Below are 107,741 nucleotides of genomic sequence, written 5' to 3'. Positions count from 1 at the left end.
TTGTGGCGTCCCGTATTTTGATTGGAATGCAATGAAAAAAATTTTTATACCGTAAAATACAGAAAATATGGTCATCTAGTTTTCTTGAGCAAGTTTTTGTTTTAAGAGTTGGCAACAAATCATCTCTCTCTTTCTTGGTGACAAGAGCCCATGCGATAAGCTATTTATTATGGTAACCTTGACTGGAACTAACGCAAAGGATTCTGGGACTGTTTTTTCCTGAGAACAATAGGCTCATTTTACTCTGCAACGGGTCCTCATAGATCGAAGCAGTATAATTTGAACACTAGTTGTTAATTAGTAGTACTAGTTGTTAATTTAATCATCAACCACAAACGCGAACTTGTTCTGCATATCTTTTCAAACTTGGGGATTGAAAACAGCTAGAGAAAAATCTTGGTTAGTTTGGTGCCATAATTCACATTTTCGCCGTAATTTGGCGACTTAATTTTTTCTCTTTTAAATTCATTTCTAATACAACTTCATGTCCAAAGAGAAATCGGAACGCCATCTAAAAAATTCATAAATCCTTACGACGTAAATAATATCCACGGAAGTTAAATATCGGTAGTGCTGCCATCTAGTATCGTCATTAATGTCATCAACGTGGGTCACGTGATCAACCATCTCGAGAAAAAATTTTTGAATTTATTTCTATAAAAAAAAAGGTTTGTGGAAAATTATATATATAGTGTGAAATTAATTGAAAAACAGTAGAGAGACAATTCACGATAATACATAACACCCTTTTCACCAATAACTCCGTGAACGAGTGGTAGCCTCGACCCAGGGCCGGGCTTAGGAATTTCGCGGCCCCCAAAAACCATAATTAGCCACTCCTCGACTTACAAACTTTAAAGTCACAAACAGAAGTATTTTAGCCATAGAGGTGAATATTTGATTGTTTGTGTCGATATTTGTCAAACCTTATTCAAACTTACCTAATAAGTCAGTGGTTCTCAAACTTTGGTCATCCGCGGCTCCCTTAACATGACAACGTTTATCCACGGCTCCCCAGAATAATTTGGTAAGAAATGATAATCGTTTAAAAAAGAACTCTTGGAAAGAATTGAATTTTCAGTTGAGCCACTCATCAATGTCGCAGTTCATCGCGATGCACCCTTTGAGAACCACTATGATAGTATTAGTGAGGTTTGAATTTTCCAGAATTTACAAATTGATTAGCGTAACGATCTGCGAAATAGGAAATAAAACACAGCTGGAATCTTCTTTAATCGCACTTCATTGAATTCATACAATGCTGTTACGTGGGAAGTAATAATTCTGCTAGTCCAGGCAGGAGCGGCTCGAGCTTACCTACCGCTCGTGTGCAAAGCCTTATGTGCCGCCCCTAAAGATGACCCTGGGGGAGGCTGACTGAGCTGTATCCTAGGAGACCTTGAGATAAACTTGTTTTGTCTTTTGGAGAAAGCCTCACACACACAATTCTCCGCCAAGAAAATGTGCTTGATCATACTTTCTGCTGTTGAAGAAAATTCCTTTTCAAAATTTTACCATTCTTGATTATACCAGGTAATTCACAAAACAGCACTTACTGACGGGCCACCATTACTTATACTTATATTGTAAAGTTGATGTATAACGATGCGAGTTTTATAAATTTATTTCAAAGGCGTTTCCCATGTTTCAGAGACCGGGCAAGTGGGAAGACGAAAATAAAAATTTTTGTGCCCAATGAAAGTCCAAGATGCCGCCCCTAACAACCTGCCGCCCGGGTGCACCGAACCTCTTGCACCCTCGCTTAAGCCACCCCTGAGTCCAGGACTTGACAAATCTCATGCTCACGGTCACCATAACGGCTAAAAGGTTGACACTGGCGCTTAATTTTTTTTACTTACGATAACTGAAACGAAGTCTGAGAACAGCATAAAACTATCGGAAATTGTTAGCATTTCTGCCAGCATGGGTAGGGGTCCCTAAATCCCAGAGAAGTAAAAAAATACATTATTTCGGGCGGATTTTGTCGGGAGATAAAATCTTTGCGTCTTAATTTTTTTCTGATTGCTCTAGCCCTGCCCAATGATTGCAGAAAAATACATATTCAAGTGGGAAGATAAATATTTTTGCTTATGACATCTGATCTAATGCACAACACCTGTATCTATTTCATTTAAAAAGAATCTATGTATTTTGTAAACTGAGTTTAAATTTTAAAAATCAAAAAGTTCATTATCCAATAAATGAGTAATTTAATTCAGGTTTAATTGTAAAACAAATGGCATAAATTTAGTTTTATCTACATTTAATTTAAGTTTATTATTTCTAAACCACAGATATTTATTGAGCTAAGATCGTTCTGCCTGTTATTCCTCAAGTTAACTGAAGAGCTTTCAGAGTAACAAAGAGTTAAATCATAAACTTCATTAACACTTCAAAAAAGAATGATTTTGAGTGAAATATAAAAAGATATTGTTGGAGAGGAGCGGTTTTGAAATATCCTAAAAAATATATCATTATAGAAGGATTTATTATAGTAAAGTATACAAGGCGGCAACGAGATGTTTGGTCAGCCGGGGCCAAAGCCGCTTGAAAGGTACTCTTAATGCAGCTTTGGCCGGGGCAGACACGCATTTTGGCACCCTCCCCCTTGTAATGTTGAGTTGGAGGAGGTGTAAAGGCGCCGTATCTGCGCCCCCCAGGTACAGCACCCGGGGCACCAGACTCACCTGCTCTCTCGTAGTTGTTGCCCTGTATATCGTTGTATGGAGGAGAGTTTAACATTACACTACAGACAATTCCAAACAAGATTCGAGAACATATCGTTTTAGGGGATTTATCATTATATCGTTGTAGCGAGGTTTCGCCGTATTTGTATTGAATGGAGGAATGTTTCTTTTTTATTATTTTGTTGCTTCGTGCTTAAACTTGGTAAGTAAGTATTGGTAGTAGAGAATTTCAGACGGCAGCAGAACCTTTATTATCCGGGGTAATGATGAGGAAGAAAAACATGGAGAAACCAAAACCACGGTTAAACCACCAGGAATAACCAAACAGACTTGACAAACCCCACGCTCGGATCTCAAGAAATTTTGCTGGTGCTAACATTTATTTTTCAAACATTGGCCAAACATAACAGTAATCACAAAATAGTTTGAATAAAACGTATATCAATGTATTTTGCTTGTTAAAAATAAATATTCATTGTATTCTAATATTCTTCATGTCAAACAATCACATTTAAATTAAAGCAAAAATACACAAAAACTACTTTGTATGCAATACGTAGTTTTGTACCAGGCCTGATTTCTGCATCGAATATGGCATTTGTTGGAGACTTTATAATTTTCCACCTTAAATTTAGATAGCATTTACTTTATTCCTTTAGAAGCCAAATACTTTTGACCTATTTGGGCGGGGGGGGGGGGGGCTCTAAATGCTCACTTTACCCAAGGCCCCTACAAGTCGAAGGTCCTGGCTGCCAGTAAAGCCATAAAATTTGGGTTTCATAGATGTCCTTAGAATATTTTTCTGATATCTTCGGTTTCTCTCTATTAGAGTCCGCTGTTTACGTAAAAATAGTTAGAATAGTGTGCATATAATCAACTTCAATAATAACGCTGCTTCTAATTACCAAATAAAATATTATTCTCAACATTACGTTATCTGAGCAATAATTTCATGCTCGGCTATGATCCGTAGTTTTGGAAATTTTGTAACTCGGTTGTACCGCATTCCCGGAAAGTCCACCTCCTGGATAATCGAGTTTCTACTGTATCTAAATTCTGATATCCGTCCTTGTTTCCATCGATGATAGTCGTAAGAGCTTTAGGCCTCAAGAATATCCGAGTAAACGTTTTATGCATTCGTGAAATGCCCCCAAAATTAGAGGACTTGAGTTTCCTCTAATTTTGGGGGCATTTCGCGAATGCATAAAATGTTTACTCGGATTAGAGCAGCGGTTCTCAACCTTTGAAAGCCCGCGGCCCGGTCAATTTAATTTTCCAAGTGGAAGGCTCAGTCATACACACGACTAATGGGGAGTAAATGGGAAAACTTGAACGGCAAAATCCCTCGCGGCCAGGTATGAATGATGTCGGTGCCCGATACTGGGCAGCGGCCCTTTGGTTGAGAAACACTGCTATAGAGTAGCAACTGAGATAGCACTTACCGAAATTAAGTCATGGACAGCAAAGTTGCTTCCAGTTGAGTTTGTTGAAGTACAAGGAGAAAGGATGAGATACCATTATCGTTGACTACGTAAATTGGTATGAGAACACTCAACGATGTCTGAGATAATATAAAATGCCTGTATGTGGAAGTTTCTTTCTCCCCTAATCCATATAATACACCATCCTTTTCGATATCTAAAATTTTTCACATCTTTGTGTACAACCATTTATCGGCTCCTACCTTTTGTTTACTACTAGGTAGAGGAGGTTTTCAGCACACACGGGTCCAGTGAACTATCCTTCTGTGACCCTTTTGGCCATCTAGACGCTTTATTCTGTTTTTGATATTTGTGTTCTGATGCTAGTCTGTCTGGACACCATAAAAATGTAACATTGTGCTGGTGTTGTGACATACTCATATATATACTGTATATGTGTGTGTGAAAGGATGATTCAGAAATCAGATGGTGATGATGACACAGTTTAGAGAATGTTCTCGTGCCTCCCTAAAAGGCTTCCGGGGGGCGTGCCACGCATATTACTACTGTCCAGAAAAACATCTGGTTAACCATTCCCCCCCCCCTTTTTTTTGCGTGTTTATGTTCTCCAATACAAATTAGCAAGCTTTGACTAACTTTTTCCGCAAATTTGCCTACTGATGTATATTTCGCTCGGGGCCAGTCGTAATCTCGCGATGTCCAAGAGTGATGGGGTTTGGCTACAGACGTAGTTTTCTTTTATTCCCTTTCAATCTATATTGTCTGACCTGCAGACAGTGTTTGAGTGAGAGAGAGTTTGGGGGAGAGAATAGGCAATACATATATCCACTAGTATTTTCTTCCCTTGTCGCCAATGGAACTACATTAATTAACATTAACAACACTCAGTAAAAAAAACTTCGATGACTTTTTGTGGTGCCGCTTTTCTCCTGCGACTAGCACCCGCTTATTTTGTTGAATGGAATGGGGATACCGGATACCACCCTACCTACACGTTTCCATCTCCTCTAACATGGTCATAAAAATCGTCCTCCTAAGAAAAGACCCTACTTTTTGCCTTAAGCTATTCCCTGTTTCCTGAACAATATGGGATCGGAAATCAGTTTTTTTTTCAACCAAAATTAGTATTTTACGGAACAAAAAATTTAATTTTTAAACAAATTACTATTTATTTACCGTGGCAAAAAACTACTTCATTTTTTTTTGCGGCCCCCCTTTTTTTAGCAGCCCGGTGCGACCGCACCTTTCGCACCTGCCTAAGTCCGGCCCTGCCTCGACCATAGGCACATTTTGCGATCATCAAAATTAGAGAGAGAGAGAGAGAGAAGCCGTAATTTTTTTTTATACACGTTCTATACGTACTATATATTACTTTTATTTTTTTATATACTTATTTCATAAGGCAGTTGCCTAGCAAGTCTATTTGGTTCTGTGGTTGGTGCAGTGGCGTCGGAGCCGGGGGTGCTGTGGGTGCTCAAGCACCCACGATAATTTGTGAAATGCATCCGAGCACCCCCAGAATTGATTCAGAAATTAAAATTTCCGATACAAAACTAAAGACGAGCACCCAAAGTTTCGAAACACTTCCGACGCCCCTGGATTGGTGTACTAGGTTGGAGAGTGAAAGACTTTAAGAGCTGTCGCGGGTTCGAATCCCGATAGGTCACTAAAAAGTTCTTTCCAAATAAATAGAATTGGTCGGTACCAACCGCCATTTTGAATCAGACAAAAAATAAGAAAAAAATATCATACCATTTTCCCAGGCGACACAGGAAGCCTGGCTCGAAAGGTGCGAAATCCGGCTAAAAAAGGAAGTCTGTCAAAAAAAAAAAAGCGTGAAAATCGATAAACGACACTGGCGCTATCTAGTGGCGGAAATCAGCACTTCCGGTGGTCAAGCGCTGCGTACACTACTCATAACAGAGGGTTATCAATGGATAGCCTAGGTTGAAATATGATAAGCCAGTGCTTGACCTCTGAAGGAATTACTGTGCCAATAATTGACACCAGAACTGTGGGAAGAGGAAGGTCAGATTTAGTGGACCTTCGCATGTAGATGAGAAAAATATTATTAGAGTCAAGTTCAACAGCATATCCTCTAATGAATTATCTGTAGGGATATTGAAGAGAAGAAATTTAGATAAGAGAGAGATAAGTGTGTGTATATATATAAGTGTAAGAAGACTTGTTTTTCATATCAATGTTTGATGAAAAATGTTCACAAAAATGTTTTCAAAACCCAGAGTTTCTTGAGCAGTAGAGAAATCTCTTATATCAAAAGATCTCCAGCACTAAACTTCAACTCCTCAATGTTTTTGATTGAGGTAACTTTAGAAACAATAAAGTTCTTTAATTGAAAAGGACGTGATTTAAGAATTCTTTGTGCACTCGAAATCTTATTTGCCAAGGGCAGTCGCAAGCAAGATGTTTCCTTGAACGTGACTAGTTCTTTGTCCTCTAATGGAGACATCCAAGAGAGTCTTGGTATTTTACGGACTGTATATTACTGACTGAGGGCAAGTGGCCACTGAATTACCAATTCCTTCCATAGAGTTTGACAGTTGGGAAACACTGGATGATATCTTATTCACGAAACACGCTTCGGAAGCATGTTTTTTCTAGTAATGCCTAGACCCCTAGACAGGAAACAGCTCTTGACTCTTTTGAGTTTAATATTTGAAGGAAGATCTTAAAAAACGCATGCAAAAGATGATAAATTATATGGATAAATAATTAAATGGTTACCCTATGATAAGTATAAAAATAACGAACCAATTTGTCAGGATAACAATAGCGAAGACGAAGCCAAACGGCTGGACCTAATATAAACGTATTTTGAAGACAACAAACCAACCGAGGTATCGGCTGCAAACGATACCCCGGTTGTCTTATATCTCTATATATAGTCTTATATCTCTTTCGTTTTCTGGATTTCTGTGTGTGGGAGTTAATATATTTCTATCATTTCCAAAAACGCCATGTCATACGTTCGGTGAATTTGGCAGGATTATGAAGTGACGTCATCAATTTTAAAGCGTTATAACTCATTAATAATGGGTCAGATCAAAAACTGAAAACACTTTTCCATATTAGTTTTTCACAAGGAATCACGCGTGTAATTATTGGGCGGTCGATAGTTACCACCCTGTATAAATTTGAGCTCTCTCTCCCTCTTCCATGCTTTATGGCAGGGGTGGCCAACAACAGGTCCCCGATAAGATAAAAATAAATTATAGAATTAAAATTAATAATTTACAAGGTGTTAAATCAAATTTGTGATCATTATTCGAGCTATTCTCGTTTCAATAGCGTAAAACTACTTACATTCATTTTTTTAGTGACGAAAATAATTTACTATCTTATCACCATACTGCGTTTTCAAACACACAAATTGCTCATAAAGCTTGGCACACACATGAGCAATTTTTTTTCCCGCCACCCTCGTTTAGCAAATTGCCTATTTTGCGAAAATAATAGTTGAATAAAAATTGGAACAAAAATGTTTCATTTGTGAAATTGAAACTACGAATAGATTTGATGGAATAATTTGTAGAAGAAACTAATTTTTGATGCATAATATATATATATGGCTGAGAACGCAACCAGATAAACAGTGAATATATTTATGAATATGAAAGGGAATACAATCCTCGTTATTTTACTGGTGTGGCGTATACACCGGAGTGACACCTGCGATGTTGCAGCTGACCGTTATGTTGGTCCTTGAACAGAAAGAAATTGATCACCGCCACTTCATGGAAACATTTTTCCAGACCCTGTATTGGCAACCATGTGAATCGAAACTGCTTTTTTTTCTTTACCTCAGCATTTTTTCCTCTCCCTCCGCTTTGACGAGTAAAAAAATACAGTATAAAGTGCTCTTGATGTGTCTGCTGCCGATAATCTTCTTGCACTGTGTATACCTTCTCTGCGAAATAAATGTATTTCGAACCAAGGTTACATTGCAAAAGTTATTTGTCTTGACGTGTAGATGTCTGACCCTCTGAAGTTTGTCGGTGGAGTTCCGAACCACCTTGTATATCTACAAGTAATGAAGTACCGTAATTTCCTGCGTATAGTCCCACAAGTGCCAATTTTAATGCTCTGAGGGAAAAAATTGTCGTATATGCGAATTGGCTAATATATATTGGATCCCGCTTATACCGTTCCCACTTATAACGTTTCTTGCCTACTATGACTAATTTTCGTAGTTCCAACTCTTACTTATACTCTTATACTCTTCAAGATTTCCCGTTTAAAGTGTTTTACGCTTAGAACAATTTTCCATGACGGTTTTTTTTACCGTCATTTATAGTTACTCCTGCTTTATAAAAAGCAGGAGTAACTGTAAATTTTAGTGCACTGAGATTTTCTGTTTTCCTCTGTTTCTCCCCCATTTTAATTTTTTAGCATTTAAAACAATAATTTACAATTATTTACACGTTTGGCGAGTCTTTTGGTGCAATTTGATGATATCTCATATATCTTTCTGTATTTAAAATCTTTATTTTCCGTATTTTTCTCGATGGCCCGACTATTTCTGTAGAAATAAATACAATAGTACCAGAACTTCGTGTAAAAAACGTTTTTGGTTATCAGACAAACGATGATTTATTTCGAAGCCGAAGATTGTTCATAAAACTGTGAAAATGTTTCAATTTTTTTGATTTCTTCCATATTTAACAAGGTTTCCATGATTCTAAACTGTAATTTTTCATACAAGGGAAAAAGAAAGATGTTATAAAGAAAAAACAAAAGTTTCTGATTGAATTGCCTGTATGAAAGCGCTAAACTTGTTATATATCCACCTGTAGCAGCTGAAACTTTCATGGAAACGTGATCGTCTTTAGCTTACTTCTAGCGTAGGTCATGAAATAATTTTTTTTTGTTTTTTCGATTCAGCGTTCCTTCGAAGGTCAAAAAAAAACTAAAAAAAACTCAAATTTTGTTGTTACTGCCCCCGGTGAAGTTGACCGTTGCATTTTCTCTCCTATTTTCACATCTGTAATTCCACATACATTGCGTTGTTCAACTGGAGAAGTGTTCTCATGAAAATAATATATGGCTTTTCGTAAGCTCTCTCTAAGGATTTGATTGAATGAGTGAAGGGATCAGTTTGGAGGACAGCAACACCGCTGTTGCGACATCTTCTAACCTTCAGAGATTATCTTTGTTGAACCTTCACGGAAGCAGCTCTACGTGCAAAAACAAGGTAAGAAAATCTGCAAATTTCAAGCATAATTAACTACTTATACAGTATGCTTCATAGGCAGGGCCGGAATAAGACGTTTGAAGCATTTGAATGGTTTTGGTGCCATTTCCCCCGGTCCGTAAAACCATATTTTACTCAATATCGAATCTATAAATTTTAAAAAAAAATGAAATTTTATATTCAGAAGTAACTAATCTAAAGCAGAATTATGATGTGAATATTTCTAAGCGCAGACATTGACAGTACCCCCCCCCCTTTTTTTTTCCTACTTGTAGTCTTTGATAATATATCTCCAGGTTTTTCTTCTTTTTTTTTATAACATCTTTGGAAGTTTCGGAATTTTTCTTTCATATTTACCAAAAAGACAGACCTTAGATTTTTAGATTTTTTTTTTCAAAATCTTTTTAAAGCATTTTAAGATATTTTCTCCCATCGACTGCTTGTTAGGATTTTATAAACCGGCTTCAAAAGCAACCACTGAATCTTAGCATGGCCAAAATTATTCACAGGTATCTTATTTTTTGGTGAATCACAGTCATTGGGTACCTTTTCTTTCTGATACATTTTCGAGTATTAATTTACATCTGTAAGCATTTCTTTTACTTCTACGGTAGATCAAACTAAGGCGTCTTTATACCAATATTCTAGGGGTTCTAGATCAAACCACAAAAGGGTAGCTATCAGCTGTGTAACCTATGTGGACGCATGGAGCAACAAATCAGGGTAAAGAAAAATATGTAAATACAAAAATTTCCACAAAAAAAAAAAAAAATTATAGAAAAAAAAAGATTTTTATGAAAATTTCAAACTATGAGCAATTCGCAGAGAAAACCGTGATTTTTAACGCATTTCATCAGGCTGGGAACACAGCAGCGAGTTTTCAGGATTATTTTACTGGTGCGGTTTATACATTTTCAATTGATGATAAAATAAAAATAATCAAACGTATTGAAGATGGAGCCAATCAATCGGCAATATGCACGAAATTTTTCTTATTGAAATCTAGTTTCCAACATTTGGAAAAATCTCAGCGGGATCATCGCTGCTCACGAAAAAAATTTGGATGGTGCAAAGAAGCTACATACGCCGACCTAAAAAATAAAATGTAGAAGCTCTTTCAAAATTGTTCACCATTCAGCGGAATCGAAATCCTCTGTGACAGGAGTCCTGCTGCAAAACAAAGCAAAGGGGCCATTCAAGTATTACGTAAGCAGATTTTCTGCCAATTTTTGACCCCCTCCCCCCCATCAGCAAAAGTCAGCAAAACATTGACCCCCCCCTCCCCCCTGTCAGCAAAATTTCGTCAGCAGCTTAGAATATTTCATACCTTCCATAAAGGGGTGGTTGATGACGTAAGCAACCTTCAAACCTCCCTCCCCCCTTGTCATCAAAAGTTAGCAAATCCGAAACCCCCCCCCCCTCGATGCTGACGTAATACTTGAATGACCCCAAATGAGTTTGCTGAACGTTTTGAAGAAAAAGCTTTTGTATGCTCTAACCGCTGGCTGGACAGATTTAAAAAATGAAGCAATATTTCATGCGCTAAGGTTGTGGGTGAAATAGCAAGTGTTAATGCATCGGATGTGGAAAACTCGAAGTCTCAAGAGTGGCCGGATGTAATCCGGGATTATGAAGAGAAAGATATTTTTAACGCTGATGAAGCTGGGTTATTTTAAAAAATTACCTCGAAACAAACTTTAAAATTTAAAGGAGAAAAATACAGTAACGGGAAGCTGTCCAAAGATGTAACTGCTACCGTGTGTGCAAACATGGATGGTTTGATGATGATGGTGATCAAACGAAAACTAACCGTAATAGGCAACACTCAAAAGCCTAGATGTTTCAAAAACATTAAAAAGCTACCTGTAAACTGCAAAGCTAATCGAAAAGCTTGGTTGACTGCTGATGTGTTTGAAGAAGAGCTTCGTCAATGCGACAGCGACTTTCTGAAAACAAAGCGCAAGATTGTACTCCTGATAGACCTTTCTTTCAAACCGATCACAACTCAGGTCTATCACCATGTATGGGCGATTTACTACCTAGTGAGTTGTGCCGGAAGTGTAACTGTGTGTGTACCTAACAGTCTGAATGCGTATGTAGTGTTGTGTTTGATTTTTCAGTGCTGCCATCTATATTTTAGAAGTGAAGTGAGTGATGTGTTATGATTGAATTACATTTGTAGGTCTGTTGCTCTCTGTGGCGAGACTTTTTTTAAAGGGGATATCGGCTCGCATTCGTGCCTTGAAGTTGGGAACCACAGAGAACCAACTTCAGCCGACCCAGGCCATTTTATAAGAAATTGAAACTGGTGGGGCACTAGCAAAAAAAAGGGCACTCACGAAGCGGAATAAGCTGCATTGTGTTCGTACAAATGACATATCAGGCGAAAACTTCAAATTTTAATAAAATTCATAATTAATAAAAATATTAATTAATAAATGATAAATTAATAAAAATATTAACTAATGAAATTAATTAATAAATTTCAATAAATTTCATTAATTAATAAAACTATTAACTAATGAAATTATTAAACTCATTAATTAATTATCTCTCTCTCTCTCTCTCTGTGTTAATGCATAAGATATGCAAAACAGCGAGGGAAGCGATGTACAAACTTGAAAAAAAAGCATAGCAAGAAATCTATCAGAAGTTTACAGATCGAGCCGCAATCAAAAATTATGCACAATGAGGATAATGACACATTGTATTGTGTTGGCATGATTCAAAACAATATAAAAATATATGTGAGGTAGGAAATTATTGCATGTACAAAAGGATGCAATGTGAAATTTTATAGCACATGCAGAATAGGCGTGTACAACATTTGCAAAAATAGATACGTGAAGGTACGCAAAAAATGCACTAAATAGGCAAAAACAAGAGTGTGCGGCGTGATCGGAGAGGGTTGCGTGGTGCTGGCATTGATTCAAAAAAATATAAAAAACATGCGAGGTAGAATATTATTGCAAGTACAAAAGGGAGCAAGATGACATTGTATAGCACTCGCAGAAAAATTATGATTGTTTTTCAAGAAAGAGATTCGTCTCTTTATCGGAAACAACTAGAAACTGGACTTAAACAAGATTTAATTTTAATCATTATTTGGATGACCATACGTCTCGTATTTCCCGGAACATTGCTGTATTTACACGTGGTTTAATAATACACTACTAGTACACAGGAAAATTTTTCGAAAAAGACAAACAACTAGCAACTAGTGGGTAATTTTTTCCATCGAAATGGCCAAGAAAAAGGCCTGATCTAGTTGGAAAATAACTAAGTTGTCAACACTGTTCTAGCTTGAGCAGGCACTAAAGAAACACATGAAAACACTGAAACTTTAGAATGAAAAATATATATAAAAACAAGAAAAAATTCTACTTTTTTCCGATGTTAAAATTTAGAGATGTTGATTTCTATATTTTTTCAACGATAACAAGAAAACAATCCAAAAAGAAAAAAAGAGATGGAAAACAAATATTCAATTAAAAAAAAAATCTGAACAAAAAGTAATTTTACACAAGTCCGCATTTGCAAATAATACATTCTCAACATGAAATTCTCCCGGTTATAATCACCTCAAATTTCATCTTACTTTATACAGCTTCTAGAAAAGCGTTGAGATATGATACCCAGGTCTTGATTAGTATTCTTTTTATGGTTTGTTATTACCGTATGGTCCCATTGAGAGTGGCTTGGCTAGCTTCATCACAAAGAGATACTGTCACCATCGCACCCCCCAAAGACAGACGCCATTCTTACCTTCTCCCCCTCCAATTTTTTTATGATTCTACACACATTTGAGATTCAATAGTGACGGAATCATTCTCTTCAAGTATTGTATACTCACATAGTGGGATTCAGTATACACAGAAACACTCATAAAACCACAATACAGTGGAACACTCCTTAATACGACTCTCATTTATACGACTTTTACTCATTTACTTATTCATTATACACGTTTGGGCTTCGGTTGCAGTTTATTCCTACACATATTAATGTTTAAGTATTTAATTTATTCGACGCACAACATCAATTACATGGCATTTTTATTTCAACTGGAACCCCAAAAACTTGGTAAAAGTTTCATTTCTGTCGGTAGGATTTCATTTTTTTTTAATAGGTAGCAAAAGACGTCACTGAAATGAATATTTTTACAAATATTATTACCAGATAAGCCATAATTTTTAGTATGATTGTAAATGGATACATAAACATTCAGGAAGCTATAACCCCTTTAAAGTGGGCTCTGAAATAGTTTGTTTATTGTAAGTTTTTGAGAACTATGGAAACGCGGCGAGAGCCATAAACATTTACATTTGTCGAGAGGCAACTATACTAGATGTGCAGACCATACTTCTTCGCATACATGTTCCTTCCTAGTTTTTTTCCATTGTGTTAGTGCTTCGTTTCCCAGTGTTATTCCTGAAGCATTTGCAACTGGTCTGCTGGTGAGAAATAAGTACAATATATGAGTTCGTTCTCTTTCATTTCCAGTAGAATTTCCTTTGGTTGTGGTATCTTGCTTGCTAGCTGGCTGCGTGGAATCAGCTTTTCTTGATTTTTGAACCCCCCACTCCCCTTCTCGCTTGAACGTAAAATGAAAATTTCGACAAAAAAAATCTAGATCTATGAAAGAGTGAAACTTGTGAAGAAATTAAATATGCCGAGTTACTTTTGGAAAAGGTTTCAACAAAAATATAATAAAAATCTTACAAATTTGCTTTTAATTTTATTTTTGTGTCATTTGTAAAATAATCGTAAGAATCCTGAAGAGAGAGAGAATAAAGTAAAGGCAAAATCATCATTGGATTAAATTTATCAAAAATATATAATCTCATGACCTTTCTTTGCTTCATATTCTGATAACCAGGGCCGCAACTAAGGTGGGGGAGCAGGCGAGCTTCGGGCGCTAGATCCGAGGGGGCGCCAATTTCATTCTAAACCCTCTCCTTCAACATTACAAGGGCATGTCAAAATTCGCGCTTACCCCGTGTGACCAAGCATCTAGTTGCGGTCCTGCTTGACCATTCTCCGTCTGTTCTTTGTCGGACTTTTTATGAGAGCAAAAGACCTATTCCATTGAAGTCCGCCCGTGGAAAACTATCTTTTCTCAGTTGAACTTTCCTTTCTTGGAAAAAAAAATGTCATAAAAAAATCGCTCTCGCGAATGGGGAAATCCTTTTGTGTGAGTTTTTTCTTTGACTCCCTGCACATTGGCAGGGTTTGAAGTTGAAGCTAAACAAGAAAAGGGCTTTGCCCCACCAGTAGTTGTTTTTTATCTTCACTGGTGGGGCAAATAGAAAGGCTAGTGGGGCAAAATCCCCACCAGTTAACATGTTAAAAAAAGGCTTGAGCCGACCACCACTGTGGTGACCTTGGGGTTCGAACCCGTGACCTCGCGGCGCGAGTCTGTCACTATAACTACTCGACCACCACAGCGGCACTCCTGATAGACCATGGGACCACTGCCCATACCCACTTAAAAAATCTTAAGTGTATCAAGCTCGTTTTTTTGCCTCCCAATACAACTTCTGCGCTGCAACCGATGGATCAAGGAGTTTTTTGCAGCTTCAAAACTCACTCCAGGAAGCAGTTGGTTATGCGTATTTTGGAAAGGTATGAGATGAACAGCGAGTATAACATCTCTCTTTTGGAAGCAATCGTTTTGCTGGAGAAGTCTTGGAGACAAGTAACATATGCAAAAATTCGTAACCGCTTTTGACACGCGGGTCTTTCCAAGAATGTATTGGAGGAAGGAAGAGACAGTATTGCGGACGACGAAGACGAAAACGATGAAAACTTACCGATTGCTATATGGCTGGAAAAGAATGGTGTAAATCTTTTTCCTAGAGATGAAATTGAACACTTCGAATCTTGTGATAATGAGGTATGTGCTTCAGATATTGGCGTACGAAAAGGTAGCCAAGATTATAATGCTTTATTTAAAAAAAAAAAAAACGTAACCCCCCCCACTTTAGAAAAAAAAAATATGAACCCCCCCACCTCCCTCGAGTAAATTCTGCGTACGCCTATGACTTCAGATATTCCTACCGATGATGACATCGTATCATCGTCGTTGCTTCAAAGTGAAGCAAAAGAACGATGCTGACGAAGAAGATTCCTTACCCTCAAGAGAATAAAGTGAAATGTCAACACCAGCTCTGAAATAAAAGCGGCTGCAAACATTCTGAATATTTTTTCTACGGAAAATGTGTGGAGAAAAAAACTTTGGACTCTTTCTCCTAATCATCGATAAGAAAATTGATGAACTTTATTTGAAATCGAAATGTATCCAATCAAAAATAACAAATTTTTTCCATAGGAAGTAAAACTAAAAGTAAGTAATACTACTTCAAAATTCTTTCTTTCTAATATTTGATTAATAGTTGTCTATTTAAGTGATTAATAATTTATTAGTACATTGTGTGTTATTTCAGTGAATGTTCCCAACAAACCACCATCAAATGCTAAGAAATATCAATGTTTCAACAAATTTGGATATAGTGAACCTTGGGTTATAGTGAGCTTTCTATTGGGTCCACAGATGGTTCATTCTAACGGGGTTTGACTGTATATGTATTTTTTTTTGGAATGCCTGATAATGAGGATACGTTTAGGTTCTTCATGCTGAGATACCGACATTTTTACTGAACATAAATATACACTCGTGTGCAAAATTAAATTAAAAAGAGAATTAGCATATTATGTCGAATTTCTGAAAAACTAGTGGACAGATTTTAATGGAATTTGGTACGAATACACAGTTATAACAGAGAAAGAGATGTACCATACAAAAGTCATAGTACAAACACATGATTGTCAGTAAAGCTCATGATTGCAGGAATTCCCAAAATCCACGTTGCAAGATCGAACCGAAGATGAGTCTAATATGGGGTATGGTCCCCTCTCATAGTCAGACAGGTCCATGGGCGGAGATATGCCCACCCCCCCCCCAGCGTCAAAAGTGTAGTGGGCAGATCTAATGTATATGTGTATATATGAATTGACATCATCATAATCGTGCCCCCCCCCCCCAGACTTCCAATTCTATCTCCGCCTATGGACAGGTCGCCATACTGGACACAAAGCAGTTGAGGAGTCCCTGTGGCAATCGGTCCCACTCCTACAGCAACGCAGTTTTCAGTTTCGGGATGGTTCTCGGAGGGGGATGGCGAGATGCAATTGCCTTCCCAAGAGCGTCCCAGACATGTTCTATAGGGTTTAGGTCAGGAGATCTGGCTGGACAATCCATACGTCGAATATCCTCACTTTCCAGATAATCGTTGACCAGGTGAGCCCGATGTGGACGAGCGTTGTCGTCCATGAACAGGAACCGAGGGCCAACTGCGTCCCTGAAAAGTCGAACATAGGGCTCTAATAAGATCTCCTCTCTATACCTCCTAGCAGGCACGGACCCTCTGCCAAACACATGGAGGGGTGTGCGGCCGTCCAACATGATGCCTGCCCAAACCATGACACCACCATAGTGATCCATTTCCCTGATGTGGAAGGGAGTGTATTGGATCCCTGGCTCTCTCCAGCTGAGGGTACGTCGAGAATCAGTGTCGAGGCTTAATCCCGATTCATCTGTGAAGAGCACGGTGCTCCACTTAAGTCTGGTCCAAGACTGATGTTGTCTGCACCATACTAAACGCGCTCTCTTGTGTGCCGCAGTGAGCGGGACGCAAACCGTGGGTGTTCTGGCATACAGCACTCTCTCACGAAGCCTTTGGGCAACAGTAAAACGTGAAACTCGAGTTCCAATGGCAGCATGCAGTTCACGCGAGAGCTGTGATGCTGTAGCAGTCCTGTGGTGCTGCGCTGAAAGTGCCAAATAACGATCCTCATTGATCGTCGGGGCTCTTCGACGACCTTGTCTAGGTCTTCTCAATATAGGTCCAGTGCATGGCCCCCACATCCTGAAGCAGGGCCCCTAGGCTGGGATCTTTTACGGGCCCCCTGGCCAGACTTTCACGGGGCCCCCTTTATGATGAATTTATAGCGTGAAAAAACAAAAAAATTATTAAAATCCTCCCGGGCCCCAGGGCTGGAGCCTTGTCAGCCCACCGTTTGTGGGGGCCATGGTCCAGTGTCCTGAAACTGTTTCCACAAATTGCTGATGACACTGGGCGTAACATCGAGCTCTGTAGCCACCTGCACTTGTGATTGCCCTGCCTCCAATCTACCGACGATTCTCCATCTCATTCCGTCATCCATACGTTTGTGGCTACTCATTTTACCTGATAGCTTACAAAATTTACCAAACTCTTGCGAGAAACACAGCGAGTGTCGCCGAGGAGTACGAGCACCCGAATCGTGAAAAACGCCTCGTGCCCTTATCATCCCTCCGTGCTCACAGCTCCGTCCACACGCACTTGTACGCTTACGTATTTGACACTGAATATTTTCATACTTCTTCGGTGGCATTATTAGTATCTTTGGTTCAGTACTTTTTGTGAAAATAGACACACACACCCAAAATTTGCAAATTCTCTTAATTTTGCACACGAGTGCAGTAGTTATTGAAGAGATAAATATAGTAGCCATTAAAATAGTAAATACAATAGTTATTGCATTCTAAAACTTCATTTCTTTGCAAAATAACCATTTTCTAACCTTTATATTGATACAAAGAAATTCCCATTTTTGATGCATTTTTTTGAAATATATGGCACTGTCAAGGGGTTAAGTCTCTTGTGGTGAGACCTTTCAGTCCATGAGTCAACTACTTTTTTTTTGGTACCACCTGGGGTGGCAAAGGTTGAATGTTTTTCTTGTACGGTTTTATGCGTAGATCAAGAATATATGTGATATCAATGTCACAACAGGCCCGTCATTTAGGGGGCACTCCCCCCCTGGCTTTTAAAATACACTAAAAATGGTATATATACATACAAATATATAAATACATACATTGAGTACATGTGTTTTGCCCCCCCCCCCCGGAAAAAGTTCAAATGACGGCCCTGTGTCACAAAGTGGTAGCTGCATGTAGAAAAATTTTTTATACAGAAAATTATTATTTTTTAAATTGAAAAAGCAATTTTTACTATAAAAGCACCATTTTTTTTTCACATAAAGCTACCACGTTGACATTGACATCACATATATTCTTAATCTATGCCTAAATCGTACAAGAAAAACGTAGTCAACCTTTGCCAGCCCAGGTGGTACCAATTGAGCTCATTTTCGGATTTGGCTCATGGGCTATTTGATAACTTTACATTTTTTCTTGGCAAAAAAAAAAGTAATGAAAATCTGTTTTCAAGAGAAAAAATGTCTGGTTTTAGTTGCAGGAGCAAATTTATTGTAATGGAACACAGTCCTGTTCGAGTCTGAACATAGCTATTCACAGGGCCGCAACTAGGTACTTTGCCAACCGGGGCAAGCACGCATTTTGGCACCCCTTTCAAAAGAATAGTTAAAAATTAAATTCGCCCCTCCGGGAGACCAGCTCCCGGGACACCAGACCCACTTGATCCCCCCCCCCCCCGGTTGGGCCCTGACTATATAATATTCATATCATAACATTTATTTATGGGACGTAACTTGGTAGTGTTGCTTTCGAAAAATATCCAATATGTTGAATCAGTTACATCCGCAAGTAATGTTTTCATTCGTTCCCATAGTTGAACTTTACCAAACCCAGCTTAATGGCTCGTATACAGTATTAGTATACACTTGTATATTTAAGAATGAATCTGATTTCAGATCGGAATTGATATGCTAATCATAATTGAAAACATATTTTCTCTCTCCAGTTCTCAGCATGGGCGAAAAAAAACTTGTTGATGGTGCTGACAGTTCTGGCTGTGCTATTAGGAGTTGGTCTTGGATTTTTTGCTCGAATGTTCTTTTACTCGGATGATATAGTCGTTATAGTTTCATTTCCTGGTGAATTGTTAATGCGGATGCTGAAGATGCTTATTTTGCCTCTCGTCATCTCATCCATGATATGCGGTAAATATTATTTGAGACAACTTTGTGTGTGTGTGTGTATTTTAAAAATCTATGATCTTTTCTTTTGCCATAGCTGTTTATTGTATAAGCTTTCACAAAACATCGTAAGGACGCGTGTACACTGCTCGTGTGGCTTGTTGAGTTAGTCGGTAGTTTGTTAACTCTCGTCTACATAGGCGTGCTATATTATCCTTGCTTGAATTGATAAAATTTTCATCAATTTCTACGGCTGTCACGAAATATTTTATGCGAGAAAAGCAATGTGCTCTAGTCCAGTGGTTTCCAAAGTGGGCAATATCGCCTCCTGGGGACGATGGAATGGTCCGGGGGTCGGTAGAAACTGTGGTTTTAGTATAAGATCCTATGGAAAGATTTAGTTGGGGGACAACGAGAACAAAAAATTTTTAAAGAAGGAGGTGATGGAACAAAAAGTTTGGGAAACTATTCTCTAGACCAGTGTTTTCCAAAGTGGACAATATCGTCCCCTGAGGGAGGGCGATGGAAGTTTACCAGGTTCCAAGGGGGTGGTTGAAACTTTGAGTTTAGTATAGGATCCTATGGGTTTGATTTATTTGGGGAGTGATGGAACAAAAAAAGTTTGAGAAACTATTCTCTAGACCAGGGGTCGCCAACTTTTTCCAAGCAGGGCCACAATCAAGATTATTTGCAACGTGTACGTGCCACTTTACAAATTTTAACAAGCAGATCATACGTCCCGTTTCACGAGACACGAGCATTCTTTCCGTTTCTGCAAAATATTGTTCGGCTGTCCTCTTATTTTCGTAAAAATGTTCCGTTTGTCACTCTTTTGAGTTTCAAATTGCTTTTATTTTTCAGTCATAACTTCCATTATCGCAATGCATATTGTATATGTACGTATATCGGTAGAAACAGGGCGGCTCGAGCTTACCTGCCACCCGGGTGCGAAGCCTCATATGCCGCCCCTAATGGTGACCAGAGCGGGAGGCTGACAGCTTCAGTGAAGCGGACCTCGAGAAAAACCTGATTTTTTTTTTCTCAGAGAAGAAAACCACGCATCATTGTTTTCCGTGTAAATGTATGTGACCATACGTCCCGCTTTTAAAGTAGGGTTTATCTTTTTTTTTTTGTTCCACAATTATTTTACCATTCTTAATATAATGCCAGATAACTTAATCCTTGAAACGGCACTTATTTTTGTGAGCCATCATCACTTATCCTGTAAAGATGATATGTAACAAGATTATTTTTACTAAGAAATTTTTTCAAAGGTGTTTCTGGTACTCCAGGGACCGGACAAGTGAGAAGCCAAATTTTCCCTTTGCTTTCATTTGACTATATTGTGGAACAAATTCTGGGTGAGGGCATGCCCCACCCCTAATCCTAGAGTAGGGCCCTAGGCTGGAATCTTTTGCGCCCCCCCCCCCTCAGTCAAACTGTTCACGGGCCCTTCTATAGTTAATTTATAGAGTGAAAAAGCCAAAATAATACTAGAATTGTCCCCGGCCCTTCTGGGGGCCATGGGTGAGAGAACCAAAATGCATACTTACCCCTTGTGATAGAGTACAGGGGCGGCACTTGGACATGCGACCCATTGTGGCCGCATGGGGCCCCACTCAAAAGGGGTGCTAAATCCAAGGGGAATGGGTTAAAAAAATTTTTTTGTTAGGAATTGTTTGGATAAATTGTGAGGGAGGGGCATGACCCCCAAGGGTAGAGCTGACAGGGTTCCAGCTTGGGGCCCGGGACTAAATCCTTGTAATTTTTTTTTTTCACTCTATAAATTAACTGTAGAAGGGGCTCCATGTGAAATCTGGAGCCCCACGAAAGATTCCAGTCTAGGGGATCTTGACTATGGGGACAACAGGCAGGAGGGTACCTCATGGGTACAGCTTTTGTCTCTAGCCGAACCGATAGCGAACATTCCAGTTTCTGGTATTACGGTCAGAGGCTCTGTCTATTTTCTCAACGTATCGTTGTCGAGGTATGACTCAAAACCGTGATGTCATGTGAATTTTTACTGTATCAAATTCTGGTGTCTTAACTAAAATCTACGCTGCCGCCCGGGTACACCGCACTCCTTGCACACTCGCTTAAGCCTCTCCTGAGTAGAAAAAAGTTCACCTTTTTTACCTACACCATATTGATCATACACACCGGAACCTGGGGACTAAGGGTGCCAAGCCTCTCCCCCCCCCAATAAACTTTGTAAGAGGGCTTAGCAGTGTGTCCCCCCCCCGCCATATACAATGTAGTTATATACAATATGTATATACAATATTATATATACTGCTCAAAACAATTAGGGAGCACATGGTTTTAACAAAATTACGCAAAGATGTATACCGATAAGTAACATAAAATGAATCATCCATAATTTAAAGCCTAGCAGGAAACGGAAGAAGAAAACTTCATATGCAAATCAAAGTTCATGACGTCAAAAACCAGAAAAAGGAGATAAGGGCAGAAATCGGGATGTTGCAGAAACGTCTGTTTTACTGCCGTAACTGTGAAATTCGATTGCGCAGTATTTTTTTTTTGAGACAAGGTGACTTGAGGATGTCTCAACAACGTGATTTACCGGAATCCATGGCATGGCGTGTTATAGGCAGACTGGAATCCGGGCAAACACAACGTAGTGTCGCGGACGCTGTAGGAGTCGCCAGAAGTGTTGTTGCAAGGCTGTGGAATCGATTCCAAGAAACAGGAAATGTTAGACGTCGACCAGGGCAAGGTCGGCCACGCGCCACTACGGCAACTGATGACCGGTATGTACGGTTAACAGCCCGTCGAAACAGAACAGAGAATGCTACGCAGCTGCGAAGACGGTTGCTCTTGGCAACAGGACGAAGGGTGTCCAGCCAAACAGTACGTAATCGGCTTCATGAGGGAGGGCTCTATGCACGTAGGCCAATGGTCTGCATTCCGTTGACCCCACGCCACCGTGCGGCCCGAAGAAAATGGGCTGCTGAACATCGAGATTGGGAGCAACATGATTGGAGCCAAGTGCTGTTTACAGACGAGTCCCGATTCAGTCTGGAGTGTGACACCCGACGTGTTCTGGTATGGAGGGACAGGGGCACTCGAAATAACCCCGCATTCGTTCGTGAAAGGTCATTCCTTAGATGGACGATGTCCACTTTCACTTGGAAATGGGTCGGGTGGTTTGAGTTCCTGGAAACTTTCCGTGACGTAGATCTCATCCAGCACGCTGATTGGCTCAAAGTCCCACTCCAGGAGCACTATCATGTAAGTTTCGCTTCTCTCGGGGCGATTCTTGATGAGTATGTCGAGGTGTTAAGATGTAGTAAATTAATACTTGAGCAGACTTCGATTTCCGTGCTTGTGGTCTGTGTGAATAGCAATGAAGTATTGAAAGGCACGCCGAAAAAAATGGGTATCGTTGTAATCTTATGTTATTTATATTATATATACAAATGTATTTTGTGATTATGTAACCAAGGAGTCATGTAATTCTTTTTCTTTTTCACAACACAATGTCCTATTCATGAAGTAAATGTAAAACTTTAAAAATTCTAATCGACTCGAATCCTTTCTTGAAGTTTTGTTTAAGTGTTTTGATATTTTTAGTAACGAGTGAATATAACATAATAAAATTTAAAAAAAAAAAGAAGAAGAATTACATGACTCCTTGGTTACATAATCACAAAATACATTTGTATATATAATATAAATAACATAAGATTACAACGATACCCATTTTTTTCGTCGTGCCTTTCAATACTTCATTGCTATTCACACAGACCACAAGCACGGAAATCGAAGTCTGCTCAAGTATTAATTTACTACATCTTAAGAAAGTGGACCTCGTCCATCTAAGGAATGTCCGAGGGGGCCATGTGGGCAAACTTCCGTTCTCACGATCCGTGAGAAAATTTTCCTTCACCAGACGAGAAAAAGAAAAGCACCTACACTTTATATACAATATATAGCCATCTAAAACAATAATATAACTTACATAAAGTATGTGTTATGACTTCGATCATAACAAAAATGAGGCGTTTTTCCTAAGGTACTCGGGGTAGATAGACGCTAAAGACGAGTCTCCTCTCAGAACATGGGGGGGGGGGAGAGACATGCAATGTTTTCCATACTAAGGAACGTCAACCTCTACCCTGCTCATAGAAGACGATGCTCCTGGGTCACCACCCCTCATGACGGCTCTCCCGAGGCCTCCTCTCTCCGTCCAACATCGGTCAACACTGCTAGAAGCGATCCACCAGGGGCCACACATATGAAGACGGCGCTCCTGCACCACCACCTTACCACCTCTCATGACGGCTCTCCCGTGACCACCTCTCTCCATCCGCATCCCCAGCACAGTCAACACTGCTAGGAGCCATCCACTAGGGGCCACACAGTGATGGTAACTCGTGGGAAATTTCCCTAATTCGTGGGAAAAATTGGCGAAATTTGTTCCACATGGGAAATTTCTTGGCGTTTGTGGGAAATTTTGAGAGGTCATCAAACAAAAGAATTTTTGTTGAAAAAAAATATGTATAAATGCAAAACTAATGCTTTTCCAGCGTGAAATAATTGACTACATATTTCCACCGATAGATGGCAGCACAAATTTCGGAATGTGTGGGGGGGGGGAAATTAGTCAAAAGGGAAATTTTCGAGGGAAATTTTGCTTGACGAAGTTACCATCACTGGGGCCACACCTCTGAAGACGACGCTCCTGGGTCACCACCTCTCATGATGACTCTCCCGTGGCCACCTCTCTCCATCTGCATCTAACATCGGTCCTCGCTGCTAAAGCAATCCACCAGGGGGCGACCATCCGAAGACGATGCTCCTGGGGCCTCTGCCCCACAAGACCGCCTTGGGCTTTCATCGACGACGTCCTCCGGCTAACATCTCGTCGGACGAGCTTACAGTGAACCCGTCTTCCACACATTTCCCAGAGAAGGGAGCCAGGGGCTGTACTACCTGCTCATGCTTATTCTCATCCGATCCGAATTATAAGCATCGGTTAATAAGCATGACGTTGAGAATAATCCGAAAAACGATACCAAGGAATTATTCGTAGGCTCACTCTTTAACGTCACGTGACGTGAAAGAGGGAAAATCAAAGAAATCGCTTTCTATACAGGGAAAAGCAGAAAAAAGAAAACAGAAAAAAGACGTAAAAAAATTTGGAATTAAGCTTTAATTCTTTGAAAATATGGAAAAAACATGAAAAGATGATTTAGGGCAACAATTTGGTTACATGTAAACGATAAAAAAAAGTACTGTTTAGACATGATGTATGAGTTTTAATAGGGCGCGTGGTCTCCTCGAACAGTTAAGACTGCTGCACACCTGTTCGCCATGGATGCGATGAGGTTATCGATCAGACTTTGGGGAATACTGTTCCACTCCTCAAGAAGTGCAATCTGCAAGTCTCGGACAGTAACAGGCGGCCTTGGTCGCGCAGCAATGCGTCGTAGGAGAGCACGCTGGCCATTCCATACGCTGTATTGTTTCAGCTTCAAGCATGTTCTCCACCAGACGAGCTCTATGCGGTCGGGCATTATCATCCTGGAAAACAAAGGAATCTCCAATGGCTCCAGCGTAAGGGATGACATGAGGTCACAGTATCTCGTCTGCATACCTTCGGGCTGTCAAAGTGCCATTCCGAATGATATGCAGGTCCGTACGTCCGCCTATACTGATTCCACCCCATACCATCCAACCAGCTCGTCTGTATTGTGACCTTTCACGAACGAATGCGGGGTTATTTCGGTTGCCCCTGTCCCTCCATACCAGAACACGTCGGGTGTCACACTCCAGACTGAATCGGGACTCGTCTGTAAACAGCACTTGGCTCCAATCATGTTGCTCCCAATCTCGATGTTCAGCAGCCCATCTTCTTCGGGCCGCACGGTGGCGTGGGGTCAACGGAATGCAGACCATTTGCCTACGTGCATAGAGCCCTCCCTCATGAAGCCGATTACGTACTGTTTGGCTGGACACCCTTCGTCCTGTTGCCAAGAGTAACCGTCTTTGCAGCTGCGTAGCATTCTCTGTTCTGTTTCGACGGGCTGTTAACCGTACATACCGGTCATCAGTTGCCGTAGTGGCGCGTGGCCGACCTTGCCCTGGTCGACGTCTAACATTTCCTGTTTCTTGGAATCGATTCCACAGCCTTGCAACAACACTTCTGGCGACTCCTACAGCGTCCGCGACACTACGTTGTGTTTGCCCGGATTCCAGTCTGCCTATAACACGCCATGCCATGGATTCCGGTAAATCACGTTGTTGAGACATCCTCAAGTCACCTTGTCTCAAAAAAAAATACTGCGCAATCGAATTTCACAGTTACGGCAGTAAAACAGACGTTGCTGCAACATCCCGATTTCTGCCCTTATCTCCTTTTTCTGGTTTTTGACGTCATGAACTTTGATTTGCATATGAAGTTTTCTTCTTCCGTTTCCTGCTAGGCTTTAAATTATGGATGATTCATTTTATGTTACTTATCGGTATACATCTTTGCGTAATTTTGTTAAAACCATGTGCTCCCCTAATTGTTTTGAGCAGTGTAGTTTAAGTTTGGAAATTTTTTGGCTCTCGAAACAAATTTCAATCGTTTTACTGTTGATATTTAACTCTGTTGACAAATGAGTTTGCCCACCACGGTTCTAGACGAACGTCAAACTTGGGCCGACCTGCTGATGGTGAGTTCATCAGAGTGACTTGTGACGCTACGACCGCAATCAGTTTGTGTGTTCCGGCAGGATGTTTACGTCACTTTTAAAGCACTTTTTGACGTGAATACGTATTTTAATCCCTTTACGATCAGGGACGTAATATTGCGTTGAAACGCCATTTGAATGAATTTAGTCTACCTGACTGTGTTTTCAACCTTTTTTTTTCCTCATGGCGAAGGTTTATTGCAACCATATAAAACAAAGATGTATGTGTTTCTCCAACACCTTCTATGGCAGAAAGCCTCCGCGCAAAGCTCGTGACGTCACTGAAGTCGTCCATTTCACCTATAGTCGTCATTGGATATACTGCCAAAAAGTTAAAAATTTCGCATACGAAGGCCTACTATATGCAATGGCTACAGGTTAAATGGACGGCTTTAGTGACGTCAAAGCTTCGCGCGGAGGCTTTCTGCTATAGAAAGTGTTAGTTTCTTGCCCCCTCCGTTCTCTAACCACCATCATATCTCAACCAGATAACGATATGGTGGCAGTTCTCTGGTCAGCTTCCCCCTCCCCTTCTCCACGGCATCTCCACCCCCCACACATATATAATGTATCTTTCTCAGAATATATAATCCTTCTATTATAAACTGCACGTAGAAGTGGGAAAGAGAACAAGTAAAAACTACAAAACAAGTTTGTAGATGATTTTCCATCCGAAATGCGATACAAATAAACCCCGGCTACTTTGTCTACGGAACACCGAATTGTTGCAGAATTGTTCGATTTAGCGATTTTTTATATGAATGTAGACGTGTTCAGCGACTTGCGACTTTTATCTATGGAAAGTCACAGAACATCCGTGACTTTGTATATGAGTGTGGCCGTACGGCAGTGTCGTCTTAACGCATGGGCTCACCCGGGCATGGCCCGGGGGCCTCAAGGAAAGAAAGCCTCAGAAAAACGAGTATTTGCATTTTTTGAGAATTTTCCAGGTAGGGTCTCAGAAAAGCACTTGGCCCGGGGGCCCATGATGCTCTTAAGACGGCCCTGCCTTAAGGTGGCTACACACGTAACTGCAAGCTAAAAAAGCATGCATGTGCAATCTTCTTACATAAGTATGCTTGAGCGTGTTTATAAGAATTTTGCGCAAGCATCGTGATTGTACAAACGGCTTGAGGAGTGAGCGAATTTCTTAATGCATACTTGTTCAAGCCCCGCGTTTGCGTAAGCATAACCATGCGGGTACCCGCATCAGTTTTCGCGCTTCAGTGAACTTTTGTGAGTGAGTGAATGAGCAAATGAGCGATCAAGTGAGCAAATGAGAGACTTAATGAGTAATTGAGCAAATCAGTGAGCAAAAGGTGTGAGCGAATGAGCAAGTCGGTGACGAAATGAGCGAATGAGCAAGCAAATGACCGAGTGAATGTGCAATTGTGCAAATCAGTGAATGAGTGATTAGGTGAGCACAAGTTTGTATAAATCACTCTCTCTCACCAGGTCGCCCACACTGTCACTTGGTTTCTCACGCACTCACCCACTCACTCATTTACTCAATTGCTCACTGACTTGCTCATTCACTCACTCATGTGTTCACTTGGCCGCTCACTCACTCTTTCTAGCTCATTTGCTCATTCACTGGCTCACTCACTCATGTGTTCACTTGGCCGCTCACTCACTCTTTCTAGCTCATTTGCTCATTCACTGGCTCACTTTCTCATTCACTGGCTCACTTTCTCATTCACTGGCTCACTTTCTCATTCACTCACTTAGTCACTCACTTGTTCATTTAAACTTGCTCACTTGCTTGATCATTCCCTTTCTCATTTGCTCATTCACTCACTTGCACGCTTACTCACGCATGTACTCATTCACTCATTTGCTTAACTGGTCACCGACTTGAGCTAGTGAGTGCGCTCACTCATTCATTTGCTCAATTGCTCACTGACTTGCTCATTCATTCACTCATTTTCTCACTTGTTCACTGCCTAGGTCAAGTGCCTGCTCACTTGTGCCGAATGGTTTGCCGGTGAATTCTCCTTAAATTGCGTCAGTGTACAAACTGGTGCTTGTGCACGCATGCTTATACCATGTGGTGGAGTCGGAAGGGAAGTTGTGCGTGCTTGTGCAAAAAGACTGAACGTGATTGCTTGTCAAGCTTGCAGTAGGCACCATAGTTTGTGTCAGGGCCTACTATCACCCCCAAGTCGTAAAACCGCCGAGATTACATGAACCATTTTTTTTATTTCCTTCTTCCTCATGTTAATGTTACTTGAATGGGGAAAAATTACGAAAAAGATATTCTATGCATTTTGTTTGAAATTAAATTTTTTTAGTCACTCTGACTAAAAAAATTTAATGTCACAAATTTCTTCGTGGCCCCCGTATCAGTAGCCGTGGCTCCCCTTTTGCAAGATTTTCATCCGTGGCCCCCCTGGAATATCCTAGGGGCCCCCGGTTGAGAACCACTGGTTTAAACTACAATCGCAAGTTAAATTATTAGCGATCGACACGGATTGGCTGAAATCCTCAATTTAACCAATCCGTTTCGATCTTCAATTTTTTCACCTGCGATTGTAGTTTTAAACTGTGTTGGTGAATACGGCCGTTAGAACTGTATTTGAAAATGTAGATTAATTTAAAATTACTGCAGTATATATATGCCGCTCAACGTTCCCACTTTGAAAGTTTTCTCGTTTAGCTTTAGTACGACTTATTTTCGTTATTCTAACTTTTACTGACACATAGAAATTTCCCGTTTAAAGCGTTTTCCGCCTACAACGTTTTTTATGACGAGTTTTTGGAAAACGCTATAAGTAGGACTCGTTGTATGTGAGCTCTTCAATGTTATTACTTGTTTTAAAATAAGAGTTTCTTTCCACAAATAAAATCCAAGATTGCAATCTCAGTATTTGAATATTCAAATTCGAAATTCAAAAGACACCCTGGTATAGGTTGTCAAATATTAACAACACTAGCAGCAATCAGCCTAAACCTTAGCTATAATTTATTTGATAGTAGGCAAACACATTCTTTTATCAACTACCAAGCAACGTAGCCTACATCCTAAATTTTCGGACCTTTGTGCTCTTAAACCTTTTTTATGCATGAACTCTCTGTTCATGAAACAAAATATCTCTATTGTCGTTACTGTACTAAATGAGTAATTAGATTGAGGAGAAGACGTCTTATTTCTTTTTTCGGAAGTTCAAGAGTAAAATTTGTCAAAATTTAGAATTTATACATTGTACATCCATCTTCCGGAATATATGACCGAATGATTCTGATGGTGGTGTTTGAAAATTTCGAAGAAGTTCTCAAGCCTCCCTAGTGGAATATCATGACAGTTCAGAGGTTCGCAGGAAGACATGCAATTAACACTCCGAAAGGACAGTGAAAGTTGCCTCGCTCCGGGGCAGTCATCATCTAGAGATGTCCATGCTACAATACTATCAATATCAGAAGCACCGCCGGATCACCTTGTGCGCACTATTGGTATCTCCCTCCAGACCAGACGTTAACTTAAACGAGAGGGATGGTTTTCAAGGAGAAAAAATTACTAGATTTCTTTTGTGATGTCCCTTTTCGTTTGATGCCCTAAACATGTTTTTTTTCTTAGTTTGTAATACAGCCCTGTTATTCTCTAATGGGAGAAAGAAAGGCCCGACTTTTTTCAGTGGTAAAGAATGCGACCCCACTTGCATACACTCTTTTCCTCTTTGAAATAAGCTAATTCCATACCTAATAACTCTAAAAATGATATTATAGGGGCTTTAAACTGAAAACCTCCTTTCACAATCAATAATAGTTTAATAGGAAAAAAATTAAATTTCCAAAACATCTGCTGAGAGAAAGAAGAGTGTTTCTTTTGGAGAATTGCAGCCCCTGAAATTTTGCGGCCCGGTGTGACCGCACCTTTCGTACCCCCCTAAGTCCGGCCCTGATCGAGAGTCTACTGTAGCAGTATGGGCAAAGCCTTCTTAAGAGCATCGTGGGACCCCGGGCAAAATGTTTTTCTGAGGACCTCCACCTGGTTAAAAATGCCTAACTGTCAATTTACATGCTTACTCTCGATAATTTGAATCAGATCAAATTTTCATGAGATCCCCCCCCCCTGCACTTGAGGCATCCGGGCCGTGCCCGGGTGGGCCCATGCGTTAAAACGGCACTGAGTATGGCATACTTTATTTGAAGACAAAGAATATGGGTTTCACAAAATTTTCATAATTTTTCATAAATCAGGTGCACAAAGCTGGAAAGTTTTAATGCATTTTCCAGACCTCTTATCATCTCAATAGAGCCATCACTAGATATTAGTTAATTCAACACATGCATAAACCATATTAATATCATTTTGACCTGGATTACCTGAAGAGAGTTCAAAAGTGATTGCCCACACACCTAGGGCCGTTCCAGATATTTTTTTCGGAGGGGGACAACTATTGTTTGGCGGGTAGATCAAAGTGATAGAACAGTAGCCTTAACCATGCTATTCCATATACTGTATATGAGTCATTATCTCACATTTCGGGAAGGGTACCGGAAACCCCCCTGGTCCCCCCTCTTGCTACGGCCTTACCAACGCACATTTCTGAAAAAGAAATACAGTAGCTCGTTGCACAGTCATAATAGAATGACAGGGTGAAAATTTTAAATTTTAATAGAAACTTAAGTATTTTTTAAAGCCATCTTCTGTGAGTAATTTCAATAATTTGTTTTCTTCTTTGATTTAAAACCAAAAAATAAAATTGCAGGTTTAGCGCAACTGGATGCGAAAGCTTTTGGAAAAATGGGTTTCTTCACCTTGCTATACTACATTGCAACTACTGTATTAGCGGCTATTTTAGGTATTATACTAGTGCTTGCCATACAACCAGGAGATCCATCTATTAAAGAATGGAATGATGTTGTTCCCGAAACAAAGGAAGTATCCACAGTTGATGCCATTTTTGATTTAGTTAGGTAACATTGTTTCTTTGTGTTAAAATATAGCTGTATCGTACATTTGTGGCATTCGTAATATCTCATAGTTTTATTGTGAAACCGTTACCAGATTTTATATAAAAAATACCGTATTATGAGTATATGTATATATATTATCATTAATGAATTTTGAAATTTAGTTCTTTTTGCAACACAGCATATCATTCCGTGTTCTCTCTCATTTGATTTCAAATAATATAAAGAAGGCAAAAACAAGTATACAGTACAGTATAACTTGTCAATTTGGACACCTCTGTATCCAGGACACCTTCCTACATTGAACTGTTCTGGAACTACATTGGATAATTTTCTTAAAACTGCATCCCTTAAGCTTTTTTTCTTCAACCCCCTGCATTTCGAAATTTTACTCAGTCTTCAACGGGACTATGGGATGCATCATTTCAGACTTCTGAAATTAAATTTTACCTTTATGATAAACGAAAGTTTTTGTGTAGTTGACCATCGAGAAGAAAGAAAAACTACTGTTGATTGTTTGTAAAGTAGTGAGAATTGCAGAAAAATCGCAAAAGATTTTGACTTTCCAAAACGACCGTGTCAAGCATAAACAAAATTAAAATGTCAATCCTGAAAGCATGGGAAGAAAGCTGCAGTTTGCAATGAAAAAGATTTTGTCAATCATTTGTTTATAAAGTTTACCGCTTTCATTTCTCTTACCTTAATTTCTGAGTTAATAAACTGTGTTTCGTGAAAAATTTTTGGAACTCCATCTCTTCAAGTTTCATTTTTATAATAGAAAATCCACTAGGTGCGTACGCGTATCCACCTTTCTCCCTCTATGCAGCGAAACCTCCCATAACGTTCACCTCCGAACAACGGTAAACTTGAATATCAGCCACAATTTCTTCGAACAGAGCGCATTCTATTGAGTTAACATGAAAGTCAATCTCCGAACAATGATTTCCTGATCGCGGTCATTTTTTGCCCTAAAAAACCAGATAAATGATGCGAATTATATGAAAAATGATTCTCTATATTTTCTCCGAAGGATTTTTTCTTCCTTGAACTCCACGAACATAAAAAATAAGTATGGGTTCTTCCCTACGACGTAAGGCAGCTTGAGACAAAGTTTTCAACTGTGTGAGACATCGTTTCAGCGCCCCACTGACATATAAAAATGACCACGAAAAATCCCAGCTAGATGAAATGCATCAATAAAAAAATAATAATTACACACAGTTTTTTCTACGAATCATTCCACCTAACACATTCATACACGCGTGTGCAAAACTAAGAGAATTTGCACATTGGGTGTGTGTGTCTATTTTCACAAATAGTACTGAACCAAAGGTACTAATAATGCCACCGAAGAAGTATGAAAATATTCAGTGTCAAATACGTAAGCGTACAAGTGCGTGTGGACGGAGCTGTGAGCACGGAGGGATGATAAGGGCACGAGGCGTTTTTCACGATTCGGGTGCTCGTACTCCTCGGCGACACTCGCTGTGTTTCTCGCAAGAGTTTGGTAAATTTTGTAAGCTATCAGGTAAAATGAGTAGCCACAAACGTATGGATGACGGAATGAGCTGGAGAATCGTCGGTAGATTGGAGGCAGGGCAATCACAAGTGCAGGTGGCTACAGAGCTCGATGTTACGCCCAGTGTCATCAGCAATTTGTGGAAACAGTTTCAGGACACTGGACCATGGCCCCCACAGACGGTGGGCTGACAAGGCTCCAGCCCTGGGGCCCGGGAGGATTTTAATAATTTTTTGTTTTTTCACGCTATAAATTCATCATAAAGGGGGCCCCGTGAAAGTCTGGCCAGGGGGCCCGTAAAAGATCCCAGCCTAGGGGCCCTGCTTCAGGATGTGGGGGCCATGCACTGGACCCATATTGAGAAGACCTAGACAAGGTCGTCGAAGAGCCCCGACGATCAATGAGGATCGTTATTTGGCACTTTCAGCGCAGCACCACAGGACTGCTACAGCATCACAGCTCTCGCGTGAACTGCATGCTGCCATTGGAACTCGAGTTTCACGTTTTACTGTTGCCCAAAGGCTTCGTGAGAGAGTGCTGTATGCCAGAACACCCACGGTTTGCGTCCCGCTCACTGCGGCACACAAGAGAGCGCGTTTAGTATGGTGCAGACAACATCAGTCTTGGACCAGACTTAAGTGGAGCACCGTGCTCTTCACAGATGAATCGAGATTAAGCCTCGACACTGCTTCTCGACGTACCCTCATCTGGCGAGAGTCAGGGATCCAATACACTCCCTTCCACATCAGGGAAATGGATCACTATGGTGGTGTCATGTTCTGGGAAGGCATCATGTTGGACGGCCGCATACCCGTCCATGTGTTTGGCGGAGGGCAGTGCCGTCTTAAGGCATGGGCCCACCTGGGCCCATGACCCCCGGTTAGGGGTACCAAATGAGATGCCTGAAAAATCGGGAAAAATACCGGAAATCGTTGTTGAAAACTGAGACATATATTAATAATAACTGGGACGAAACCGGGCATTTGCAAAACTCATTTGGTTGGCATTGCAGTGTAAAATTGCAAACTAATAATGTATTACGAAAATATTAACACACTACTTCTACACAGAGGAACAAAAACGAGTAAAACATCAGAATATAGGAGCCATGGATGCCAGCTGTCCCGTCTCGTATTACATGATTGAAGGGGTGAATGTCATGAAGGGTGAGATGCGTTACATTATACAGTGTGTTTCAAAAAGAATCATCCGATTTAAAGAAATCATAACTATTCAGTTTTTAATCCATTTTGATTGAATAACGTATAGGTAGAAAGAGGGAAATCTCGAGTTTCACGCAATTTCTGTCAGGTAGCGCTAACGCTAAATCGGGTGATTCTTTTAGAAATACCCTTTATACTCATAAATTACTGGGGATAGGAAAACTTAACCCTTACACAGCGGCAATCCCGATATATCTCGTCAAACTTGATCCGTTTTATTTCGATCACCCCAAAATATCTTGGGTTCATAACACGCCTTTATTTCCAGTGCAACAGTTTTAATGCGGATCAATAAATTTTAAAAACCACTTAAAGGATTAAGTAGTCTTAGTCTCATATTGTAACGCTTATGTTTCTACGGACAGCTGACCCTCAATTTATGCAAACTTACTAATTCGTTCCGGAAGTCCGTTCGTAAACCGAATTGTTCAGAAACCGAAATATAGTTCCACGCTATGAAATAGTTTTCAGAGTTTCACGCTCAAGTGCATAACGTAAAAGCGATTGAAATTATTAGACTTAATACTGAAAACGCTTTCCCAAGAAGATACAATCCCAACCTTACGAAACAACAGGCTTATATCCCATATCGGAGCAAAGGCAGGGGTATGTCTGGTTCCTTTAATATCATCTACAATCTCTCAGTGTCAAACCCCTTGAACTTTCTGCCTGCAATCGGGCTACAATTCCTTCAAAACTCAACTCATTTTTCATTTCCAAATGGGGATACTATGGAAAAAAAATACGAGCAGGTTTACACACATTCACCAAATAATTCCCATTCAAACCACTATATTGCACATGTAAACGGGGCGACAATGGTTCAAAATGGATTCGGCGTCCTTTGATTACGTACAATATTAACATGGGAAAAATATGGCAGTGAAATAAATTTCTATATAGCAAAGCTAAAAGTTAAAAAAATGGAAAAAATATTTAAAACAATTCTATTTCATTGCGTAAGCAATGAGGGCAAACAGGCGTCCCGAAAGCCTTTTTCGGGAGAGGTCGAAAAATAGAGAGAAAAACCGGAACATCTGGCCACTCTCTCTACCCGCGGTATCTCTCTGCCCATTAGACAATAATGTCGCGTTTTCACCAGGCAGCTTTTTTTATGGAAATACTTCAACAAAAAAAAAACTTTAGCATTCTTTTTTTTCGCTCTCTAGCTTACCACATACGTACCGAGTCGCTTTCGTTTCGTCACTGAAAGTGAAAGAAGGACATATAAAATACACTTATACACTTATTAAGTAAACTGGTCACTTTTGACGAACTCCACTGTAGTTTAGTCATGGCCCCCACAAGGACGGGGCTGACAGCGCTCTAGCCCTGGGGCCCCGGACAAGTCATACCATTTTCTGCTTTTTCACGCTATAAATTAACTATAGACGGGCCCGTGGAAAGTCTGACTGAGGGGCCCACAAAAGATCTCAGCTCAGGGACCCTGCTACAGGATGTGGGGCCTGAGTCTAGTTTGCATCAATGCCGTATTGGAAAAATTATTCACAAGTGAAAGGACGTGCTTTCATCTCCTTTTGTCGGAGTTCATTATTGTCTGCACTCAGTGTGAACAATTTTATTTCCATTTATTCAGAAAATAGTTATAGGTAATTAATCTTATATATCAGGATTAAAATCTTATCAATTACAGAAACATGTTTCCGGAAAACTTACTGAAGGCTTGCTTCCAACAAACTGAAACAGTTCTGAAGAAAAAAAATGATATAATTGCGGCTGGAAATGGAACTCAAATTTTACAATACACCGAAAGGTCTCTGATTTATAAAGATGGAAGTAATATTCTTGGTAAGAGACAAGATTATTATTAAACAAAATCAGTACTAGAATACTACGAAGGTACTTTTTTTAAACCTTTTTTGGTGAAGTGTTTACCTACAAAACTTTGTTCTATACAAACGTTGGTACTTAGCTCTTTTCTACACAACTGCCATTTTGATTAAGACATTTATCAAACCTTTACATGAGTTTTATGATGTCCTCCTCAAAAAAGAAAAAGAAAAAAAACTGTCGCAGGGTCAAAAGAAAACAAAAAAAGAGCAATGATGCCCTTCTCCATAGAAAACTTCGTCTCTACACTGCAGCACGGACACAGAAGCTCCTCCACACAGACCGGACTTCTAGAAGTGCGAAAAATGCAACTGCATCGTGTCTAAAAGTATTAAGGACCTTAAAACGGATTAAAAGTTATTGAATATACGTATTTCTCATTTTGACGTTAACGGCTTGAAAACGTTCTAGCTTAAAATTCTATCAGTATAGGTCGAAGCGTTGGAGTCGGGGATGTTGTGTATTTTATAGTGCGATGATGATTATATTTTATAGTGCGGGGGTCGACCACCCACAAAACTAGGAAAAGTCAGGAAACAAAGACTGCTACATAAAACTCAAGCCTGCCTATCACACACAGGTCTGAAACTTACTACCCTGTTTATAGGTATGATATATGAAGAATATGAGTCACGCAAACACGCATACACACTTACCATAGGCGGAGATTGACTTGGAAGTCTGGGGAGGGGGCACGATGATGATGTCAGCTTATATATACATTAGATCAGTCGACTCCACCTTTGACGCTAGAGGGGCAATGCCCCTCCCACGCCCCCCCCCGTATCTCCGCCCATGACACTTACGCGACAGCCCCCTCCCCTTCAAAAACATTTTTTCTGACGCACCGCGATCCAATTCCTTGTTTACGTGCTCCCTATGTACCGTATGTACTCATGTATAAACCGGGTTTTTTTGTGTTGAAAATTTTGTTCCTTAATTTGGGGGATCGGCTTATACACGGGTCGGTTTTTGAGGAGAAAATATCGACACCACACTTCAACAAATAATTTTGCAAGCAATATGGCCTCCGCATGGCTAGCTTGAAGATCCGCGGCGTCATTTAGATGACATTACTGATCAGTAGAGTGAGTAATCAGTGAGTATAGTTTAATGAGATACCAATAATTTTTTATGGGCAGTATATTATTTTATCAAAATCATTGGTTTTTTATTGCTGTTATTGGGTTGCTGTATTTTTGATATAATTTAGTTTATATTTCTTATGGGCATCTTTTTTCAGCCACCTCGTTAGACATTTTGTTTGTTGTGGCCTTTGAATTTGTGTTAGAGTGATTTTTTTTGTAGCTCTGTTCAAACCCTCAGAAACGATGATGTTAAGGCCTCGAGTCAAATCTGAAATTATTTCTTTCATTCTGAAATTCCTTTACATTTTAAAAATTATTTCTTTCCGGAAATTATTTTCTTCCTGAAATTATTTCTTTTATTCTATAGTTATTTTTATTTTTATTTTAATTCTCGATTTTCAATAAAATTGAAATCAGCTCTGCATTTTCTGTCATTTCAAACTATTTCTCTTATTGATTCTGCATTTTCGTAAAGCCATGTACACTGGTGTAAGAAATTGAGAGAATTTGCAGACTTGGTCGATTATCTCTAGAACTACTGTACCGATTTTAATGAAATTTGATATGTACATACATTGATACAATACAAAACAAATAACCATTCAAGAGATATAGATGGCTTCTTTCTCAGCCAGAGATATCAAGGAAACAGTTATTTTCCGGATATTATGCTGAGGTGAGCTCGGAAAGAAAAGTCATCACGTCTCCGCCGGGACTCGAACCCAGGCCTCTTGCCCGGTATGCAAGAGGCCTGGGTTCGAGTCCCGGCGGAGACGTGATGACTTTTCTTTCCGAGCTCACCTCAGCATAATATCCGGAAAATAACTGTTTCCTAAATAACCATTCAATAATTGTAATACACACGCATGATCGTGCGTAACACTCGTTGGAGTCGGAAGGTATGAAACAGCGGTTTGCAGAATAAACAAAAAAATGGGTTAATAGGGGGTATGGTCCCCTCTTACAGATATACAGGTCTCGCAGCCTGATTTCATACTTGAAATAAGGCAGTTTATCATTTCCTGTGGCAATTGGTCCCACTCGTTCAGCAACGCTGTTTTCATTCCCTGGATGGTTCCCGGAGGGGGTTGCGAGTTGCAATTGCCCTCCACAGAGCGTCCCAGACATGCTCTATAGGGTTAAGGTCTGGAGATCTGGCTGGCCAATCCATCCGGCGAATATCCTCACTCTCTAGAAAATCGTCGAGCAGAAGAGCTCTATGTGGCCTCGCGTTGTCGTCCATTAAAATGAACTCAGTGCCAACTGCACCCCTGAAAAGGCGAACATAGAGCTCCAAGACCTCATCCCTATACCTCACACCAGTCACAGTGCCTCTTTCAAAGACATGGAGAGGTGTGCGGCCATCCAACATGAAGCCTGCTCAGACCATTAAACCTCCTCCGCCATAATGGTCGATTTCGCGGACATTGGAGGGTAGATAGCGGGTCCCTGGTTCTCTCCATATGAACGTACTGCGAGAATCGGTGCTTAGGCTGAACCGGGACTCATCAGTGAAGAGAACGGTCGCCCATTGATCCATACTCCAATCTCTATGCTCTCTGCACCATGATAAACGGATTTTCCTGTCCGTAGAAGTGAGCGGGACGCAAACAGCAGGTCTTCTTGCAAACAACCCTCTCTCATGAAGTCTTTTGGAAACAGTCACCCTTGATACACGGGTTCCTGTGGCTGCATACAAGTCACGAGAGAGCTGAGAAGCTGTAGCACTCCTGTTACGCCTCGCTATAATCGACAAATGGCGATCTTCTCTGGCCGTCGTGGCTCTTGGACGACCTTGCCCCGGCTTTCTCTCGATGGATCCGGTATCCTGGAACTGTTTCCATAAGTTACACACGACGCTGGGCGTTAAATTGAACTCTCTACAAATCTGGACTTGAGATTGGCCTGCTTCTAGCCTCCCCACAATTCGCCACCTCATTCCATCATCTAAACGTTGGTGGTTACTCATTTTTACTGTTACAATTTGAAATTAACCGATTGCTGCAAAATAACACCAAGAAATTCGCCGAGGTGTGCTAGCGAACGAAATGCGTCTTAACTTATGCGCGCTTATAAAGCCTGTTTCTCTACTGGCTCCGCCTACACACACGTGTACGCTTACGTATTTGACGTACAAGATTTGCATTTTTGTCTAGAAGCAGTGGTTTTACATTCAGTTCAGTTCTTTTCATGAAATTCGATAAAATATGCAAATTCTCTTAATTTAATTCACCAGTGTAGTATGCCTGTTTGAATGCTCATCCCCTCCCCATTTTTTTTTTTAAATTAGGGGTCCCAGGGAGGTCCCCAAGAACAACTCGGACTCCCGAACTCGTTGCTTGTGAAGGAACTCCTGTAACTGTGCTTCAGTGGGGAGACTACCGTTGTCGTTGAGAGAAGGACCTCATTTCTATTCTTTTGTTCTGTATTAGTGGTGATTGTTCTGTCTCCAGTGGTGTAGATGGTAGCATGCTTCCCCGTTTTCCTGAAGCATATCTCCATGTACTATCACTTGATGTTGATATAGATGAAAAAAAAAATCTTAATTATTTATGATAATGACGTAACAGAGTGGACATCCGACAGTGAAAAATCTGGTACCAAAGACATAACATATGAATCTTAACTTGTTTTTCAAATGTCAAATCCAAAAAAGTTGATCAAGCATTAAAAGGGAATCTTTCAATGAGCTCAGAAGTGTTATCAGATTTAATCAGGTATAAACATATATTTTCCAAATAACCATAACAGAGCGGACATTTTAAGATCGAAAAAATTTCGGGACACGAACAAAAAAAAAAAAAAAAGTTTTTCATAAGAAAAAAAAAATTTCCTCCAAAATTTTCATTGTCAGTTTTATTCATCTATGGCAAACATGTAAAATGTGATTCCAAGTTTTGAAAAAAATTTCAGTTTTGTACCAAGTTTAACACTTTTTTCAAGCTGCGATAGCCAGATTTTGAGATTTTGCTACAAACAATGATTTAAAAAAAAATTAGGTACCACCTGCAACAAATTAAGAAATACCATATGACAGAGAATTAAATGAACTAGAAAAAAATTAAAATAATATCAGAATGCTCTGAAATTTTGGAATCTCACTTTTTTTTTGGGAATGACCCATATAGTTTTTATAGTTTTTATAATTGCATTTTTAATTGGGTTGCTGTACTTTTGAAATATATGAAATCCATATTTGTTATGAGCAACTTTTTTCTTCACCCCGTTGTGCATTTTGCCTGTTGTGGCCTTGTATCTGTATTTGTATTTCTCAATGGTGGAAGTTTTTTTTTGAGGAGGGCATAGGAAAACTTAGGAAAATGCAAAGGTTTGATGTCATCATCGAAATGGCAGTCATGTAGCAGAGAGTTCTATCAACACATTGTATGCAATATGTGGCTTGTGTATTCATCTTTATTCTTTGTCTCCACTTCATCAGAGGTGAAACATGAAAAACCTGTGTGTATTTTTAAGAGTATTTTGCATCTTATATTATTACTACTGTAAAATACGCGAAATTAATTGTGCTTTGCGATAAGGTTGTTATCATTTATAAATGAAAGTTATAACAAGTATAATTGAAATTTTCAACAATTTCAGGTCTGATCGTCTTTTGCGTAGCATTTGGAATTATCGCTGGCCAAATTGGAGAGACGGGAGTTCCAGTTGTAAAGTTTTTTGTAGGTCTCAATGACGTAGTGATGAAGATCGTTACTTTGATTATGTGGTAAGTAAACCATATAAGGGGTATGTTTCACGAATAGTGCCCTAAAGTAATGAAAATACAATGCTTCATTATAAAATCAATGTAAAATTTAAAAATATGATCAGAAAAGAAACGTCATCACTTAAGTAAATTCGTGATTACATAAAACATAAAAATTAAACATTTTCACATTTCCTTATACTGTATTTATATATTAGCAACAACAACACTTTATTAGTGAGAACTATTAATACAGAGAAAGGAAACAAAATTATCAAGAAGCCAAGTGGCCCTTACTATAGCAATCACAAATTACAATGAATGTCAGGAATAGTATGACTCTCATTAAAAACATTTCATGTAAAAACTGAAGCCAAGTCTCGAGATTCTTCAGCCGTAAAAAGTTGTGATGTAAGAGCCAAGTCTAATACTGTTATTAACTGTGACACTTCAATTCACAAATCACCCCGAGCCTGTGCACCTTTAGTTGAAGAACATTTTGGGACTTAGCAATTATGCAGCACGAGAATGTGTCGGCTGTGGTTAAATTTTGTTATCCACGCCATTAATCAAATTCCATCAAATACCGTTTATGTAAGGATATCTGTATTTTTAGCGTTGACTTACTTTTACAAAAGATAGTAAGATGTGCTGCGTAATTGTCAAGTCCCAAAATGTTCTTCAACTAAAGGTGTACAGGCTTGGGGTGATTGTAAATTGAAGTATCAGTTAATAACAGTATTAGACTTGGCTCTACATCAGATATCACAACTTTTTACGGCTAAAGAATCTCGAGACTTGGTTTCAGTTTTTACATGAAATGTTTTTGATGGGATTTCACTTCTTTTTGTAAGTTCCGTAGTCCTCTTTTTTGATGTTGCATACTTTATATGGACACCGTTTTATTTATTTTTAAATTATATTTTTTTACATTATTTCACCATACAATTATCACCGTACATTCTTAAAACATCGTAAACAGTTTGTCCATTTTAATGATCATAACTCCCCATCCGCCCCCGTAAAGTCTGGAATCTCTCAAGGATCGGCCCTCTCCCCGTTACTTTTCTTAATTTACATCAATGACCTCCCAGAATCCCTCAACTGCACCACTCAGGATATCAACAACAAGTTGAAGTAAAGAAACGAAATAATGTGGATGATCTCTCGTCATATTGGAACTGCTACAGCTCGTGGATTATTATGAAATATTTAATTACACAGACCCACAAGAAAATTAAAAATCGGCAACACAACGGTAAGTTGCTCATAATTTGTTTCACGTTATAATTGGCAGCATATCCGGCCCAGGAAAATCATACGGAGTAAATTAGCTCAGAAATAAAATTGTAAAATTCTGAAGAAAAAAAAGTAAGAAAAAATGAGTTTTTTTTTTCTCACAATCTCTGCCGTAAAATAATAAACAACTCGCACAAGCTTTTGTAACGACCATGGCCCCACATCCTGCCGCAAGACCCCCAGTCTGTGATTTTTGGCGGCACTCAGACCAACCTTACAACAGCCCTTCTATATAGTAAACTTTTAGCGTAAAAAAATGACAAGAATTGCCGCAGGCAATGTCCGGGCTGGAGCCCTGTCATCCCAACTCTTGAGGAGTGTGACATGATAGCGACAGAATACCTTATCGAATTTTTTTTTTTGGGAGATATATACCTCTTTCTATTTTAATTAGTGTTATGAACAGTTTTTATTTCAACAAAATTTGGAGAACAGTGAAAAAAAAATTTCCAGGAAAATTCATAACGAATTTACAATCTCACGTTTGAGAAAAAAACGCACGTGTTCGGAACACGTAATGAAGGGGCGGGTAAAATTACAACCAATAGAGATAAAGGATGCGGAGTGATATCAAAAATTGGTACAGCGGTTTATTTACATCAGGACCCAAGTTAGAGCGATTAGAGTATACAGTATATGTTCTGCTCTTTCCGCTTTATAAATTCTTCCTATATATATGTGTAATCTATCTAAGTCTAACGTAATAATAAATACTCATCAAAATAAATACCCATGTGTTATCCACTCGGCTCACAAAGTGTTAAAGAAAACACAACAAGTGGCGACGACGCCCATCTTAAAAGTTGGATAGAGTATTTACTCGAAGACTGCAAAAGGTAGGAGAAAAAGTTTTTCATACATCTCTTGACGATGGAAAATTTAGTTGAAGAGTTAATAAGACAGAATCAAGCTCTAATGGAAGCTCTCAAAGAGCAACGAGGCTCAACGTCAACAAACCAAAAAGTGACGGTTTCGTTTGATAAATACGATGAAGCTTCAGAGACTTTCGATTCGTTCATAGAACGTTTCGAGGCGTTTTTAGACATTCAAAATGTCCCAGAAGAAAAACGTGCTAAAGTCTTAATTTCGAGCATTTCTGCAAAGCTCTACAACTTGTTAAAAAATTTATTGTCTCCGGACAATCCGTCGGAGAAAGAATTCGCCATTTTAAAGAATGTTTTGAAGAACCATTTGAATCCTAAAGCATTGATTATACCGAGTAGGCACATGTTTATAAAGAAAGCAGAACGAAGGCGAAAGCATCAGTTCGTATGTAGCCGAATTGCGACATCTCGCAATCGCGTGCGGTTATAAACAAGAGATGTTGAACACCATGCTTCGGGATGTTTTCGTTAGCGGGCTCCGAGATAGAGCGATCCTCGATCGTTTATTTGAGGAAGACGACATCGAGCTAGACAAAACAATAAAGATCGCGCTGGCGATGGAGAAAGCTGTTCAGGGGGCGAATGAGATTATCGGGAAGCCGGCAGAACTGAAGGTAGTGAAAGCGGGAAAGAGGAAAACGAAACTGCCCACGCAAAACAGAAACTACTCTGCCGCGGCTGTCAAATATCCGCCGTGTATACGATGCACAGGGACAAATCACGATAAAGACTCCTGCAGATTTATTGCTAGCAAATTTCGCTTCTGTAAAAAAATCGGGTATATAGAAAAAGCCTGCTACGCGGCAAAGAAGACTCAATCGACACCTAACAAACGGAAACAGATTTCAGTTGAGGAAAACGAAAATGATGTTTTGATGTTTGGGTTAGAGACGGTATTGAGTGAAGAGCCGAAAAAGCCTCCGTTACTGTCAACATAGACAATAAACCAGTGAGTATGAAAGTTGATACGGGAGGAACAGTATCAGTAATGAGCTTACAGAGATTCAGAAAAATCTCGAAGAAAAAGTTCAACCTACGAATTTAGTATTCCGGACATAGAACTGGGAAAAAATTGTCCCAGCGGCATATGTCATATAGGTTATTCCAAGGGATAGATGGTGTATAAGTTTTTATGGATGACGCCAGAGTGACCGGAACGAATGACGAGTCACATCTCAGGGCTTTGGAAAAAATTTTCAAAAAATGTCAGGAGCATGGGCTGAAGTTAAATTTGAAAAAGAGCATATTTTTTTAAAAAGAAATAAATTTCTTAGGTCACAAAATTGATGAAAATGTCCTAAGTGAAACAAATGAGAAAACTGAAGCAATTTTGAAAGTTCCCGCACCGAAAAACGTTCAAGAAATAAAAAGTTTTCTGGGCCTGGTAAATTTCTACGGGAAATTTTGTCCAAATCTGGCAACCATTGCCTATCCTCTCAATGAGCTGACAAAAAAGGACGTTCCGTGGCGTTGGTCTAAAAAGTGTGAGACTGCATTCAAGAAGATCAAAAAGGAAATTTGCTCAAAGTGAATCTTGATGCACTATGATCCTACAATACCTCTTACTCTTGCTTCGGACGCTTCTCCAGTGGGAATAGGAACAGTTCTATCACATGTCTTACCAGATGGAACAGAAAGACCAATTGCCTTCGCTTGTCGTACGCTGACAAAAACGGAACAGAGATACTCCCAGATTGACAAAGAAGCTTTGGCAATTATCTGGGCAGTAAAGAAATTTATGCTTTACTTGAAAGGCTGAAGATTTGCTCTCATAACAGATCGCAAGCCTTTGGTAGCGATATTCAGCTCGAAGAAAGGTCTACCAGTGTTGACGGCTACTCGACTTCTGCATTAGGCCTTGATCTTACAAGCATATCAGTTCGATATCATCTATCGTAACACACAGAACCATGGTAATGCAGATTGTCTTTCCCGATTACCTTTAAGGTCGGAAGACTTAGTTGTCAAGGATGACATAGAACTCTTCCAGTTGAATCAAATCGAAACACTACCAGTGAAAGCTCAACATTTAGCAAAAGAGACACAAAATGATGAAGAGTTGGGTCCATTGCTGAGGAAATTTAAATTCGGTGAACCTTTAGGAGGGAAGGAAGCCGAGTACACCTTGCAGGACGGATATATAATGCATGGCCAAAGAGTTTTTATTCCGAAGAAATTTAGAAATCAAATTCTTGATGAACTCCATCAAGGCCATCTGGGCATTGTTAAAATGAAAGCAATTGCTCGATCCTACGTCTACTGGAGAGACATTGATAGCGACATAGAAAAAGCTGCTAAAAACTGTCCAGATTGCTCCAGATTCAAGTCCGATCCGGTGAAAGCAAGGGTACACCATTGAGAATACCCGAGTGCTCCATGGGAGACAATTCATGTAGATTTCGCAGGCCCCATATATATATATATATATTTTTTTTTTATTATTATTATTGGACAAAACGGAACACGTTACAGAATACATAAGAAAGACAGATGACAAAACAAAATAGATAATAAATAAACAAAAATGGACAAATGGACATACATATACACCCACTCTGTGACCCTCAAGGGACTACTTGTCCTTCCAGAAGGTCGAATAATTTGTAATACTATATTTCTATTTTTCAAGCAACATTCATTATTATTATTCGAGCATATGTTTTTGATCGTAGTCGATGCTCATTCTAAATGGATGGAAGTATACCCGATGAAATCAACAAACACGCTCAAGACAGTTGAATGCCTACGGGACTGTTTCTCTCGATTTGGACTGCCTTTAGTGTTAGTGAGTGACAATGGTCCTCAGTTCATATCACACGAGTTTGAAATATTCATGAGGAATAATGGAATAAAGCACAAAACGTGTGCTCCCTTCAAACCATCAAGCAACGGGCAGGCAGAGCGATACGTTCACACCTTAAAACAATCCCTTCGGGCGATGCAAAGATTTCCCGGAAACATCTACCAAAAAGTGAGCACGTTTTTGCTGAACTACAGAAAAGCGCCGAATGCGACTACCATGCAAAGCCCAGGAATGTTATTCCTAAAAAGAGAAATCCGAACTAGAATAGACTTAGTCTTGCCAAATATCAAGAACAGAGTTCAAGAAAGGATCAGAAATGAGGTCACAGACTTCTATGACCGAACTTTCGAGCCAGGAGATTTTGTGGCTGTGCGAGATTACAGATCCGCCAATAACAAGTGGAAGTTCGGAACTGTTCTCAACAAAGACGGAGTTCTACACTACACTGTGGATGTAAATGGAACTCTCTTCCGACGTCACATCGATCAGATGAGAGCAGCTGGCAATCAAGTTCAGCCAACCTTGGTGATAGCCAGAGTTCCAGGCAAACTTTCATCGGCTCCTGTCGCTTCTGACTCCGGGGTGGAGATTGCTCCAGAGGAACAGACAACTCCGGCAGAGATCAGCGGCGATCTGCCAACACCAGCGACGTCCAGCAAGCCACCAGCGATGTCCAGTACTCCCGTTCCTTTGCGACGTTCCCAACGAACCAGAAAAGTTCCTGTCCGGTTGTATCTTTAAATTAGCGGGGAGGAATGTGGTGTCCTTATAAGAAATGACTAAAAGAACATACAACGCCACCTCAAGTTGTGTAAGGGGAACTAGTGAGTTCCACCTCGGACATCAAGTAGATAAGATGTCTATATGTTCTGCTCTTTCCGCTTTATAAATTCTTCCTATATATATATGTAATCTATCTAAGTCTAACGTAATAATAAATACTCATCAAAATAAATACCCATGTGTTATCCACTCGGCTCACAAAAGTGTTAAAGAAAACACAACACTACTCACATTCTAGTCTAATTTCCTTGACTACTCTTCCCCCGAATTCGTCACCCTGTCCAATAACCTGCTTAGCCCCCCCCCCATTCTTCCTCCTGCAAGTACAACTGTGTCTCTAAGTCCTTTGGTCACTCCCATGCTAACACTCTCTCTTAGCCACTCTTTTAGTCATCCACATGCTTGCACACTATTTTGGTCACTCACGTGCTTGCACATTGTTTTGGTCACTCATATGCTTTCGCACTGTTTTGATTACTCACATGCTTGCATACTGCTTTCTTCAATCTCATACTTATACACGCTCTATGTCACTCTTTTGGTTGTTCACTGACATGGTTCCTTGCATTATGGGTCACTCTTGATCATTTACACTTTTACACATGCTCTATATCATTTTTTTGGTTTATATCATTTTTCACATTCACATGCTTTCACACTGTAGGTCACTCTTTTCATTATTTATATGTTTACACATGCGCTGGATCATTCGTTTGGTCATTAACATGCTTTCACAATCTCTAGGTAGGTGTTTCTCAATCGCCGGGTCGCGGACCAATACCGGGCCCTAATACTAGCCATATTGAGCCGTAAGTGATTCACAGTTTCATTTTTCTTATTAAGTTCTCGTTAGTTGTGTGTATGGCCGAACCTTTCACTTACACAAAAGAGATTTACCTGGCCGCTGGCTTCCAAAGGTTGAAACCATTGCTCCGGGTCAAACTTTTGGTCATTCACATGCTTGCTCAAGCTCCAAGTCACGCTTTTTATCACTCACGTGCTTGCAAACTCTCTAGGTCGCTTTTTTGGTCGCTCACTGATCTAGTCCCTAGCTGTCTGGGCAGATGCGGATTTATTGAGAGTTATACAAATTTTGCCGCCCTTCTCCTATTCTACTAATTTTCTTGGACACTCATTCCAAAAATATGCCGCTCTCTGAATTTTCTGCCCTGGGCTATAGTTCGCTATGCCCACCTGTAAATACGCCACTGATGTTTTTCACCGCAGCTCAGTTGAATTTGTAATACTTACTGAAGTCGTGGACAAAGATAATATGCATAACTTATTATATTATGATAATTGTTACAAAAATTTGGGAATGTTCATCTCATATTTTTGTCGTGCATAACAAATACGTACATTTTAACATTCTACACATTCCGAATTCATATTTGTTTTCATTATTTTTACTCTTCTGATCTACTTCTTTAGAGATGATAACATCCGAGATATTCATAAGGAAAAAATATTTCCTGTATATTTTTGGATTTGTCTTTGTCCATGAAACAAAATTGTAATATAAAAATTAGATAGTTTTTTTTAGTTCCTTTTTTAATGCTAGTAGTGAAGTGTTATTGTTAAGGAGTTGATTAGGTAAAGAGTTATAGAATTTTGGGACAAGATATGAGTGTTTCTTACCAATCGTTTTATAGATTCTAGGGGAGCGAATAGGTGGAGTTGATTCTTGCAGAAGGACGAAAGGTGTTCAGAGGAAAAGAATGCTGTTTTTTAAATAATATAACTATTGACTTGAAGAAATAGAGATGTTGAAGTGGTAAAATATTTTTGGAGAATAAAGTTCGAGTGAGGGAGTACTATAATCGTACGTTAGTTATCGGTCTAATTATATTTTGTGCAAAGTAATCAAAGGATATAAGTTAGTAATGCAGTCACTGCCCCAGGCGGTTAAACCATAGAGTAGTTGTGAGTGGAAAAATCAGTAATACAAAACTAAAAGAAAAGAGGAATTGACATTTGATGTAAAAAATTTATAAATTTGAGGTAAAAAAATGTATACAACAGATAACGGAGATTGTTGTGAAGTTTTGTAAAGAGAATTCCGTTCAAGGTTGGAGTAAATATAAACGCCGAGATATTTGACGGAATTCAATTGTTCAAGAGTATTACACATACAATCGTTAAGGGAGCAATATTAATATTATGGATATATTATATCGTTAAGGGAGCAACAATATTAATATTATGTAGAGGGCTGTTATGTAATGAAGAATTGATAAACTTTTTTTTAATGCATTAATAGTTAATTTATTAGTTGAAAACCAGTTACGCACCTAAGCGCCCGAGTGGCGCAGTGATAAGATGCTCGTCTTCCACTATGAAGGTTACCATCAAGGTCCACGGGTTCAAATTCAGGCATAAAACATTAGAAGAAAGTTCTTTACCTACCGCGCCTGGGGCGACCACGGATGGATGGAGCCTTCATTTCTCACCCAGCTCCACTGGTTGGAAACTGCCGTATGGCGATATATGACCGGAGTTGGTGAGCAATAAAGTAGTTACACACTTCAATTAAGTCATAGTTAATTGCTTCAATCAAAGTTTAGTAGACTTTAGTACTATATATGAAGTATGATTACCATCAGCAAATTTTATTATGTTACCAACAATGTTAAGGTTGCAAAAGTCATGTTAAGGTTGCAAAAGTCATGTTAAGATTGCATTAATTAAAATGAGGAATAATGAAGGACCAAGAACAGAGCCTTGGGGAAAGCCATTAATATTTTTCATAATATCACTATGTTTATCATCGCATTTAACTAATTGGTATCTGTTATTGGTATCTTGGACACTTCTTAGGAAATTATACGAGTTATCAACAGTGCCGTCTTAATGTAATGTATGGGCCCACCCGAGCAGGGCCCAGGGGCCACAGAAAAATGAGAAGTATATGACATGAATGTCGCTCTCCACTTGTTAATACAAGATATACAGAAGACTGAATGTTGTGAAGATATTTATTATTTGGGATGTTAAAACTCATCTCTGCCTCTGTGGTCAGAGCACTCGTCCGGAAATCGGGGGACCCGGGTTCGACTCCCGGTAGAGGCAGAGATGAGTTTTTCCTTCCTTAAAAAAAAAAAAAAAATTGACATCCCAAATAATAAATATCTTCACAACATCCAGTCTTCTGTATATCTTGCAAATGAGAAGTAGTTGAGTTTTTCGAAAATTTTCCAGGTAGTACCATGGTGCTCTTAGGACGACCCTGTTTATCAATGTTAGAATAAACATTAGACCTAAAATGTAGAAGAGTGAATTCTGTGTTTTTTTGTTTTTTTTTGTTAGAGATACATGTTGTGTGTGGAGAAAAAGTTAGACATACGTAAAAAAGAAAAGAGTCGAGAGAGATTTTATTATTGTTTCAAATAGCTTAGAAACAGAACTAAGGATTCAAATAAGTCTGTAGTTATCGAGGTAGTTAGAATCACTGGATTTATAAATCGGAATAACTAATGCAATTTTCCAAGTATCCGGAAAAGCACCTTCCGGAATGCAAGAACTGAAGAACTGATAAGATTAGACTTGGTGGATTTTCAGTCTCATATTTTCATTTGAGGAGGGTTTGGGATATTTTCATTTGAGGAGGGTTTGATATTTTTATTTGGAAATGATTTGATATTTTCGTTTCAAAAGGGTTCGATATTTTCAGTTGACAAAGATTTAATATATTTATTTGAAAAGGGCTTGATATTTTCATTTGAGAATGGTTTTATAATTTCAGTTGAGAAAGGCAGTGCACCTATATATGTTCAGTACATAGCAATTTTGGTCAGATAAAAATACACACAAACGCTTCACCTTTTTTTTTTCGTTTTCCCCTGAACAAGATTTTGGGGGAAAGACACAACCTTCTTTCTCTTTTGTTTGTACTGTAAAAAATAAAAAGTGTGGAGGAATCTCCATCGGTCACCAAATTTTAATAAAAATAATTGAAAAAAAATTAACAATAAAAATAACGTTGCTAGTAAGAATAAAAATAAAATTAAAATATCGAATGATTAATAAAATGAAATTGAAATAAATTAAAAAAAAATAATAACAAGACATTTGAAATTAATAAAATAATAAGAAAAATGATATATTAACAACTAAAAAAATAAAACGGATCAAAATAATCTACTATGAGATGGTTGATTGAATGCATTTTCTTTACAAATTTGTTGTATCTCTCACTAAATTTAAATGTATTTGTCTGTATTTAAATACACTCATGTCCATAAATTAAGGATAATGCCAGCTCCGGCAAATAAAGGTTCAGAAACAAAACAAACGTTACTTATTCATAAAGCCCATTTATTAAACAAAAGATAAAGAACAAAAACGATGATGTATGTATGATACCATTCATAAAAACTACGATTTTTGCTCCCTGGAGCAATTGTAAAAAATATCTCCTTTACAAAAACTTATTATTACATGGTTGGTATGATGGTTAATACATTGTATGTCTCCCATGCGATGAAATACAGTCCGTACAACGCCTGGGCATGCTGAGTATCAAATTATCGATCTGATCTTGGGGAAGATCACTCCACTCAGCAAGCTATGCTCTCCGAAGTTCCGGTATACATGTAGGAGGTGATTGACGGGCTGCAACTCGTCGGCCAAGCATGTCCCACACATGCTCTGTCGGATTCAAGTCAGGTGAGAATGCTGGCCATTCCATACGGGTTATATCCTCAGATTCAAGACATTCGTTTACGATGTTTGCTCGGTGAGGACGGGCGTTGTCATCCATAAACACAAATTCTGCGCCCATGGCACCCCTAAACAAACGTACATGTTGTTCCGGAATGATGTCCCGATAAATTTGGTCTTTCATGATTCCGGTTTGAGCATGCAGATCTGTTCTGGAACCCAGTATAATTCCACCCCAAACGAGCAATGATACACCACCGTAACGGTGTCGTTCAATGATGTTGTCTTGGTGGTAACGGGTACCTGGTGTTCTCCATATGAAAGTCTGACGTGAATCAGACTGCAAGCTAAACCTTGCCAAATACCGGTCTTCATTCGGCGTTGTAACTCGGGGGCGACCTGTACTGTAACTTCTACTGACATTTCCGTTATCTTGGAATCGTTGCCAAAGCCTAGAGATGACACTTTGGGCAATTCCAAGTTCCTCGGATACTTCCATCTGAGTACGCCCACATTCCAGGCGGCCGATAATTCTACCACGTAAAAAATCATCCACATGCGTCCTCTGTGTCGTAACTATTCGCTTATGGCACTGAGCACCTTACAGAACTCTTGTGAACAATTTCACTTCTTTGCCACCATTACTTATATACCCCCCCCCCCTTACACTCTCGTCATTGTTACGTACTATCGGCATCATCTGGTGGCTTCCTGAAATTTGCATATCATTCTTGCAGATGTGTGTGATAATTCTATAGGTGAAATTTTTACTTTAGATTTCGATTTCCGTGTGATTTTGAATTATCCTTAATTTATGGACATGAGTGTAATATAGATATATATATATTATATAGAAAGCACATTGAATACCTGAACGCGTGTAGGGACCGAAACAAGCCATGTATTCAACGAAACATATTTATTGATAAGGGAAAGTGTACAACTCCAATTAAAAAAATTAGAATATCGTGAGAAATGCATTACATGATTTACAAATTGATTTTATTTCACCGGAATGAAAATATGTCCACAATTTCCAAACTACGTCGACTGATTCTACATACTTTGCGTAAAAATGTAACATATAAATAAAAACTGAAACTTTAAAAATTTAGAAAAATCGGCACACACACACACACACACACACACGCATTTCGTAAAAATCACAAAATTACAGTAATTTTTAACTTGATTCAAAAAATTACGATAATGCTACAAAACTTATGAGAAATCATTAAAAATGGAATCAATTAAATGTTGAATATTTTGTGGCATCTCCCTTAGCTTTAATAACCTCTCGTAAACGATTTTGCAAAAAATAATTGCAAAAAAATCTAGTGGATTACTGCATTTTTTCCGATACTTGCCCACGTGGTCTTCAAACTCGTTAAACGTTCATTTTTGCCTTTTGGAGCAAACTTTTGAAGGCGTTTCTTCACGACACCTTATAAATTCTCCATGAGGCTCAAATCTGGTGAATTTGATGACCAATTTAATTTGTTTTTTCTTCGAGCCAAGCAGTGGTCAGTTTCGAAGTGTGAGAAGATGCACAGTCTTGTTAAAATCAACATCCAATAAATCTTCAGAAGATGGTATCGTGCAGTATTCTAGAATTTCTCGATATACATCGGAATTTACACATCCAGTCAAAATACAAAGCCTCCCTGGGTCCTGAGCGCTCATACAACCCCATACCATAACGCTACGAAAGCGGTGAAATCTCACGATGTTTTTAAGAGTCTGTCCTGCCTCGTCGTAGTAATTGGCTTAAAGCCAGTATTTGCGCGTTTTCTCTGAAAATTGCTATCATTTGAATGATGTCTTAAAAGTTTACTCACACTTGCTTGAGAACATTACTTTCTAGGCGATCATCTGCTGAGTAAATCCTTTGCGGAGATTCACTTCCAGAGATTTTATATATATAGAGACCTGTTAAATCTTTCTTTCGACCCATTTTCAACACACAACTGAATAAAACCGGTTTGCAAAAAGCGAGCCTTTATATACACACACAAAGGTTTTTAACAGCTGGCTGATGCGAACATATATTTTTGGAAAGAGAGAAAATTCAACTGCCCCGCAGGGAATCGAACCTACGTCCTTTCACTTCCGGGTGAACACCCTGGACCCCTAGACTGCAGGGGAAACGAATACCTCAATCTTTCCTTGGAGCTCGTGTGCACTGAACGGGACCGTACATGGAAGGTAGGACAATTCAGGCCAAAGCTCACAATTGCTCACGATGTCACCAGATGGCGACTTAACCGAGGATGATCGTCCTCGGATAATTCCTCGCATCCTCGAATAAGTCGCCATCTGGTCAGCAATTGTGAGCTTCGGCCTGAATTGTCCGCCCGTCCATGTACGGTCCCGTTCAGTGCACACGAGCTCCAAGGAAAGATTGTGATATTCGTTGATGTAATTCAATCACACATCACTCACTTCACTTCAGTAATATAGATGACAGCACTAAAAATCAAAACACAACAGTACATATGCATTCAGACTGTTAGGTACACACACAGTTACTCCTCCGGCACAACTCGCTAGGTAGTAAACCGCCCATAAATGGTGATAGACCTGAGTTGTGCTCGGTTTGAAAGAAAGAAAGGTATTCGTTGCCCATGTAGTCTAGTGGTTTAAGGCGTTCACCCGGAAGTAAAAGGACGTGGGTTCGATTCCCGCTGGCAGTTGAGTTTTCCACTCTTTCCAAAAATATATCTTCGCATCAGCCAGCTGTTAAAAACCTTTGGTGCCATTCAAGTTTTACGTAAGCAAATTTATAGCCATTTTTGACCCTCTCCTTCCTTGTCAGCAAAAGTCAGCAAGACTCTAACCCCCCCCCTTGTCAGCAAAATTTTGTCATCACTGCCCCCATCTCTTAACGCATAATGGTGGGATCAGAAACGTACGCGGAAGGAGGCATAGGGGGCTCGTGCGCCTCCCCCCCCCCCCACAGACGAAAAAGAAATTTTTTTAATGCAAAAAATATTTTTAAAAAATAAAAATTTCGAAAGAAAATACCTTTATATGTTATTATTATAATCAATTTCTGTTAATTTCAATGCTATTTGAAGGGTAAGAACTCAAAATTTTTCTTTAAAAAATTCATTGCGACACACCCTTTAAGCCATATATGGTAAACCCTTGACCAGCAGACCCATTGTGGCCCTGAAGGTTATCTGATGTGGCTTGCTCCAAACATAATTTTGTAAAAATGGACTAAATGGCACATTTACAAATCGCTTAAATGGCCCGTGGCACAATTCCAGAGCATTTAAGTGGCCTGTGGCACATTTTCAGATCACTGAAGTAGGCCTCAAAGATCACTTTCATATTCAAAGATCACCTAAGTAACCTGCGACACAGTTACAGAACACTTAAACGATCCTTGGCACATTTAGAGATCCCTTGAGTGACATGTGGCACAGGTTTAGAGCACTTAAGCGGCCCCCAGTGCGGTTCTACATCACTCAAGTTACCCGTAGAACATTCCCAAATTACTTAAGTGATCCGTGGCATAATTACGGATCACTTGAATAATGCGTGGCACAGTTAAAGAGCACTTAAGCACCCTGGAAACATTTCCAGAGCACTTGAAGGATCCGTGAAACATTTAGAGATCATTAAAGTGGCTCTGTAGGGGACTTACCAATAGGTAGAATGTTAGTTCAGGTGCCCGATAACTATCGAAAGGTTTTTTCCGTTTTTGGCGCAACGAATAAGATGCCATTTAGTATATTTCATATCATCATAAAGGGTTGTTGATGACGTAAGCATCATCCAAACCCCCATCCCCCTTGTCATTAAAAGTCAGCAAATCGGAAGCTCCCCATCGGTGCTGACGTAATACTTGAATGACCCCTTTGTATGGATAGCGAAGAGTGACGTCATCCTCAGCCTTTATGCCTAACGGCTTCGCGATAGCGTGATTTATGCAAATTTTAGCACTGACACTTATTCAATCAGAAATTCCCCCATTATTCCAATATTTTGAATCATCTCTTCTGATTTTATTCTAATTTCTTGAATACCTTGAATATTTTTAAAAAAATATCTTATTGCAATTTTGAACACGTAACAAAAGTCATAGGTAAGTTCAATTCATTTTCTAAACGACTCCTATTTTTTTCATTCACTTCCGTTGTTTATTTTTCCGGTGATACTCTGTTGAAGAAAAGAAAACGACGACTTTTTGCGTCATTCTAATTTTTTAATCGGAGTTGTACAATGAGCGTACTGCACCAGTGTGCTCAAGGTTGCCAAGAAAAAAATTATCAACAGTGCATGTTTTTACTAGCTGGTCATTACTATCATTTCTTTCGATTTGCTTCATTGAATCATGTCGAAAGGAGTTGTTCTTTCAATACCTAGAAAACGAGAAATTTGTGATTTTCAAAACAAATACGGACTAGAAGTATTATTTCCCTTTGTGTTTGTTTATTTTGTTTTGTACTTCGCTAAATTTATGCAGAATTAAAAGAATTTCCATAGTAAAAAAGTGCATATGTATCTCAAGTTTTATATCAAGAAATATTCAAGTAATTGTACACAGTTTTTACAATTTTACGAATTTTCTCATCTTAAAACTGAATGCATATAAAATAGGTTATTTTATTTATTGAGTAACACTAATAAGACACTGAGATACAGAAGTTCACACATAATAAATGTGGGAATTTATGTAATGAAGCTTCTCTCTCTCTGAAACGCTATTCCAACCATAATCCGATGTAATGCCAAACTCGTTACAGCGATAAAATTATCTGGGACCGCAGAGTAAGAATAATATCTTTAGTCTATGTCTGGGACGGAGGACGGATGGTGGCGTTACAACGTGCTTCAACCTGTATATTTAATTTTATTATTGCTTTCTAGGTACTCGCCCATTGGCATCCTTTCCTTGATTGCCGGAAAAATTATGGCTATCGATGATCTCGCTGAAACGGCCGAACAACTTGGTCTGTACATGTTGACTGTTCTTACAGGTTTAGCTATTCATGCCTGTGTTACGTTACCATTTCTATACTTCATTTTCACGCATAAGAATCCGTTATCATTCTTCAGAGGAATGTTGCAGGCTTGGGTTACGGCTCTAGGAACGGCGTCAAGGTAAATAAGTTGAAAGTTTTTTTTTTTAACTCGCGTAAGCCAGTTGATTTTACTGCAGGTTATCACAAATAGAATGTGTGGGTCTTAATGATTTATCATTCCGAAAGATCAGTGCTGGCTTACTGCTGTTCTAAACTGAAAATTATTTTTTAGAGATAACGTCTCTGTTCATGACCGGATCTAGAGCAGTGTTTCTCAACCGCCGGGCCTTAACAATATCCACACCGGGCCGTGAGTGATTCGCAGTTTCATTTTTTCCATTAATTTCTCGTTAGTTGTGTGTATGACCGGGCCTTTCACTTACACAAAAGAAATTTACCGGACGGCGAGCTTCCAAAGGTTGAGAACCGTTGATCTAGAGGAAAATAAAGGGAGTAATTGCCCTCCCGGGCGCCAATCTTGAAGTGACAGCACATTTTAGACATAAAAATTGAAAAAAAAATCTGCGTAAGAATCTCGAGCGATAGAAGTGAAACTTCCAGGTTTGACACGACTAAATTCACCTCAATTGAATTTAATTATTTAAAATTGAATTTAGACATTTTATAAACTCAATTAAATGCCGCAATAATCCTATAGTAAACTCCATGTGTGGCAGATTAGTTCACTAAATATTTCTGGCCTTGGTTGGCACTAAATCAGAGAGGTGGGGGATTTATACCTGGAGAGACTGAAGTCTAGTACAGGAATGAAGAGGAAGAAAAATAAAAAATTAGAGATGAAAAAAATTGTGAGACGAGCCGGAATCAAACCCGTAACCTCTGGATTGTGAGTCCTAGGCTCCATGGGACTATTCAAGTATTACGTCAGCCGCTTTTAGCCATTGTTGACCACCTCCCAAAACTTTCAGTAAAACTCTGACCCCCTTGTCAGTTCTGCCCCCTAACGCACATTTGGATCAGAGACGTACACGAGGGAGGGGGGCGAGCCTTCCCCATGCCCCCCTACTCCCCAGACGATCAAATATTTATTTTTTGATGCACAAAAATATTTAAAAATGATTAAAATATCGGAAGAAAATGCATTGATATGTTATCCTAATAAATTTCTGTTGATTTCAATGCTACTTAAAGACTAAGAACTAAAAATATATCTTTAACGAATTCATTGCGACCTTACCCTTTACGCCAGCGTTTCTCAACCTTTTGAAGTTAGCGGCACCCTTGGGAATAACATTAAAAACTTGGGGCACCCTTCCTTGAACACAGAATACGGTTTACTAAAACAGAAATCACTGAGTAAAAATGCATCAGTATAGTTTTGTTCGATAAATAGATAATGTTAAACTTGTGATTGATGCTTAGAGCACAGATACTTGAAATCAGGCCTTTCAGTTGGCAACGAAACACGTAGATTGTCCTCAAGGTCTTGCGGTCTATTTCTTGACAAATGGCAACACTACACATAACAAGCATAACACAGAAACAAACTTTAGGTTTTGCTCACTACACATACACGCACATTTCGGCACGTACCAATTCGTTAGAAATTCCGCAGAGGAATGTGTATGAGGTGCATGTACGGTTGAGTAGTAGTACTCTATTTCTTGCTTTGTATTTTATTGTTGCCATAACAGAGAAGGCTTGCTCGCATAGATATGATGTTGAAAAGGGCAAAAGTGCGTTAATTGCTTTTTCATTAGATTAATATACTCCTCTCTCAATCCAAGCCAAAAAGCAGCTCCTTATTCTTGATAAACTTACCTTTTAATGTGGAATCAGCGCAAAGATCAATAAATTCATCTCGTTCACAAGCAGTGAAATTTATTTCCTCCGCACTGTCTGCGAAATCAAATGGTGAGACAACCCAGTCGAAATTCTCAGTGGAAAGAACATATATCATTGTGTGTGGATCTTGCAATCTTGATAAGTGTTAACAAATGAGGTCTTTCAGGTTTCAGTTTAGGCCCCTTTCACACGGAGCGGATGCGGGACCTTATACCCTTTCACACGAGCACTAAAGATGCGGGCAAAATGCCCGCATCTTTAGTTTGAAATCCGTGCATAAAAACTATTTTTTCGCATTTTTTGTAATTATTTTTCTCTTTTATCCCTAATTCAGAGTGCCCATAGGCAGCCTAGAGCCATTCTTTGGTGGTTTAGAGCCCCATAGAATATGGGTATAAAGATGCCTTCATTCCGATTCTCACAAGTAGTCGATGAGGGAAAATATCTTAAAATATTTTCAAGATTTTGAAAAAAAAATCTGTCTTTTCGGAAAAATATGAAAGAAAAATTCCAAAAACATCCGATGATGTTCCAAAAAAAAAAAAAATTCAGGAGAGAAGACTTTGCAAGTAGAAAAAAAGGGGAGGGTGGAGAATTTCAAAATGTCTGTGCTTAGAAATATTCACATCACAATTCTGTCTAAGGCCGGGATTACACTATAAAAGTTTGATAAAAGATATTTTATAAAACTTGAAAAATTCAACCAATAAGTGCATCGGTTACATTCCAGCAAATGCAACCGGAGATCTTATTGGTTGAATTTTTCAAGTTTTATCAAGGAGCTTTTATAAAACTTGTAAAATGCAACCAATGGGCGGATCAGTTAAGTTCGCTCGAATGTAACAGATGTGTTTATTGGTTAAATTTTTCAAGTTTTATAAAAGAATTTTTAATCAAAGTTTTATAGGGTAATACCAGCCTTATGCCGGGATTACACTATAAAAGTTTTGTAGAAGCTCTTTGATAAAACGTGAAAAATTTAACCCATAAGATCACCGGTTGCATTTCCTTGAATGCAACCGATGAGCCCATTAGTTGAATTTTTCAAATTTTATAAAAGATCATTTATAAAACTTTTATAGTGTAATCCCGGCATACGGTCTTAAGCCCAGATTACACTATAAAAATTTTCTAATAATTCTTTTAAAAATGCAACCAATAAGCTGATCGGTCGAGTGGTTATAGTGACGGACTCGCGATGCGAGGATCCGGGTTCGAACCCCACAGTGGTAGTCGGCTGAAGTTGGTTTTCTGTGGTTCCCAACTTCAAGGCGCAAATGCGAGCCGATCTCCCCGTTAAAAAGTCTCGCCACAGAGAGCAACAGTCCTACAACGATAAATCATTCAATCATAACACTTCACTCATAGTTAGAAAAACTTGTGGCAGATGGCAGCATTACACATAATAAGCATTACAGAGAAACAAAAAAAACTTCACGTCAGGTTTCAGTACACGCACATTCCCGCGTGTACCGATTCGTGGGGGTGGGGGGGGAGGGTGTGGGCGAGCCAAAAAAAATGGCTCGGGGATCCAAAATGTTCTTAAGTCAGCCACCTCGTTGGGCAATTTGCCTGTTGTGGCGTTGTATTTGTATTTGCTCGAATGCAATCGATAAATTTATTGGTTGCTTTTTTCAAGTTTTATAAAATAACTTTCATAAACCTTTTATAGTGTAATACCGGCCTTAGATTAGTCACTTCTGAAATATAAAATTTCACTTTTTTTTGTTAGACTCAATATCGAGTAAAATATTTTCATTTTATTTTTTATTTATTTTTATTTTTTATAATACAAAGCTACAGGTTTAGACCCAATTACAGCTTTCAGTAAAAATAAAAATTTGCACAGAATAGAAAAAACGACATGATAAAGTACACAAAAGACAAATAAAAAGTAACAAAAAATTACGCAAAATACAAATTCTATACAAAGATATATACAACGCAATCACAGCAAAAATCTTCTAAAGTCGGTAACAGACGAATGAAAAATATCCAGATGTTGAGGAAGCGCATTATAAAATTCGGAAAATCTGTTTACAGCACAGTAATTACCAATATTAGTATTATATGATTTGATGGCAAATAAACAATTAGATCTTGTATTGTGACACTTAATATTGAAACAGATTTCGTTAAGAATGGGTATACAATCAATATGGTTAGTCAACAGTTTCTTGAAAAAAATAACGAGCAAGTACTCTCTGCGTTTTTGTAAGCTATTGACATTGAAACTGTTTCGTAGATGAGTGGCAGATAGAATATTGTTATAAGGACCATATTTTTTGAAATATAAATACCTTAGAAAATTGTTTTGAATAATTTCAAGACTCATAATATGGCAAGCGTGAAATGGGTTCCAGATAATTGAAGCATATTCAAGTTTAGATCTTATAAGCGTATTAAAAAGGGATATTAACGTATTACTATCCTTGAAATCTCTCGACATTCTTTTAAGCAAACCAAGTTTTTTATATGACACAGATCAAAGATTTTTAATGTGATCAGCAAAGTTAAAATTGGTACTATAAATAACTCCCAAATAGGTCGCAGAGGTTCTTCTAAGCAATTGGCTATTATTAATGTTATACGTAAAAAAGATTGGATTCTTTTTGTGAGTGAATGAAAGAACAAAACATTTATCAATATTAAGATTAAGTCTATTAAGTAAACACCATTCGTGAAGTAAAGACAACTCATTTTAAAGGTTATAACATACATCAATACAATCAATACTTTTAAAAATCTTCAAATCATCAGCAAAGAGTAGACAATTTTTGAAAAGTGCGGATAGATCATTGATAAAAATGATAAATAACAACGGGCCTAGCACAGATCCCCGAGGGACACCAGAACTAGCAACAAAACCTTGGCTTAAATTGGATTTATAGGAAACATACAACATTCTGTTGGATAAGTAGGAAATAAACCAATACTTGTAGATTTCGGGGGGGGGGGCATCAAAATTATTCAAGTGCTTGGGGCCTTCAAACGCCTTAATCCGACCCTAAGTGAACGCCATAAGTGGATAACGTTGTTTAATAAAAGTATTTTTTTTAAGTTTAAAAAACTTAAAAAGATTAAAAAAATTAAAAAAATGTATATATATATATATATATATTTAAAATAATATTTTTCAAATATTTATATTTTTTAAATTTAAATATTTAAAAAGAAAAAAATTAAAATTTTTTAATTAAATTTAAAAGTTATATTAAAGTGTGTAGCCAATTAAATGCTCGTAATGAACAGAACGGCTTATAATTTTAGTCCCGTCAGTGGCCGTTGTTGACAAGTTTTATTGTATAAAATTGTAAAGTATGGACAAAAAAGGCAGTTAAAGTTGCTATATCTCCATCTCAGAAGGAAACGGGGGGGGGGGATAGACGTGTGTGGGTACATTCTATTGATGAACAGGGACCTTCATATGATGTTTTTAAGGGTATTTATGGCAAATAATTGAAAAAATTCCATGCAAAATCATCTTTAAAAAGTAGGCAAAGATGCGGACGAATTGGCTCCGCATCGTGTGAATAGCTTCAAATAACCCAATCGTCAAAATTCTATGTGCGGATGCGGAACCCGCACTTAGGTTTTGACACATGCGGACGACGTCCGGACCCACATGAACATTTCGTAGGTGCGGGAAAATTTCAGCTCGTCTTGAAATGCTCAGTATATTCCAATTGTTAAAACTTGTCCGTGAAAGGGGCCTTATCCGAAGGTGCGTATGTGTGATAGCATTCTCCACACTATTAATAAGGTGGAAACACGCTACACTGACGTGGCGTGTAACTACTCCACGTCAGATAGCACGGGATCATATCAGACATTATATGGTGTGTACATTGGTCTGATGTTTTTGAAGATGCACAAGGCATGATGACGAATTTGTGAAATCTTATTCGTGGAAATTCTGTGACGTACAAACTGATACGTGTTTTTGGATGACCTTGATGAGAAAGAGAAAGAAATGACTGCATTAATTGTTGCAGTAAAGTGTTCGATAAGAATGTGCATGCATCCTATAAAGGGCTGCCTTTGTCATGCATGGGGTCCGTCGCGAAAATAATATCTTTGCCCCTCAGCCCCGCTTTTTTTTCTTCTGTGAAAGAGAGGAATCGAAAATTCAAAAAATGGAAATCATGAAAATTCGAAATAAATGCAAGGAGAAATTTTTTTTTCAGAATTGGTGAAAATATAGAATACTAGAAATATAGTGAAACCTCGCTACAGCGTTGCTCGATACAACGATAAATCCCTTTACAACGATATTTTTTCAAGTCTTGCTCAGAAATGCCTATATTCGAATGTTACACTGTTGCCTCTCGATATTTTAATAACACTGGTAAACAAAATTTCACTTTTTTCGTGTTTCTTTGATCAAATAGGGTCATTCTTATAGTATTTTCCCCACTGATTCCAAATCTGCTTTTAGAATTTGTGTCAGGCATAGTTTTTGAGTAACACACGTTTAAAATTTTGAAAAACGTATATTTTCCGCATTTGCTTACAACTTAAAATAGCTTAAATTCTAATATTAATGGCCGTTCAAAAGGTATTTTTACATGATTTTCTTCCGTATTTTGCAGCAAGAATATCTCTTTTCAATGTCCAACAGCAATCGGCCGGTATGTTTGGGCACCACTTGCCTTGATAATGCGATTACATGATGGATATGTCCTGGTGGAATCGCTCACCTTGCTGACATCACCTAGGTTTTCTGAGAAAAAATCCAAATGTGAATGAAGGAAATGTATCTTCAGTGACATATTGCAACCAAGAGCTTTATAGTTCTGAAGTAATTCCTCCACAAGGTCCTTATATTTGTCCGTCTTGTTATTTGCAAGAAAGTTCTGGACTACTTTCTTGAATGACTCCCATACTGGTGTTTCTTGCTCATTTAGGGTGTCATCGAACTCAGCATCGTTCATTAATTCTCGAATTTGAGGGCCAACGAATATGTCTTCCTTGATTTTAGTGTCACTGACCCGTGGAAATTTGTTTTTTAGAAAGCTAATACCCCGTCACTGTTTCAAAAAAAAAAACTCATTCCTTTAAAAAAATTTTTCATCAATCCCAGTTTAATGTGTAGAGGTGGCAGGTAGACTTTCTGGATATCTACCAGGGGCTGACTGACGACATCTTTGGTTCCCGGAACGAGCTGTCTTCTTGGTGCTATCGCTTTTTTACATAATGGTTTTGTCTATCTCTACTGTCCCACAAGCACAAGAAACAGCAAAATTTGGTACATCCTAGTTGAAGACCGAGTACAAGGGCAATGACTTTCAAATCTCCGCAAAAGTGCCAGGCATGTCTTTCATACTGAACCATCCGTAATAAAACTTTCATGTTTTCATATGTCTCCTTCATGTGGGCCCTGTAAGCTTTAGGAATGGAAGGGTTTTCGTTACCATTGTGCAAAAGTACTGCTTTTTTGCAAGCTGGTTTTAGAGGAATCTATGAATAGCCTCCACTCTAGGGGGTTATATTGATGCCCCAATGCAATGTATAGAACGTCAACATCATTGCAATAGACTAAGTCATCTTCCTTCGAAAAAAGGTGCTCAAATTGGTCACGGGGCAAAGCTTGGACAGTTTGGTCAGGAATTCCCTAGAAAGAGTGAAAGGACTCGTTATTCCCTTGTCCCCATGGCTAGCACATGATCAGAGGTATCTCGAAAAAATTTTGATGTACTATTCCACAATATTTAGTCAGATGAGGTAAGTTTTAATATTCATAATACCCATTATTAGGCTAAAAATGTTGATCTTCCAAGTGTAGAGTATTAAGGCTGGTTAGGCTAACCCGCAACGATGGAAAATGCAATTGCGGAAAACTGGTGCCTGATGGACGATTTCTGACGACGGATTTAGAATCAGCATAGAAAAATACGTAAGAAACAGTACTCAGCGTCCAAGAAACAAAAACCTTGTTTACCAGTGTAATCCCTGTACAGCCATATTTTTCCCAGGTCCGCAGAATATCGTTAAATCGAGGTTTCATTGTAATTCCAGAATTGATGAAAATTCAGAAAGTATTAAAAAAATAATTCCAGATATTGTGGAAATTCAGAATTATTTCTTTCTAAATGAAAATGCAGGTTTCCAGAATTTACGAAAGAAACTATTGCTACCGTAAAAGCGGATCCCCAAAACGCAGGACCCGATGAGACTGCACTTGTCCCACACCCTTAAGGGCGACTCTGGTTGTCATAAATGCAGGTGGACAGCTGTCTGAGGGGGCAAGAAACCAACACTTTCTATAGCAGAAAGCCTCCGCGCGAAGCTTTGACTTCACTGAAGTCGTCCATTTCACCTGTAGCCATTGGATATAGCAGGACGATGTTTGCGAAATCTTTACCTATTTTGCAGCACATCCAATTACTCAAGGTGAAACGGAAGACTTCAGTGACGTCATGAGCTTCGCACGGAGGCTTTCTACTATAGACGGTGGTGTTGATAGGTGTGGTCCTGTTCATAATCCCGACAGGGTCAAATTGAAAAATTTAATTTCAGCGTATAAGCCGCACTTCTCTCTCACGCTTTCTGTCGTGATTTGCATTTCGGCGAGGGGCGTTGGGGTGCCGATAAGAATAATAAATTGCGATCAAATAAATAGAATGTATTTGATGCAATTTATTATTCTTGTCGACGCCCCACGCCGCGAGAAATCCAAATCCCTACAGAAAGCGCGAACTGCGACTTATACGGCGAAATTAAATTTTTAAATTCGCGTCGGGATTATGACCCAGACCCGTTGGCAGGGTCATACAACAGAGACTATGTTCGATAAGTTCCTCTTTCATCGTCGAAACGCGAACAAAAAAAAAATACATGAAAACACGAAAAAACCCAAATGAACACGAAAAAACCCAAATGAACACGAAAAAAACCAAATGAATAAAAACACGAAAAAAACCAAATGAATAAAAACATGAAAAAAACCAAATGAATAAAAACACGAAAAAAACCAAATGAATAAAAACACGAAAAAAACCAAATGAATAAAAACACGAACAAAAAACAAATTTGATCAAAACACGAACGAAGCAAAAAGAACGAGAAAAACAAATATGGCGTTTTCACATGCCATTGACGAAAATCTGAAAGGTTTGATTTGTTTTTGACACGCAATAACGCGTGTTACGTCGGATTTCATAATCCGACACATTCCCACGTCACGTCAGCACAGTGTAAACGTACCTACAGAAGACTCATAGGTGTAATTTACACTCATGTCCATAAATTAAGGATAATGCCAGCTCCGGCAAATGAAGGTTCAGAAACAAAACAAACGTTACTTATTCATAAAGCCCATTTATTAAACAAAAGATAAAGAACAAAAACGATGGTGTATGTATGATACCATTCATAAAAACTACGATTTTTGCTCCCTGGAGCAATTGTAAAAAATATCTCCTTTACAAAAACTTACTATTACATGGTTGGTATGATGGTTAATACATTGTATGTCTCCCATGCGATGAAATACAGTCCGTACAACGCCTAGGCATGCTGAGTATCAAATTATCGATCTGATGTTGGGGAAGATCACTCCACTCAGCAAGCAATGCTCTCCGAAGTTCCGGTATACATGTAGGAGGTGATTGACGGGCTGCAACTCGTCGGCCAAGCATGTCCCACACATGCTCTATCGGATTCAAGTCAGGTGAGAATGCTGGCCATTCCATACGGGTTATATTCTCAGATTCAAGGCATTCGTTTACGATGTTTGCTCGGTGAGGACGGGCGTTGTCATCCATAAACACAAATTCTGCGCCCATGGCACCCCTAAACAAACGTACATGTTGTTCCGGAATGATGCCCCGATAAATTTGGGCTTTCGTGATTCTGGTTTGAACATGCAGATCTGTTCTGGAACCCAGTATAATTCCACCCCAAACGAGCAATGCTGCACCACCGTAACGGTGTCGTTCAATGATGTTGTCTTGGTGGTAACTGGTACCTGGCGTTCTCCATATGAAAGTCCGACGTGAATCAGACTGCAAGCTAAACCTGGACTCGTCGGAAAACATCACACAAGCCCACTGTAACGATGCCCACATTGCATGTTCTCTACTCCAGGCTAATCGCTGCCGACAGTGAGTTGCCGTGAGCGGAACACATCTGACAGGCCTGCGAGCATATAGACCAATATCTCCCAAACGTCTGTACACGGTTTGTCTCGAAACTGTGGTACCTGTGGCTGCAGATAGCTGACGAGACAGGTCGGATGTGCTCCGTCTGCTTCTTTTGGCAGTTACTGTCAAATACCAGTCTTCATTCGGCGTTGTAACTCGGGGGCGACCTGTATTGTAACGTCTACTGACATTTCCGTTATCTTGGAATCGTTGTCAAAGCCTAGAGATGACACTTTGGGCAATTCCAAGTTCCTCGGATACTTCCATCTGAGTACGCCGACATTCCAGGCAGCCGATAATTCTACCACGTAAAAAATCATCCACATGCGTCTTCTGTGTCATAACTATTCGCTTATGGCACTGAGCGCCTACTCACTACTACCTTGTGAACAATTTTACTTCTTTGCCACCATTCCTTATATACCCCCCCCCCCTCACACTCACATCATTGTGACGTACTATCGGCATCATCTGGTGGCTTCTTGAAATTTGCTTATCATTCTTGCAGATGTGTGTGATAATTCTACAGGTGAAATTTTCACTTTAGATTTCGATTTCCGTGTGATTCTGAATTATCCTTAATTTATGGACATGAGTGTATATAGCACGCATTTCTACGTGGTCCCACGTCACGTCACAATATTGTGCACCGATTTTTGCGTGTTACGTCAGATTACATCATCACAGACTTTACCACGTCACGTCAGCACAGTGTGAACATACCTATATAAGACTCATTGGTGAAAGTTTATGTCACACGCATTAACGTGTGGTAACACGTCACGTCAGCGTAGTGTGTTTCAGCCTTTGCTTCGAAGGTTTCGACAGCTGGCTGATGCGAAGATTAATCCAAAGAAAAAAATTAGGCTTGCGGGGAATTGAACCTACGTCCTCTCATTTGCTGGGTGAGTGTCCTATACCATTAAACTAGAAAGCCAACGCATCCTCTTTTCTTAGAGGTCGTGTGCGCTGAACGGGGCCGTACACAGACAGCCAGACCTAATTCAGGCTAAAGCTCACATTGCTGACACTGCCACCAGATAGTGACTTATCCAATAAATCTGTCATGCATGAGAGTAATGTGTAGGGCAAAATCCCTACCAGTGGTCATTTTTTATCTTCACTGGTGGAGCAAATAGAAAGGCTAGTAGGGCAAAATCCCCACCAGTTAACATGTAAAAAAAAGGCTTGAAATAAGGGACGTGTGGTCATCCAAGTAAGGACTAAAATTAATTCTGGTTGTTTCAGCCCGATTTCTAATTGCTTTGATGAAGAATCTGGTCGGAAAATTTTTTGACTGTCCGCAACAAAAATACAAGGATGAAAGAGAAGCACAGAAACAGGCTCTCTGGAACTTTAGTCTCATTTTATCTTGGAGATATTCCATAAAGAAAGTTAAATATCTGGTCATAGCTTCTAGTGGCATGTCTCCGTAACTATCTACCCTTGCATTTTCTGTGGAGGTTATCAGTGATATTTTTGATACTGTTCCACCTTACATGCTATAATATGATGGATTTTTAATTTCCTTCTGTGCTTTAAATTAACAGTGCCGCGACATTGCCGGTGACATTCAGTTGTTTAGAAGAAAATAATGGACTAGATAAAAGAATAACTCGTTTCGTCTTGCCAGTTGGTGCTACAGTCAACATGGACGGCACTGCACTTTATGAAGCCGTTGCTGCTATTTTCATTGCTCAAATGAACGGCATTGAGCTCTCTGCTGGACAAGTTGTTGCTGTTAGGTATATTTTTAGACTTTTTGGCTAAATAGAATTTTTTTTTTAATTTTATTCAATTAATTTGTTTATGACTATATCATTCATCGTTTTAATCGTGTATTTACAGTCTGACAGCAACAGCTGCTAGCATAGGAGCAGCAAGCGTACCCAGTGCAGGACTTGTTACCATGGTTCTCGTGCTCACTGCAGTAGGTCTGCCTACAGAAGATATATCGATGATTGTTACAGTCGACTGGTTGCTGTAAGTACAGTCGAGTGCCCGCCCGTTCGACGTCGGGTGACTTCTACTTAAATTAATATATATGTGGAACAATTTGTTAATGACTATGATTGGTAATAGTGGTTAGTACTTGCGTTTTGTTCACTTCACATTAGTTAATTAATGTACGGGGTGATTATAAAAAAACTATCCCGACATATGGGCCCCTAACTATCATACCATTCACAGAAACTGAATGAAATTTTGGCATAAGGTATTTTGATGTATGCGCTCAAGAATGATATGGAAAACAACAGTGTCACTCTAACAGTTACGGTTACAGTGAGAAAATTTCGAAAATATCAAATGGCAACACCAAGTTTTTTGTATTGGAATGCGATCTCCATACTGAAAAACACTAAATAGCGTTGGAATGGCACCTGTAGCACGAAAATCCCCGGAGCTAGGCAAGGAAAAAGTAAAAAGGACTTTGCCGTGCACCAGAGCATTAATGTTCGTTTCATTCGTCACACCGTTTCTTCGGCTGAGATCCCAGCCTGATTAGTCCTCCACAAGGAAAATTTGTGAAACACAATAAAATGCTTTATTTTATGCTGCTTCTCTGTCCTTATTGGTTGTCCTCACTTTTAGCCTATCTACCGCCGGTGATTTTCATGCTACAGTTGCCGTTCGAACGCTATTTAGGGTTTTTCACAATGGAGATCACATTCCAATACAAAAAACTTGGTGTTGCCACTTGATATTTTCGAAATTTTCTCACTATAACCGTAACTGTTAGAGTGATACTGTTGTTTCCCATATCATTCTTGAGCGCATACATCAAAATACCTTATGCCAAAATTTCATTCAGTTTCTGTGAATGGTATGATAGTTAGGGGGCCCATATGTCGGGATAGTTTTTTTATAATCACCCTGTATATTTAATCAGTGTAATATTAATTTCTCACATTTTCGTCTTCAAGGAAGAAAATATACTTTCATAGGTGAATACATCATTATATGTATGCTGAAATATTCACTTTATTTTTACCCTATTTGAAAACTCTCCATATCATAACGCTTCCTTCTGAAGCTTGCGTAGTAGGTGCAGTAAAATTTGTTAAATTTTTTTTCTAGGCAGTGTACTGCATGAAATTGATTCTTCATTAAAACAATCGATCGTAATGCTAGATTTGTTTGAATATAATGATATGTGTGAAGAAAATCTTCCAACACTTATTTTAATTAAGTTTTTATGTGAAAATGCGTGTCGTGGACTCATCCCAAACTAATAAGCTGATTAAATGAAGAGAGAGAACACAGGTGAAATTTTCTTTAATATTTTTAAAATTTACCGACTTCAATTAGTAATTGTGGATAATCGCCGGTGAAAGTGATAAACACATCAAAATTCATCAAATTTACCTAGGCATAATCACTGACTTACCACTTTCCCCGTGGCATTTATCGGTAAAAAATAATGTGGAATGAAATATTCCAAAAGCATTCGACATTTTAGTGATAAAAAAAAATAGTTTAACTTTAACAAGGTAATGTGGATATACAGCCCTACAACTATCTTTTTAAGGAAGTAAAGTAGGGAGGTACAAAGAAAAAAAAAAGAAAATTTAAGAAAGAGAAAAAACTTGGGTGTGCTTAAATGTCACCAAACTCCCTCCGTGTACGGAAATGCACCATGCTGATTTGCCTATACACCGCTGAAGCCAGATGCAGCTCAAGACCGAGAAATGCTTTAGTGTGTGTGTGTGAATTCCTGCTCATTATTACATATAGCATATGTGAATCTCCATTTTGTTAAATGAGTTTCTGAATATTTTAATGGTGATATTTGAGTGACAGTGGCTGAAACTGTTAACAAAAAAGTTGAAGTCTTTTCTTTTGTCCTATACGCCTGTTTCCCACACACACACACATTTATTGCTATTCACACACACCAACGGGGACCTGTTATTTAAGTGCCAACCTTCTTCTCCACTTCTTCGAACGAAAATCCAAACTGCAATTCAACTTCATTGGCTTTCGCCACATTGATGATCCAATTATCTTCAACAACAACGATTTAAACAGCGTCTACTCCAACATCTACCCTGAAGAGCTTTCTCTGAAGGAAATCACAAAGGAAGAACAGATCAATTTCCTGGATCTAAAAATGTACAAAAATAACAATGTGTGTGTGTGTGTGTGTGTGTGTGCGCGCGCGCGTGCGTGCATGAGAGAGAGAGAGAGAGAGAGAGAAACAGGCATGTTCGACACAAGAAAACATTTCAACTTTTTGGTTAAAACCGGGTTTTCCTAGGAGCAGGTTACCTGCACCGTGTGCAGCGTGAAAACGCTGATTGGTTAAAAAACGTGAATTTCAGGTTTTTAACCAATCAGCGATTTCACGCTGCACGCACCGTAGAAAACTTTTTCCTAGGAAAACCCGGCTTAACTGTTTAAGCAGGGTTGGCAGGTTTTTGACGCACGGAAGTTTGTGACGATTTAAATCATGGTCTATCACGTCAAAAACTTCAAATATTGCTTTTCAATATAAAAAATTCCTATTGGAAATATACACGTTAAGTGCATGTAATGTTTAAATGACTATGTTATACAAATAATAAATACTTAATATGATTTGAAAATAATTATTTTATCCGAGGTGAGACTGATTGAAGGCCGGTACTACACTATAAAAGTTTGATAAAATTTATTTTATAAAATTTGGCAAAAATCTTTTATAAAATTTGACAAAAATCTTTTATAAAATTTAACAAAAATCTTTTATAAATTTTATATTTAAATTTATTTTATAAAGGAAATGGACCACATTACACTATAAAAGATTCATATAAAATTGTTTTTGCAAAAGTTTTCGTCAGTTTGTCAGTCTTCGTTAGTGTTGTGCTGTTGCTGGTAGTAGTTATGGATAATGAAATTTTTTTTTACCATTTACTATGGGGGGAAATTTATCATTTGCAACCTCTGTAATGGCTTCGGTTTTAAAAACATGAAGCTTATGTGGATGCAGGGGCGTCGGAAGTGTTTCTAAACTGTGGGTGATCATCTTATATCTGAAAAATTTTAATTTCTGGATCAATTCTGGGAGTGCTCGGATTCATGCCACAAATTACTGTGGATTCTTGAGCACCCCTGCTCCGACGCCACTGTGTGGATGATTGTATTGGATGAAATAATTTGAGGAAGAAGCTAATTATTTTGATGCATTACATCTATCTAGGAACGCAACTTAATGAATAATGAATATGTCAGTTTATGAAGAAGTTGAGGAATACACGCACAACGCCCAGAATGAATGTTTAGCGACTAAAAATTGTCCATGTTTCATCATATTACTTATTGCGGCTCATATGTCACTGTAAAATCCCAGAGACTCGGATTTTATCAAGGTGAGTCGGTGAAAGTCCAAAAAACGCTTGTAAACGTTTTCATTTTCGGATTTTTACCGCAAGTCAAAGTCCGTTTTAAATGAATCAATTAACCACCATGAACTTATTAGTTTCTGATGCTTATTAGTTTATGAATAATAATTTAACAATTATAAGCAAATAATGAATTAAACGAAATAACCACCATGATGAGGTTTTGACACTATTTAAGTAATTGATTCTCATAATTAATTTACTCCTACCAGTTAAAGCCCGTTTTAAATGAATTATTCATTTAATAAATGAATATCATTAATAAATGAACATCATTAATTTAATAGTGCCCCACCCGTCTTGATTAATTAATAATTGTTCAATAGTTATGTAATTACTAGTGCGAATAACACTTATTAATTGAATTAATAGTAATAAGTATTTAAGTAAAACTTATTTCGTTATGAGATGGCTCGCTTCTCGCGCTGACGCACAGGGGTGCTGAGTGCGCTTCGCCCACTGATCTGCCTCTCCTCGCGTTGCATCAAACCTAAACCTGGATAAGTGGCAGCATTTAGGAAAATTAATAACTTCATTATCGTTTTTTTATTCTTCAAAACGGGTTTTTACTATTGAGAATAAATAAAATAAATAAATAATTAATCAACACATTAATTCCTAATTAATTTAATTTTATACTGTTCAATTACGATATTTATTGAGTAATTAATAAGCGTCAAGAACTAATAAATTAATGATGGTTTATTGACTGAATAAAAACGGGCTTTGACTTGGTAATGAGCCCCAAATAAAAACGTTCGTATCATTTTTCGGACTTTTACCATCTCACCTTGTCTCCGAGCTTTTACCATGGACCGTGGCATATACATCAGAATGGATGTAGCAACTGAACATTATATTGGCCCTCGAATAGAAAGAAGTTGGCCACTCTCATGATATAATAGATTAATTTAATCTCCACAACCTCAGATGATAATTAAATAAATGTATCATTAATTTGAACCATCAAATCCAGTGATGTGATATGATAGGGTTTTTCAAAGTGGGCGCCGTGGCTTCTAGGTGCGTCCCGGTGAGATGAAGATATTGATTTGTGTGTCTCTTTTTGCTTTGAATTGGTGCTTTTATAATTGAAAACACCAATTAACTACAGGGCCGTCTTAAGAGCATCATGGGCCCCGGGCCAAATGATTTTTCTGAGGCCCTACTAGGCAAATTTTCGAAAATCTCAACCAGATCCCATTTGTGAGGCCCCCTTTTCTCTTGAGGCCCCCGGGCCGTGCCCAGGTGGGCCCATGTCTTAAGACGGTACTGCTTAACTATTCTGGGGAGCAGCAGTAAAGCCATGAACTGGGCAAGTGAGGTGCGGGTGACATAAAACTCATTTTCCTATAAGGCCTTATTGTGCCTTCACGGGGCCGACTTCTACTTGGGGTAAGCAGGGGTCTACTCAGACTTTATTGCAGGATCCTGTTTGTGAAAATTTTCTTTATTTTTGTGAAATGTGTCATTAATTTTGCGAGAAATGAGTAATTTTGTAGGAAGCGAAATAATCTAGTTGATCTATCGCAAATGAAATGAAATTTCAAATTTATGGATTCATTATTTTTTTTATTTCGTGAAGGGTTCGTTTTTCTGATCCGGATTTTTGTGAAGGGTCCGGAAAACGGACCCGAATTTTGGATGAACAGACCCCTGGTTAGTGTAAATATTTGTGGGCTGTATTTAGCTCGGAGCCCTGAGACACAGTGCCCCAGTTGTCCCAGCCTAGTAACGTTCCCGATTTTCTATCACATTTAATGTTGAAAACACAAGTTTTTGTTCAATCCAAGATATACACACCGCGCGGAAAAGAGAATCTTTTTTTTTTTTCTCCTTAGAGAGAGAAGGAGAAAGAACAGGTTTTTGAAGAGTTAATACGTCACAGTGCAGGATGGAAGTGCATCAGCACAACTCTTTTATCAAACATTGGTGATGAAGCAATGTTGGATAAAAGATTTTACACCTCACGTTATGTATTGGCTCGCTTTCAACCATCTCGGATGGTAATGAAATAAATGTATCATCAATATGAACCAACAAATCCAGTAATGTCATGCATAAACAGTCGAGATCGAATATAACCAAGTCGTGAAAACATTCGACATTTCCGATATTCGTGAAAACCGATACACCATAATTATTCGAGTTTAATGAGAAAAACTACTCGACCTATTCGCGATGGGTCTGTACGAGGACCACCTGTTCCTCGTACAGACTTGAAAATTTAAGAAAATTAAAATTATTTATGTACGTGACAAACCTTAAAGATATTCACGTAGGGGGTTTGAATTAATACCCGTTTACTGCAAGTCAATGTTGCTCAAAATTTTAGTCGCAGCTTCTAGGGTAGTCACAAACCTTTACCAGAAGCGAGCTGTCTATATTGATTTGTTCAGTGCTTTGAAGTGCTACTTGAAGTATTCTGCGGTGAAATGGAAGGCAAAAATTTTAAAAATCACGGATGTAAGTGGTCCGTTGAACTGTCACCGATATTTCAATAGTTCTGACGTTTACAAAGACTTTCTTTCAAACCGAGAACAACTCCGGTCTATCGCCATGGGGGAATTTGCTACCGAATGAGTTGTGCCGGGATTGTGAGTGTGTGCCTTGCAGTCTCAGTGCGTATAAGGTGTTGTGCCTGATATTGCAGTGCTGACATCAATATTTTAAATTATGAGTGAACCGTAGTGAGACTGAATATTTGAACCGTTGTAGGCCTGTTGCTCTCAGTGGCGAGACTTTTAATGTGAGCTCGACTCACATTCACGGCTCGAAGTTGAAAATCAACTTCAGCCGATGACCACTGTGGTGCATTGTTTACAAAGACTGAGGACCTCTGACACAAACCTGTAGTTATGTCGATCCTTCTTCGAATGGTTCTGGGAATGAACAGAACCAGCGTTATATCTAAAGCTACAGATAGCTATCTAGCTATAACGTTGACAGAACACACCTGAAGCCGATTTTCGCAATAGTACGGTAGTACTTCAGAGATATTCGGGCTTTTTTTTGAAATACAACTTTTGATTTTATGGAACTTAATCTATTGAAACAAAAATCGATCCACCAGTGTGTGGCTTCCCAAAGGAAACCTTGGAAATAACCCCGCCCCCCTAAAATTTGCGGACTCCATGACCCTGCCCCGTCCTAGCTATAACCCATGTCTGTAAAACTTAAGAGCATCGTGAGGCAGGCCCCCGTGCCGAGTGATGTTCTGGTGCCCCACTACCTGATTGCAAAACTACCAGAAGTATAAGCAGGGCCGTCTTGCGAGCATCATGGGCCCCCGGGCCAAATGATTTTTCTGAGGCCCTACGTGGTCAATTCTCGGAAATTCAACCACATTCCATTTTTGTGAGTCCCCTTTTCTCTTGAGGCCCGGGCCGTGTCCTGGTGGGCCCATGTGGTAAGACGGCACTGAATAAAAGGCCTTCCAATTTACATATATGATTTCCGAAAGTACAGTATTTATCACTTCATATATCTACCAAACAAATATATATATACCAAAATTCCATATATACCAGCCCAACATATACCCAATTTCATATTTCCCTACCTCTATTGCTCACACAATCATCATTTGAACACCCCCCTCCACCTCGTCATTAAAAGTCAGCAAATGCGAACCCCCTCACGATTGGTGACGTATTACTTGAAGATGGCCCCTTATATCCCATAGATATAAATATGTCCATTCGTTATAACGATATTTTCAACATTATTTTATTATTGTATTGCAGGTTCATTTGGACGGAATTAAATTCGTTACAACCGATAAGCATCCAAACGCGTTTGTTTCTGTTTTTTTCATTCAGCTAGAGAAATTCAAATCTGATATTCACGTAGGGAATTAAAGTCTTTGTAGCTCCCACTAACTTCAGTGTATGTGATGGAAGTAAAAAAAAATATTTTTTCTTTAGTTGATTTAAAACCATTTTTATATTTTTTTATATTGTTCAAATCGTTTGAACTAATTCAGTTCATCGAGACGAAAAAAAAACTTGGATATCCAATTGATACCTACCACTCATTTTTTAATTACTTTATCAACTCGCAAAGTACATAGTATATAAACTTGAGCAATTGAAACTGCAGCATAGAAAGCATCAACATCAATCTTTTTTCAAATATTGGATGAGGAGGCTGACTTTGGTAAAAGAAACTTTGATAAAGAGCATTTTTTATCAAAGTTGCTCATTACACTATCAAATTTTTTTGTCAAACTTATTTTATAAATTATCTTTGACAAAGAACTTTTATAGTGTAACACCGGCCGAAGACATGTGATGTTATATATTATTTATTCATGAAAACATAACGAGAACTAACTGGATTAATAAATAATGTACACAATATAGACAAAGACATAACGCAGCAACAGGCAATGTGACCGGGATTAATACAGGACGTAAACTGGACGGTCTTGACTACTGCTTTTATATCTTGTTGCCAGATATAACAGTTCTCCCACGCTTAATTGAACAGTTAATCTGTGACCTACTTTTGCAGGTATGATGGAGATCTGCGTTGTTGGTTATCAAGTTGGTTTGTGACTGGTACATCCTGGCTATTTCTTGGTTGCGGTTGAATATGTGAATTCTGGGAGTTATCAGGTTGTTGCTGATACATTCCTGGATAATAAAACTCTTGCCATCTGGGTTGTTGTTGAATCTGTTCATCAGAATGCTCATTATCATTAAATTTGGTAATTGGTAAGAAGGAGACTGACTTTTATTGGAACCTCTGTTCTTCTCAGTTGATCAATGTTGTCTTTTGAAAGAATAACCATCATTCAACTTCACTTGATAGTGAAGCTTTCGAAATTTTTGAATGACAGTACCAAGTTTCCATACAGTTCGATTGTTGATATAACATCGAGCTTGTATTCTGTCTCCCACACTTGATTGTCTAGACTTTATTGTGTGTTCAGTGTTCTTAATGTGTTTCCTCGATGCTTTTCGAAGAAATTGAATACGGATATTGCGTTGCAAATACATTTCAGCCGGAGTTTTACCATTTGACAATGGAGTGGCTCGATATCGAAAAACTATATCTCATTTTCGCGTGTATTGAATTTGGCTCATTGGACATTGTTTTCAATCGATTTTTCAATGTCTGTACATTTCGCTCAGCCAAGCCATTAGTAGCAGGATGTCCAGATGCAATAAGCTTCTGAAAGATTCCATTTTTAGTACAACAAGATTTGAACTGGTCACTGACAAAAATTGTTGCGTTGTCTGAAACAATTGTGCGTGGATACCCGTGCATAGCGAAAATGTCAGATAACATTTCAAGGGTTGAGAATGTAGGAGGCGCATTTTGACATATTTTGATCTCGGCCCATTTAAAAAATTGTTCTGGATAGGCCCAGCGTAATTGATGTGGACGCGGTCCCAATTTCCCTTTGATTCGTCCCAGGGATGGACTTGCACCTTCGAAGGATTTGTCTTGATCTGTATACACTGTTTGCATGATCTGGATAAACGTTCAATATCTTTGTCGATTCCTTTCCAATAAATGTATCTTCGAGAAAGTTGTTTCATTTTTGTGATGCCAATGTGTGTTCGATGTAGTTCATTTAAAACAGATTTCTGTAGTATTTTTGGCATTACTACTCTGTCCTTTTTGAATAGGATTCCATCTTCTATGGTATATTCATAAGAAAGTTCAGGATCTTGTTGAATTTCCTGTTTGATTTTCGATAAATTTTAATCAGAGTCAGTTGCTTTTTTTATCGAGTCGGCATTCAATACTTCTGTCGATATTTCATTAATTGACCGCATACACGATTGATCTCGTTGTTGATAGCCATGTCCCTAGATGTCTCTTTCTGCACAACTGGAGCCCTGGATAGGCGCATCTGTGTTTTCAATTCCTTTCTTGAACGTAATTTCGTAATCAAACGGCTGAAGAAAACTAGCAAATCGAAGTGAACGGCCAGACGTCATAGGAGTGTCTTTGAACTCGGATGAAAAATCCTTGTTAGAGGATGATTGTCAGTCACTAATTTGAAACGTTTTCCGAACAGATAGGTGAAGAAATGATTAACTGCAAACACGATGGCTAGTGCTTCACGATCGAGCTGTGAATAGTTTTGTTCGGCTTTCGTCAAAGATCTTGAGGCATATGTAATAGGTCTTTCTTGACTTGACCATCAATAATGTGTGCCAAGATTCCGGCGATACCAACAGGACAAGCATTACACGTCAGGACAACTGGTAAGTTTGGATCATATGGTTAGAGTTCGGTCACTTGACATTTTCATTTTCAGCTTGATAAAGGCTACTTCACATGCTGCTGACTATCGAACTTTGAATCTTTTCTAAGGAGTTGTCCCAGGGGGTAAGTGACAGAGGAAATATTTGATAGAAATCTTGAATAATATGTGACCATGCCGAAAAATCGGCGTAATGCTTCCACATTTGATGGACGTGGAATTTCCATAATTGCCCTAATTTTCTCACGACTTTTGGAAATTTTGTTAAATTCTATAGTATATCCTAGGTATTCGATAAGTTCTTGAAAAAATTAACACACTTATTCTGATTCAGGTGAAGATCATATTCTTATAATCTCTGGAGGCACAGTTCAAGGTTCCCAGCACATTCTTCTCGTGTGGTACCATGCACAATGATATCGTCGAAGTACGAGAGAGTCTTGGGTATCCCTTGAAGGACTTGGTCGATTATTCGGTTGAATTCGCTAGGTGCTGTTTTGATGCCAAAAGATAGCCTATTCATGTGGTAGGTTCCACGATGAGTAGACAAATTTTGAATTTGACTGCTCTCTTCATTTACTGGAACATGAATACTACCGGCTTTAAACAAATCTAGCCGGCAGAAATATTTTGAGTTTCAGGGACTGTTCAGGATCTCATCAATTCAACGAATTGGATAGTTGGCACTGACAAGACGCTCGTTGACATCAATCTTGTAGTCTACACAGAGTCGTACATTTTCATCAGGTTTAAGAATGACTACCAACGGTGATCCCCAATCACTTGTTGCAACTTTCGATATGATTCCTTGGGATTCAAGCGTGTCCAGTCCTTGATTGATTTTTTAGCGTAAGGCATACTTACTTAGTACGCATTACTTAGTAGCATACTTACGATAGTACTTCGCGTTCCTTGTGAAAAACTGGTTTGCAATTTTCACGTAGCTGCAATGAGACTTTAAAATCTGGGATGTAACCAACTTTTTCTTCAAAATTTTTTGGATATCTAGAAATAATGATATCCGTGAAGTTGGTTTGTTGAACTTGTAATGTTCCCAAATCAGCTTCTTTTAAGTGGATATCTTCTAGGCTTATTTTCAGGTGCCTTATTCACACACGTCCTAATAATGCATCATATTCCTCTGGTAAAACATAGTTCTTCGCGGGATGTTTTCCCTTGGTGCTCCACATTCACATCAAATTTCCTATCTGGCAGAAACACATTACCAGTGTATGATCGAAAAGCGACAGTTGCGTTTTGAAGTTGTGCTCGAATGTTCAGCTTATGGAACTCATCGCGTGGAATAAATTTAAATCCTCTGCACCAGTCCACTTCGAATCTTACCTCTCGACTTTCAATGTTGATCGTGATGAAATATTTGTCGACATCCCTCGGTCGTTCGTGGTGTTGAAATATGTCGATAATTTGTTGCACACCATAACTACGAAAAGCTTCGGCGTTGGAGACATGATTGGTTGATTTGAATTCTGATGGATTTTCACTCTGTTCATCTAGCAGTGTCTTAATACATACTTTTCTGAAGTGTTCCGTTTTCTTGCAGGCACTGCACTTGAGAGATTTTGGATCCGTTTTGCAATCATTTGCAATGTGGTTATCACAACCACAACGGATACAAAGATTTTGTATACCCAATTTTACAAAGTCTATTTTGGAACTAGATTTGGAGCTCTGACGGTTCTTGCTTCTTGGATAAGATACAGCTGTGTTTCGCGAGTTACTCAAGTCATGGTCTGGATTTCACAACTTTGTTGACTTCATCAGAAATTGCACTTGTTGATTTCCTTAAAAGTTCGCGACAGTCAATTTTTGATACTTCAAGAGTTATTGCTCTCTTCAAGATGTCATTGAATTCAAGAATTCCGGACTGTAAAAGTTGCTCACGTATCGAGTTGTCCCGAATTCCACGAACAAACTGCGTACGTAGGAATACATCCGCTATAGACGTTTTGCATTGGCAAGGTGACACAAACTCGGAGTTTATAATATCCCGTTGCAGAGTTGCTACATATTCCGCGATTGTTTGATTTTCAGTCTGATTGGTAGAGAAAAATTGATGTTGTGCCACTACTATGTTCTTTTTTGGACACAGATGGACTTCGAATGTTTTGATCAGTTCGTCATATGTGAGCTCGTTCGGTAGGCATGGCAAAGCCAATGCTGTTAAAGTACTATAATTAGAGACACCTAACAGAGTTCAGAAGCATTTGAGCACACAATTCTTTGTTGGATGACATGTTTTTCATATAAAGAAAATTTTTGAAGCGTTGAATATACATTATGAAAGATTCTTTCTTTGGATTGAAAGTATCGAATGTTTGAATCATGGCCGGTCGCTTTAACTGTGTCTGAGTCGATAAAAAAATTGTTTCGAATAATTTCACGTTAAGTTTGAAACGCGCACAAAAAGTTTGTCTAATTGTTCAGGATCCATCTTTGTTCGATAACAAAGAGAAAAGCAGCTTACCGGAATTGAAGTTTCTTTTGACGTTTCTTTATCCCGTCGCCAATTATTTTATCCGAGTTGAGACTGATTGAAGACATGTGATGTTATTATATACTATATTATATTTATTAATGAAAACACAACGAGAACTAACTGAATTAATAAATCGTTACGTCTTCCAAACAGGTTTGAAGCCCGTATATACGGGATGACTGGCAACTTTCAGCCCCTCGATGTTTTTTTCATATCGGTGCCTCTGAGCGACGTGTATGCGCAAGACTACTATAGCAGTCTTGCGCATACACAGCTCGGTGATGAGTAGAAGGCGTTACCTGTGTTGGTGGGGCACTAGTTCCAATTCCATATCCTGATATGACATAAGTTTTCGGAAGAAATGATGTCACTCTCCGCTATTCATACACAAAGATTTTTAACAGCTGTCTGATGCGAAGATATATTTTTGAAAGAAAATTCAACTGCCCCTGCGGGGAATCGAACCACGTCCTTTCACTTTCCGGGTGAACGCCCGGAACTAGGCCACTAGACTACAGAGGCAACGAATTTCTCAATCTTTCCTTGGAGCTCGTGTGCACTGAACGGGACCGTACATGGACGATCGGGCCTAACTCAGGCCAAAGCTCACTATTGCTCACAATGCTACCAGATAGCGATCAAAGCTCATAATTGCTGAGATTTGGCAGCAATTGTGAGCTTTGGCGTGAGTTAGGTCCAACCGTCCATGCACGGTCCCGTTCAGTGCATACGAGCTCCAAAGAAAGATTGAGAAACTTGTTGCCTCTGTAGTCTAGGGCAGTGGTTCTCAACCTTGGGAAACCCACGTCCCGGTTGATTCCTTTTCATGAGTGGAAGACTCGGTCATACACACGACTAATGAGAAATAAATGAGGAAAAATGAAACAGTGAATAGCTCACGGCCCGGCCCGACTAATGTCAGGGCCCGGTGGTTGAGAAACATTGGTCTAGGGCGTTCGCCCGGAAAGTGAAAGGACGTGGGTTCGATTCTCCGCAGGGGGATTGAATTTGCTCTCTTTCTAAAATATATTTTCGCATCAGCCAGCTGTTAAAAACCTTTGTATCGTAAGTTTTGCTTCATTTTCATAAGGTGCCTGTACTATCTTTTTTCCTAGGAGCTCTAGTTTTTTTGTCGGAAACTATGGGTCGTAAGGTCTTGTTCTTTGGCCACTTACTTTATCTATTCTGAGGGATTATTTTAATTACGTTGAGTTGTGGTCTTCACGGGATATACCCTGTATACTAGGGGTCTTCAACGCTTGGCTCGTGGGTGAATTATGGTTCTCAGAGCTTTCTGCCTTGTCCCCGTCGATATACAGGACGTCCACTCTTATCGCTGTCTAATGACTATTTCTTGAACTGTTGGTTTTAGAGACAACTTTAAATTAGAAAAAAGTGTTTCAAATGATGACACCCATAATCTTAAATGGCGTTCAAATGAAAAAAAATATTCATGACAAAGTTACAAAATTAAACATTTTTATACATTTCCCCTGTCTTCTAACTTCCAAATAAATTAGGAAAAGGAGCGTTGTCCGTTAGTTTATATGCTGTTCTTTCCCATTTTTTCTGGTTTTTAAACCAAATATATCAGCGAATATTGCACTTAGAAACGATGGAAATTTTTGTTGACCTCAGGAGAGACAGGGCAGCCACTTTCTAACATAGAAGTTAGAGGAAGGGATCGTATAGAAATTTAAATTTTTTAACTTTTTTTATTTGAATGGAATTTAAGACGATGGGCGACGTCATTTGAAACATTTTTTTTTTCTAATTGACAAGTTGTCTTTAAACCAACGGCTCAAGAATTAGCCATTGGACAACGATAAGAGTGGACATCCTGTAAATATGCGCTGATATATAACGGATTCAACTTCATTTGATGAGAAACAAACATTTTCTTTTCATTCGCTGCTAACATTGGACACTAATGTTTTTTTTATATTTATTTAGTGATCGTGTTCGTACATCTATAAACGTTTTGGGTGATGCATTTGGCGCAGCAATTGTTGAGCATCTATGTCGTCACTCTTTAGGAAGTCGTTCAACATCAGAATCAAGCCGAATGCAGTCTTCGAGTTGGCGAAGAAATCGAAACCACCGGAAGTCGATGGAATTGAGTCTGTTAGAGAAAGGTTATGCTAATGTTGTCAACACCCCTCTGAACTCTCCTCGTCGTGTCAGCTTACCGAACGAAACAGAAATGTGATGAATTCTCAAAATATTCTACCACCAAAAAAATTTCAATTGTACATTGCTAAAAATATTCTAATGTTTTTTGGAGTTGAAAAGAAAATTTTTATTTTAAAAAATTTAGAAAGTACTGTACATTAGAAACTCGTTTCATTTTTTTTAGCAAATGCATTATTTTATTGTGAAATGTGAACATATTTTGTGAGAACGTGAGTAGAGAAACGCGGTTGAGAAATCATGTCCCCCGCATGAGTCAATGAAGGAGTCGAATGATCTAATACAGTAGTGTATGCCGTGACTCCTTGGGGCACCGCCAACCATTGTCTGGGCACCACGATGAGCTGCTCTTATTAATGTGTGCCTATTCAATACCATGAAGTGGTTTTTTGTTTCACTATTCCGGGGAGGTAGAGATACATGTCTACTAAGGCAAGGGAACCACGGAAGACAAAATTTGAGAACTACTGATCTAATATTAAATATTTTGTGTATTTAATATGTTACCTTTATGTGCATAATAATAGGTAACGCTTATAATAGGTAACTTTTTCAATCCGAGGGACTATGGCAATATCTCCTAGATATTTCGGCAAACCCTTCTATGGGGTGTGGTAGCCCAGGTCGATAGATACTCGCCTAAAGTACCAAAGGATGTTTAGAGGTGTCGCGAGTTCGATACCCGGTTCGTCCTTGTCAGAAAACTTTCCTGACACAGGGGTACCACAGAAACGGCGACATGACCGCAGAAAACATTGCTACAGCAGGGAGTCCCCCATCGAGGGATTAGTGCACCAACCTCTCGATGAGTATAAAAAAAAGTCTGCCGTTCAGAACCGGCAATAAGTTGTAGGTCACGGTCTAATTAGCCCTCGTGTGCAGAAAATGACCGTGGTGCGACAAAAATGATCAAACCCTTCTATGAGATAATGACCTGGTTCACTAGAACAACAACACACTTTTTCGTGGCCGCATTTTGTCTGGCCACATATTGGCCGAAGAACGACACCAGTCACAATGTAGAGATTATTCTGGAAGCAAGGGCAGGCGAGTGGTAAGAAAGGTAAAACCTGCGACTGTGCAGGTCTGAATTGGAATCCCGGTTCGGGCATGGATGTCTACTACCACTAACAAATTCCATGAATGGATCATGCTCATCCCTTGGGAATACGTGAAAAAGTTTCTAAAAAAATATATTAGCCAAGGAAAGTTGGGCCAGTATGTAGCCAGCCTATGCCGCTGGTGCTTCATTGCCGTAAGGGGAGACAAACACATTGGAAGCAAATACATGTATTTACGAATGATTATTGGGCCAGGCTGGACACGAGTGTGGCTCCAACTTTAGCATGCTAGTTTCTGGCTCTGCAAGTCTGTGTGTTCAAATGACGATTAAAGCATGGGTGTGTTCATAGCTAACAATTTTCTTGGACAGATCGCACATTACGAACCACACACAACCCCGAACTTACGTAAAAGCAATTCACTTCTTTCAGTATCGATTGCATGGATCTCTCAGGAAAAATGGGGAAGAGGAAATAAATAAATTTGAAACTCATAACTCATAACAAATGTTATAGACGTGAGCTCTCAAACTTCTATTCAGTATTAAAATCCCTTTATAGCTCGATTTATTCGTGCTTTAGGGGTAAAAAAACGTCGATTTTTTATTTAAATGATCATTCATTACCCGAGCCAAAACTGGCTATTAAAAAAAAAATTTTTTTTGATTGATTTGTGTTGTATGTCAAAATGTCCTTTAAAAAGAAAAAAACAATTTTAATCAATTAAATGTGGGTCGATATTTTTACCCAGGACCATTTCAGTTAGGTACACATGTGATATCTCAGTTTTTAACTTGAAAAAAGTATAATTTAAAACCGTAAAAAATGAGGTACACGGAGGGAAGAGGGTATGAGATGAGAAATTTTTTTTAAAAATAATAGCACAATTGATATGCATGTCTGATACGCAGCGATACCATCTGTTAAATTTCTCTATGCCGGAGCTACACTCAGGAAGGGCCACAATGGAAGTTGCACGTTCGAGAAGGGCCTTATAATCAAATAGCAGATATGTAACACGATATAGCGAATATGGATGAATCATTTAAATGGAAGAATTCTAATGGAAAGTACAGGCATTTACACGTATTTTCGTTAAGTAGTTTAAGTATTAAGTAGTTAAGTATTTTCATTCATTCATTTAGTAGTGAGGAGGAAGGGGGGCTGCCGGGTATGAATACTAAGAGCAGGGCCGTCTTAAGAGCATCATGGGCCCCCGGGCCAAGTCATCTATCTGAGGCCCTACCACGCGAATTCTCGTAAATTTCAACCGGATCTCATTTTTGTGAGTCCCCCGCCGTCTCATTTTTGTGCCCTTTTCTCTCGAGGCCCCCGGGCCGTGCCCGGGTGGGCCCATGCCTTAAGACGGCACTGACTAAGAGTATCTTAGTATATCCGATACTAAAAATTTATCGATACTAAAAATATCTAAGCTAAACAGAATTTGACCTCTGAAATTCATGGATAAAAGAAAAAAACCAAGAAATAGGCATTTACGACAGGAAAAAATCAAAAAAGACATTTTTCACAAAAAAAAAGTTCAAAATAGGCAAAAAAATTATTTATAGCATTTTTGCCTGAACTTCCACTCTACTTATCAAATTAATAGCACTATCGGTCCCTGGGTAGAGTGATAAATACGACCAGGATGTTGATGATATTTGCATTTTCTGTTCTTTTTTTCACTGTTGAGGCATCTTTTTCAGAGTTTTAGGGCATTTTTTGGCATTTTCACGATATTTCTTCACTTTTTAAATTTTTTGACAATGAAAAAAGATTGAAAAAATTATATGAATACTGAAATGCATTGAGCAATTATGAACAAATAAACTCGAATTTCTTGGAAGATAAAATAAAAAATGCTTTTCCGCATCTCTCCTAACCGTAGGCATACACACAGGATTTTCTCGGAGGGGGAGGGCTTCATTTTTTTGTTTTTTACTTCAAAAAACCCCATTTCCTCTTCCCCAGTACGCCAGGCATGCCCCCCCCCCCATATCTTACAACAGGACCCTTCAGTCAGATTCTTCACGGATCGCTCAATAGTGAATTTCTTTTGAGGAAACAAAAAAATGATAGGAATCATCTCAGGCCCCCAAGGCGGAGTCTTGTTAGCCGCACCCTTGTGGTGTGGGGGTCATAACGCCGGTTACGTGCCCTGTGCGACCAAGGAAAAATCGTGCCCTGTTCGACGAAGATAAATATCGTCGTGCCCTGTGCGACCAAATCCTTTTCTATTGTTCACTTCCACAACAAGGGGCCATCCCTCATGTCGTGGCATTATAATTGAATTGCTATTCTATTTCTGTAATCCATCTACTACAGAGATTATGTGATATTTAGTTTAGTATGTGAGATGAAAAGCAAAAAGTCTTTTTTTTAATTTATTTAAAATCGTTTTTATATTTTTTATACCATTCAAATCGTATGAACTAATTTAGTTCATCGAGACGAAAACTTGAATATCCATCTTGAGAGTAACATTATACAGTAAGACTTCAGTATAACGTTGACCACGTTTAACGTCATCCCGCCTACAGCGTAAGTTTTTTTGGTCCTGCTAGTACAATTTGTAAAAACTTTAATTCGTTATTAAGTCACCCCGCTTATGAAGTCATTTTCATTCGGTCCCGAAGGGGGACGTTATACCGAAGTAGGGCTGTAATATCAACTAAGACAGTAGCTTCCAACGGTGTGTCGCGTGTCACGTTAGGGTATTTAGAGATCAGAAAGGGGGTTTCCGCTAACTTCTTCAGATATTCTTTTCATAACTTATGGTTTTCGCACACCAAAAAGTTCCTGTGGATTAACTTTTTGGTGTTCCTCCACAATATTTAAAATTCAGCCCATCACATCGTTTGACAAGCTGTTCTCGCACTAGACTCCTAAGACAGTTGCGGTAGTATAAAACTTGATGAAAATGAGTAGAAAAGTGGGTCGAAAATTTATTATCCGTTATATTTAAAATATGAACATATTTGACGATTTCGATGAGACGATGACTAGTTCAGTGTTTCACGAACACTTTCGCTACAGGCCATTCGATAATATAACATAGGAAAAACTCAGTCGTTAGTCATTACAATTAACAGTCGTTACAGTTTTGTGAAAAAACAAGTGTGAAAAATTTTTCTGAAGAATTGGGCGATGGGACAAAAAAGGTTGGGAAACTTTGATATAGTGCAAAATAGAAGTTTTGTTAGATTCATAAAAGGTGAACAAACGTTCCGTTTTCAGGGACAGTACCGGTTTATGACTAATGTTTAGAGGTGTCGCGAGTTCAATACCCGTTTCGTCCTTGTCAGAAACTTTCCTAACACAGGGGGTACTACAGAAACGGCAACATGACCACTGAAAAAGATTGCTGCAGCAGAGTCCCACATCGATTAGTTAGCGCATCAACTATTCGGTGAGTATGAAAAAAACGTCTGTCGTTCGGAATCGGCAATAAATTGTAGGTCCTGGTCTAATTAGCCCTCGTGTGCAGAAAATTACCGTGGTTCGACAAAAATGATCAAATGACATTTTGAGCTTATACAAATCACTGTAGAAAAAAATTATTTCAGGAGAAAAAAATCATTCATTATGGCGTGGTGATCATATTTCATAATAAAAAAATGAAAAATTAGAATTTTATAAAGTAAAATACATGATGTAAAGTAAAATACCAAGATGTTGGCAAAACTACCAACTGCGTTAAAATTTCTGAAAAATTAACGAGGGGTGAGCAATGACGGGATAATAGAAATCGCAGCGAATTGTACTCTAATTGACCGAAAAAATGTTTAATATGGTAAATACACGAGATGAGATTTTAATAATTATCAAAATATTTTATAAATTATGACAATTACCTTCATTCACAATTTCAGTAAAAATTTTAAATTCAAATTAGCATTGTTGAAATACAGGGTGATTATAAAAAAACTATCCCGACATATGGGCCCCTAACTATCATACCATTCACAGAAACTGAATGAAATTTTGGCATAAGGTATTTTGATGTATGCGCTCAAGAATGATATGGAAAACAACAGTGTCACTCTAACAGTTACGGTTATAGTGAGAAAATTTCGAAAATATCAAATGGCAACACCAAGTTTTTTGTATTGGAATGTGATCTCCATTGTGAAAAACCCTAAATAGCGTTCGAACGGCAACTATAGCATGAAAATCACCGGCGGTAGATAGGCTAAAAGTGAGGACAACCAATAAGGACAGAGAAGCAGCATAAAATAAAGCATTTTATTGTGTTTCACAAATTTTCCACATGACCTTGTGGAGGACTAATCAGGCTGGGACCTCAGCCGAAGAAACGGTGTGACGAATGAAACGAACATTAATGCTCTGGTGCACGGCAAAGTCCTTTTTACTTTTTCCTTGCCTAGCTCCGGGGATTTTCGTGCTACAGGTGCCATTCCAACGCTATTTAGTGTTTTTCAGTATGGAGATCGCATTCCAATACAAAAAACTTGGTGTTGCCATTTGATATTTTCGAAATTTTCTCACTGTAACCGTAACTGTTAGAGTGACACTGTTGTTTTCCATATCATTCTTGAGCGCATACCTCAAAATACCTTATGCCAAAATTTCATTCAGTTTCTGTGAATGGTATGATAGTTAGGGGCCCATATGTCGGGATAGTTTTTTTATAATCACCCCGTATATAGAAAAATTGTATAAAGGAAGTCGGAACGGCCAAATTTACGTGAAAGTACGAGAATGTCCCGTAAAATAAGGGGCACGTGGCTACCCTACTGATAATATGCTATAAATTAGTGTAAAGTTGAAAAACGCGATTTATACGTTTAATACTATATCTATGGTTGTCATGTAGCCTTCTACACTTATTATAATAAATTTATTTTTCAATTATGCTCATATATGTTGGATGACTATACGTCCTGTATTTCCCGGATCATCCCCGTATTTTCACGTAATTTTTACAATCCGACTTTTTGGAAAAATAATGTCCCGTTTTTTTATCTGAATTTTTTCAATCAAGCCAACATGAATATTTATTCTTCATTGAAATCAAGTATTAAAACTATCTTCCTAATTCCTAACTCATAAACTATAATATGATAATTACGACTATAAATAAGAATATTCATCTTGCATATGGCCCGTGATACACATGCTACTAACTAGCACGAAAGTGGCATGCGTTCATGCTATTTAGTAACATGTGTATCACGTACCTATTTGCCCGTGGTTTTTCTTGAATTGATTTCAATACACTGTGTCTTTTACTGATGAATGCATTGTCTTGAAATCTATGACAATAATAAAATGTGATTTCCAATGGAATCTATCAAAATTGTGGAACTTTGCCAGCAGTGACATTCAGAATTTTTAAGTGAAATTATTTCATTTTATCTCGAATGCAATTTAAACTCGGCAGAGAACTGGTTAAGCAATTTCTCGGCTAATAGAGACGGATTCAAACAATGCGAAATAATGTTTGCACATAATCAAGGCTTAAAATAGATTCTTTTACATTTGCGGATGCGTCCACGAAAGCACAAACCCGAATTTTTTTTACTTTTCCTCACGAAGTTGAGGACTCAATCTACGCTAAATTATTAATGTAGTTCAAGTAATTCAAACATTTCCACGCCTTTCCTCCTCCTGTATTTCCAGTCATGTTGGCATTGCAGTCAGAGTCGACATAATTGAAGTTATTTGTCGTATAAATGAAAAATTTTAACATTAAAATCTACAGGGAGGAATTGTGAACAGTGTTATCAGAAAAAATAATTTTCAAGAGTAATTTCACTCCTCTCCAAAATTTTAAGGGATAATTTTGTGTAGAGAGGAATATTTATTTTTTATTAAAATAAAAAATAAATTAGATATGACTATCTCTTCCCCCAATTTATTATTATAATTTCATAACAATTTTACATCAATTATTTACATCGATTGGATTTTTTCTTTATTGAGGAATTTCCCCTCATCTCTCATTGGGTAAGTTATATAATTTATGTCAAAATATATTGCCATATGTGCATATTTTATAATTAAAAATTATTTCTTTCAGTATTTTAACGATAAATTAGTCGACATATCAGCTCAAAATAGTGCACTCAAAATGTAAAAATAATTTTAGCTAGGTTTTCGGGTAAAATACCTCACTATGCGTCGTATAAATGGGAAAATCCCATAAAGGAGATAAAGAAGGTCGTATAAACGGTATCTACTGTATTCCTATATTTTCATCTACACTGCTCAAAACAATTAGGGGAGCAAGCAAAAAAGTGAAGAAAACCGTGCGAGACAGCCACGTATTGGCATACAATGGATAGTACACGCGTATCAATGCGCAATACAGAAAAAAGACGTAAAAAAATTTGGAATTAAGCTTTAATTCTTTGAAAAGATGATTTAGGGCAACAATTTGGTTACATGCAAACGATAAAAAAAAGTACTGTTTAGACATGATGCATGAGTTTTAATAGGGCGTGTGGTCTCCTCAAACAGCTAAGACTGCTGCACACCTGTTTGCCATGGATGCGATGAGGTTATCGATCAGACTTTGGGGAATACTGTTCCACTCCTCAAGAAGTGCAATCTGCAAGTCTCGGACAGTAACAGGCGGCCTTGGTCGCGCAGCAATGCATCGTCCAAGGATTGGATTCAGGCCAGGAGAGCACGCTGGCCATTCCATACGCTGTATTGTTTCAGCTTCAAGCATGTTCTCCACCAGACGAGCTCTATGCGGTCGGGCATTATCATCCTGGAAAACAAAGGAATCTCCAATGGCTCCAGCGTAAGGGATGACATGAGGTCACAGTATCTCGTCTGCATACCTTCGGGCCGTCAAAGTGCCATTCCGAATGATATGCAGGTCCGTACGTCCGCCTATACTGATTCCACCCCATACCATCCAACCAGCTCGTCTGTATTGTGACCTTTCACGAACGAATGCGGGGTTATTTCGGTTGCCCCTGTCCCTCCATACCAGAACACGTCGGGTGTCACACTCCAGACTGAATCGGGACTCGTCTGTAAACAGCACTTGGCTCCAATCATGTTGCTCCCAATCTCGATGTTCAGCAGCCCATCTTCTTCGGGCCGCACGGTGGCGTGGGGTCAACGGAATGCAGACCATTTGCCTACGTGCATAGAGCCCTCCCTCATGCAGCCGATTACGTACTGTTTGGCTGGACACCCTTCGTCCTGTTGCCAAGAGCAACCGTCTTTGCAGCTGCGTAGCATTCTCTGTTCTGTTTCGACGGGCTGTTAACCGTATATACCGGCCATCCTTAATTTATGGACATGAGTGTATATCGCACGCATTTCTACGTGGTCCCACGTACGTCAGAATAGTGTGCACGGATTTTTGCGTGTTACGTCAGATTACATCATCACAGACTTTACCACGTCACGTCAGCACAGTGTGAACATACCTATATAAGACCCACAATGTTCTTAAGACGGCCTTGCCCAGTGGTTCTCAACCTGGGGGCCATATGCTCCCCCCCCCCCTTGTGATCTTGGGATATTCTAAGGGGACCACAGAGAGCAGCGAAGGAATAATGCTTTCAAGTGAAATATGGTGAGGAAAGAATATGACTACGTTTAGGATGCAGCAGAGCTGTCCATAGAACCAGAGCCATCTTCACCCTTGGGTTCATGTGGACGTGACCTATGGCTTCATGTCTATGGGGTGAAGGCCTTCACTCATCGTGAAGGCCCCCTTCACGATGAGTTAACCGAAGTTCCACTGTATTACAACAGATGTTGACATCCAAACGGGAGGAAATGAGGAAAAAAAGGGGAAGAAATCGAAATCTCCACAACGAACGTGGAAATACAAACAGATAAGATAGAGGAAGAAAAAAAAACAAAAGTGACAAGAGAGAGAGGCAGTAACAGCAACCCAAAGAGTTGCTCGCTCATCTAGTGAGCGATTTTACTAGTCCTGTGCAATTGAAATTCCAGACCAGACCAGACTCAGATTTTAACGATGGTGACTGGCCCTTAAAGCGGGCCATTAGCCAACATAAGGGCTGGGGCCCCTTGGGGACCTCCGATGAAGGGACAGACAAGGAAGTTATGTATGTGTAATGGTGTATGTGCATGTATGAGAGCGGAAAGGGGTGGCCAAAGGCTCTTTTAGAAGTCAAAGTTGCCGAAAGAGATTTTTTTTTTTTTTTAATTTTTCCTCTTATAAAGATTATTTATAAGAGTGGTCAATGGTCGGTGGTCAAAATTAACACATTTCGTAAATCGAAGCGGTGACAATGCGACAAGTAAAATGGCGGCACAACCTCACGTGTTAGTTGTTAAAAGCGAAGTGAGATAGTGAAGCAAAGCCGCTTGAAAGTTGCTCTTAATGCAGCTTTGTAGTGAAGTGAGCTGTGAAGAAATGTCCTCGTTGAAGCTGAAGAAGCAATGCGATTCGTTGAAGGACCTGCTAGGCAGGGATTGGTCGATGGTGAAGGGGGGGGGGGGGAGAGAAAGGAGAGAGTAGGAAAGAGTGTTAGTAAGTGGTAAGGGGGGGGAGAACGTGGCAGAGGAAAGAGAAGAAGGCAAGGGAGAAACACAATTACAAGAAAAACAATGCAAGTGGCCAGACATAGGCCTCTCTCTCACGCGGTGGTGGGGGGGGAAGCCGACTGCTCAGTGAAGAAGCAAGAATAGATTTTTTGTCCATGGAAGACGATGCTGGATGAGAAGGGAAAAGAAGTGCTGCCATCTGTGAGAAGCGGTTGGAGTTACAACCTCTCCCAGTTGAGGTTATTAATCTGAAGGGCTCTTCGGAACGTCCAGAGTTCTTCCGGGTCGTAGCTTACTATTTCCCGGAGATGCTGATGGTTCGAGGCGGCCATGCGTTCAAACTGGGCATTGTTCAGACTTTTAATGTAGGTGAAAAGATGGGGGATTTTAATATCTGAGCGGATGTTGACGTTACGAACGTACCACGGTGCACGGAGAAGTCGTCTTATTTTATTCTGTAATTTCTGCAGAATAGCGATGTTGCCCTTACGGGCTGGGGTCCATACGGGCGAAGCGTAAAGCATGACGGGGCGCAGTATGGATTTATACAATATTGCCTTGTTGTTTATTGAGAGCTTGGCATTAGGAAAAGTGATTTTATTTAGCATGCCTAAAATGCCGTTTGTTTTGTTTCTGGTCAGGGCGATATGTTCCCGGAAAAGAAGCTGGTTGTCCAGGGTGCATCCGAGGTATTTAACGGTGGTGGCTGAGTTGAGGTCACGGTTTCCAAAGCGGAGGGGATGGGGGGGGCAACTTTTTTCTATGTGTGAACCACATAAAATTGCATTTGGAAAAATTCATTATAATGTCGGATTCGATGCACCATTCTTCTATGTTGGCTGCGGCATCCTGCAGGTTCCAGAGCGCATAAGATGGGTTTCTCGCCCCACAGAGGGCGACAGCGTCGCAATTGAAATTCGCTGCTCTAGTTGAAACCGGTTCGCTCGCCAGCTACTTTACTCGCCGGAAAATAGCTACAGTCCGTTTCAGGTTAACTTTGCAGTGAAGAGGAAGCTACGAGGGAACCGCATCACTCGTTGCTATGACAACGAAAGCCTCTTAACCAATGTATCGATGCGCAGCCTCGGTAAGGTATGGCTAGGCTGACCATATTTCTTCGAGATAAATACGGGACATCGGGATTCCAAATACGGGAAAATACGGGACATCGCCAAAATGACGCCAAAACCAAACAAAGTTGCCAAATATTGTCGAAATTACGGAAAATCACAATGGCAGGAAATGATGCATTACTACAAATAGCAGTGGATTAAAATGTATTCCACGAAAAAAAAACGTTCACCATGGCTAATGTGGGACATTAATATTCTCATATATAGTTGTAATTATCATAAAATAATTTCTGAGTTGAAAAATAATGTAAATCTTTGACTTCAATAAAGAATAAAAATTCAAGTAGGCTTCGTGTAAAATACGGGAAAAACCGGGACACTTTTGCCAAAAAGTCGGGACAGCCAAAAAAACAGAAAATACCGGGACTGTCCCGGGAAATACGGGACGTATGGTCACCCTAGGTATGGCTGACTCTCGCCAATCTCGCAGAAAAAAATATTTTTTTCTTATAACGTAATGCGTGTAGAAAAAATTGCAGTCAGTTAGTAACAATTAGCTAATGAAAAAAAAAAACCCATCGTCGATACTTTCAGAAATTAAAGTGCGGTTTTTGAAAAAATTTTTTTTTTTTTTTAATTGAAAAGTATCTTAGTAACTCCTATTAACCCAGTTTTCACGTTTGAATTTGGGAATAGCCCCAAATAATAATAAAAATGATATGGAAAAATTTAGAATTCTTTTACTCACTTTTCTTGCCGAAATTTCCGTCGCTCACCCACCCGAACGCATGTACGTTGATGCCACTTGTTATCACTACAGTTTTAGTCATTTTTTACGGATTCCCATTCTATGGAATCCTCACTTGAAGTTGTAGAGAACTATCTGATTCTCTATTACTTATTAATTGCTGTTGCTCCAACATGTGTTCCATCTGCAATCCAAAATTCCTCTTTTCAATAACGTGCTTTATGCATGATTGCCAAAAAGAACGGAGAACGTTTTAGCGTGTCTGTCTCTGGTGAAAAGATACAACTGTCACAGAAGGAAAAAATACACTGCAAGCCTAAACCATTGCGGGTCTCTCTCTTGCTTATTTATATTTATCTGGAGAGACAGCCTCTGTGTGTGTGTGCAAAAGAGACATTACTTATGTCAACACCCTCCGCTATCGGCTATTGGAATTCAGAAACCACCCCTATCCCACGAACACGGCAAGAAATAGATAATTAAAAAAAAAAGAGGGGGGCGCCTGGAACCGTAACCTACACCCATAAAGAGCCTCTCACAACGGTATCGGCGCTGTCGTGTAATCCTGTGAGTGAATATCTGAATTCGTTGGAGGTTATTTTCGGGAGAAAAAAAAACCTGATTGAATATTCGTCTGGGTGTGTAGGCCTATAACTACATGCAAAACTGAATGGAAAAGTGTATTGGAAAATTCAACAAAATGACGATATATATATATATAATTATACAACCAAAAAAAAGCACGACAGTGATATTGGCGGGGAAAATTTCTTGGAAATTGCGCCAAAATGCTCTTGAGCTCGCCATGGATTTTTGATAATGGTAACCAATATTTTTTCTAATTTAAAAATTTTTAACAAATATACATTGGTTCAAAACGGTATTTTTTCAGTATCTTTTTCGAAATAAAAAAAATTTGAAATATTCTATATAAATGATCATCAGAAACCTCTGATGTATGGGAACTATATTTTGCGGCGAAGGAATACACTCTCTACCTTTCTCTTCACTACAAAGTTAACCTGAAACAAACTATAGTAAACTCGCCCAATGTAATTGAACCTTTAACAAAGAAAAACCAATAGTGGCCAAGTAACAGTAGAAGATAGAAAAATAAACGAGCCAAGAAAAGAATTTTGCCAAGAGGGAACAGAGAATAACGTAAATGGTGAAACAACGGATGGAATAGCAGAGCAAGAGATCGTGAAGAAACAAAGAATAATTGCCAAAAACAAAGAAACAAGAGTTCAATTTTGCCAAACCAAATGGAGCCTAGATGGAGGAGAGCGATCAACAGCATCGACAAGAGAGAATCAAAGGACAATGGTAGCCCCACAGTGTAGAGATGTATCCAATCCACAAAAATACGATCCAAATAATACACAAAGATACGAAAAATCCACAAAAATATCCCGCTCTTTTGCTGGAGCTTTGAAAGGGGAAAGAATATTCACAGTGCTTCTATATCCCAGACAAGAGGGAAAACAAATACGCTATTCCGGAAGCTATCGAGTACAATAAAAATAAATTGCACTTACAGGGTAAAATACTTCGAATACGTTCAATTCAAAAAGGACAAGCAGTGGACATGGACAAGGAGGAAAATGTCAAAGCGCTCATAGGCAAAATAGAAGAAATACCAGAACTGAACGAGATAATCTCAGCAAAACCACCAAAACTATACAAATAAAATATCTTAATCACAAATGTAGACTCAAATATAACAAAACAACAAATGGCGGAAAGGGTAGCCAAAACGTGGAGGCTGAGAAGAGAAGAAATCTCCGCAAAAAAAGTACTGAGATATAGAGTAGCAAACAAGATGCACATGGTTTTCTTGATCGAGTTTAATAACATAGTATCACAAGATCACAAGAAAAATAGCCATATCTATATCGAAAGGCAAAGGTACAAAATAACGAAGTTCAGCCCCTCCCCACGCTGTTTTAAATGCCAAGGGCTAGATCACTATGTCAAAGACTTCCAGATAGACATACCGATTTGTGCTCGCTGCGCATATAATCATTACACTAAAGACTGTTGCTCCAATGACCCGATGTGCACAATATACTGTGTGTTGCACAACATACATTTCGGTACACGTTACGACACTTGTCATTCTGCTGCCAGCTTGCGCGTTTCCTGTATACAAACTGACAACGATGTCAGACAACAATGGAAGCTTTCACGAATCGAAAACTTTCAAGTCAAAGCCTGAGAAACAAATAAATATGGATCCTAAAGAGGAGTTCCTGGTAATAGATTCCTATGACTGCATTGAAAGCCCCATCACATCTCTGGAGTATATATAGCCCACGCAATAGAACACAAGGGAAGCTAGACTAACGCGAAAAGCAAGAAGGTGAAATGAATCACAATCAGAGAACTCCGAGAAAGAAAACCAAGATCCTGCAACTCAATGTGGACAGAGCCATAGAGGCAACGTATAACACAATAACACACGCTGAAAAATACGATGCCGATATTCTCCTGATACAAGAACCATGGGTCAGAGACAACCAGTTGGTTGGAATACCGAATAACTGGAACTGTTGGAAATTTCACAATAACAAGGCAACGATAATGGTACGATCAACAGACATCCACGGGGGCAGCATTTCTAACCACCACGAACTTGGTGGCGATAAAGATCAAATTAGAGAAGGAAGAGATTGTTGTAGCAAGTGGTTGTTCATCGCCAATGCCTCATTCACGATATGATGACACTAATGACCCTGGCAAAACACACAAAAACCTGTTTGGGAATAGATACTAATGCCCATCACATACTGTGGGCATACAGAGATATAAATGAAAGAGGTACCAAACTCTCTTAGGAGTGATACAAGCCTTACAACTTCTGACACTGAATATAAACAAAACGTACTACCACACCAGAGGTATGGGTTACCCTGACATGTCACTAAGCAACTCCACAAAGCTATCAAAATCTAGTAAACGGACGGTAAGCGATGAAGAGTCGTTGAGCAGCCATGTGTTCATACATATTTATTTATTTATTTATTCACGTCTCAACAGGCAAGGATTGCCCAATTACAGAGATTGACAAGAGAAGAAAAATACAAAAACACAAATACCACAAACTACAAAAAAAAAACGAGTGGAACAATAGAAATACATACGGAAAAGCATAATAACATGAATATTCAATACTCACACATAACTTTTAAGAAATTCTCTTATAGTTGAATTGAACATATCGGGTTTCACATTGCACTGATTATATATATTGCACATCTCAAAAATAGGGGACCGTCGTAAAATATTTGTTCGGGGTTTAGGGAGGCGAAAAGTTCGCCGAACAGGCCTATTTCCAATTTTCACAGAAAAATCAACAAGTTGTAACAAACAGCAAAATTAACAAACAGTACTTCGTAGCTATATATTCTAGAAACCTTGCTTCATAGCACGGGGCGGAGCACCCACAGAATTGCTTCTTTCTTTCTCACAAGACTCTCTCTCACTTGTGTCAAAGATTCCAGGTTTTTGCCTAAGGGTGGAGGGTATCCAAACACCATGTGTTTTAGCGGGGACATTGGAACCCGGGGGTTATTTTTTTACAATTTCATATGGAATAAAGAAATCGAAATAAAATTTCAGAAATACTTTTCGACCATTGTTCAAATTCGCGATTTTGTTTCCGACATCACTCTATTTTCAATATATATTTTTTATTTTCCCGAAATTATACACTAAAACACATATGGAACTCTATATTCAAATAATGTACTATGACAATTTTTTATTGATTATTTGTAGAAGGGTTTCTAAACCATTGTTTTTGCATAGCCTATATACTGAATATCATTGGTGGTCTTTTTACATTATCAACAGTGTTATACCGTCACCTTCATTTTATTGGCAAAAAGGATCCGTGAAACACAAAGGGTTCTTAACCCCTGATTTATTTTATTAATTATAATTTACGGGCCAAACAAAAAAGACTTAGAACCAGCGAACTAAAATATGAAGCAAAATGTTCTGATAATAATAAACTGGGGAGTTTTAGTACTAGTTAGGATATTATTGGAGCCAAGGGCGTAGCGAGCGGGGGGGACTTGGGGGTCTGGTCCCCCCCCCCCCGAAATGTGAGAAAATGACTGAAAAAAGGGAAAAAGATGGCCAAATCCATTGTTCTGTCACTTTGGTTCCCCCCCCCCGAACGAAATTTCTGGCTACGCCCCTGATTGGAGCTACTCAGTACTGGGGAGTGTTATTTACAGTGTGTGCGAAGAATTCAGAAATGGTTTATTTATCAGGGGTACGCACTTTTCTTTCTCCCTCTCTCTCAATATTCGGATATCACGGATACAAATTTACAAAGCTTTTTTCATTTTAAAAGAAGTTACTTGTCCGGATTATTCTCGGAATCCGGAATGTACTTTCAACAATACACATAAAACAGACGAGTAGAAGAGCAGTCGAGACAGCCTTGAATAGGTATCTTCATCCATTCTGAGAAAATTATGTCAATTTTTCGGTGCAAAATTCAATTCCTGTAATAATTTAACGAGCGAAAATATTTTTGCCTTTTCTTTAACGAAACTTTGCACCACATTACTCGTCTTTTTTTGTTTTTTTTGGAAGTAATAACTTTTACTTCCGTAACCAATCCAACAACACCAGGGCTGTAGCGCACACCTTCTCGGGGTTCCGGGGAAGATATTTTCTCCACCCCCCTTAAAAAGGAAAAAAAGTATACAAAATAAGTGTTTATTTTTTGGGATTAGCCCATTCGGTTAGAGGTCCAGGTTGCTCCAGCCTAGTTACGACTCTGAACTACATCCAAAGCATAATTTGCGGAAATCATGTTAGAAAATTTTGAACTTTAGAGCATTCGCTGAAGAAATCCAAACTGATTGGCAGACGCGAATAAAGAGATCAAAGAATGAAAATATCCCCACAGGTCATCTAGAAGCGGTTCCAGAGACTTCGCCTGCACAGGTATAACTGAGTAGTGTGGATGTACCGAACCGTACAGTTATGCCTGTACAGGTATAACTGAGCGTGTGTAGGGACCTTAAGTGGACCATTTTAATGCCCCAAGCGAATGCAGGATTTTTTTTATAAAAATTTGTCTCGGTGTTTGTGACTGATACCGACAAATATATGGGGTTATTTGCTTATATGATCTTGACAGAGCAGCTTGGCCATTATGCCGTTCATTTTCTTGAAACTGTTCATCAAGATAAGACTTCTTCTGCGTGCTTGGACCTTCTTTTTGAAGCAACTAGGTAAGCAATAATTCCATTTATACAGTATCAAGTGGTTCTCGAAGATTTTCCAACCCTCTTTGTTCTAGCCATCGTTTCTTCACTGTCTTCAAGAACAGTTCAGAAAAAGAAAAAAAAATTTAGAGCACGTAACTGACACAGATTAATGTTGCAAACTCACAGTGACATCCCTAGGAGCTACGACGCACACTTTGAGAACCACCGATATCTAAACTTCTTTATGTAAAAAACGTCATTATATTAATAGATAGCGCAAGGTTCCATGCTGGGCAGGGGCAGCTTGGATGCTAAATCAAGGAAAAAGAGAATTATAGCAGAAAAACCTAGAAAAAATATTTTGTCTGTCACAGGCACCAACATGCAGAAAACATTGAGGGGATTGAAAGTAATCAATTAGTAGTAGTACTCGAGTCCCGCGTATATATGGGACTCGAGCCTGTACTCTGTGGGTGGGGCAGGCGAACGTTACGTTGCATTTTATGTTCATTAATTACGGGGGCGCCCTCACAGAATTTATTGGGGGATGGGGCTCAATAGTCTCAGCTACATTATTTTGCTGCCCCTACAACTTTAAAATTCGATAATTTTGTAACGGTGGTTTCAAGATCAACCTCCAAAATGTACCCCTTGGCGGCTAAAAACGTGAAATGGCGGCTAAAACCTAAATTTTTACAGAAAAAACTGCCTCCCCCTAAATTTTTCCGCCCGGGGCAGTTGTTCCCATGCCTCCCTATAGTTCCATAGTTCCCTCTCATACATAGGCAGGGCCTATCAGTAAAATTCAAACTATAAATGATTCGCAGGAAAAAAAATGTTTTTTGTGCATTCTGTCTAGCTGAGAAATAATACAGCGGCGGGTTCTCAGGGTCATTTTACAGCTTATAAGCCAGAGGAGCGCCGAAACTATGTGCCACACTGTTGACAATTTTGTCAAGGAGTCGCCCTTGATGCTGGGACCCCACATCTTAATCTACCCCGCTCCAGGCTAGCTTCTTTCACTGAATCCCAGACTTGGATTTTTCGCATCTCCTACCTCCTCCAAATGTAAATACTGTGTTTAGTGCAAAATTAAAAACTAAATTTCCTATTCCTTGGAACAAGCGCCACGTCATAAACTCTAACGCATAACTCTCTCTACTGCACCTTATACATTAGGAGAAAATTTATCATGCAAGTAGTTAGCCTTCTTGCTTGTATCATGCAAAAAATATTTGTTTGAAAGTGCTTGCTAGATAGATACTCAGAACCTATTCGTAATAACATACAATTTACTTGATTACAAGGGCGTAGCGGGGGGACCAGACCCACAAGTCCCCTCCCCCGAAATCCAAATTTACTGAACTCCCCCCTTCCCAAAAATCGTTCCAAAGAATTGATTATTTGAATTCACTCGGGCAGTGGAAAGAATGATGCCCCCCCCCAAAATTTGGGGCTGTCAGGGCTCCAGCCCGAAAGCCCAGTTTTTCACCTTACAAATTTACTATGCAATGGCCCAGGAAAAGTCTCGTCTGGGGGTAGGGGTCCTGCTGCAGCATTTGGGAGGCCATAAGGGGGGGGGGGTACAGGGAATATCTTCCGTAAAATCTTGCGTTACTAACCTTAAAAAAATGATCATTCTAAGATGAAGAAATTTAATTAAAATATTTTCTCTTCGATTTTTTTCAAGCCATCTATTTCTGATCACAGCAACGTCACCCCTTTATCCCTTCCCTGCGTACTCTTCTGGAGCAAGTGATTCCTGAAGAAGTGTGCCGTGCGATCGATCAGGGAGGGGTAGGGTGCCATTATATGAAGAGTATTTCTGAGGTAGAATTTTTTCAGGTGGCTCCTGGGGCAATAATTTTTTTAGGAAGGGGTTTGCTGAATCAAATATTCATTTTTAGGCTCAGGTGGTCAATTTTCGAAAATATGATTTTCGTAATTAATTTATTTAATAACGAACTTGTTCTAATTAATTTGTTAGATAATTTGTGATAAAAATTTATTGCGACATCACATTTATATTCATATTTTCCTGGAACACAAATTGAATGCAGGAAACAATTTTGTGTTGTGTAACAAATGAATGATTGGCTATTCTCACACATACGCTGCAGTAAAACATTAATTTTTTTTTTTTGCGTGTTTTCAATTTTTTTTTTTTTTTTTGAGATTTTTGATGAGTCCAAGGGTTTTTACACGAGCAGCTCTAAAACAAATTTACAGTGTGAAAAAGACAAAAATGAATGGGAGCTCTCCCAGGGCTGGAGCCCCGGTTAGCCCCATCCCCTTCCCATGGCAAGGCGACTATTTTTAGATACTCACTCTAAAAGTATCCTTGCGCATGACCACATGAGTTTGTGAACGTTCTTTGCAGGGGCGTAGCCAGAAATTTCGTTCGGGGGGGGGACCACTTTCATTTTGGGGGGGACCGAAGTGATATAACAATAGATTTGGCCATCTTTTTCCCTTTTTTCGGTCATTTTCTCATACTTCGGGGGGGGGGGAGGGGAACCAGATCCTCAAGCCCCCCCCCCCCCCCAGCTATGCCCTTGGTTCTTTGGAACGATTTTTGGGAAGGTGGGTTCAGTGAATTTGGATGAGGAAGCAATTCACTTATTATTTTATATATTATATACATATATACTCAGTATTATTCTATAAAGGGGTATATGCGACCACCACAAAGGATCCATGGGTTGCAGAAGGAAGAATCCTCCCCATTCTCAAATCAATAGAAATCTCATCGTTCTTCGATTCTCGTTGAAAAAATTCCCATTTTTTTTGTTCCTGAAAGAAGATACAGTCGAATCCCGTTATAACGAACGCCAAGAGATCGGGGGAATCACTTCGTTAAAACGAAATTTCGTTATAAAGGAATTCCAGGTTACCTAGCATTGTCCCTATGTAAACTTATTTGGGGGATTAGAAAAGTGTTCGTTAAAACGAGATTTTCGCTATAACGATATTCGTTAAAACGGGATTCGACTGTCGACAAAATTTCTAATCCCAATGGGAAATTTTTTATGTTCTTTCATGGTGAAACAGATGATTATCTATTTTCACACTGCTTCTTCCCGTCCCACTATCATCTGTGCATGGTTGTCTTTTATTTATCGGAACTTGCCAGCATACCCCAAACAAAACCTGACTTTGTCTTCCAAGCATTTTGAAGTTTTGAACCACCCCACTCAAAACTCACAGACAGACGAATGCCAACGCTCATTATAGCTAAACAAAAACCAGAAAGAAAAACGGCCTACCCGAGGAAAGTCCCCCAGACCTCTTTCACATTTTAAGGAAAAAATATTTCGACTGTGAAACACGAACTAGATTGGATTGATGATTCTTGGTGAAAACTAATTTTTGATACATTTTGATACATTAGGTGCGGTAGCCGAGGTCGATAAGATACCTAAAAAATACCAAAGGATGTTTAGAGGTATCGCGTGTTCGATACCCGGTTTTCAATTTTTTTTTCTTCTCGGGAGGGCTTACGTTTTTTCCAGCAAAATGGAAATATAATATCGGCTGGGGGGGGGGGTCCCCTTTGCGTACGCCAATGCAGCCGTGGTTCTCAACCTTTTGTCTCACAGAGCTCTTTCTAGTATATTATTTCCATGGCGAGCCTCGCACACAAGCCTCCTTTTATTTATTTATTTATCAGATTCACAGACTTATTTTATTGGTTAAAATAAATTATATTGGAAATAAAAAATAAATTTATTGGAAATCGTTATGGAGGTCATGAACGTTCACCGGGTATTCAAGATCAACCTCCAAAATGTACCCCTGGGTGGCTAAAAACGTGAAAAATCCGGTGATATGTACTCCGAGTACATGAGAAAATCCTGTGGGCCTTCGAATCCGTGTGTCAAACTAGCTCCAAATTTGAATGATAAGGTCGCATACGCCATTCATTACAAAACTCTGAAACTCTATCCGGGTCCACAGCTCGCATCGCGGGTACCCGGGTTCGAGCCCCACCGTCACCACAGTGGTGGTCTGCTGAAGTTGGTTTTCTGTGGTTCCCAACTTCGAGGCGCGAATGCGAGCCGATCTTCCCGTTAAAAAGTCTCGCAACAGGCCTACAAACAGTACAAATACTCAGTCACCACACATCACTCACTTCACTTCCGAGATATAGATGGCAGCACTGAAAAATCATACACAACACTAGATACGCACTTAGACTGTTAGGTACACACACTTACAATTCCGGCACAACTCACTAGGTAGTAAATTGCCTATGGCGATAGACCTGAGTTGTGCTCGGTTTTTAAAAAAAAAAGAAGCGCAGGGGATGCGAGTTACATCGATTCGTCGTGTCCTCGAGTTCTCTGAGCGACCATGGCTCCGCCCGTACATTGTATTCAACACCGAGAAGAGAAAGGGAGCCACCGGTGACTTTGAAAAAGACTTTTACAAGTTGATGAACAATGCAGTGTATGGGAAGTCGCTGGAGAATCTCAGGAAACATAATAACATCCACTTGGTACACAAGGAGAAGAGAGCAAAAAAATTAATCGCATCCCCAGCCTTCGAAAGCTCCAATATCATTAACAAAGACCTGGTCGTGCTAAAAATGAAGAAGACTGCCATCAGGATGGATCGTCCGATATACACCGGTGTGACTATTCTAGATTTATCAAAGCATCTGATGGTGGACTTCCACTATAATTACATTAAGAAAAAGTACGGCCAGGATGCGACCTTATTGTTCACTGACACGGATTCGTTGTGCTATGAAATTTATACCGATGACATTTACGAAGATATGCTAGAAGATATATAGAGATTCCCACATTCGACACATCTAACTACCCCGGTGGCCACAAATTGTACAGCGAGAGAAACAAGAAGGTCATCGGGGTGATGAAGGACGAGACCGCAGAAAACCCGGTAGTCGAATTTGTGGGACTACGTCCAAAGATGTACAGTTTTATAACCAGTGACTACGAGAAAAATACTGCGAAGGGTGTCGTGCGCTCAGTCGTCAAGAAGAAAATCCATCTCTCTCACGCAGACTATCTTCAATGTCTGCGTAAAAATTCTTTTATGAGGCACGACATGCCTAAAATTCAATCCCGGTCACATGTGCTGCGAACAATTCAACAACGAAAAATCAGTTTGTCGGCACATGATAATAAAAGATATATTTTAGACGATGGCATAAGCACTTTAGCTTATGGTCATTATAGCAACCAATGATTTTTTTTTCATAGTCATTTATTTATTTTTTACATTCACGGTGATTTTTTTTTCATAGCTATTTATATATTTTTTGCATTCCCGGTGATTTATTTGTTTTTATACACCCATTTATACACTTTTACAATATTCCGGTGATTTTTTTTCAATATATTTTTACACTCCTCAAATGAAAAGATGTCTCCTCTCCCTCTGGTCAAAGTGAATTGGTGGTATAAGTTCAGTTGAGTATTTCTCACTCCTACAATATGGTCTAACTGTCTGGGGTTCTGACTACCTTTCAACCCCCTTTACCCCATAATGAGCCTCCATAAGAGAATATTATAAGAGACTATTAGAATCATCACAAATAATTTTACTACACCATCAATACAACTTCATCAACATCTTGGAATACTTACATTACGTCAATTATATTTCTATAAATCTATTCTCCTCCTATTCAAGGGTCAATTCTCCTTGCCTTTAAATACATCTCGATCTTCAAATAGACTAAATAATATATATTCACTTCCGTTACCTCGTGAAACACTGTTGAAGAAACATTTTACTTACCTTATCCCAAAATTCTACAATACATTACCACCAGAAATCACTCACAATACTAATTTATCATCCTTTAAAAAATGCGTCAAGCAATACATGTTCTCACTTGATGGTATAGAAAATTTGTTTTACTGTTTTTCTCTTGCTCATATAATCTTTAAATAACGTAACAGTTTAATTTAATTACATGCTGCATCGAGTCGTTTTTGCTTTTATTCCAACATCCAATAAATTTATATTTTTAGTTGCAGCATGTAGAACTGTTTTTAAATTGCACTCCTCTGTTGCCATGAATTTTTATTTTAATTTGAGTAATTTTTTTCGATTCTTTTTTAGTTGACACTATTCTGTTTTCCATACTAATTTTTACTAGCATTTACCAGAATGGGTCATTTTTTGATTGACTCCTTGGTAAGTTTTTCTCTTTTTTTTGTACTGTTATATAACAATAAATTTGATTTGATTTGATTTCAAAAAAAAAAAAAAGTGGTCAAAGTGAATTGGTGGTATAAGTGGTCAGAGTGATGGAGAGTGCTTTATGGACACTGTGTGAATAATTTTTTTTTTTTTTTGTATATATTTTTGAAATTTATTTTAATGGTGTTGGTTTTATATATTTTTTTATTTTTTGGGGTTTGATTTTTTACTATATAAATTGTGTAAATATTCAATGGTTTATGTATATATATTATTTTTTTTCACGAATAAAGTTTTTAGTTCGTCAAAGTTTCTGTCATTCTTTGAGTTATGTGAATGTTCAGCTCGTAATTGAGAAAAGAAATATTTAGGATATTACATAAGAGAAAAAAAAAAGATTGATGGGAAAAAAAACGTTAATTTAAGAAAGATCCCTCTTGTGATAATTTATGGATGACCCCTTCTAAAAAAGTTTTGACCTCTTCAGGGGTTAGCACGAATGAAAAAAAAAATTGCAAACGATAATTTGGGAAAGATCCCTAGTAGAAATTTAAATATTCAGTTTCTCTGAGGTGACGTCATCTTATCATTATAGCTGCGTTGACTTGACGTCAGACACAAAAGTTTAATTTAAGAAAGATCCCTCTAACTCAAGAAAGAAGTGATTCTCTTATCACACAAAACAAAATGACTCAGGTGCTGGCTGCGGAAAAGGGGGGGGGGATGGCTGCCCGGCTGCCCAGTGGGGCAGAAGCCCCCTTTTGCCCCTACTGGTTGGGAACCACTGCTGAAAACTCAAACGTCCACTGCCGAGCTCCGCTCGCTTCAGCAACTTTTGTTGTTCCCGAATACGTTTTGAAGACTTGCTGATTTGTTTAGGAAACATTAAGCATTCTTCTTTCAATTACTCACGTCCTAGGCAATTAAGTTATCTTTCTGTGAACGAGTTTATAAATTCAAAGAGAATTTTATAACACACCAAACTTGTATCCTCTTTAAAATTAAAAAAACACTAAGCTTTTGCTCATTTATGACACGTCTGTATTCACAAATAATACCTTTTCAACATATTCATTTACCGCTTATAATTTTCAAACAAGACTATAAAAAAAATCAAGAAAATTCATTAAAAATTTCCAGCTTTGAACACTCGATTTATGAAATTTTTTTGTCGGGAAACCCATATTTTTTGTCTTAAATAAAGTGTCCCATATTACCATAGGCCAGTGTTTCCCAACCGGTGTGCCCCGGCACCCTAGGGTGCCGCGATATTGTCTAAGTTGTCTAAGGGGTGCCGCGAGATATTATGGAGATAAGACAAAAAATATTACAGTCCACTTAAGGTCTTAAAATAAATTAAGTCGAATTAATTACTCTCATGCGTGACAGATTTATCGGATGAGTCGCCATCTGGTAGCAGTGTCAGCAATGTGAGCTTTGGCCTGAGTTTGGTCTGCCTGTCCATGTACGGCCCGTTCAGCACACATGATCTCTAAGGAAAGAGGATTCATTGGCTTTCTAGTGTAATGGTCTTGGATGCTCACCCGGCAAGTGAGAGGACGTGGACCCGCAAGGCCAATTTTCTTTCTTGGATTTATCTTCGCATCAGCCAGCTGCCGAAACCTTCGAAGTAATAACGGAGAGTGACACCCACACACACACCTTCGGATAAGCTGGTAAAACCTCATTTTTCAACACTTATCAAGATTGCAAGATGCAATAGATATGTACTTTCCATCTCTTTCCACTCAGAATTTCGACTGGGCTGTCTCACCATTTGATTTCGCAGAGAGTGCGGATGAAATAGATTTCACTGCTCGTGAACGATATGTATTTAATGATCTTTGCGCCGACTCCACACTCCAAGGTAAGTTCACCAAGAGTGAGGCGTTGGTGTAGCTGCTTTTTTGGCTTGCACTGAGAGAGGAGTATCCTAATCTAATGCAGAAAGCAATTAATGCACTTTTGCCCTTTTCCAGCATAATATCTATGCGAGCAAGCTTTCTCTGATATGGCGACAATAAAATACAAAGCAAGAAATAGACTACTACTACTCAACCGAACATGCACCTCGTTCATATTCCTCTACGGAATTTCTAACGAATTGGTACGTGCCGAAATGTGCGTGTATGTGTAGTGAGCAAAACGTAAAGTTTGTTTCTGTGTTATGCTTGTTATGTGTAGTGTTGCCATTTGTCAAGAAATAGACTGCAAGACCTTGAGGACAATCTACGTATTTCGTTGCCAACTGAAAGGCCTGATTTCAAGTATCTGTGCTCTAAGCACCAATCACAAGTTTAACATTATCAATTAATCGAACAATCTCGGAACCGAGGCATCTATAAAATGTATTTCTAGGAGCTCTACCGAGAACGGCCAATAGCGGGGGAAAAAAGTTAAGCAAGAAGCGGGCAATAGTCTGTCCTGTAATGAAGGTGGGAACAGAGGCTGAGCTGAACCTGCTTCCAGATGAAGAGCTTGAGAGTAATTTAAAAAAAAAAATTGGAGGTAATGAAAAAAAAAAAACCTCCACTTTCTTTTTTTTCTTCTTCTCTTAAAGGACTATTACAAACCCAATCACTGTGAAACTCTGTAAGAGGCGCATATATAAATGGAGATTTTTTTTTTCTCTCTCTCGTCATTTTAGTCAATGAAAGTAGAAAATGAAAAATTCAATTTTTTCAAGTTTTTTTAAAGGTCAAAAGTCACTCAGGAAAATAGATGCCAGTGTAGGCAAAATTTTGATGGGGCTCCCCTTCTGGCTACGACACTGCCTCTGAGAATGGGAAGGGGTTCTGTAAAAGAATGAAGAAGGAAATCTAGTTCTATGAAATGGAATGTTTGTTTTCATTACCAACCTTCACAAAATCTAACGTTACCAATGAAAAAAAACAACAACACGGGGTTGGGAACACCTTAACATGAAATTAAAATTTCCTTTGTACACGAGTTT

General features: G+C 38.9%; 1 protein-coding gene across 1 annotated transcript; it reads left to right on the top strand.

Moving 5' to 3' along the window:
- Positions 1 to 8,977: 8,977 nt before the first annotated feature.
- LOC149080270 (excitatory amino acid transporter-like) lies at positions 8,978 to 82,124 on the top strand. Its single transcript, XM_089239392.1, has 9 exons — positions 8,978 to 9,341; positions 19,112 to 19,310; positions 30,697 to 30,904; positions 35,298 to 35,452; positions 40,183 to 40,309; positions 55,595 to 55,828; positions 67,250 to 67,444; positions 67,548 to 67,682; positions 81,757 to 82,124. The coding sequence occupies exons 1-9, from the start codon at positions 9,228 to 9,230 to the stop codon at positions 82,010 to 82,012; spliced, it is 1,623 nt and encodes a 540-aa protein (XP_089095518.1). The 5' UTR covers positions 8,978 to 9,227; the 3' UTR covers positions 82,013 to 82,124.
- Positions 82,125 to 107,741: the final 25,617 nt, after the last annotated feature.

This window comes from Pholcus phalangioides, unplaced genomic scaffold, assembly GCF_987345545.1.
Source record: "Pholcus phalangioides strain wild (caught in Gottingen) unplaced genomic scaffold, Ppha-v1.0 ptg000011l_1, whole genome shotgun sequence".
In the NCBI taxonomy this organism is placed as follows: domain Eukaryota; kingdom Metazoa; phylum Arthropoda; class Arachnida; order Araneae; family Pholcidae; genus Pholcus; species Pholcus phalangioides.
The sequence above is the reverse complement of the archived record's forward strand: the minus strand, read 5'-3'. Positions and strand labels throughout refer to the sequence as shown.

What these genes read in the sequence shown, in the direction of transcription:
- LOC149080270 (XM_089239392.1), top strand. Translation starts at nt 9,228, where the DNA reads ATGAGTGAAGGGATCAGTTTGGAGGACAGCAACACCGCTGTTGCGACA. An exon ending in ATCGTTACTTTGATTATGTG is followed by an intron (nt 40,310 to 55,594) that starts GTAAGTAAACCA and finishes ATTGCTTTCTAG; the next exon opens with GTACTCGCCCATTGGCATCC. An exon ending in GTTACAGTCGACTGGTTGCT is followed by an intron (nt 67,683 to 81,756) that starts GTAAGTACAGTC and finishes ATATTTATTTAG; the next exon opens with TGATCGTGTTCGTACATCTA.